This window comes from Trichogramma pretiosum, unplaced genomic scaffold, assembly GCF_000599845.2.
Source record: "Trichogramma pretiosum strain Unisexual culture from Peru unplaced genomic scaffold, Tpre_2.0 scaffold58, whole genome shotgun sequence".
Classification (NCBI taxonomy): domain Eukaryota; kingdom Metazoa; phylum Arthropoda; class Insecta; order Hymenoptera; family Trichogrammatidae; genus Trichogramma; species Trichogramma pretiosum.
This window is the reverse complement of record NW_019641630.1, coordinates 29,080-134,106: the sequence shown is the minus strand read 5'-3', so window position 1 is coordinate 134,106 and position 105,027 is coordinate 29,080. Positions and strand designations below refer to the sequence as shown.

The 105,027-nt window shown below is 40.4% G+C and overlaps 11 protein-coding genes across 18 annotated transcripts; 7 read left to right on the top strand and 4 right to left on the bottom strand.

Moving 5' to 3' along the window:
* The first annotated feature begins 1,356 nt into the window (after window positions 1-1,356).
* Window positions 1,357-5,393, top strand: LOC106652792 (protein Skeletor, isoforms B/C). Its single transcript, XM_014371931.2, has 11 exons — window positions 1,357-1,450; window positions 1,964-2,186; window positions 2,261-2,369; window positions 2,454-2,692; window positions 2,788-2,956; window positions 3,020-3,134; window positions 3,224-3,360; window positions 3,440-3,575; window positions 3,976-4,569; window positions 4,648-4,758; window positions 4,836-5,393. The coding sequence occupies exons 1-11, from the start codon at window positions 1,357-1,359 to the stop codon at window positions 5,036-5,038; spliced, it is 2,130 nt and encodes a 709-aa protein (XP_014227417.1). The 3' UTR covers window positions 5,039-5,393.
* Window positions 5,394-6,312: 919 nt separating this feature from the next.
* Window positions 6,313-19,803, bottom strand: LOC106652837 (protein fem-1 homolog C). 3 transcript variants are annotated; one of them, XM_014371983.2, is made up of 9 exons: window positions 19,565-19,803; window positions 10,530-11,037; window positions 9,760-10,068; window positions 9,151-9,514; window positions 8,504-8,564; window positions 8,070-8,249; window positions 7,745-7,990; window positions 7,536-7,661; window positions 6,313-7,457 (listed from the first exon to the last, which is right to left on the bottom strand). In XM_014371983.2, exons 1-9 carry the CDS (start codon window positions 19,565-19,567, stop codon window positions 7,236-7,238), a joined length of 2,019 nt encoding a protein of 672 aa, XP_014227469.1. In that variant the 5' UTR covers window positions 19,568-19,803; the 3' UTR covers window positions 6,313-7,235. The 3 variants fall into 3 exon arrangements, with proteins under 3 accessions (XP_014227469.1, XP_014227470.1, XP_014227468.1); XM_014371984.2 differs by lacking the exon at window positions 19,565-19,803 and adding an exon at window positions 16,669-17,397; XM_014371982.2 differs by lacking the exon at window positions 19,565-19,803 and adding an exon at window positions 15,877-16,660.
* A 2,061-nt stretch (window positions 19,804-21,864) lies between these two features.
* LOC106652900 (sulfotransferase family cytosolic 1B member 1-like) lies at window positions 21,865-23,863 on the top strand. The gene is made up of 6 exons (XM_014372065.1): window positions 21,865-22,060; window positions 22,606-22,705; window positions 22,790-22,946; window positions 23,196-23,316; window positions 23,379-23,473; window positions 23,552-23,863. The coding sequence occupies exons 1-6, from the start codon at window positions 21,865-21,867 to the stop codon at window positions 23,861-23,863; spliced, it is 981 nt and encodes a 326-aa protein (XP_014227551.1).
* A 1,016-nt stretch (window positions 23,864-24,879) lies between these two features.
* LOC106652793 (UDP-glucuronosyltransferase 2B16-like) lies at window positions 24,880-26,637 on the top strand. Its single transcript, XM_014371932.1, has 5 exons — window positions 24,880-25,209; window positions 25,272-25,691; window positions 25,761-25,992; window positions 26,060-26,285; window positions 26,358-26,637. Exons 1-5 carry the CDS (start codon window positions 24,880-24,882, stop codon window positions 26,635-26,637), a joined length of 1,488 nt encoding a protein of 495 aa, XP_014227418.1.
* Window positions 26,638-35,233: 8,596 nt separating this feature from the next.
* Window positions 35,234-38,190, top strand: LOC111693731 (ankyrin-3-like). The gene has a single exon (XM_023459234.1). The coding sequence runs from the start codon at window positions 35,408-35,410 to the stop codon at window positions 38,051-38,053; it is 2,646 nt and encodes an 881-aa protein (XP_023315002.1). The 5' UTR covers window positions 35,234-35,407; the 3' UTR covers window positions 38,054-38,190.
* An 842-nt stretch (window positions 38,191-39,032) lies between these two features.
* LOC106652794 lies at window positions 39,033-43,131 on the top strand. Its single transcript, XM_023459210.1, has 8 exons — window positions 39,033-39,076; window positions 39,155-39,266; window positions 39,342-40,593; window positions 41,261-41,652; window positions 41,717-42,136; window positions 42,208-42,439; window positions 42,510-42,735; window positions 42,852-43,131. The coding sequence occupies exons 1-8, from the start codon at window positions 39,033-39,035 to the stop codon at window positions 43,129-43,131; spliced, it is 2,958 nt and encodes a 985-aa protein (XP_023314978.1).
* A 2,435-nt stretch (window positions 43,132-45,566) lies between these two features.
* Window positions 45,567-53,205, top strand: LOC106652946 (E3 ubiquitin-protein ligase RNF168-like). Of its 2 annotated transcripts, none has more exons than XM_014372148.2 (6): window positions 45,567-46,340; window positions 47,046-47,560; window positions 47,635-47,875; window positions 48,003-48,134; window positions 48,996-49,540; window positions 49,622-53,205. In XM_014372148.2, exons 1-6 carry the CDS (start codon window positions 45,797-45,799, stop codon window positions 50,519-50,521), a joined length of 2,877 nt encoding a protein of 958 aa, XP_014227634.1. In that variant the 5' UTR covers window positions 45,567-45,796; the 3' UTR covers window positions 50,522-53,205. The 2 variants fall into 2 exon arrangements, with proteins under 2 accessions (XP_014227634.1, XP_014227635.1); XM_014372149.2 differs by lacking the exon at window positions 45,567-46,340 and adding an exon at window positions 46,759-46,923.
* Window positions 53,206-55,848: 2,643 nt separating this feature from the next.
* Window positions 55,849-84,337, top strand: LOC106652913 (cryptochrome-1-like). 5 transcript variants are annotated; one of them, XR_002763469.1, is made up of 13 exons: window positions 55,849-56,341; window positions 56,748-57,449; window positions 67,293-67,354; window positions 67,432-68,076; window positions 68,832-69,083; window positions 73,695-73,879; window positions 77,963-78,360; window positions 79,413-79,553; window positions 80,082-80,233; window positions 81,924-82,126; window positions 82,345-82,371; window positions 82,702-82,794; window positions 83,117-83,198. XR_002763469.1 is itself a non-coding variant. In XM_014372088.2 (12 exons), the coding sequence occupies exons 4-12, from the start codon at window positions 67,553-67,555 to the stop codon at window positions 83,356-83,358; spliced, it is 2,121 nt and encodes a 706-aa protein (XP_014227574.1). In that variant the 5' UTR covers window positions 55,849-56,341; window positions 56,748-57,449; window positions 67,293-67,354; window positions 67,432-67,552; the 3' UTR covers window positions 83,359-84,337. The 5 variants fall into 5 exon arrangements, 4 of the variants coding, with proteins under 4 accessions (XP_014227574.1, XP_023314962.1, XP_023314964.1 ...); XM_014372088.2 differs by lacking the exon at window positions 82,702-82,794 and having other exon boundaries at window positions 67,432-68,073; window positions 83,117-84,337; XM_023459194.1 differs by lacking the exon at window positions 82,702-82,794 and having other exon boundaries at window positions 83,117-84,337.
* LOC106652795 (zinc finger protein 300-like) lies at window positions 60,193-61,688 on the bottom strand (the record flags this gene model as incomplete). Its single annotated transcript, XM_023459208.1, has 2 exons — window positions 60,193-60,244; window positions 61,150-61,688. Coding segments are annotated over 2 exons (591 nt in total), but the record flags the coding sequence as incomplete, so codon positions are not given.
* LOC106652914 (zinc finger protein draculin-like) lies at window positions 74,268-76,573 on the bottom strand. Its single transcript, XM_014372092.2, has 3 exons — window positions 76,429-76,573; window positions 76,240-76,354; window positions 74,268-76,162 (listed from the first exon to the last, which is right to left on the bottom strand). Exons 1-3 carry the CDS (start codon window positions 76,461-76,463, stop codon window positions 74,552-74,554), a joined length of 1,761 nt encoding a protein of 586 aa, XP_014227578.2. The 5' UTR covers window positions 76,464-76,573; the 3' UTR covers window positions 74,268-74,551.
* A 4,193-nt stretch (window positions 84,338-88,530) lies between the features above and the next one.
* Window positions 88,531-90,104, bottom strand: LOC106652796 (zinc finger protein 28-like). The gene is made up of 5 exons (XM_023459207.1): window positions 90,082-90,104; window positions 89,894-90,008; window positions 89,506-89,821; window positions 89,276-89,414; window positions 88,531-89,012 (listed from the first exon to the last, which is right to left on the bottom strand). Exons 1-5 carry the CDS (start codon window positions 90,102-90,104, stop codon window positions 88,553-88,555), a joined length of 1,053 nt encoding a protein of 350 aa, XP_023314975.1. The 3' UTR covers window positions 88,531-88,552.
* Window positions 90,105-105,027: the final 14,923 nt, after the last annotated feature.

The window sequence follows — 105,027 nt, the reverse complement described above, 5'->3', positions numbered from 1 at the left end:
ATCCTCGCTATTGTTGATCAATTTTCCCCAATTGAATGTCTGAGTTCATCGAACACGAATACTTACATGGATTTTCTGTCCGTTTTTGGGGTGTTTCGTCCAAATAAAATTTGAGTAACAGTTTCGAAGATGACACAAACTTTACACTTTTTTAATGCTCGTTCAGTTGCAATGGTCTTCAACGAGTTCAAATGCATATTAGCTACAACGGCTTTTTTTTTTAGTTTTCGCAATTCGTACGTCGTGGTGCAATAGTGTATACAAGGCTCAAATAAATTAGTGATCTTACGGTATTTTTTGGTTTAAACATTCGATAGTGAAGTATATGCATTAATTTACCGAGTCAGAAATATCTTATATTTTGAAGATTTTAAATGACAACAATACGATGTCTTCGCGGATTTCCGAATTCACGATTCTCGTGTATTACATGCGAGGAGCGTGGCGGGATCGACGCAGCTCGTCTGCCATACTTGCCATTCGGAGCGCGACACGCACTCCTCGATATCAATGACATGAAAAAAATTTTCATTCATTGATAAACTTAAGCCCTTGCAAAAATTGTTCATATTAAGACGAAAAAAAGGAATTCAGCTGTATAACTAAAAATGCTATCTAGTCAAAGTAAATTATCCACATCGGTTCATCGTGTGTTTTTGATCGGCAAGATATACCGCCAGACCTATAAGATCTCAGCAGGCCCATCGTACAATAATACCGCTCATTGGCAAATCGCGTAAATTTTTCAACGGCAACCAAGGTGGTCTCTTGGCGCAATCGCAGCGGCGAATCATTCGCACGCGGTCTGGTCCGATTTCCGAGCGCGCCGCAGAAACATATATACCGATCCCGAGGCTCTTTCACTCGCTAAAACAGTACGTATATAAATATAAGTACGTCATCGGACATCGCGCGGGGCCCCTCTCGGCCCCACATCCTCCTACCTTTTCCTCTCGTTTTTTTTTTACCTGTACGCCGCCGCCTCGTATACAATATATACCTCGCGGGCATGAGTCCCCCACCTCTCTCCTCCTCTCCTCTCGCACTTGGTATTACAAACTCGTCTGCAGCAGCGGTAGCAGCAGCCACGGACGCTGACTTTCTCGAAATCCGCGAGCTATAGAGCTGTGCGCGCGCGCCATGCCGAGGAGTAGGTAGCAGTAGTTGTGTCGAGCGAAACACGCGAACGGACGCTACTTGAAATATTCGGAGTGTTTGTCAAAAAAAAAAATAAAAATAAAAATAAAAATTGCGTACGCGCTCGAGCCGATGATCGTAGCAGCCAGCTATGATAGTAGCAGGCCTGGCCGATAAAGTACCATCATCGCCATCACCATCAGAAGCAGCAGCAGCAGCATGGCTTCGTCGTCCTCATCGTCCAGCAACCGAGTTGCCGTCCATCTGGCGATTCTAGTCCTCGTTCTTGCTGCCAGGGCGACCTCGACTCACGGTAAAACGTCAAAATATCGATCCGTCAGCGGGGCGCAACACGATGTACTGGGGACCGGTTCGCCAAGTCTCTAATAAATAAAAGTGCATCTCCTGCAAAGTGTGTGGTGCTGAAAAGTAATATTCGCGAGTGCGAAATACCGTGGTATCCTGTGCACTATACGCGAGTCGCTGTGTGCGGTGCGTGTGAATAAATGTGTCTTGCGTTATTATGGTTCGTCTCTCTCTCTCTCTCTCTCTCTCGTCTAGGCCTATTTCCTTTAAATCTCAATCGTATATATATAGGCGTACTTTCTCTCGCGAACAATCGGGATAACCTTGGTATCGTTTCGAAGGCATATATATAATATATCTTGAGGAATGTTTATGAATCGTCGCGCGACTCCGCGTGTACCACTAAATAAAATAAAAATAAATTGGATCGACTTTCTAAAACGCATACAGCCACGGGATATACGATATTATCGTGTATACAAAATATATAAAGTTGACGGCGATGTCTCTGTGCGATCAGGTCAATTCAACGACGACGACGACGAGGACAAGCGAGGCAAGTTCATCGCCACTTTCCAGACCTATCACCATCAGGTCTCGGGCTCGGTCTACGCCGTGGACGCCTACACGCTGCTGCTCACGGACTTCAGCTACGACGGCAAGGGCGCCGACACGTTCTTCTGGGCCGGCACCACCACCATGGCCGGCCCCCAGGGCTTCATCGTGCCCGACGAGTACGGAAAGTGAGTCGATGTTACCTCGGGTTCGTGTAACGTGACGGATTTGCAATTTTTTACAATTTCTTTTTTTGTACTAGAACGAACGTGTTGACTCGCTACCACAACAAGGACTTCACGCTGACCTTACCGGACGGCAAGAAGATCAGCGACATCAAGCGCTTCGCCGTGTACGATCTCTCGACTCAGGTATGCGCTTATACACCGGATGAGTTAATATCGAAAAAATTTCGACGTATCGATATAAAAATAAAAAAAAATATCGTTATGTAGCAAGCCTACGGCGACATCACGATCGCCGAGGAATTCGATCCCCCCGCGCCGCGGCGCATCGCGCAGCTGAGCACGCTCCAGCACAATGTGTCATCCGAGTCGATCGTCGTACTCGACGCCAAGACCATCAGCATACCGGCACTCACCTACGACGGCCTCGGCGAGGACACGCACTTCTTCGTCGGCCAGGGCTCGAGGCCATCGCCCAACGGCGTCATCGTACCCGACGAGCACGGATAGTCAGTATATCATATACCGATCTTCTTTTTTTTTTTGGGATATGCCTTTTTTTTGTCAATGACGATGACGATGATGTCGATGTTACACGTTGCAGCTTGGATCCGATTCGAGCTTACAAAGGAGTCGACGTGGTCATCGTCTTGCCCGGAGATCTGACCATCTCGAAGATCAATTGGCTGAGCATCTACGACGTCAAGAGCAAGACCAATTACGGATACGTATCGATACCGGAAAAATTGAGCGTTCCTCCGTCTCTCATCAAGGTATATAATCTGCTGTATTTATTGAAAGACTATCCAAAGCGAGCAAAACTTTTCTCGTTAAAGGTGCACCAGATCGAGAGTCCTGAAAAATATACCTGTATTCAGCTGCACAAAAAATTCCAGCTACATTACGACATTAACGCACCATCGATAAACTTCAAGTTGGTTGGCCAAATGGGTAAGTACAATAATGCCTTACTCATGTTTTCCAAAAAATCGATGCAGGACTGTCCTATAATTATGGATTTATATCGCACCGTTCCGCAGATGAGAACGATTACATGGCCTGGGGTCTGTCGGGCTCGGACGAGAGAAGCCAGATGGAGGGCGCCGACTTGACGGTCGCCTACATGGACGACACCCTGGGCTACGCCGTGGATTACAACGTCACCGCCAAGGCACCCGTGAGTACACACGATGAAACGTTAATTATGATTAAAAAATTGCGAAGATATTGAATTACGTGTATATAATTTCGTGCAGTGTACCAAAGTACTCGGCCAGTACAAGGGCGTGTGCAAGGACGAGCTGGTCGGCGGCCAGCAAAGCAACCAGCTGTCCGCGGCCTACCGTCAGAACGGCATCACGTCGGTCAGCTACCGGAGGGCCCTCATTTCTCGTAAGGACACTTTGATATAGAAATTATCTGCATTAATAATGGTCTAATGATGAAAAAGCGATCGTTTACATTACCTTATACCATTGTAATTGGCTCGGTTTTCGGCGATTTTTCTGTGTTACAATAATGGGACTTGAAAAGTGACTATTTAAAAGTATTAAAGAATTCAAACGACATTCAACTCGATAGTACCGCTTCGAGTCCCTGCCACTAGATGGCGAGTAGCTTTTATCTGTGAAATCTGCAAGTGGCAAAGTAAAGATAATTGTATAAATCAAAGAACGGCTTCGTAAATTCTAATTCGATGTTTTCGGTACTGTGGTACTATCAAAAAATCGCTATATATTCGATCTGCCTGCCGCAAAAGCGCGCATATCATTGTAATGCCTTTTGCTCTTAGCCGATCCCGGCGACAAGGAGTTCCCCCTCAACTCGTCGGTCTACATAGTCTGGGCGATGGGCCGCCTGGACGAGCGCAGAGAGCCGAGCTTCCACGAGTACTATCCGAAGGGCAACGTCAAGCTCAACTTCAAGAGCGACACCTCCGCCAGCGCCAGCAAGAGCAACTGCATGGGCTTCCAGCAGGAGCAGGAGGGCGCCGCGGGTCTGCTCAAGCTGCAGCAGCAGCAGCGCTCCGCCGCAGCCTGGCCCAAGAGCATGATCTTCGATCGCAGCGTCAGGACGTTCCGCGCGACGATCGGGCCCGCGGCGGGCCGTCGCGGCTATCAGGCGATCACGGGCCAGACGACGATGGGCCTGGCCTGGTACATCAACGGTCTGCTGGCACCCGAGCTGTACGTGAGGCGAGGACTGACCTACAGCTTTCAGGTGTACGGCGGCAACAATCCGCACAGCGCCGAGCTCTATCATCCGCTCATCATCACGGACGAGCCGCACGGCGGCTTCGACAGGCTGAGCGACCTGACGCAGAGCGGCGTGCGTGTGCTGGCCGGTATCGAGTTCACCAGGCGCGGCAGGCCTAGACCCACGGCCGGTGAGTCGATATTGCTATAACTTCTCGATTTTTCCTCAGGATTTTTATAAGTAATCGTTGTTTTGTTTTTTTTTACAGTCGGACCCTTGTGCCTGAGCAAGCACAGAGAGGACCGAGATCGCAGACTCGACGACGAGTTTCCGACCTTCCAAAAATTCAACAGAACCCTAATAAGCTCCTGCGAACCAGGTACGATTTCGTTTCTTTTTTTTTTCTCACGATCGATCGTTTTCGTAGCATGAAAATTAATTTCGATTCGTTCGCAGGTGAGCCTGGCATACTCGAGATCACGCCCAATTCCACCTGGCCCGACGTCGTCTACTACAATTCCTTCACCCACGCGAATATGGGCTGGAAGATACAAGTGATCGACGCTTACTCCAAAAGCAATGCAGCTCCGAGCGCGAGTCTCAATTACCCCATAGTCCTTGTTTCGTTGATGTTTTTTACGACAATTTTTAACTTTTAAGACCACCCCCTATTAATATTATTATTACGATACCGAACGACGAATCCAGTCTTATGAGACGTCGAGTATAGTTCAGAAGTTGACTTAGAACTTCGGTTATAGCTTTTATTTTTCAATTTTAACGGATGAACATCATTGACTGTTTAAGCTTAATTTTGTTTTACATCGTGTAATTTCGAGACTTGGATGCAAGTTGCGTAGATGTTTTTTAGAAGCCGAAGTCCTCCGCAGAGTTTTCTCGCCAACTGACAATATAATGTCTTGGAAATGTGGCGTAGAAACTTGCACCTGAAGCTTGAGAACCAGCCTGACTTATCTCCCCATCTTGACTCTTTCTCTCGCGGGAGCCTTTTGAACTAAGTGCTTCGCCACCTTGCGGCAAGAACACAAACAACTTGTAAAATGTGATTTTACTTTTTTTTCTAAAAATAAGATGGAAAAATGAAATTAATAATACTCTCAGGGTTTTAAGTTACGAAACGTTTCTTTTATTTTAAATGATTAATTATTTATTAAATTTGTGTGTATGTATCTTCATTTATTACACATAAGAAGCTTCAAGCCATAGAATCGAACATTGGTTGTTGTCATCGAGACCGATGTACGATTAATTTTTTTTTTTTCAAACAAATTCACAAGATTTAGCATAAAACGATGTTCATTTTCTTCAAATATCACAAGACATATTTTAATACTTCATCGCGTTTAATTGTAAATGATTTCTCGTTTCGTACACAACATTAGGCATTATAGCTGTTGAATAGTTGGTTATTATTAAATAAAATAGTTATGCAAAAGATACTAGGCTTGACTTTGCATTATAAAATACGATGCACATGTTTATATAGCGATCGAGAAAGATGTCATAGCATGAAAAATTTCTTACGAATTGTTAGAAAAACAAAGATACTGTAGATATGCTATAAGATATTCTTTCTATTATGAACACATAGTAAAATGTTTCACGACAATTTTGCTGTAAAAATTTATTTTATATGTAATTTTGAAAACATTTTTAGGCCGACTAATAAAATATTTCATCAAACTTATTAAATACAAGTTGAATCGAAATATTTTTTTCAATCGACTTGATATTTTATGGTTTGCGGATAAATTCAAAATTTATTATGCATAATTTTTTAAGCGCAAATCGATAATTATTAGTCGGGACAATATGCCATTGGTGCAAATTGATCACTTTTTGGATGTTCTTGAAGTCGTGTTCATAGAGTGGGTAGATTTACTAAAAGTTATATAATTTATATACCCAATTGTTTTCATTGAAAATAAACATTTTTTTATTATAAGAACGAAGGATTGACTAGCGTTAAAATTTAAATTTTAAATGTTGTACATATACTTCTACAATGATTGTTTTAATTTCTGATTCATCAGATAACTATTATACAGTTAACATGTTGGCATATAAATGAAACGAATAAATACAAACTACTGGATATTTTTAAAATATCGTTTTAACTTTAATGTATAACCTGTGGCATAGTGCCCTGACTTATCTGCTATAGGCTGAAAAATAAAATAAATTACAGCATGGAAGTGCATAGTTTTTTGAACATCAACGAGAAATAATCTCGTCGGTGTATGGCATTTCGACATTCTTTTTTCCGTTCAATCAATCAAATTATACGCTCACTTTTATTAGATTCATTCTCACTAATGAAAACGTTTTTATTTTAACGCAACATATTTAAGACTTATGTATGTAATTAATTAGATATCACGTGTGTAGTCTTCGCAGAGTCCTACGACATTCTCCAGCCTTTTTTTTTTTTTTTAATAAAAAGTTACATATACAAAGACATGTCTAGTAAAATTATTTAGCTCAGTTTTTCACGTTTCTCAAACTTGAAGCAGAACGAAATAATTTAAAATTTGTACAAAGCTACTAATCGGAAATATAAAGCTAGAAACCGTAGTGGAGTTTGGTGTTTATTTTTTTTAACTCAAGAAGTAGTAGACGAAGTCACAATAAAAAACTATAAAAAGTTCACATAAACCTAGAGCGTTATTTCCTATTGCTTTGAATATGTTCTTGCAAATAGTTCATCTGTGGGACTTTTTTTTTATTCTTTTACAATCACTCGATTTCGCAAATGACAAAAATGAAATTAATTCAGCTAAATTACACGATCATGTAAATATTAAAAAAACAAAAAAATAAAAAATAAAAGAAAAATTATTTCTCGTGTAACTCGATAAAACGATGTAGCGTCACAGGCAGTTCCTTGCATTCAATACCATACTTGCAAATAGCCTGAGCCGCATGGCACTGAAGAGTTAGATAATTTACAAGATTGATGTCGTTGACGGCGTTCGAGGATATCATTCGAGCGGGTGTGTCCCCAACGAGATTCGGCGTGTCCAAGTGTGCTCCGTGGTCCAACAATAACTTAATTAACTGCGAAAAGTCAATGAGAAACACATTGAGTAACGGTCGATTGCGTCGCGGCTGTCGTTCGTGATATAATTTACTCACCTTATTATGAAAATTGTAAATATTACTAGCTATGTGCAGAGGCGTCGATCGAGATTCGTTCTTGGCATTAATGGGAGCACCGCACTCCAGAAGAAGCTTGACGACTCCGTAATGAGGAAATATTTTCTGGATAAAACAGTTCCAAATTAAAATCCAAAAACGCGTACGTGTAATTGAAAAATTGTATTTTAAAAACGGCCGTCGCTTACGTGTATGTCGTCCGCCGCGAAGTAATTAGAATGAATGGTATTCAGACTGGAGACGCACAGATGCAGCAGCGTGTCCTCCGTGTACAGCGATTTGGGATTTATCCTGACTAATTCTCGGATCAGTTGCCGCATTTCCGTCTGCTCCTCCTCCGTCTGCGCGGTTTCCAGTAGCAAATATATCAAATGTGTGACGCACTTCAAAATTCGGTTATAGCTCTCCTTCTGTCTTTTGTACACTGGACGTTGCTGCGAGCACGAATTCAAAAATTGAATAAAAATATATGGACGTTGCTATTTTTGAGTGAAAAATTTGCGAGTGTCTCACCTGTAGCAGCTGTCTCGCTTCGGTGAGATTGCTCGAGAACAATTTGAAAATCGCCACAACATCACAGAATCTTGGCTCCGTCTTCTCTCGGTTACGATCTATTTCTACAGTTTTCTCGTTTAAATCTACCATAAGCCTAACCAATGCCTGAGCCGTGAAACAGGTATCGGAGTATAAAATCTGCAAAATCGAACGGCAAAGCAATTCAGTAAATCGAATGAAGAAAAAAAAAGTGCGATTGCAGCGGAAATTGTATAGATTCGCGAGAGCAGCCCTTGGAAATTTCGAGGCAATTTCGAGAGGCGAGCTTTGACTATATTTAGCCATCGCAGATAGCATTGAATCACTTCGTTCGCGCGTTTAATGAGCGATGCATCAGCGAAAGAGGTAAAGCGATAAATTCGTAAAAATTGGGTTATTTTTAAAATACTTACGGAGTCCTTCTCCACTCGAATTTCCAAAGCTCGTTTCCACATGTCTATACAATACTGATAACTGAAAATGAAAGAGAGAAAAAGGTAATTATTTGGAATTATGCGCGACAGTGAAAAATGGATTAAAAGTTGGTAATCAAGATGAAATCCTCGAGCACACGTATGAAAAAAATTAGGGTCAGAATTCTCTTTAAATAGACAGCATATTTTTATCAATTTTTATAATCTCTTAATAAAGTCTCGCAATTATTTTACGAAGGTTTTACTGATAAACCAATGTTGACACACAATTACTTTTTCATGCCATATTTATTATCATAATGGCAAGTTCATTAAATTAATTATACCTGGTAGCAATGATTTATCAGTAGAGTCTAATTTCGTTTATTTACTTAAAAACTTAATTCAAACTGTTCATGTCCACAATAAGTGGTACTATTTATAAAGAATCCTGCAATAATATTCCCCAAATCGGTTCTCTAAACTCTATGAGTCATCTTTGTCGTTCGATAATGACGATGTCTTTGCGGCTTTGCGTTCGCCGAACTCTGTCGACGCACATGCTCGCGGTTTCACCGCGTCAATTGCGTCAAGAAAAAAAAATGAAGGAAGGAAGGAAGGAAGGTAAAAAAGCTGCTGCTGCATACCGTAAAGCGTCGGCGTACGAGGCGCCCCGATACATGAGCCGGAACAGCGTGTCCTTGTGATGCGGGCCGAGGATCCGCTCGCAGATGAGCAGGCTCTGCATGCGCACCGCGTCCAGATCCAGCATGACCGTGTCCAGCTCCTCGAGGCTGCTGAACTCGGTGGCGTTGAGGAACGTGTCCCAGGACGGCGACACCGGCCTCTTGGGTATCGGCTGGCCGTCCAGGCCGCCGTTGTTGCGTATGTGTATGGCACGGCGCCAGTAGGACAGGGCCGACTGCGAGTCGGCGTGCTCGTCGAACAGGGTCGAACCGATGAGCTCGTGCGCATCCGCGAGCCGCTCCTTGCTGTACTCCACGTGCTCGACTGCGAAGAGACGAGAGAAAAAAAATAATAAAATTACATCGAGAAAATTCGATTTAAAAATACGCGTATTTTTTTTTGCTCGTATCCCAGAAGACTTTTTTCCGGCTTAGCCGTAACGTATAAATAAATACACATTTGCGCGTCTCGCAAACCCGTCGACCTTCGGCGCGCGCACGCACCATCATAAAAAAACTCAAGACTGCAAGAGAGAGAAATATTTATTTTTATACAATATGTAAACTCACTCAAGTAATCGAAGATCTGCGTGGCACCCTTGAGACAGGCCGTCTGCAGCGCGTCGTCGTTGTAGCGCGAGCGCAGATGCGGATCGGCGTTGTAGTCCAGCAGCAGCTTGGTCGTCTCGAAGCGGTGCTCCTGTATGGCGTAGTGCAGGGCCGTCTTGCTTTGGATGTCGGTGGCGTTGACGTCGACCCCGTGCTCGAGCAGAAACAGGCAGAGATCGACGCTCTGCACGGAATTGATGAGGCAGGTGCCGCCGTTGTAATTCGTCTTGAGGATGTCCGCGCCGTTCTGCACCAGGTACGACACCACGTCTGTGACGACGACAAAAACAACAACAAAAAACCATCATCATCAATCATGTATCGATGCTCAGCTTATATGTACTAGTTGCGCAAGGTGTACGATCGTCTCTCGTCGTTTATTGGCATCCGGCGCAGCATTGACCTAGACCTGCCTTGGCGCGCGGGGGGAATCTTGGCAACGGAATATCGACCGATGCGCCGACGCTTATCAATGTCAATCGGCGAGCGAAGAAAAAAAAAAGAAGAAATAAGTTGAAGAAGCATCGAATCACTTCCGCCGGTTCTCAGCAGATATATCTCGAGAGACACGAGAGGAGCGCGCGACATTATAAGGTAAACGAGAAACGTTCGAAGGAAATCGAGAACCTTGGAGGATACGAAAATTAAAAATGCACCATCACCGCGCTATATATACGAGATAATTACGGCATTAATTGGACTTTGGAAAATTTTAATATCATCATACTCACTGAGATGCGTCATGAAGCAGGCCGATCTCACGGGGGTCGAGCCGGAATCCGAGACGGCGTTGACCTCGGCGCCGTGGGCGACCAGATACCTGAGCACCTCGAGCTTGCCCGAGACGGCGGCGCACCACAGCGGCGTCACGCAGTGCACCGACCTATCGTCCGGCACCTCGTAGAGGCCGCGCTGCTCGATGTCGGCCCCGCACACCCCCACGAGATAGTCGACGATCTCCAGGCAGCCCCGTTTGCAGGCCAGGAAGAGCGGGGCGCAGCCGTCCTTGGTTCGACTGACCAGGGCCCGACGCTGCTCGGGCTTGAGACGCTCGAGATTGAGCTGGACCTCGTAGTCCATGCGGCCGTCCTGGGGCGCGCGCTTGATCGACTCCATCAGAGCGCTGAAGTGCTCGTCCAGGCTGGGCTGCTGCGTCTGGGTGGATTGGGCGCCTCGCGGCCCGTTGGTCAGCCACATGGTCGTCCAGCGCCAGCAAGCTCTCCGGCTTACCAGACCCCGCTGTGGGGAGAATAGACATAAATAAAAAATGACACGTGTGAGTGAGTTAATAACCATATGTTTTTAAGTATCGAAGATCGATCACACAAGCACGTGCTGTCGTGCACGCAACGATGACTTAAAAAAAAAAAGACAACAGAAAGTCGCTGCGTGAATGAATCGACACATAACGTACAGTACGAGTCAAGGAAACGATGGTCTAGGCAGTAGGACGCGACCAAGCTTCGTATACATTGTGTTTAATAAACGACGATTTAAGGAGCACATTGCGTGCGATGCAACGTGCAAAAGCCAACGTATAAGAGATTGAAATTGCGGCTGCGACTCTATATTGCGCGAGTATCATATACATACATATAATAATGCTTGATATAAAATAGCTCGTGCAGAGTCTCGCTATACAGCTCTTTACTTGCTCGCTCGCGAGTAAGTAAGTCTACAATAATAACAACGAGCCAAGGTCTATAATTGCAATGCTCTTTCTCGTATTATAGTATATATAAGTTGTTATTGTTGTGCTGCTGCTGCTGCTGCAGCGCGTGCGAGCGCATACATTGACGCAAGTACATTATAAACTGCCACGCAGGTAAAGAGCAGCAGCAGCAGCAGTCGATTGCAAAATCCCTATTGTGTATCGGTATGCAACTAGACAGCAGCTTGACGATTGTACTATAGTCGCGTGTATCGTAGTGTGACACCCATTTATAATAAAAGTAAGCACATGGTAATTTTAAGATGTATCATTATTTTGAGGCCGCGTGTCTCGACGCGATAGCACGTGACACTTTTACCCTTTGAATTGGCTCTCGATGCGAGAGCACTTTGAAAATTGAGTAGCAGCATCAGCACACGCGTTACGACTATATTACGTTTTATCCCAAAGTCCCTGCAGCTCGATGAGATAAGATTAAGATGATGATACACAACTTTAAATTTTAAGGTATAGGCACACGTGGTGTGTGCGCGCGAATGTCACGCAGCCGCGCACGCAACAACAACACAACGACACAAAACAAAACAAGAGCTGCAACGAGCGAAAAACGATCGCGTTGGAGTGCCCCTGTGCGTACATGACCTCATCGTGCGGCGTGAGTCAATTTTCGTGCACAATGAACTTTTGCGAGAGTCGTCGAAATCGAACAAAGAATTCGGGCTCTCGCGCCTCTCACTCTCTCTCTCTCTCTCTCTGTACTCGTGTTGCTGTGCGTGTGCACCACGTAAAAGGATGAATCGACCTTTTCTTTTTACACAACGAGATAAGCTGTTGGCACATTGACCTACGATTTGAGACAGGAGGCTGGTTCTATGGAACATGCGGATCTCCCACACACTTATATAGACACAAACACTGATTCAATTTCGAGGCAAACCGATCGAAGGAGGAACGCGGTTAAAGATGTTGCTTACAATTGCTCGTCGAATCTTGGTGTGCACTGCACGGCAGTCAGCAGCAGCAGGGACGCGTCGCAGCACACGCTCACCACTGGCGCGTCGCTTGCCAACTAACTGAAGAGAACTGTATAATATACGCGCGTGTTTGTATGTAGCGTGCTATAGTGCGCGCACCGCCACAACTATATATACTATATAGTTAAGTTAAGAGTCGCGCGACGAGAAGAGAGAACCTGCCCACCGTCGCTGCCACTGCACATACGATACAGCTCTCGGTACTCTCGCGGTGCACAGCTGCTGCACATGTAGCAGCAATGCGCGAGATCCGCGATCGAAGAGCTGCTGCGACTCGCGAAAACAGATATATAGACTCGCGGAGCTGTGCACCCAGAGCTCCTGAGCTGTTGTACCTTTCACCCGCGCAGTACCACGTCTGCCGCAGTGACACCCGCGCGAAACAGAAGCGGCACCTATATATACTTATATGTACCTGTCGTTCGCGCGAGGGAATCGTACAGGTGTTAATTCGTGGTCGAACGTTCTATAGCGAGTATAGCAGCTACCGCGTATAGCCGATTTTTTTCTTTTGCTCTTGACTTGCTCTTTTTTCGCGCGATGACTGCGTACGTATAAAATATACGCGCGCGCAACGATTCAGAAGCGGAGAGCAAGAGAGATGGAAAAATCGAAGAGACAAAGGGGGATTTCCGATTTAGTGGAGTTTTGAACTGCACGTACGAATCGCGTACTCGAATGACGTAGATCGGCAAAATCGTGCACGCATCGGCTTACGCGTCAAACCAAAGAAAGAGAGAGAGAGAGAGAGAGAGAGAGAGAGATAGACGCAAAGATACACGAAAAAGGAGTGACAAGTTTCTTACTGCTATGCTCAGGCCTGCAGCACGTGCGAGAGGAAAAGAGAAAGAGACTCTCGATTAAGGGACTCGACCCTGAACAACGACTACTTATACTACTACTACTGCTATGCGTGCAGTTCGTATCCATGCATAAAGAGCAACGCAGCAAGAGAGTGAGAAAGAATGCGTGTCATATATACAATGGCTCGAGTATCGACGACGACGACGACGACATGGACAAGAGATCGAGCACGCACGTATCGGGCTTATAATATATATTGCCTTATCATCGACGCGCACACAGCCACCGCCGCCGTCGAGTGATAAGTCGCTGTCATCTGTCGCGATAGACGCGCGGCGATGACGAATCGGCTCAGCTGCAGCAGCAGCAGTTCTCTCGAGCTATGTGCTGCGTGAATGCGACGAATGACGACGTCGACGACGAGTGCACATGCCAAATCCCGACATACCCCCGATCCACATTTCGATCGCGATGCGCGCATTATTATTATTATTATTATATATGCTCTCGAATCCATCGATACCATCCGAAGTAAAGCAGCAGCCACTCGTCCACTGCTATATTATATATCGCCCGCGTTTATTTATATCGCCGCGCTGCACTTACTTATGTATGAAACTGCTCTCTGCTGCTGAAATTCAACTATATATATTATATATAGTGGCCGAAAGCGAGAGAGAGAGAGAGAGAGAAAACGAGAGCTCATGCTGCTGCTGCTGCAGCGCCGCAGCGGCGGCTTAAAGGGGTGCTCCGCTAGCTAGCTGCACGTCTGACAAGTGGAATGTACGATTGATGGGGTGAATGACACTTGGTCGTTCGTCGCGCGCGCGGCTCGCCTCGTTCGCGAGAGCTCTCTTTCATTCACATCGTATTATATATATGCGACGAGCTTTGAAAGCGACGAAGCTCGAATATGTACTGCACGCTGGTCTGGGTGCGAATCGATCGAGTAAAAGGCAGCAGCTCTTGTCACAACGGATTTTCGTCGCCCAGACCAGCAGAAGCTCTTTCCTGAGTATAGCTCTTGGCGATAAATCGACTTCCTATCGTCGAAAAATGACGAAGCCTCTATAAGCATGCATGCACGTATGTATGTACAATGGCATGTGGCCTCTCTCTGCGTACACACACGTGCGTGTCGTTGGAGCTGCCAATTGCTGACCCTTGCGATGAATGACGCGCACACTGAGTAGAGTCCGCCGCGTCCGCATTGATATAATTAAAGCGCCGAACGAGCCCGCGGGCGTATTCGGGAAAGCTCTCCTATTGCAAGCTCTCTACCTATATCGTTTATACATACTGATTCTATTTCCGGCTCGAAGCTTGTATCGCACTTTGTCTTTTGTAAATCGAATAGAGAGAGTAAGACGACTCGGCCAAATACGCGTTGTTTACTTCTCGCCGTTGTGTGCGCAGTGGTACACTTCCCGGTGTCCCTCGAGGTCTATATAATACGTATCATTCCGTGTGTATGTCAAGTACGGCCGGAAGAGCGTGTCTATGTACTTTTAATATCGACGCGCGACTTCGGAATATAAGGGAGGAAGTGTATTTGCTGTATATACACGTCGAGAGCTTGCGCGAGGCAGCTGCTTACATCAAGTTTTTTTTCGACAATTTGAGAGAATTCGATTACACGCGCTTAAAAAAAATTCTTGCGCTCGTCGCACAAAAGCCATAGCGCATTACTATGCACGCGAGTGCACGGTACACAATAGCAGTAGCAGCAGCACGTGTAGCAACGAAAGCAGCAGCAGCTGAATGTAAATGAGAATCGCGGACACTGCCTCGTGTCTGTCTAGCAGTAGAGACGACAATGAACGGCAAAACTTTTGTTTTATACCGACTTATATTTATGCAGCCTCATTTAACGCGCGTGTGACTTTTCTCGCCCTCGCGAGAGAGCTTTCATACACAGACACAAACACACACGCAGGAGATCAATACGAGTTATTATCCTAACATTCGAGCTATGTGGAGTATCGAACGCGTCATTATGCTAGCCTCGAGACACTAGAGGCAATTTTCTCAATGGCTTTTCACGCGCCCCGAGATGAGACAGGCGCGTCGTGAGCTCTCGACTCTACCCTTGACGACGACGATAATATAACGTGTTTTATATACGCCTCTCGCACAATAGGAGCTCGCGACGTCGTCTGCGTGTTTGAAGTATAATATAGAGAAAAAAAAACAACAACAACGACGACGATGTGCGAGTATAAGAGAATAAATATCGACAACACTTTGATTTTCAGATCGTTGTGAGCCCCTTCTGACGTTGGCTGTCCGCTTTTCTTTGTGTGTGTATAATACTAAGTAAAAGCTTTGTTTACCCCCAGCAGACGATTTACCGATGAAAACGCGGATCGAGTTTTACGTCCGACCGATATTCATTGTATACCGACACTTATTACAATGAGCAGCCGCGATTTGACACGCTCGACGACGTTTATATCATGTATTCGGAGAACGGAGAAGAAGAAGGTCGCCAAAGCCCGCAGAGGCTGCAGAACTCCGTTGAGATACATATTTAATGTATGTATATCATTGGGAGGTTAACTTTCTAACCTTAAAAAGCCGAAGGTGCTCGGCTAGGATCAGCAGCAGCACCACGACCATATGAGCCTCGTCGCGCTGGGGGACAGCAGCAACTCGGCGGCGGCGGCGGCGTCGTCAATGGCCTCGAGTGCAGACGTCGTCGTCGATTTCTGTTGTTGTTGTAGCTGCTCTTGCTCAGCTGCTGCTGCTGCTGCCTTGGGGGAGCTAGTCCAGCTTACAGTAATGTGCGTCCGCGTCCCTGAATGGGCGCGCATGTCTTCGTGCACACACTGTGGCAGCAAGTCGGGCTTTCGGCGGACGACGCGCACTAATTAATAGCTACTGCTGCTGCTGCTGATGCTGGATATATATATTGTGGTACGCGTGTGTAACGCGATTCGACGACGACGACGACGACGATTCACTCGCGGGGGAGGATGTGTAGATTTTGGACCGAGTATATACACGCGTTAGTATAGGGAGGAGGGAAGGGAGAGTTGCGAAGGCTAACGGAGTCGCAGCTTTATAATGTATACACACAGCGACCGAACGAGAGGAGAGTTGATGTATAAGCACGCACACACGAACACAGAGAGCGAGAGCGAGAGTCACACTAACATAGAGCAGTGGCTGCTGCTGCTGCTGCTGCAGGAGAGACTCTTTTTTCAAGGTTCAATGAAAATGTGCGCGCACAGCTACTACCCTCGTCCTTCCTCTTTATATATGCACGAGGTACAACGACGATGAGTAAATCGAAGATGACGAGGAGAGAAAGAGAGTCGGACAGACAGAGAGAAAGAGCTTATAGGACGAAACCCTTACTCATGCAATTTTTGCGCAGGAAGAGATGTGGCCTCTAGCTTCTTCTAGGTTGCTGTTGTCGGGCTCGTGTTGTTGTTGTCGTTGTTGTCGTTATTATTGTCCCGTGCGGCACACGAGACACGATCCTTTGCTCGTCTTCTTCTCCAGAGAGATTATACACAAAAACACTATATACTCCCAATCACTGCCCCGTCGATTATACTAGTGTATCAGTATATAGGCTCTCGTGTGTGTATTGCGCGTGCAGAAGTGACTGCGGGCCGCGATTATTTAAGCTCGAATTACGTACAAGTCCGTGGCGATACACGCACTACTCGTGTGTAAACACGTCGCGCGCACTATACACAGGCACGCAGTGAAACGATTAATATAGAGAGAGAGATAATAGGCCAGACGAACTGTTATATATGTACCACCGTGTCTCGTCTCTAGCAGAGTCGCGTGAGAACTGATGTACTCGTGCACCGCGCGAGACTCTGCAGCCCAAATCCCTCGATGTAACGAACGCTGTGCAGTACACGCACACACACACACGCACGCACACATACAGGCGCGCAGCCCAGCTGACGACAATCGCGCGACTCTTAAATCAACATTCGATATATATAGGATGTGCGTTACAGTGTATGTATATGTACGATTTAAAAGGCTGGGCGCGACTCCGGAGTCTCGTCGTTCGTTACATAGCTATCGAACGTACATATACACTGCGAATGAGTGAGAGAGAGAGAGAGAGAGAGAGCGTCGTCGGCGGCGCACACACGACCAGTTTTGCCTGGCTGCTGTGACGTGAACAACGACCGCGACGGCGTCGACGACGACGACTATATTATATACAGCTTTTTAAGTATGAGACTCTCGTGTTGCTATATGCAGCAGCAGTAGGCAGGCAGGCATACAGGCACTCGTGCTGCTCATGTGTGTGTGTCGCGGCCAATGCTAAACATCGATACAGGTATATATCGTCGTTTATATAGTGGCGGATATAATACTGGATGGATGCGCGTGCGCCTCTCGCACTGCACACAACAACAACTATGAAGCTATGACTGCGACGGCAGCACACACGTACACAATGTTTTTATGTATAAAAACGCATTGGATCGTCACGATGCACACACACAGACATGTAACAGCTCTTTACGTACTTGTAATTGTGTGAATGTGTGTGTGTGTCTCGCGATGCACAACAACAACAACAGCTGCTGCCACCACGGCGCTACTATACTGCATCTCTATGGTCCTCTTTCTCTCTTTCTTTCTCTCATTCTCGAGCCTTAGTTCGACACTGCAGTTGCTCGCTGCGTCTTTTTCGATCGCAGCAATGTTTGCAGCACATCTCTCGGTGCTGCACGATGACAACGAAGTCGTATTGCAGAATGTATATAATATTGCTATGCTCTCGTATACGTGAGAGCTCGTCTGTCGTCAGATGACGCTTCGCTACTCTGCCTATACCTCTCTATTTGTATTGTATGTGCATTATATGTATCGCTGTACATGTGCTCGTAAGCGTCCAGCGGCAAATTCGAATTCTCGGCAAGTCAGTCGGCCATTCGCCGATCGGCGCGCCGAGTTATAATACTTATCGCTTTTTATATATTTACTTGCACTTTCTCGTGCCAATCTCGCGTGGCTCGCGCGCGCGACTTTGAGACATCGACTCGAGAGCTCGGAGCGCAGAGTTATAATGGGGAAAAATTTCGCCGAGCGCGAGATCGAAAGTGCGAAGCCTCCCGTCTCTCTTTTCCAATAGCCCATTGATCTCTCTCTCTCTCTCTCTCTCGTCGAGCGAGCCAGACGAGACGAGATCGGCTCGTTTCGATCGACTTGCCTATACAGCGCGTGCATCTCTCGATCTCTTGTGCTTCTATAGTTGTATTATGGTTTTCACGTTGTGATAAAACTGCAGCGCTTTCGACGCGAGACACCTATACCTACCTATAGATTCGAGCTTTCTTAATCGATTGGAATATGTATTCGCGAAAACGAGTTGTATCGTACGATTCGTCGCTTTCGCTTACAATATTTTTTTTTTATACTAAATATCACGTTTATTTATAGAAATAAAATATATAAATTATATTTATAGGAAAACAATCGCATCGCAACTTTTTAATTCGAATACATATCAGCTGCGTGAATAAATATAAACAAGTCCGAGTTGTATAGCTTGTGTGCAGGCACGTGTTTGCGGACCGTCGATCGCGCACTGCAAAGGCATTTAATGTCAATAAGCGTATGTGCGCGCAGGTGTTTTGCTAAAATTTACATCGAACCGCTGGATAAAGAATAAAGAAACAAAAAAAAAAGATCGAACGTGTTTTCATGTGGCGCCCGCGCTTATTATTGCAGACCGCGAGTGCGTCATTATTTTTTTAGAAATGGACATATATCAATGATTAATGCTCCAATTGTACAAAGAGCCCCCGATACATTAATTGGATTGTGTGGACGAATCGAGCCTTTGTGCGCGCTAGATGAATTTTTCCATCCTTATAAGACGACTCGAGGTACACACGGATATATATGAATGTAGAAGGACGCGATCGGCGATTAAAAAAAAAATAAAAATACCTCATGGAAGTGGCTGCCGATCGCTCCGAACTCGAGCTGAAAAATTACATATATACGACAATTTTGTCACGTAATAATACGTGTGCGGCGCGAATTTTCCAACGCGTGAACGGAAAAAGAAACTCGAAATTATGATAACGAGGCTTCGTTACATCGAATGAAGTTGCTTTTTTCAATACGGTGCAGATCGAATTGGTATAATAGCGTGCGCAATGTGTGCTCGTGTATAGCGTGCAAGTATAGATCAGAAGTTGTTATACATAAAGGTGCACAGAGTGTAGCAGTAGGTATATATGAAAATGTCTTAGCAGAGTCTCACCATTGTGTGTGTATGTATGGTGGACGCGAAAAGAGCCGATGCCGCTGCTACTGCGCGTCTTGGGTTCCCCCGCAAAAGGTGAATCCCGCGCAGACCCTCGGGGTGGCCTCTTTAATTAATACACCAGCATGTGGACTGCAGCAGCAGCAAAAAAAAAAAAAGATGCCCTCCGATCGCCGAGTCAAAAAATTATATCGAGTATATAAAAACGTGGGTCCGACAGCGACTCGTGTGGCGCCCGGGGCCAAACATCGGCATTTATCTTCTCTCTCGCGTTCTATATATACTACTTAATAATAAATATATTGTATTACGGCACGTATGGTACTGCACTGCACCGCAGCCTCAGTAGGCGAGCGAGGCGATCGGACTCGTCGTCGTCGTCGAACGACTCGAGCGCTCCGTACGGACGCGACTCCCAACAGCAGCAGCAATAACAACAAAAGCAAAAGCAAAGACGACGACGGCGACGAAACACCTCGCGTATAGCAACATTTTCAGAGCGCAGCAGAGAGACGATCGAGCTGCGAGCGTCGCGGCTCGTAACTGCATAGCCGATCGCCGATTCCTCGACGCGCGGCGCCAACTCTACATACACACAGTTAAGTGTGTATGTACCGCCGAGAGTACACGTACGATATAGCGGAGGTGGGGGCTATATGGGTCTGCAGGCGACTGGTACTCGCGCGGCGCGGCTGCGATTCGTAATATTTTTGCGCATGCAGGAGAGCTGGTTTGAGAGAGAGAATTGCTACTTTCTCCGGGCGAGTTACGGTGGCCCAACGCATATACAACAACACACGGTGCAGCACATTGCAGTGAGAGTGAAACTTCCGCGAGACTGAAAGTTTCCACAGCGCCGGAGACCGGAGTCAACTCTTCTGCGCCTCTATACTCTTGCATTTCTCTCTCTCTCTCGTTTACATCTTTTCTTGTCTTTTTTGCTCGACGAGAGTCACCCGCGTTAAATATTTATTTATTTATATACATCGGAGACTCTCGCTTATGTATACTTATTAACGTGTCGCGAAAGGAAAGCGAGCTTTGGAATCCTCGAGAAAAGAAGCTACAAAAATATTTTTTCAATTTTCTTGCCACCTGAAATCACGCATATCTGCGAAACCACGCGTTTCCCAATTATTGCAGCATCAGTAAAAAAGAGTTTCCTCTATTTGGCAAACAAAACACGACGCAGCCAACGGTACCTGCTGCATAATACACACTCACATACAGCAGTATATAAGAATGGGACATTTTTTCTCTCTCTCTCTCTCTTTCGCGTTTCTAGCGACGTTTCTAATTACATCATTTCCTGGATTGTTACAATCACGGCGTACGCGCGTAAACCCATTTGTAAATTGTTTGCAAATAATATAACATGTAACGCCCGTTTTTATGTAACTTTTATATAGTAATAAGCGGATCATATCGTAATAGGTAATAATAGCAAATAGTCGAGCGAAAATTTCGTGCGACTCTTTGCTAACTTTTATAAATATAAAAAAATACGTCCGCGTATATTTACAGTTCGACGCGTTATATATGCGTTTACGATCTATCGCACTTTCCAATGCTATTTTTTTTTTTTATGTAATTTTTGTTTGATCGTAATATCGTGGCGAAGGTGGTGGTCTATGCACACACATACACACATAATGCGAAAACAATTCGATGCTTTTCAAATATTATCGCAGGCAACTTTTAAGATCATAACGTCGCTTCTCCGAACTGCTCAAGAAGATCGTTACTCGATTCGCAGATTTCTCCCAATTAAATTTTCGCCCGCTTTCAAATATCCATACAGCAGAGGCCACTTTCGTATAATTTTTCAAGAAGCCCTTCTCGAGCACGGACAGAAAGAACCGAAAAAATGAACGGTACACACATTTGAGCTCGTGCAAACCAGGTACAAGTGTACCCACGGGGCCGCCGCCGTCGCACTCGCGCGATGTAGCGAAAGAAAGACGGAGAGAGAGGTCCGCGATGAAAGTTTACGCGTGCAATAAACGGCGAGGAGAAAAGCAAAGCAAAAAAAAAAAAAAACGACGTGCACTCGGGGACCGAACCGGACCGGACCACCGCCGCTCATGCGCCACACTGCACTTCTCCGTCGTCGGTTGGCAGCAGCGCGCGAAGGGAGAGAGAGATAGAGAGTGAAATTGAAGCGCGATGCGATCATTCCAGCGCGTGTCCTCGTACTCGACGCATCGTTGATTGTCGCGCGCGCGTCGCCGTCTGTGATTTTCCCGACAAAAGTGTGAATTTTTTTTTTTTTAAAAGAAAAAGAAGACGATCGTATCATGGCCATCTCGTACACGACCGTCGAGGGCGACCTCAGCCAGAAGCTCGACAAGATGTTCGGCGTCAGGTACAGCTTTCTGCGGGTCAAGCCCGGCAACTGCCTGCTGCCGCCCCAGTACGTGTTCATCGGGCCGAGGATTCGCGATCTCGAGATACGCGAGAATGACATTTGGCTCGTCTCTTATCCCAGGACCGGTAGGTTCCTTTTTTTCATTTACTTATTTAGTGAGAAAAAAGGTTTCGAAAGCCACCAATGAAAATGTGTAAATCGCAACGATTGTTTTTTCCGTCTGTGCGTTACTTGGAACTTTTGTAAGACAGGCAATGTCGTAATCATACACTCACCTTACTTCGCCAGCCCATTTTATGCTTTTTCTCGGATGCACGGCCACTAAAAGCGAATAATAATTTTGAATTTTCGACGCTGCCTCTCGTTCTATCGTCACTTTTTCACTGCTCGCGCGCGCTAAGATCTCTCGGCAAGACTGAGCTCGCTACTCGGAGGCACACCTCAAACTAGCTCTAGGTCTCGGCTGCTGCTACTTAGGCGCGCGTGTATGGCTCATTGTGCCTCACAATGGCACATACAAGTACTTCCGCGGTCATTTGTATATTTTATTATTTCGAGGCTTTATCCGCGACGATAAATTTACGCGCAATATTCTACTGGAGGCTGTAGGTATAGCTATACGCAGTAGCGATAGATATGAAAATGTTTTTTGTTTGTGTTTCTTTCGCAGGAAGCCATTGGGTTTTGGAAATGGCCTGGCTGATCGGTAACAATCTCAATTACGAGGAGGCTCGAAAAACTCACTTCGCCATGCGGAGCCCACTGCTGGAGTAAATTTCCATCCTTTTTTTGATGTATTTACACAACTTTTAAAAAATCAATCTTCTACAGACTTTTTGTTCGATTTTTGACAGATCCTCGGCGTTGATGGTCAACGGATCGTTCGTCGAGTGGTTCGCCAAATTGGGCGAGTCCGTCGAGACGGTCGAAAAGTTGCCGAGTCCGCGATACGTCAAGAGCCATTTGCCGCTCGATTTGCTTCCAAAACAACTTCACGAGAAAAAACCAAAGGTATTTATATATATATCGCGTATGCGTCGCATACACACACACGCATACACGCGCTCTTGGTAAGATCGTGCATTAAACTCGATTACACTTTCACTTCTTCATTTTTTTTTTCCTTTTTACAATCTCGTTCGGTGCATATGTATATGAGATTTCGATTCATTATGAACCATAACTGTACCGAGACAAAAAATTTCCATAAGTATTTTTTGGAAAATTAATCGATCGACTTTTCTGCGTTTCATTTTTCAGATGATTTATATCGCGAGAAATCCTAAGGACATGTGCGTGAGCTTTTATCATTACTGCAGACTCTTTCACGATTTGACTTGCTCCTTCGACGATTTCGCCGAGCTCATGCTGGTTGACAACGGTAAGTCGAGTGATTTTTGATAAAATAGCATCAGAGGCATTAAAATTCATTGATCATTTTAGCACCGCCTGGACCATTTTGGAATCACGTTTTACCTTTCTGGGAACGTCGTCACCAGGATAACATACTCTTTCTCTTTTACGAGGATATGAAAAAGGTTCGTAGAATTTTCAAATAGAAAATAAATGTATTTACATTCAAACTACTTGAATTATCACATGCATGTCCATTCCAGGATCAAGAAGGAACGATACTGAAGACAGCCAAATTTCTGAAGAAAAAGCTCACCGACGAGCAGGTCAGCGAACTGAGCGACCACATATCGTTCCCGAAAATGGCCGCCAATCCGTCGGTCAATTACGAGCAGGTCCTGGCTCAGAAGAACGTCGCACCGGACGATCCGGACACGAAGTTCATCAGGAAGGGCAAAGTCGGCGATTGGCGCCACTACATGTCGGACGATCTGTCGCGCCGTTTCGACGAGTGGACCGAGCAAAATACCAAGGGCACCGGCTTGAAATTCATCACGGACGATTTGGAGGACTGAAGCAAAATCTTTATTATTATTATTATTTTTTTGTTAATTTTGTAATCTTTTGTTGCCATTCTCTTGTTACATTTTATACACTATTTATTTTATTTTATTAATTTTATCACATGTTTGCATTAAATTTACTTTTCTTATCATTAAAATCATAATTGTACTCGTTTAACTCAAGGTATCTCATACATATTATTCAAGTTCATAATTTTTTTTACCAAATATACGATCGATCAATATTATAAATCTGTAATTCAATTACCTCAATATTTCTTCCATTGAATACTTACGTTTGAATCAAATATTGTAAGAAGTAGAGAAACATGGTCTCTGAACGCGAAATTTTTAATTCAATATATTCTTTTACAAGATTGGCTGTTGAAATTTATACCAAAAACTCACTACAATGTTGAATATGTTTATATGTCAGTATTGAAGTCCTCTAGTAGTTTGAATCTGAATCAACAAAGTTGCCGATAAACGATTCCTATTTTATCGGTCTCAATAAACATTACTCACCCGAGTAGATTTACTTTCGAATTTTTATTAAAGGACATTAACCACGAATAACAATTGACGATGTTGCGGCGAATAATTTCATAGCTACATTCTTGTATTTTTTTTAATATTGACGAACAGTTTTTTTAACGAGTATTTAACATATCTTGATATTAATCAACTTTTCGTGACAACAATCAATGCATCTAAACCTTATCATCAGTTAATTAAATGACCAATGTGACATTATCTGTTTATTTTTATTGATGCATTTCAGTAGAAAATACTTTTTTAATCAGTCGAACTGCATCAGTGCATCGGTTTATTTCCAGAGCGGAAAAGGTTTTGCACGACGTAAAAAACGCGTTCGAAAAAGTATTTTTAAACGTTTTTAGTAAAATTTTTTATGTGCAACAATGAGGACTCCCCCGAAAATAATAGTAGTGTCGATTATCGTTACGATAATAGCAATTAATTCAGAATGGGCCGATGGCTTACGAATTTTGGGAATATTTCCTTTAAAAATGAAAAGCCACTTTGCCATGAACGAACAACTGATGAAAGGCTTAGCTGCCAAGGGTCATCAAGTCGACGTCTACAGTCATTTTCCTCTGGATAAACCGATTGAAAATTACCGAGAATTTACCATCGTGGATCCTTTGGTGGCAAATTTTACAAATAATCTGAATCGTGATTTATTAAATTCGTGGATGAGTTCGAATTTTATTCCAATTCGTGAAATAATGAATACCCTCGGAGAATCGAACTGTCAACAATTGGGTAGAAAAGAGTTTCAAAAACTCATCGAGACTTACAGGAATAAAAATTCAACCTACGACGTGATCGTCATGCAGGTAATAATTGGATAACTCGCAATAAAAAATTTTACTCAACTCCATACCGTCATTTTCCTTAGCCTTACGTGGCCGCATGTTTTTTGGCCTTCGGACGTTACTTGAACCTGCCAATTGTCACCGTCGAAACTCTGAGAATGACCGACTGGACTTACTCGAGCTTCGGTAGTCCTCATTATCCGGCGATAATGTCCAGTGCCTACGCTGGATTTTCAGCTCCAATGAGTTTTTGGGAGCGAGTGAAAAATTTCTTGATCACCAATTACATGCACTACGGTTTCTATTGGCTGGTCAAGAATCAAGACGAATACGTCAAACAGTACTTCGGAGACGATTATCCGTCGACGGGAGAATTACTGAAAGACGTGGACTTGATGCTGATCAATTACAACCAGATGTTGCACGGCGTAAGACCTTATACGCCTGCGATCGTGCCGGTTGGCGGGTTACACATAGATACCAGCGAGAGAAAACTCTCAGAGGTAATTATTCTTTTATTACATCATTTTTCAAAAAATAATTCCATTTAATAGGAAAAATATTTTGCTTAGAAAGTTCAAAAATTCCTCGATGACAGTGAAAATGGATTCGTGTACTTTTCGTTCGGCTCGATGGTCCGTATAGAAACTTTCCCAGAGCACATATTGAAAATATTTTACGACGCCTTTCGAAAAATCGCACCAATCCGTGTTCTGTGGAAGATAGCCAAACCCGAAGAATTACCAAGTGGACTTCCTGACAATGTTTTGACCGATACATGGCTACCACAGATGGAAGTTTTAAGTGGGTATTTTTAAATAACTAATTTTCTAATGTATAAAATAATTTTCTTATTCTTTACTTCTCGTAGAACACAAAAATATCAGAGCTTTTATAACCCACGGTGGTTTGATGGGAACTATGGAAGCCATTTACAACGCAGTACCAATGATCGGAGTTCCATTATTTGTTGATCAGTACGCAAATATGGATTTATATCAAAAAAGAAAAATTGCTGTATCTTTAGATTATTACAAAATAAATAATGAGAGTTTTATTCAAGCTCTTGAGGAAATTTTAGAAAATCCAAACTACAAGTTAGTAAAAGTCGCAATTCTTTTATTCGTTAATGAACTGATATTTTAATTATATTTCATTATATTTTATAGGAAAGAAATAGCAAAACTTAGTCAATCCTTCAGAGATACGCCAATGAGCCCATTGGACACCGCGGCATATTGGATCGAGTTCATAGCGAGAAATGGCAAAAAATCACTCAGATCACCCCTCGTCGACATGCCTTGGTGGCAGACTTCGATACTTGACGTTTATATGTTCGTAGCTGTTGTCATATTTTTGATAGTTAGTTTAGTAGCGATTATTGTTCAAAAATTTAAGCGTTTACTACTCAGATGTATGAATAAATCCAAAAAAATCAAAGTTAATTAAATGTAACGTTCTGAACATTGTGAAGTTATGGATGTTTTTTTGTTGTTGATCGTTTTAAAGATGTTATTAAGTACAATGTTAAAGAAAAGCTGAAACATTTTTATCTGTCGGTCTTCGTTGTACATTATTCTTTAAATACTCCAAGGATACTGATTAACTCAATTTTTATCTTTTCATTTTCTGTTTGAGAAAAAAAGACTTGCATGCATGCAAGTTTGTTCTCAGATGAAAGGCTCTCCTTGTAAGTTTTTTTTGGAGTTTTGTATACAATAATGATAACGGAATTCAAGAGTCGAAAATGAAATACGAATTTTCCCTTTCATAACCAAACCTTTTTATTTATACAATTTTTTTATGAGGAAGCTCTTTGCCAATAAATTGGCAGCGGTTTTTATACTTCAAACGATCGTGTGTTTATAAATAAAAAAATCTGAGCTCATTCTTTTAATTTTATTTATTTGAATATCATGTAAACAAAACAACATTTAATTACAACAAATAATATAAACTGCAAAAAGCTTATATTGACATCACGAGTTTTTGCCTGCAACCGCCAAGCAAATATTGCATAAATCCTTGTTCTTCAATGTATCGATGATCATCTCACAGATCTCCAAGGGAAGACGTTTGTGTATCAGCTCCCAGAAAGGATCCCGGGCCCAGCTTTGGAAAAATCCTCTCGATAGTTTCTCGCACAGATTTAATGCACTTAGTTCCCGATACTTGATGAACCACCGACAAAAATCGAAAGAGTAAGAAAATTTCCAGTAGTCCTCATACGTGAATAATTTCGCCGCCTCTTTGGGTTGCAGTCGTACAATTTCATCGAGAGACAGACTCGGACTTCCCCTTATTTCTTTTCCAGTTTTGTACGTCCACTCCTCGTCATATAGATAACTTTTTACATGCGATATACCCGGACGTATCTTAATTGTTTTTGCGGAATATGCGAAATCCTTTTTATCGTACCAAAATTTATCGAGATCTACTGAATTCTCGAACAATCCGTACTCGGCGAAAAATTTCATGATCGTCAAGGCGTCACTTCGCTTCAGTTGATATCCTCTATTCTCAATTTTTTCGACGACGACCAACGCGCCGGATGCTAGTCTCAATCTGCAATTGGACGTAAGTTTATTACTGGATTCATTATATCTTTCGGCGAAATAACTGTCGCTGGGAAATATGAAATTTGACAGATCAGCGCCACGTTCGAAGAGAATATCAATGCAATCTGGCCAGAGATTCGCCACGGCCAACTGCAGCGGTGTCCGGCCCAATTTGTCTCGAGCGTCGACCTGCACCGACTGGTTGACTTCGTCGCAGATCTTGAAAAATAGCTCCAATGCACCCTCGCGATCATAATTAATCTTTCTCATGTAAAATAGGTGCAAAGGTGTCGATCCCTCGTCGTTGGCCAATTTCGGATCGGCGCCTCTTCTCAGCAGAATTTCAGTAACATAAACATTGTCGTTGAGCACAGCCAAGTGCAATGGTGTATTACCGAATTTGTCACGAGCATCGATCCGCAACGGCTGTCGTTTTTCGTCGCTGATATCGAAAAATAATTTCGCCTCTGGAGGAAATTTGTATCCATTGCTTATAATGTGCAGTGGTGTCAATCCATTCTTGTTGGCCAAATTAAGATCCGAACTTTTTCTCAGCAGCGATGCGGCCATTTCCGTGTTCCTACCAATCAGATACAAGTGTAGTGGCGAATCTCCAGTTTCTGGCCAGAGGCAATTAGGATCTTGGCCGAGCTCGAGGAATTTCTTGACGGCGTCGTCCAAGCCATAAATGCAGGCCACATGGAAATGCGACAGTCCAGATTCGTCGGTGTAATTTACGTCGTATCGGTTGTAGATCTCAAATAGTTGACTGATTATTAAGTAACAATTTTGTTTAGCCGCATGATGAACCGGTGTAGTGCGACGCGACGATGGCTTGCCATCTCCATCGACTTCGGGCTCGTTCTTGTAGCCGCTGCGAGCCACGAAGTAGATGAACTTATGGAGTTCTTTTATATACTCTTTTTCTTTGTCAACCAAGTTAATGTAATCCATGACAAGACAGTCGATTTCTTCGGTACGAAAAACGTTTTGGATATTTAAAGTTTTGAATTTACTGTACCATGGTTGGATTGAAAGATAAACCTGATAAATAAATTTGCGTCGCTCTTCCATGACCCCCCAATTGACATTTTGTCGCAAACTCTTGAATATTTCTAATAGTATTTGATTGTCAAAACTTTTTGATAAAATGTCGGACATGTCTATTGCTCAACTCACTCAAACACAAATCACAATCATTTATAATTTTGGATATTTTTTGTTCTTTTTTTCATGACAATAACTAGCTACAATTGCTGCGATCTCGGCTTGTCGTTCACGCTGCGGCTGCGTAACGTGTACTGACTATACACACAGTATATGATCTCTAAAGAATTAAAAATTCAGCTTTATAGCGTGGCAGCGCTCTCTGGAAACGATTAGAAAGCTTAAGTCCAGCCTAGGGGAGGCCACCCGTGCATAAGACAATACGCTGCGTATAACTAGGCATATACGCAACGCCCCTACTTTGCTAGACTCGCACTACACAATCCTTACCGAATTCGATGACTCTTAATTCAGGCGACGGGTGGAGAAACTTAAAAGAAAGTAGAGACAATACAAAGAAGCTGCAACCAGCTGCTTCTACACATAACTCGACGTAGATCATCCAACGGCTCCTTTTTATAATAGAAAAGCAGAGAGTCTAACTTATAAAAAAGAGATGGACCTAAAAGTGAAGCCAATCTATTCGGCCTCTGATTGGTCGACTGACTTTTGACTCGAGTCGAAACGTAATAAAGTGACATCTACGGTCATAATAGCAAATTTTTCGAAACTGACTGAAAGATGTACGCGCGCGAAGCGCGCCTGAAAGTTGCTAACCTCAAAACACAAATAAAAAAATTGATATGCGCGGAGCGCGTCTTAAACGTCTAGTGTTTTAAATGTTGTATCAGTTACTGTTTTTTACTTGAAAATGAATTTCCGATTACACTATTCCAAATATTTTGTTATACAATTGCATAGAAATTTTTTTCTTCTTCACGATATAACTTTGAAAATAATCGATGAACCCTAATGATTCCGAAATCAAATTAAAGCTTAACTGCTTATTTTTCAAGATCATTGCCCAAAAATATAAACACACTTAACACTTGACTGAAAAAAATTTTGAAAATTAAAATTACATAAAAATCATAAAAATCGTTGTAACTTTTGAAAAATTAAACAGATTGATGAAAAACTTTGTCGGGCTTTTTTACATAATCGACAATAAATGTAGTTTATTTTAGTAGAATTTACAGTCCCGTTTTCGAGAAAACTCATTCTACGTACATACATCGGTTTGTCTCGCCACATGTGTATACATTTCAACGAGCCCGCTGCTGCTTCGCAGTATCTGGATACCGGCTGATTATACGCGCGTCGATGAGACGAGAAAACGTCTCTCGCTTGAATTTCGCTCTCGCTAACTCGCGTGCGATATAAGACGAGCGAGAGAGAAAGAGAGAAATACACCCGTGAATGCTACATCAATTCGCGCTAGAAAAACCATATCGCGCGCGTGTAAACTTATAGTTGAATTATAAATGCACACACGTGCGTACACGCGTACTTAAGCCACGCTGGCGAATCGTTGCACGAAGAGATAAAAAGAGAGTAGATGCGCTGCGTACTGCACAAAAGATGAATAATATGAGATGAATTTGCGCGGAAGATAGACGAATTAATGGGAAATTCGGAACGCGAACTACTGTGATAATATATTATAACTACGGCAATGGTATATTTTATCTGGATTCACGCATACACTCATCAATAGGGCAATACAAATGATTTCGCGCACGTGTAGCAGCTCGCGTCGAAAAAAAATAGTATATTTTGTAACAAGTGCGCGAAGCAGTTGACTCATCCAGGAGTTGTTTTCACCCGAGCGTAGCGAGGGTGCAAAGACTCCTGAGTGAGTCAACTTCCTCGCGGACTAGTTGCAAACGATATTTTTTAACTCTGCTTGCGAGAAACTAGGGTTTTCTGACGATTTAAGGTTAGAAAGCCCGTGTTTCGCGCACGCAGTGTTAAAAACAAACTTTACACGCGCGCGCAATTTTGCATTGTGTGTACAGCTTTGATATAAAACATTATGCGCCCAAGTGTGTGCATTATTCACGTACATACATCTAAAACTCGCGAGTAAGTGTATGTGTGTATATGTTTGCCCCATGTGCCGTGTAATTGGCAACATCGCTGAAAAAGCTAGTGGCGAGCCACAGCGTCATGCTGTGTTACGAGATGAACTCTAATATGCTTTGTTTACCCGTGGCCGAGCCAGCGTCTTACACGCGAGAGATGAGTACATCTCCCAACGCGCTTGCTTTCGAGATTATTCTACACGCATACGTATAAATTGATCTGTGTATTGTAGTAAGCCGTGTCACCGCTAGGTGGCACAGAGTAAAAGTGTGGTTCACGCGAATGAGTTGATCAAGTGTGTGAGTTAAATAGACCTAAGAAAGCTTGTATTTCTTGTATTCGTTCCGCGTTAATGAATCGCCAATACATTATTCAATCAATGAAAAAATTAAAACTGTTTTTATGCTGTAAGATGGTTTATTTGGAAATTTAAACAATTTTTAAATCTTAAATGTCATAAACACATTTTTTAATCCCCGAAATTTATAAGAAAATTTTTTAACCCCCGAAATTGATACGATTATTAAAAATGAAGTCTGGCTCTACCACATCGATCACTGGAGGAGGTTGGTTCCACACATGGTTGAATCCGTATAGTAATCCTTTATCATAAAAATTCCGTACAGTAGCTCTTTTAATTTACTTTTCTCGCAATCTGGTAATGGTCTTTTCTCCCGGACATTGTTTAAGAACTTTTTACATTGTTCTGCTTTTTCTGGAGCGTTATCTACCAGGTATTTCAATATATCTTGATATTCTTTTCTTTCTGATTGCCATTCAAATCGTTCTGTCAAATTTTCCAGAAGTTTTGTGTATTTCATGTAATCAAATAAGATCTGGTCACCAATTTTCGCGTCACATAGAGTGATAATCCCCACCGTTATTGCAGTATAACTAGAAAAATTGACTTGTTCTTCCTGTAATTTTATTAATGCCTGGAAAGTTTCTTTATCTTCTGCTACATATGTGACTAATATTTCATCATTTAAACCCTGATTTGAGTTTTCATCAAGCTTTTGCTTTTTTGAGCTGGTTGATGAAGTTCAAATGCTGCTTTTATCTCTTCCTGTGAAACTTCTGGAAATAGTTCTTGTAATTCTTCTTATGATTCAGCAACCATCACATGAACTTTCATTCTTTCCTTTTTATTTAATGTCGAAAGTTTTCGCTTTCTTGCTGTACATAAACACTCATCGATAACCAAGTAGTTAACCATCAGAGAGACCAATGAGGATGATGGATTTTGAATTTTAGAGAATGGACCTGGTTGTCCCAAGAAACTTAATAGTTTTAGTTTTTCTGTTAACTCAACACCATCAGAATGAGTAACTATTAAACCAAACACATGAACTTCTATTTTGTCATATTTGTTGTTATCATCGTCTGAATATTGTCCTGTAAGTGTCTTGAGCTGTCCTGTTACACACACATTTATAATTTTGACGTAGAGAAAACTACAGTAAAAACATGAGTCTATTTTTTTAATTTTTCAGTTACACAAGAAAAAATTGAAAACATTAACGTGTTTCTTCGCAGTAATTTTCTATATGTCGAAGTCACCCCTTTAAAAGTAATTCTTCTTATTCTTCTGTCTCTCTTACAAAAATTGTCCAATCTCATAGTAAAGAGTGCTCTTACCAACAGTGACTAAAGTCAGCTAAGTTTTTCAAATTTACTTTTTACGCAAAAGTGGCCAAATTATTCGAATTTACTCACATATTACGTAAGAAAAAAAATATTGAAATAAAAAATGTTTGGTACCTTAAGATTCGTTCAGAACTACAGTTCTTTGGTTTTTAATATGGTGAATTTATTTAAGAATTGTTGTTTTAACAAAGCATTATACTTTTTAATTGTGTTATTTAAAAAAAACTTTAATAAAAGCTTTTATTGCGTGTATGTTGATTAATAAAATTGAATTATGAATTTACTGTTGCAAATTTATACGTAATACGTTTTTTCTTTTATCAACCCTATTATTTCTTTCCTATATTATCTCTTCAAATTTGTATTCACAATTTACACATTTTTTACATATAAAGTACTCATTGTGTACACATAATTTGAACATTTTGTGTCCATAAATTTGCTTTCATTTTGTATGCATAATGTTCACATTATGTATCGTTTAAACATTCATAATTGCTGTCATAAACTGTTTAAAAAATGAATACTTAATGTATACATAATGTATACTTTCGAAACACTTAATGTACTCTTAAACATTTGCTGAATACATTATGAATACATATTTCATACATTTTCTGGGTAACATACCCTCGATGTGTGCTGTACATAGCAACAGATCGGCACTTGCTTATCTCGGAGTGAAATTTTTGCTCCATGTCTTGGTAAATTCGATGAATTACATCGTTCGAAGTGATTTTATGCGCGTGTAGCCGGATACTATACCTGCACGCGTTAATCTGCGCTCCGCTGTGTCTGCGGCGAGCTGTGTTCTCGATGATTTCCGGTTAGACGGTGACCATAATGTGAATTCTCATGAGCTGCATGCTTTAAACTTTTTTTTATCGAGTGAGCTGCAACAATTTCTTTCTATATACTGATGTGTGTATTGTAGTGAGCTGTGTCGCCGCTAGGTGGCACAGAGCGAAAGTGTTGTTAACGCGAATGAGTTGATCAAGTATGTGAGTTAAATAGAGCTAAGGCAGATCGCGCATAATACCCCACATGTCGCATCCTAGTGCCTTTTTGTCACCTAGTCCTGCTTCATCACATTCCTCCCCCAAGAACGACCATTGCCGGATGATAAGATCGGACGCCGTTAAGTCTTCGATACCGTTCAAGACTTTAACTATCTCCAATCTGCAGTCCATCGACGTTCGACTTTTATCGAGCCAGTTAGATAGCTGAACAATGTGCCCTTCGCTGCTCTTCCTTTCTTCCGAGCTTTTACCTTCGTAGGCAAATTTGTCGGTCAAGAAGTATCCGAGCAGCGAATGGTTTCTGCTGTGCCTCGAGAAGCCTGTATAAAAGTACGATGTAAATATTTCTAAATAGTGGTTAAAAAAGGTATATTGAATATATGTAGATTCTTATTTGCGTCGATGTTCGCGTACGCGTGAACGTACGCAACTTTCGGGTATTTTCTCGGGCTTTTGGAGCCATGGAAGAAGCCAGCTTGTCTTAGAAAATAATTATTCTCCCTGACAAACTGATTCCCCAATACCTTGGACACATTGTCATAATTAAGCACTACGTGCGATCCCTTCGGAGCCTTGATCGTGCAACCATAGTGGATTTGAATCGACACAATCGATTTCGGCTTGCTGATGAGACAGCCTCGCAACTTAATGAGTCCATCCTCGACATTGCCCTTGCTACCATGTATGGCTTTGTAGAACATGATTTCCTGTAAATACTGTGCGTTGTCCGCCAGATACTGCTTAGTCAGTACTTTGAGAGTTGTGAAGTACTCTTTGAATTCGTTTTTATAAATCTGAAAAAAATGTTGATTCCAATGCCGATAAGTAATGTACACATCGTTAAGTGATCATTAGTATTTTTTTTACGGTCAAAATGTCATCATTGCTTCTCTTGTAGGTCGTGGTGCTGGGGTCCATCAATTTGGCAGCCTTGCGGATAAGGTTACTGTAACTTGCTGCTAGTTTGAAACCTTTGAAATTTGCCTGTCGCATTCCAAAAAGGACATGGATCGTATCGTCTCCAAAATCAAAGAGGCTCCAATCCACCCAATTTTGCACCTTCCGGAATTTTCTGAAATTATTAAAAGTACGGGTTATTGAAAGAAATCCGAGATATTTTATGATTAATATTTTTTTCCATTATTTACTGGGGTAGTTCTATCAACATTTTTCTATTTTGCACCCATTGCCATAAATTAATGTCATCAGTTATTGTAATATCATTAGTTAATTTGAAGATCAACTCAAGCTTACAATCACTGACGAGGTGACTCTAGTTTGAGTTTAGATAAAAAGTATCCAACTAGAAAGTCTCAGAATTGTCCAAAGATTATCCTCAAATTCATAATTCGGATCGAAACAGGCATATTTTTGTAAATGTGCAATTTTTTCATGGTAAATTTTTTATGTACGCATTTTTAAATGTCACCGTTGTAAAGAACCTCGTAACCATTGTGTACAGTGACTTTCATAATTTTTCTCGTTTCGATTTGTTCAAACTGTTTATGTCCCGAGACTCCCGAGCATGTGGTGGAGAGCCTGCTTCTACATTATGGCGTTACTTCGCTCTCTGACGCGCGAACGCGCCTTGCGCATGTAATCGCCAACCATTGTAGAGGGTGCCTCGCTCGTGCGCCGAAGCCGCGCAGCTGTCGTCTGGCTGTACTAGTGTACTGTGCGCGGCTAGGCTAGAGAAGTGGTTGGCACAGCAGTTCAGTGTAGGCCACGACGCCGCCGAGTAAGCAGCAGCGCGTAACATTGCGTCGAGTTGTGCAAGTGTTTGAAGTGACTATATAGTGAGAGTTGTTCGTACGTATATAGTTGGCGTTTATACGACGTCCAAAAGTTTGAGCGTGCCGTGCAATGGAGTGCGACGAAGAATGCATCGATATCATGGATCTTGTTGATATCCTTGACGAGAGTGATTCGAGCGACGGTGACAGAGACTACGAATGCGCACCCGAAGAAGACTTCGAAGAGGATTATTACAGTGAATTGAAGTTCATGCGTGGAAAGGTCAATTGGGACGACGAGGGAAATCGAGCGCAATTTTTCCTGCGACTTCGTCGGTTGATCGTGCACCTGGGCCTGGAGTGTCCGCTTCCGGATCTCCGTGAGATTTTACGGCCCGCGGAAATCGAATGGCTTCTCGCGCAGGACGTGGAGTGGTCGGAGCGCCTCGGCCCGAACGACTACCGCTACTCCGTCATCGAATTCGTGGCCAAGACCGGCTACAAGGATATACCCGAAGCGGCCGATGACGACGGCAGGACATCGTCGAGTCGCACCACGGTGGTGCATCTAATGGCCGAAAGCATGTCCTATCGCGCGGACAAAACGGCGTTGTGCGAGCTCTTCGAAATTTACGACCGGTACGACGTGAATTACCGCGACGACGACGGTTACACGCATTTCCACGTGGCCTGCCTGGCGGGATGCGCCGACGTCGTCGAGAAATTCCTCGAGCTCGGCCGGGTGGATCCCAACGAGCTCGTGCCCAAGACCGGCGACTCGCCGCTGTACGCGGCTCTGACGCGGCGCCACAGGGACGTGGTCGAGCTGCTGCTGAGAGCCGGCGCCGATCCGAACGTCGTCCACGCCACGCACGGAAGGACGCCTCTGCACAGGATCGTCGACCTGAAAAATCCACATATGAAGATCGATTTTCTCGAGATGTTCTTCGCGATCTGCCGCGAGAAAGGACAGAGCGTGAAGATCGACGCGCTGGACGCCAAGGGCCTGTCACCGCTGCACTTCGCCCTGACATGGCGCCGCCACGCGAGGACGAGCGAGGTGCTGGCAACGCTGGTGGCCAACGGCGCCGATCCGAATCTGCCCGGTCCCGCGGGAAAGACACCGCTTCACATGATCTGCAGCAACTGGGACGACGCGGATCACTTGGTCGAGGCGCTGTTCGAGGCCTGCGACAAGAAGCGAGCAGAGGTGCTCGTCGACGCCCTGGACGCCGAGGGCCGGACACCGCTGCATCTGGCTCTGAGCCTCGGCGAGAAGAAGGTGGCGAGCGCCCTGCTGAAGCGGGGCGCCGATCCCAACCTGGAGAACGACCACGGCGAGACGGCTCTGCACGTGGTCTGCGCCGACTACCTCGAGTGCGACACGGAGGCCTTGCTGTTCGAGCTCCTCGTCGCGAGCAAGATACGCAACGTGAACGCCGCCACGAGGTTGGGCAAGACGCCGCTGCACGTGGCGCTGGCGGCCGGCCACCGGCACATCGTTCGCGCGCTCCTGATACACGGGGCCGATCCCAACCAGGCCGACGGCGAGGGATCGACGCCGCTTCACATGGTCTGCCAGATGAAAGTCGAGCACGAGTTGACGGCGATGCTGTTCGAGCACTGCGAGCCCGGCTATCTGCCGGTGCAGGTCGACGCCCGGGACAGTCACGGTTGGACGCCGCTGCACTGGGCCGTCTACCTGGGCCACCGGAACTCCGTCCGCGAGCTGCTGGGCTACGGGGCCGATCCGAATCTGGCCGACCACCAGGGATCGACGACTCTGCACGTGTTGTGCCAGCGACCGAACATCGACGAGTTCGCGCAGTGGTTCTTCGAGAAGTGCGCCGCGCAAGAGCAGGCGCTTCGCGTGGACGCCCGCGACGAGCTGGGCAATACTCCGCTGCACTACGCCGTGGCCGACACCTGCCAGACGCAGATCACCCGACTGCTGCTGGAGGCGAGAGCCGATCCGAATCTGGCCAACAACGAGGGATCGATGCCTCTGCACAACATCTGCAAGAGGAAGCAGTATCAGGACGACGATAGCTTGACGCAGCTGTTCTTCAAAGTCAACCGCAGCGTCCAGCGGCAGTTGCTGATCGACGCGCGGGACCATTCGGGCCGAACGCCGTTGGAACTGGCCGTGGCGAATCATTTGCCCCACGCGGTCGAGGTGCTCGTGGCGAACGGAGCCGACGTGTCGAGCTTCGTTTTTCCCACCGAGGCCTTCGTCGCCAAGTACGATCGGACGCAGGGCCTGTGCTACGACGTGACGACGATCAAGTCTCTGAGATCCATCGGCCATCTCGGGAGATTGCACTACTTGGACCCGAGCGACGGCCTGAGGATCGTGGGTCTGTTCGCCGAGCACGGACTGCTCGACGAGTCGGACGAACTCGAACGATGCTTGGACGAAGACGAGGACTTCGCGAACAGAGCGAGGGCCATCATGATCAATTCGGACCTGTCGCTCCACGACCTGATCCGGCTGCCGCGTGGAAAGGCGGCGAGAGGATTCACGTACGAGGACTACTGCGCGTTCGCGAACTCGATTGGCTGGGGCAATTGTCCCGCGATATATCGCGAGGCCTGCGACACGTTTCTGTGCCAGTCGATGGCCAGAAGATACTTCCAGCGATGGGCTTCGCAATATTTGATGTTGCTGATTCATTCGCGCTTGCCGCTTCTCTGCTGCGATTTGATCGCCGAGCATCTGGACTTGACGGACGTTTGGTCCATTTGCCAGGCGGCCGATAATATGAATCGATCGTGATCGCGAAGAGCTCTTCGAAATGACTGAATTTACCAGTGAGCGTTAATAACTAAATAAAGCTGTTGTAAATATTTTATAAAGCGTTTTATAAAGTATTGTAAATATTTCGGTGAAATAGGTGTTAATATTTTTATGTGATTTAGGTAAAAATAAATATTGAAATTATGTACAAAATTTACATAGAATTCATTGTAATTAATAATGAAAAATGTTTGTATAATAAATTTATAACGACTGATAGCATTTAATATTATCATTATTGTTTATTTATTTTCATCCTTTGCATGTATAAAAAATAAATAGAGATGCATCAGAACCCGAACGCAGATTCAAATGTTTGAGAATGGCAATAGTTACTATATACTAAAAATAAAGTTTAGCTTACATTATTAAATTTTAAATGTTTAAATGTTAATTAAACGTTCATGATTTAAATGTTCATGATTTGATGATATCATTAAATTGAAATGATAAAAATTAGCCTTTGACGGAATTGGAAAGCTTCTTAAATATCACCTACAGGATTTATCAAGAGTGAGAGTCGATCCTATGTTGCTTGCTGAAAATGCAATTATAAAATAATTGATTCAATTCAATACGCGAGATTTCTGTTCCAATAATTGCAAAAATTTCGGTCATTGACAGAAAAATGTGATGATTCGTAAATAGTTAATTTGTATCAATTACAAGAAAAGAGCATAGGCCATAGAGCCATGCTCGCCATGTTGTTTACGTCGCATTCGTTCGTCTCCGAATTGTCCGCTGCGGCACTTTGGGGCACGTGCATGCCACAGCGTGCATCAGTACACGTCAACACGGAGAGCAGCCCGCAAAGCTGATCGAGTCTAAACTGGCTCTTTTCGTGCAAAGACGCAGTTTTTCGAAATACAACGAGCACACTCTTCGACAGTTTTTCCACGTAATTAGCTGAATCATCTCAGAAAGATTGATTGTTCCACGAAATTTACCGAATTTCAACATGAGAAAGATGGAATCTAGTGGTTTATTCAGCTCCGCCATCAGGTAACTTTCATTTTATGAGAACGAAATTATAAAAATATTATTCCAGAATACTGGATCTTATTGAGGTTATAATTTCAGAGTGAAGGACGAGCCTAGTGATGCGCTGCTTAGTGAAAATGATAGTGAAATGATCGACGAAAAACCCGATCTTAAAAATTTACAATCCTTATCATTTCATCAAGAAAATCCTGTAAGTGTTGATATTTATATGTATCTATTATTGTATTCTCATGGAAATGCTCACACAGCTTTTATTTTTCAACAGACCCATACACTTCCAAAATGTGACATTAAACTTGAAAGTGAGCTTGATGAGAAAGTGGAAATAGTCGTTGAATGTGAAGATGTCAAACCCAATTGGAATTCATTATCAGATAAGAAAATGAAAAATTATTTTTCAAATCATTTGCGGAATGTAAAAGATAATAACGATGTTTACAAAAATCAAAACACAATTAAAGTAGAAATTGGCAAGGAAGTCAAACAAGAATTTTTTGGTGACACTGCAGAAGAATCGAATTCGGATTTTGATAGTGAACTTGACAAGAAAAATAAAAAAGGAAACGGTACCAAACAATCAGTGAATGGTAGTAACGGCCATGATAGTGATAAACATGGAAAAACATTTTCACGAAAAGATGTTCTGAAACGCCACATCGTTTCAATGCATAGTAAAATCACTCACACATGCGATATATGCGGGTCCAAATTCACACTTAGAACTTCTCTCAAAAAACACATCGATACGATGCATAATGGAATAAGAAGTGCATGTGATATTTGCGGAAATAAATTTACAAAAAAAGCTAGTCTCAAAATTCATATCGACTCAATTCACAATGGTGTCAGACATGCATGTGATATTTGCGGAAATAAATTTACAAACAAGAGTAATCTCAAAAAGCACATTGATGCGAAGCACGATGGTGTCAAACATGCATGTGATATTTGCGGAAAGAAGTTCTCAGGTAAAAGGAATATTAGAAGGCACATTGATATGATGCACAACGGTATCAAACATGCATGTGATATTTGCGGAAATAAATTTACAAAAAAGGGTAGTCTCAAAATTCATATCGACTCAATTCACAATGGTGTCAGACATGCATGTGATATTTGCGGTAATAAATTTACAGAAAAGGGTAGTCTCAAAATGCATATGAATGCGATTCACAATGGTGTCAAACATGCATGTGATATTTGCGGAAAGAAGTTCTCAGATAAAAGTAATGCCAAAAGGCACATTGATACGATGCACAATGGGGCCGCACATGCATGTAAAATATGTCGAAAGACATTCACACAAAAGTTTAATCTCAAAAAACACATCGATGCGATACACAATGATGTCACACATGCATGTGATATTTGCGGAAAGAAGTTCTCAGATAAAAGGAATATTAAAAGGCACATTGATACGATGCACAATGGTGTCACACATAAGTGCGATATGTGCGGACAGTTATTCACTGGAGAGAGTCGTCTCAAAACCCACCTTGAATCAGTTCATCACTCACGTTTTAAAACTCAAGGAGCAAACAATTGAATAGATATGTTCGAAAAATTAATTTAAAATTTCTCTTTCAAAATAATGTTAAGACTTCTTCAAATGTTATCTCATCATGTAAAAATAATTTTAAGGCATAAGAAAAATCACTACGTTCTTTAAAGGAAATTAAGCAAATTATTAATTGTAAGCCTTGAAACTGTAAAACCCTATTGATATTTGATTTTTATTGTTAGTCACATGAATTTTAGTCATCATTATTCAATAAAGTTTTTCATATCAATCTAATTTTTAGAAAAATTGTTTTTTTTTATCATATATTTCCAAAATTATTCGAATTTACATCTTTTCAAAATGAATCTTGTTTCTTATCGATTTTCAATACAAAATTATTGAAATTGTTAATTTTATCGTTAAGCACCGAGAGTTAATCTATCGATGTTTTCCTAAGATACTGATTTGCAATGTAATTGATAAATATTGTTAAATTATCTTTTCATTCAGGGACCAACTGAAGGCAGTGGCTACTTTGTATAAAACAATTTCATTACAATAAAATCATAAGTAGTGTCACTTTGGACGTCTCAAAATAAATTAACGAAATCAGGCCTTTTTTAAAGGATTGTTTCGCGATCAAATGTTCGTAAAATCGGGAAAATGTGCGTCGTTGATTCTAGTGCATTTATACATAATTTTAAGTGCAAACCCAATCGATGGTCTACGAATACTGGGAATATTTCCGCAAACGTTCCGCAGCCATTTCACCATGAACGAGCGTTTGATGAGAGGATTGGCTGCCAGAGGTCATCGGGTGGACGTTTACAGCCACTATCCGTTGAAGGAACCGATGGAAAATTACACCGATCACAGCATTCGGACGCCCAACATCACGACCTATCTGAATAATTTGCATTACGAGAGGTTGCTGAAGTGGCTGGGCATCGTGGACATGAGTCTGGTTCTGTCGCAGCTCGGCGATCCGGTGTGCGAACTGATGGAGCAGCCGGTTCTCAAAAAGCTCATCGACGATCCACCGAACGATCCTCCTTACGACGTAGTTATCACACAGGTATGCATTTCGATCCGTTGGACTTACGCAATCGCAAAATTTTCCAAATTTTAATATTTTCCAGCCGTACACGGCCAGCTGCTATTTGGCCTTCGGCAGGCGTTTAAATATTCCTCTGGTTACCGTAGAAACTTTGAGCACGACCGATTGGACGTACGCTAGCATGGGAAATCCGCGTAATTTGGCGATCGTACCGAGCGTTTACGGTGGACAAGCCAGTCCTATGTCGTTCGCAGAGAGGCTGAAAAATTTTTTCATGACTTGTTACGTCGAGTATGGATATTATTATTTCGTAAGAAATCAGAATGCTTTGGTCAAGAAGTACTTTGGCGAGGATTATCCCCCGGTAAGCGAGCTGATAAAAGATGTTGATTTGATGCTGATCAATTACAATCACATGCTCAACGGAATTAAACCCTTGACCCCCGCGATAGTACCCGTTGGTGGTCTACATATAGCGGAAACCAACAATAAATTATCCGAGGTTTGGAAAAGTACCATAACACGTAGAAATGTTGTGTAGTTTTTTGAATTATGATATTTTCGATGTTATAGCGAACTCAAAAATTCTTGGATGAGAGCGAAAATGGATTCGTGTACTTTTCGTTCGGCTCGATGGTTCGCATCGAAACTTTCCCAAAACCCATGCTAGAGATGTTTTACAATGCCTTCCGGAAAATTGCACCAACTCGGGTTTTGTGGAAGATTGTCAAACCCGAAGAATTACCAACTGGTCTTCCGGATAATGTTTTGACAGAAACTTGGTTACCACAGATGGAAGTTTTAAGTGCGTACATTTAAATAATTAATTTTTTGATTGATAAAATAATTATCTTATCCTCCATTACAACACGCAGAACACAGAAACATCAGAGCTTTTATAACCCACGGTGGTTTGATGGGAACTATGGAAGCCATTTACAACGCAGTGCCAATGATCGGATTTCCCCTATTCTCAGACCAGTACATGAATGTGGATCTGTACAAGAAGAAAGGAGTAGCCATCAAACTCGAATGGTCAAACATAACAAGGGAGTCCTTTGAATTTGCTCTTTTCGAAGTACTAAATAATCCCCTTTACAAGTGAGTTGATTTAAATAACCTGCTTGAATACTTTAACACACTCATTGTGTCCAGTTTATTCGCTGTGATTCTAAACTCGCGACGATTAAAGAAAATATTTATTTATGGTCTTACAGAAAGGAAGCAAAAAAATTGAGTCTATCCTTCAGAGATACGCCAATGAGCCCAATGGACACCGCGGCATATTGGATCGAGTTCGTCGCAAGAAATGGCAAAAAATCGCTCAGATCACCCCTCGTGGATATGCCCTGGTGGCAAGCGTCGCTGCTCGATGTTTACGCAGCGTTTTTGGTCGTTACGATCGTGGCTTTGTATACGGTCAAAATAATTGCGCGGTTATTGATTATTCTCATGACTAAAGTTAAGAGCTATTTCAATAAAACGAAAAGAGATTAATTTAGTTTCAAGTATATAATTAAATTTTCCAATTGAAAAAGTTTGAGGCATAGTACACCACAAAGAGTCCATTGTGTAAATATCTGTGGTGGAAAGGCATAACGACTTAAGTCCATTTTTCGTGTTTTTGAGAAAAACGCGTTTTAAGTTGATTGTGCCAGCCTAACTAAACGCGGACGAGTCGAGATCTGAACCTATGATGTTTTAAGCTACTATGAGGTAACTTTTGAACTATGTACTTATGAAATTGAAAGGCGCATCATAGCGATGATAGGGAGCAAAAAATATGGACTTAAGTCGTTTTGCCTTTCCACGGTTTGCACTTAAGTCCACTTTTGGCGGTCACACTTTTTTCAATATCAATAATTTCGCGCAGTTTGTGATCAAAACCTCATGTAATGATTTTTCATTGATAAAATAGCTCATTTAACGTTATACTGCCGTCAGATCTCGAATCTTGCAACGAAAAAAGGCCAAACTGAAAATCGAGAAAATTGCCCCTCGCGTATCATATGTAACAATCATATAGCGTAATTCACAACATTCGAAGAGTGTGGAGCTATGTTTAACATTCTAATATCATTTTCTTTCATTTTCAAATAAAATTAGACTCTCTATAGCATTTTGAAACTCGCAAGGGTGGACTTAAGTCGTTTTGCCTTTCCCCAGTTTTCGCGAAATGGACTTAAGTCGTTATGCACGATGCTGCAACTAACGCTATACGCTATATTCGCCTATTCTGACCCTTGTACATTAAAATAGACACTAAATATAGACGTTTTTCATCATAAAATCGATTTTCAAAAAAATGGACTTAAGTCGTTATGCCTTTCCACCACAGATATCTAATTGATTACTTTTTGACTCTCCTACAATTATTTTTATTAATTTTCAATTTTAACTGATCAACAAGCTTAAACTATCTTGATTTTATTATTCGTACTTGTCATGTGATAGTGAGCTGATTACGTGTTTGGCATATAACATTTCAGGCGCATTTCAATCGAATAGAAAATATCTGTGAGAGTGAATGAATATTTGGTATTTATAGATAAAACGATGAGAAAATATGAATGGATAATAGGAAAAAATGTAAATAGAATGATGAGGCATATAACTTTCACGGCTACGAACGACGATTGAGTTGTCACCTAGGTGTGATTGAAAAAATCCATTATCCTAATCCGTCTAAAGTCACGCGTCGACGTGAAAAATCGGCACGAGTTCCCTCAGATACTGCGGTATTTAGCTATTAAAAAAATTGCACATTCACGCGTTACACAGCTGCTCGATCGAAGACCGTATCTGCATTATTCAAGCATAGAAATTAAATTCTTTTCACGAGTATACATCGTCCATACAATCGTGGATTAGTCGCATTACGAAATAGCATCGGCAAGTCAGCTACTCGTCGTGATGGATCTGATGTAAATGGCCCCAGCCTGTAATCTATCATGTCGCGTGCACTACGTGTGTGTGCGGTCGATTCCAAATATATTATATTACATATTATGAGCTAAAAGCAGCATCGTATAATCTCGAAGCATATCTTTGTTACAAAAATGGTGTATATGGAGTCAACAACAAGAGCAGCACGACAACAAAACGCCGCGTGAGTCTGTCTGCAAGTGTACTATGTGTGTGTGTGTGTGTATGACAACCCAACGAGCTCACACTCACACACGCGAAGCTCTCGTATATTACAGCTACTGCTATATTATTAAATCATATATATAGCACACGCAGCGCAGAAGGCGGCAACGAGTAACGACGACGGGCTATATACAATAATACTACGAGTTTTACTACGTGACTGCTGTTATGTATAGTGTGCGTATGTGTGTGTGCGCGAGCTCGACCCAACTCTCGCCGAAAGAGACTCCGAAATTACAACGCGTCAACTGCCTCGATGTGTTGTCGTTATAGTAGTATACAGCAGCAGCATGGGTATGGGGAACAAAGACGGAGCTATGCAAGGCAGCGCGGCATCTCGCAGTAGCAGAGAGTCCTAAATGCATTAGTGCGCGAATGCGGAGAGATGCACACACACACACACATACAGGCACGATGTATAGACACACACCGACGCGAGCCGCCGCCGCCGCCGCCGCCGCTGCCGAATATATAACAATCTTATAGTATACGTGTGTAGTGTAGCGGCTTGTAGTATCGGCGTAGTATACCTATTAGCCGCCGCCGCAGCCGCCGCGTGAATTGCGAATCGTGTGTATATGCGATTGCACCTATACTCGGTACTGCGCGTACACAAACACGACTACGACGAGTTACCCACGTACCTATACACACCCGTGTTTACGTGTAGTGCGACTAGTGTACTTGCTGTAGTCGCCGCCAGTACTCACTACTACTCTACTCTGCTGTAGCCGCCGCTGCCGCCGCTGCTGCTGCATGCATGCGTCGTCGCGCGAATCTCCGCCGCCGCCGCAGCCGCGTATCGCGTCGCCCGCAGCCCGTGCTCCGCTGCTGCTTACTATATACCCGTATCGTTTACAATTTGGAGTGCCAAGTGTGTTGTAGTAGTAGTAGTGCCGTTGTGCTGGGTGCTGTGTGTACATAATAATACGCCGACTCCGAGTCGCGTATATTTAAGCAGTGCGTGCGTGCGTGCGTGCGTGTGTTTTTTCGTGCGTGCATCGATAATAAGATGGCGACTTGTTTCAAAAGGTCGTCGTCGAGCGACAACAGAAGCAACAACAAGTCGTCGTCGTCCTCCTCGTCGACCAGCACCGCCACGAGCAGCAAAATTGCATCAGCAATCCATCAGCAGCATCAAGCCGCTGGCGATGCGGAAGCAGCGGCCGTCGCTGCGGCCGCCTACGCAGCGGCCACCAACGAGGCCCGTCTCGTCGTCGAGCTCGTCTGTCCCGTGTGCCAGGGTCTGCTGCGCGAGCCGGTCAGTCTGCCCTGCGGCCACAATCTCTGTCTGGCCTGTCTCAGGGCCAGCGTCGAGCACAGCAGCCTGAACTGTCCGCTGTGCAGGCAGCGCCTCGGCTCCTGGTTCCGCTCCACCACCAAGTCCAGCGACACGAACCTCGTCAATCACGACCTGTGGCGGCTGATACGCGACACCTATCCGCCCGCCGTCGTCGATCCGCACGACCTCGTGCATCATCGCAATCATCTTCCCCAGGTGGTGGATCATCATCGTCATCGTCAACATCTGCACCGCGTGATTCCGTCTGTGCCTGGTGAGTGTTTATCTCTCGTCTCTCTCTTTCTCTGTCTCTGGCGTTTATGTTTACATCTCGTGTCAATCGATAGGTTCTATGTACACAAACACGCTCGCGAGCACAGCCGACGCGCGGCTATATAGCTTGTGCGTGTATAATAGGCATAGTATTTGGTATACCCTTTCCCCGCGCCGCAGCCTCTCTTACTATACTCACGCGCGCCTAGTAGTAGAGCGCATAATATTCGCGCTCTTCTTCGGACTGCGTGTGCCTCTCTGTCCTATGCGCCCACCCGCGCACCATGTATGCAGATATAATAATGCCAATTGCACAGTGCGAAAGACCCGAGGTTATGTTTGCGCTTTTCGCTGCTGCTGCTGCAGAGGGCTTTCACTGTTGCCATCGAATCTAGCCGTCAAACATGATCCACTTTCGATGTTTACGAGACAGCCGATGTTTTGTTTTCGCAGCAAGTGACTTGTGCTCGTTGCTCCGCTTTGAACATCAAACGCACTATGATTTTTTATGCTCCAAGCTGTCGACGCATTTCAACCAATTTTTCAAGCATTTGCTTCTATTTTGTCCCGTACGAGAACTCTCGGTTTGTTTTTATTTTTTTTTTTTTTTTTTATGATATTATTGTATTAATACTTGAGATTTTTATCTAATGTTTCTATGATTTCTAAAATAAAAATACTCATAACAATAATTTTGTACTTCTAGATCTTAAATCAAAAAAAATCAGTGCATCTGGTGAAATTAGAAAGGAATATGAAGTCAAACTTCAGCAGGCCAAAGAGCGAATGAGACAGCAGGATGAAATTGAACGTTTGGCTAGCGAGGCACTTATGCGACAGATATACAACGAAGAAGAACAGAAAAAATTACTTCAACTTGCTAAAGATCAACTTTTAGCGAGAACACTAGCAAATGAAGACATGTACGAAAGAAAGAGGCCAGAAAGGACTGCAAAAACAATAGCTATAGCAAATGTTGAGCAGTCCAAATCAAATGTCGGTCAAAGAAATTCAACCAGTAATCATAAAATGTCGCTGAAAGCTTTTGATATAAAGAATAAATGTGTCCCTCTCAGTGTTAAGACTAATAAACTTTTGTCAAGTGTAAAAACAGTCAAAACCCAAAAAGAACCAGTGCCAATTCAAAATGTTGTTACCAGAGTTGTAACTCATCAATCTCGTGTTAACCAACCAATTAACCAATTAAGCTGTCCAACTGTGGTAAGACGCGTTGCTCAATTATTACTTTTTAATACTTTTTTCAAAGTCTTTACATTTCAACATACATTTTCTAGGGAGAATTTATCAACTCCTCCAAAATATACGGACTTCAAAGTAAAGAAGAATTACAAGTACCAAATGACATAATTAACTCTAAAAAGAAAAAATTAGGAGTTGAAATTGTTACAACAGAAGAAAGTAAAGAAAGGATAGGTAGTGCTGAAAGTGCTGGAAGTCATGATAGTATAAACCAAGAAATTCATCATTTCAAACCAATAAGAGCGTTGCCTCGCACACCATTAAAACATGCGTCTGGTGAGAAATTACAATATATATATTTTTAATGTAGATTGGATTTATTTAATTTCAATCTGTTCATGTCAATTTATATGATTGAAGTTTCAAAATATTGTATTCAAAAGCTACTTTTTTAATGTTAAAGATGGACGTCAAATCGAGCCAAAGTTGATAAGAGTTATACCTATCACAAAACGAAAATCTTCGGCTGTTCCAAAACCTCCAATGCTTAACAGACAAAAAAAAGGACTTGGATGTTCTTGGAGTGCTTTTACACGTAAATATAATACTTATTTATCATTTCTTAAATGTTTAATTAAAAGGTATACTCAAAAATTAGTTACAAGTCAATGCATATTTATATGTGACATTATCTCTGATTTTGAAAAATACAATTCAAAAGATAATTCATTAGTAAAATGTAGGAAAATTGAAAAACCGAATGAAAAAGCTAAAATTTCATAGCTGCAATTAGAGTTGATTAATGATGACTGCTTAACGCTGTTTAAATGCACATAAGCAGTTTTGATTCAAGTTATATTGTTGGTCTATGTTCTCTGAAAATATTATCTGATTTCGAAGTAAATTGATTGTGTATAATAAATTATTATTGTTTAGTCATCTGAACAATACTATATTAGTATAAAATTTATTAGTATTTGTAACCTTGTAATAGTGATTTATCATCAAATAGAGAAGGGGTATTATTTTTGAGTTCCATCTAAATATTATTGACTGTGTAACTTGGTTTAAGTCTGTTTGAATTTGAAATTCGTTATGAGTGTTCATCAGTAAAATCTCGGTGCTCAATTGAAACAAATATAATTGGACATATTTTGACCATTAAGTATTTTTTACTTATAGAAATAAATTTAACGAAAGCCGTATCTGTTACCGTTGATTTATAACTTTATAAATAGATCGTTTTTGATCAATTTAAGAAGATGCTAAAAGCAAGGTAAAAATAAACATGATCTAAAGCATATCACTTTAACTAATGTTTTTCAAAATATTCAATACTATTGATATCTGTTTGTATCAATGTAGTGTCAGTTTGCTGGTACATTTACGAAAATTGTCAGGTTCATTTGATACTCGTTGAATGGCTTATTGTAACAATTAAAATTTTGGTTTCCAGGTGTGACAAAGGAACAGGTGCTATTGTCCAATGAATTACAGATTGGACAGCAAACAAATAGTAAACTCGAAATCAAAAAGACTGATAAAGTACGCAGTGGACCGAGATCGAGTAAAACTTTGCAAGAACTAGACGTTGCAGGCTTCGATAGTAATAACAAATACTATTCTAACAGAAACGGCAACCGAATAGTCAACGGTACAAAAGTCAGCAAAAAATTAAATCTTGACGATCCAGAATCATTACTTGTTAATAAAGTGAAGGCTAACAGTAGAAAACAACCAAATAGAGTGAAAAACGGGTTGACTACGAACAACAAAAACCAAGATAAAGAAATTGAGATCATAGACGTCGAAGATATGGATTCTGAATCTGATACAGGTAATCAAAACCAGGAAGTTCCGGAAGAGCCTCCTAGAGCTGATGGGTATGTAGAAAGAAATCCTCGCCCTATAGAAGATCCTGCCATAGAAAATATCGCTGACAGAATAAAGAGAAGACAAAATCAAAGAACTGTCAGTAACACTGAAAACTTGTCATGTCAGGTAACGTTTTTATCCTTATTGAGTGTGCAGCTTAATGAATGAATTGCATCAATGGTTATTAACATTTAATGTGATTTTCAGGCAATTGTTAAGAAGAAAAAAGCATCTAAACCCAAGGCAAAAAAAAGCCAACCAAGTAGTTCGACTGAAAAGTCAGAAGCACCTAGAAAAAGAGGAAGGGCACCGTCGAAGAATGGAAAAAAAATTAAACCGACAACAAAATCCACGCAAGTAAAAGTTTCATCGGAAACCGTCGTCAATAGTTACATCGGTAAAAGAATCTTCGCGAACAAACAATCCCTTCTGGGAGATGATACTTCTTCTGAATCCGATTACCCTTCCACGGTAAATATTAGAGCTCGGCAATCTTCAGCAAATTCGTATGCTAATTCTTCATCTGGTCCTTCACGCTTATCTTCGACGCCGAAGATATCATCCAAAAAAACACGGAAAACAAAGCCTGTTAAACGAAAACAGTCGAAGCCAAAGCCTTCAAAACGAAAAGAGGCGAATCCCGAGGAAAATTCGGAAAGACCAAGTACCGACGAAATAAAGTCCGCTAAACGAGGTAGGCCTCCAAAACGGAAAGCGCCGAGTTCTGAGGAAAATTTGGAAAGCCCAAGTATTGACGAAAATAAGGTCGCTAAACGAGCTAAGCCTTCAAAAAAGAAGGAGCTAAATTCCGAAGAAAATTCGGAAAGTCCAAGCCCCGTCGTAAAAAAGGCCGCTAAACAACCTAGACCTTCAAAACGAAAAGCACCTAGCCCCAAGGTAAAATCGAAGATTCCAAGTCCAGTGGAAGAAGTTATTTTAAAAGACGAAGCTGAGCGTGAAAAATTTGATAGAGAATTAGCAATACAACTACAAAGTGCGTATGATTCTATGGAAAGAGTGGCAAGGAGAACGAGACGTGGTGAGGCAGCCGCTGAGGCTAAAATACTCAAATCGACAACATCGACGTCCAGTAAAAAAGCCAAGTAGGGAAGGGTTAAAGTCAGGATTAAAATGAAGATATTTAGGGCTCAAAGTGGTGCTATGCGTGCTGTTGTGATATTGTGAATCGGCGATTGGCCTTTCTCGAATAAGATAATATTAAGTTCTACACGTAAAAAAATATAAGTCTATATTTATTTTATTTAAACTATTGTCAATGAAATAGCCGCTTTATTTAAGTTAATTTTATTGGTTGTGATCTCATGAATTAGATATTAAGATACTGCGCGAAATTCATGAACGGCAAACCGTAAGAATCTTGTGATTTTACGTCGACATAAAAACTTTGCATAAAAATTATTCGAATTATATCGACTCTGTGTCAGATTTGGAATGAGTATTTTCTAATATTAAATACCCAATCCAAATTCCATGTCACAAAATTTGTAAATTTACCTACAAATAAAATTAATTTTCATGCAAAGAACGTATTATTTACCATCTTAAAATAAGGGCCAATCAACGGTGACCACTTATCGCACGTTAGAGAAGCTTACCTCAGAACGAAAGTCATCAATTATTCATAAATCAGAATCTTCTTATACTTTATAAATATAAAATCACTTTTTTATATTATTATTATTGCAAGTTTGCAATGTATTATTCAGACAGATTGTTCCTAATTCATATCTCTTTGAATTAAGAGATAATTTTTATTTTGATTTGTGAACCAGATCATGTCCTACAACTAATTTTTCTTAACATAAACAACCATTTTGGCTTACCAGTCATTTATAATGAATAAGCAATTTAATAATTGATGAACTTATTTTGATTGATTAATTTTACAGTTTATTTATCAGAGTCACGTAGTTTTGACTGTTTGACAACTAACTTGCTCGTATTTAATATTTTATTTTTTTTACAGTTGAATTATTGGATTATATCGAATCATTCAATATTTACATTTATATCTTAGATCAATTTAAACTATTTCGTTAGTTTTTTTTCGAAATTGGTTGCGTGCTTATTTTAACTACTACTAATGTATCATAAATTACTTTTTTGATTTATTCAAACGATCCCATACATTTAATAGAAGATGGTAAATGTATCTATCCAATACAGCAAAGATAATTCAGTCGTCAAAGTCCTATATCTGAACGATCAATTGAGAATTCTGATCAGTACTTCTGAAGTGAATGATTTTTGAAATAGTGTCGCCTTGCAAAACATCAAATTCAAATAATTTAATTGCTTATATCAACGACAAAGTCCGCGTTCTATGTGAGAAAAACTATTCTCAATGTATAACTTCAGGAATCAATTTATTTATGATAATTTTTATAAAATTTTTCTTTCAAGACGATAAAATTTTAACAGTTACGAAAAAATGCCATATATGTTGTACGTCCAATTGTAATGAGTGCACAATCACTGATGAGTATTTTCATTTGAGAGGTTCAGGAGTTTGTCCTAAACTCAGTGTCAGTCATCGAGATAAAGATAATTGTACATAATTATTGAATTCTCTAAAGAAACAAAATAAATGTATTTTTATAGCGTGCGATTTTTAAGATATTTTAGCATAAGTATGATTAAAAATAGTCCTATTTATTATTTACATAATTCTATATTTTTAATTGATTACAAGGAAATAGAGATTAGCTGCTTTGTATTATATAGTTTAAAAGCTAAATTCAAACTAATCAAATATTATATGACTTTATGAGTGTGGATTTATTGTTAAGTGACTCACAGAAATCTTTATCAAGTAAATAGTTATCAATTGTATAATTATGGACAAACCTCTCATGATTTTACGTTAAAAACACTTAACTCACTGGTAACGCCCAATTAATTAATTGATTAAATAAATCCTTCTACAATTTATTTTAAAACTAAAAAGAGCAAAGAATTACACAAATATGAAGATTGAAATAAATTGTAAAGTATGAAATTCTGTTTTGATTCTTTGCTCGAAAATACTGTTAAATATTGTACATTTAAATTTTTAGATGTAAATGAAAAATATTTAAAAAAGAATTATGTAGTTAGTAAAAAAATGAAGTGATCATGACGATCGACCCATATTGTAAATTAATTGCTCATTTTTAAAATGCGTGTTTATTCTGACATCACTTGAAAAGAAATTAAATTGTATTACATTTTTATGTAAATTTGATGGAATATAAATAAGTGAGCTTTAAGTTTTCTTCCAGTGAAAAATGAAAATAGAGACTATAGAGAGAAAATATTGAAATTATTTATGTAAAGATGAAATAATGCACATAATGTGTTACTTTTAACACAGTTGTAAAAATTTTTATAAAATGATCGAAATGATATTTTTTTTCCACATACAAATGTAAATTTTTTGTTAAATATAACATAAACAATAACAGAAGTAAATAAGAAACACACCTGAATTGTCTTTATGTAATGAAAATGAATTATACTTCATAGCATGAAGTTGAGTTGTAAATAAAAATTTTTTTATATACGACAAATCCGTATCGCTGATTGTATATTAAGTTTAAGATACACTGTAAAAAAAGCTATGATTTCAAGTCCGATGACTTGAATAATTTCATCGTAGAAAGATTTAATTTTATAAATAAATATAGTGTATAGATATAAAAAAAAAACATAACAATCGACAAATCGTTGTTGAAAGCCAGTTAAGAAGCAGAAAATCAATAAATTATCTGCACCATATCTATTGAAAAAAAGTATTCTTTTATCAAAATACTCCTTACCCTGTACTTGATACAAATTTACGCGAAAAAAAAAAAATAAGAAAGATGATACACTAGCAGTAGTTCTTTTAAATTACGAGTGTAATTCATTGCGAGTTGATAATATGCGAAATATCACATACAGAAAGACAAAAATTAGTATTTAATTTCAAACTAACGATATGCATTTTTTACTTGAAAATATTGTTTTACACACGTGGAAAGTAAATTTATTTATACTTGATGAATTATAAAAGAAAATCAAAACACGATTGGATTTTTTCATTTATCGGATTAAAGTAATCATCTTAATAATCATTTTATTGCAAGATGAAATATTCGACGTATCGTATTATGCCACATCGTCATTCGAAACCTTTGACCCAGAATAAGAAATTTTCAAGTCCATTAGGGTAAAAAATGTATAAAAATTTGCTCGAAATAATTACCGTGCGCGAGCGCTCGAGAATTCGCATGCACGTGCCATTCCAGTTCATAGGTATATACATGTATAGACTTTTCACGATCGGTTCACCGCCGCTGCGCAGCGTAATTCAAATACTTTCGATTACGTCGCGATTTCATGCCTTACCAATGCCGGAAGGGCAACCATAGGTATATTATACAGTTCAGAAAAAAATGACATAGAAAAGAAGAAAATCGAAAGGTTACGCAAGGATAATGTAAAATTTATATAAGAGCACGCGCGAACAAAGATCGCCACACACACCACACCCTCTCTCACCTCTCGGGAGAAAGTCAATTTCTTATCGCGTTGTTGTTGTCGGCTGGATGCGGAAATGCATAAGGATCATAAGCGTTCGGGACCTATATCTATTAGGCATTGTCCCGATATGAGTTAACCGCGAGGTGGCGCACTTGTGTTATGCGACGTCATGCGCACGGTACGTTTTTCGCGAAAATTTATATAGCGAAAAGAAGTTCGTCGTCTGCTTTACGGACGTTACACTGTGTAGAAATAATAATAATAGTAACAAGTCGGATAACACAAGTGCGCCACCTCGCGGTCAACTCATATCGGGACAATGCCTAATACAGCAGCACCGCGGGTCCTGCATAGAAACGCAAATCGCGAAGTCTATATAGAGTAGAGCCGACGGATTACGATCTCGCGCGATAAATAATGGGATTTTTCATTCGCAGTGGAAAAGCTCCGTTCGCTGCGTGAATAATCATATCGACTACTTACGTAATGCCAAAAAATCGTATACACCTACATCGCGTAAGTCGCGTAGCGCGCATGTTGTAATGTACATCGTCGTTATATCGGCCGCCGATCGGTTGGTAACGTGCAGTTATGGGAGAGCTCGCGTGCGCAGGACGCAGCAGCGGCCAATGTATCGCACACGCGGGTGTACGTAGGAGCTGAGTCGCACACGACGAGCCCCGTGTCACGCTGCTCATACAGTAGTTAGTCGCGATCATCGCGCGAACGGTGCGTCGCGGATATAATTATAATCGTTTATACAACGACGACGACGACGACGACGTCGAATCGATAAAACGATAGGCGCGCGTGGCACTGGAACCGCGTAGTTTCTCTCTCTCTGCCCTATATAAATCGGCTCTTATATATCAATGGTTTCGATAAAAGCATATAGAATAGAACAAAAAAAAAAAAAAATAATAATAAAAAATTGGACTGCCGAGTGGCTGATATTCGATACAGTAATCGCGAGAATTACTAATTTTATTTATAAGCGAGCTTGCATTGCTTATAAGTCGCTGACAAGTGCACGAGCGGAAGAATCGTGGCATATACGATAATACAAGCGCGCGTGTCGAGACGCGGGAGCAATGCACTGCTGTGTGCACGGCCAGTTTTATAAAATAAAAGAACCGCGCACGGCACACAACACGGGGCCATTACTCAACACGATGGCATAATCGTCCGAAATCGGTCGAATCGGCGATTTTTTCACGCCGTATACACGTATTATTATGCAGCGGAAAGAATTCGGCCAGACCGGATGTGCGTAATGCGATACGTTATTAAATCGCGGGGAGTCCCCCCCCGCGAGGAGTACACGATACGTCACGCGCGAACATAACAAAGTCGATCGATATAATACGAATTCATCTTTCATCGAGACGTCTATATAGAAACGATCGTTATGGGTTTTATTCTCGTTTTAGCACTCGAGAGTTGCTATTTTGCCTCGCCTAGCTATCTACTCGTGTCGGAGGCTGTTTTTTTTTCTTTTCAGCTCTCCAGTCTCTCTCGAGTTATGCATTAATATCTATATATCGCGCGAACAGAATGGAATAGGCGCTATATATAGTACTTAGCCCCTGAGGTGCGTGGCAGTGCACACAAGCTACTGCTGCTGCAATTGTGTATCGACTCCGCAGCACAAGATAGATAGAGTGAGAGTCGCGGCCTCCGCTTTTTGCGCTCTCACTCGCTCGAGCAAACGCTTATTAAGCTGCAGCACGACGAGCTCAACGTGACTGGCCACGTGACTGCGCTCCCTCTGCCCGAGCCTCGGTCACGTTGCACACGGCGTGGCCCCGTCGCGTATACTCCCAACTTCGCTGCTGCTGCTGGCGTCGATCGCGCCAATAGAGGCACATATGTTTCGACAGCTATGCAGCTTCGGCCTCTGTGTTCTTCCGATTGCGGCGGCACAGGCTCGTGCGTGTGCGCGAATTCTCTCCTCGTCTTCTCGAGCGCAGAGCTTGATATTTTCGCTTTAAAACTACAAAACGCGCGTCTCTCTCTCTTTGTGTAACAATAATAATAATAACCGATACACAGCGATCGATGGTTCCGATCTTTGTGTGACCGTAGATTGAGAAAATTCCTTCGATCGAGCTTTTTTTGCCCCAGCCCTTAGCCGGGCCCGCGAGAAAATCATAGTACAAAGTGTCGATACAATAAAGTGCGCCGAATCGGGGGCCGATACACACATAGCCAGTGATAAAGTGCGTGTGTTGTTGTTGTTGTGTGTGCGCGACTCCGGTGGTGGTGAATTTTCTAGAACGTTTCAACGATAGTCTGTGTACGTACGCACACATCGTGACAGGCAACATCTCCTCGTTATTATTTCGCAAACGTACCACTCGGTTCGTTTTTTCCGCAGCTCGTACACAGCAGCGGCAGCGCAAGGTCAATATTACATAAAAAATAATAAAAAAGATAAAAAACTAGTAGTTAACGATCTCGTTGATACGAAATAATTATTTCATTGTCGATTCTTCATTTTTCGATGTAATGTAATTCGTAGAGCTTGCTTTTCAGTGGTATTGGAATTGGGTTAAAATCCGAGAAAATTCGATTCAATCGGTGTTTCGAGAATTATCTTAACGGCTGTGGGACTCGTTATTTTTAACTTTTAAAAATAATCAGATACATTGCATCGATCAATTTGTATTTATCGCCGTGACAGTTAACGATGCTCCATATATAAACGAAAATAATTGCCGCAACGAGCGATTCGATTAATTAATTAGAATTTCGATTTTCCGCAGTGACGATAATAATAAAAGCTCATTAACGCTCTCTCGCATTTCAGAGATTTTGAAGCGCCGTGTCTACTATCTAGCGCTCGAGAGTCGAAAAAAAAAGATATATATCGCAAGAATCCTAGTGGAATCGGAGTATTATATAGTAGTGGCACTATACACTGCATGCGGTTATAGAGAGATTTTGCATCGCGCAAGAAGATCGTATATATCTAATACTGCGACGTACGATCTTGTGTGCGCATATATACGTGTGTTGGTGTGAGAGTTGGTTTCTGCACGTACGCCGCAGCCATCGTCACTGTAGCCGAGCTTTATATAGTGCGACGTTCTTTGTATTATTTACGAAGGACGACTTAACGCAGTAGTAAAAAAAAGAAAAGACTAACAGCAATAGTATACGTTTGGGGAGTCTGGATTTGTTGAAGTGCTCGTCAGGCGGGGAGGCCCAATTATAATCACTAATGCATAGAATTAGAAGCGACCGGATTTGCTACAAAATTAATAACAATTTATGGCGATTGATCAATGAAATCGTCAGCAACGGATAGAGAGGCCAAGAGAAGAGAATAAATAACAAATCGCTTCAAAGGCTCAAAAAACATAACTTGAAAATTTGGTGGTGGTAGATCGCGGGTTACAAGAGAGCTTGAAACGATGTAAAAAAAGCCCGTGGAATTCCAGGATTGTGTATTAATTAGGAAAAAATCGTCGGTTAAAGAAGCAGCTGATCCTCGTCCAAGTTTTACAAGGTAAACAACGATTTATTTGTTTTATATAAACTTCAATGGGATAATTATGATAAAAGTATATAAACAGATGAAAAGAATGTATTGTCCGCGACGCGACGCGCAGTTCAGCAATAGCGATAATGATGCCGTGTGTACAGTCGTTGCACTGCCCCATAGTGTGTGCGATTACTCGTTACACTTTATACTTACTTACGACGACTGTACTGCGATCGGCGACTGCGTCGAGTGGCAACTACGTCACGCTCTATAATATATAGACTTGCACTCGTGCTCGTGCACACATTGTTTTTATAATAATAATATAACTGCACCGCACATGTAGCTTTTGCCGCGCGCTGCGTTGTTGCTGTAATAACGTTACAGACAGATACACTCGTGTGTGTGTGTCTGTGTGAGTATGGCGGCAGTCAAAAGCGCCACTGCGCGACGACCCAACGAAAAAAGAAGCAGGAGGAAAAAAAAATTGTGTGTATCGTCAACCTCTCGAACTCTCGAAAGTTCGCGATGCCTCGAAGACGCGCGCGAGCTTCCTCCGCGCTCACGAACTTTGTATGTGGAGATCATTGCGTTGTTGTTGCTGATCGTGCCCGCAAAATAATGTCACGGAAGAAAAATTGAATTTACTTTTGTGTTGTTGTCGTTGTTGTGCCGATTTTTGTGCTTTTGCTGGTGCTTGCGAGAATATATTTGAATCGTCGATACGAGTAAGTCTTTTTCACAGACGATAATTATAAACGATTTGTAACGAAAATTAATCAAAGCATTTCGTTGGCGAAGATACGACGATAACGATATTACGTTGCCGACGCGATCAATTCGGCGTACTGTCTACCGCACGGGCGCGGATAATCGATAATTTTACCGGTAAACGTTGAAACTGTAACGGCATTGTTCCCCGCGTATGATAATAGGCGTATATAGTTCGTGTGGAACTCGAGTCGAAGCGTCGCGGACGCCGTCGCGTGCTCTTTAATACATACATATATCGTTGACAACTGGATATACGTTGCGATGGCTGTGTCATTTATGCAAACCAGCCCAGAGATATTTATCATACAAAGCCGTGCTTGACTTATGTACTTTTATTTTGACTTTGCCACTTGCAGATTTATACGGATGAAGGTATTCGCCATCTAGTGGTGGATACTGAAATTATCAGATCTAAACTTTTTGAAGCAGTTTAACTGACAATTCCAGGATATTTTAATTCATTTCTAACGCGATAAGACCCTAATAATTTTGGCTTCGTGGTCGCTTATGGTATTTAGACAATACGATTTTCACGGGTTAACTCCCTCATACCCAACGCTCTTATCAAAATTTCTCTTCGGAATAAATCATTCGATGGTCATTCTTTAATATTTTCTACTTGGACTATTCGCCGCCGATCCGCGAATAAATCGAAATGTGCAAAAAACGAGCCCCGATAGGCTCGATCCGAGAAGAGCTCGCCACGTCGCGCAAATAGTTTTGTATTTCTATGTCACGGGCAGGACGCATTTCTGCCAAAGTCCACGTTATATACGTACAAAATATTTTACACAAGCGTCTGCGCCACGTATATTCTATGCGCAAACTTAATAATAATAATAATAACAATAATAAGTATATACTAGACTGGCGCGGAGCTGCGGAATAGAAATTGTGCTGATGCAGCGCCCGGCGGTGCTCTTTCCGAGAGGAGTAGACAAGCTATATTATATACGCGGTCGCCGCCACGGAGCAGCGCAACATTAAACCATTTGCGTCAGCTCTTCTTTTTCGAATTACGCGCGAATGTTTTACCCTTATATTATTATATATATAATACCCGATGATGATAAGCATTGGCGCACTCGCGCGCAGTGCAGCGTGAAGACGTGCTTTTACTCGCTCCGAGCAAATTTTTAATTTTCTCCTTTTGTGGCTTACAAACGCCCGTAGAATCAGAAATTGTATAGTGTGTATACTCGATACGCGTTATATTATAAACAGGTAGTCGCCCCCCGCGCGCGCGCGCGCACAGAGGCATAAAAATCATCGATGGAAAATTCAGCGAGCTCGCTCGGGCTCGCATGAAAAACCCCTCGATTTATATCTGCGATTCGCACTCGTTCGAGTGAATGAAGTGATTAAAAAAAAAAACCTGTCTCCTTTCCTCCCGCACCCCTTTCAAGCTCGCGCGCGTGAAAGCTCGTGGATATTTCCATCTATATTTATGGGTTATATATAATAAAATAAAATGAAAAAAAATTGTATTTCAATGGGGGGCTTTTGAAAGGTGTATACCAAACGCGAGCGGATGTTTGATCCGGCAGTTTCTCTTTCAATTTGCGCAACTGCGTGGACGTAATAATAAAAAAAAATGAATAAATTTTAGAGATTTTCCACCGTTTGTTTCTAATTCGCAAACGAAAAGCTGCAAAATATTAAAGTGTTACAATTGGTGTACAGAAATGATAGATTAAACAGTTGTAGGTGCAATTTTATATTTACTTGAAAAATAATGTCAAAAAATAATCTTTATTTCATTGGACGTTTAGTCCAAATATTGATTATTATTTTTGAAGGCCTCTAGGAAACTAGTAGGTATTGAATCAATTTATATGACAATTAAATAATATATATTTGATAAAAGCACTATTGAAAATTAAATATATTCCGAATTGTTAAATATATGAATATATAGAAAATTATAACAAATAATATAGGAAAAAAAATATGTTCTTGAATTAATTTGATGCATTAGATCTAAGTATGAGATTCACTCATTACGCTTGTCAGTTTTACAATCTTTATGTACAGTTTTTCGGTGTCTGGAAAAAAATAGATTCATATCCGAATTTCTTCACACACTTATCGCATTCAAAATCTTTGCGACATTAATGTACAGTTGTTTTGTGCATTAACGAGCTCGATATTCTTCTTCTTTAATTTTCTCGCTTGTTACACATGGAATAGTTTTTGGTGTCTTATCAAATCGCCTTGAGACCCCAATGTCTTCTCTCATTTGTCGCATGCGATATCTTTACGCACTTCATGGACTCTCTTTTGGTGTTTGAGTAAATGCGTTTTTTGTCCGAACTTCTTCTCGCACCAGTCGCATGCGTAATCTTTTCGACCTTCGTGTATTATCCGTTGGTGCCTAGTTAAATTGCTTGGCCCCCCAAATTTCTTCTCGCACTTATCGCATGAGTAATCTTTGTGACCTTCGTGTACTGTCTTTTGGTGCTTTAACAAATTGTATTGTAGTCCAAATTTTTTCTCGCACTTGTCGCATGCGAAGTCTTTGTGACTTTCGTGTACTGTTCTTTGATGGCGAAGCAAATGCGGTTTATGTGTAAATTGTTTCTCGCACCTGTCACATGCAAAATCTTTCCGACTTTCGTGTACTGCCCTTTGGTGTACAAGTAAATTCTGTTTATGTCCAAATTTCTTCTCGCACTTGTCGCATACGAAGTCTTTGTGACTTTCGTGTACTGTTCTTTGATGGCGAAGCAAATGCGGTTTATGTGTAAATTGTTTCTCGCACCTGTCACATGCAAAATCTTTCCGACTTTCGTGTACTGCCCTTTGGTGTACAAGTAAATTCTGTTTATGTCCAAATTTCTTCTCGCACTTGTCGCATACGAAATCTTTATGACCTTCGTGAATTGTTTTTTGGTGGTGAATCATAATCCATTTTTGTCCAAATGTCTTTTCACACTTGTCGCATGCGAACCTTCTACGACCTTCGTGAACTACTTCTAGATGTCGGAAAAAATCAAATTTTCTTCCAAATTTCTTCTCGCACATGTCGCACGTGTAGTATTTGCAACCTTCGTGCACCATCCTTTGGTGCAAAAACAAATGATGTTTGTACCCAAATTTTTGCTCACACTTATCGCATGCATAATTTTTACGCCCTTCGTGTATTACTTGTAGGTGAAGGAGCAAACTCGATTTTTGTGTAAATTTCTTCTCGCACTTGTCACATGCAAAATCTTTGCGACCCTCGTGGACTGTTTTTATGTGCAAGAGTAAATACTGTTTACTTCGAAATTTCTTCCCGCAAAAGTCACATAAATAATCTTTGAAGACTTTGAAGGTGTAATCTTTCCGACCTTCGTGGATTGTCTTTAGTTGTAAAAGTGAGTGTGATTTTCTTCCAAATTTCTTTTCGGACTTGTCGCCTACGTGATCTTTGTGACTTTCGTGTACTGTCTTTATGTGCAAGATCAAATCCCGTTTATTTCCAAATCTCTTCGCACATTTTTCGCATAAGTAATCTTTGAAAACTTCGTGGAATATTTTATTGTGCTTGAGTAAATTTGATTTATTTTCAAATTTCTTTTCACACTTGTTACATGAGAAATCTTTACGATCTTTGTGTACTAATTTTTGGTGCGTTATCAAACTCAATTTTTTTACAAATTTTTTCTCACAGCTGTCACATGGAAAATCTTTGCGACTTTTGTGTACCGATATTTGGTGTCTACTCAAATGATTTCGGAACTCAAATTTATTCTCGCACTTGTCACATGCAAAATCTTTACGTTCATTTTGAATTGTGTTACGGTGTGTTATCATACTTGATTCTTGTGTAAAAGGGGTTTCGTCTGAAACAACAATACCACGTTCACTTGCATTATATCTTGAGATAACTTCGTCGAATTTTTTCTCACGTTTATCCATTTTAGTGCCTTAATTAAACGATGATATCTATTTAGTGCTACGGAGAATGAATAGATATAATTTAGACAATACTCGTACACATTTGTTTGCTTATAAATTACTTCAGTTATGAAGGTACGATTTCAAGATTGTTTATTTTCACATTGTTTACAATTAAGACATAGAATTTATCCGTCGCTATTATCGTCATTTTATAATTGAATAGCCCCAATGAGCTCATGAATATAAACATTTCTGTACCGATGTCCATGTATTATGTGACCAAAAGGATCATGTTATTTAAATATTCTTTCTTGTGACGAATAGATAATAGAAGATATAGTGGATTTAAAGTGCTCGATAACTGGTCTAAATTTCTTGAAGCAATTAAATTGGCATTATTCAGTCATTAGGACATTATTAATTTTAAGAATTTCTACCAAGGAAGATTATTGGAAAATGATGTAAAAAAAATTACGAAAATTTTGAAATAAACAATGCCTTTTTAAGTCATACTGGTGTCATAAAGCAGCTAAATAAAATGATGCTGGGCTGTACCAAAGTATCATAATTAGTATCGCAATTAAGAGTATCATTCAATTAAAGCCCATAAAAAGTAATGCGATCGCAGAAAAGTTTGTTGGAACATCTTCCAATCACACAGTTAAACCATACGCAAAATTAATCCTCAACTCGTTGCATTGGGAGGGAAATATATCGAGAAATCAAGCAACGCGTCGGTCAAATATCGATATCGTTCGGATCGGATGAAAATAGAAAATCATATACATCGACTCGCGAGATGCAACAAATGGTCGAGAGAAAGGAAACGAAGGAAATGGCAATCAAGGAGCGCCCGATGCAATAAAGCCGCGGACGGCCGCTTTCCAGACCGCATCCTCGACACGCATTAATTTACAATATGTAAACGCGCGCTTACATGATTGTACGCAGGCTGATCGTGTTCAGGCGTATATATCGCACCGCAACCGTCTGCGTGCGTCGATTCGCGTTATCGCAATGTTTCAATTACGTCATGCGAATTTTGGCGTCGCGATGAATTTTTTTGCCCAATGTTTCGTGGCTCCGAGGGTTCACTCGGAGATGATCGACTATTTATTAACATACACGGTTAAAAAAATTTTCAAACTTAATGTTAAATTAGATATTTGAATTAAAGTAACCGATTTCGAATATTATTTGAGGTAATTTTACACGAAATCTTTGTCGAAAATGAATATATAATATATTCTAGACATAAATTGCACAAATAATGCATAAATTATTTTTAAAGTAAAGATGAACAAAAGAAGATTTGATTCTGTACTTAAATTCAAACATTACGTACGAATTTTTTTAGAAAATGTATGAAAAAGCAAAAAAATTAGTGCCAGCCTCTGCCACTAGATGGCGAGTATCTTTATCTGTAAATCTGAAAGTGACACCGTACAAATATAGTTTCATAAAGCATTATTGTTGATACAAAAATAGAACTTTTCATCAAAATAATTTAACTATTTCGATAAATCATTTCAAAATAATATATCATACTTCGAAAATTTACGCGGTTATCTGAAAAATACCGATTTCTTTTTAATTAATAAAATTCACTTGTAAAACCTGAAACAGATCATTCTAAAAGATCAATGTTTCTCTGTTGAAAGTTGAAAGCTGATCTGTAAAGTTCGCATCGTACCGCGAGAATTCACGGGACGATGGGAAGCAAGTCTCGTATACATATGTAACGTTCGGCTCGAGATCGATCGACCGGAGTAGCAGCAGCTGTATCAACAGCAGCAGCCGCTCACGAAAACTCATACAACGAGCGGTCATAGCTTACACTCTCTTACCACCAAGCGGCTAGTTGTACATATCAGCTGCTCCACATACACTTTTGACATCGATCAAGCACAGAGAGTCGAGAGACACGACGATCGGCATTCGCGTATACTGATAAGACGCAATTGTGTACAGCGACGATAATACATACATTAATGCGCGCTACGCGTTGATATCTATGCTTCCAGCCTGTGACACACATATGTATATTATAAGAATCCGTCGTCGATGCAGACGGCGCTCGCGAGAGCTCACCGACGAGCTTTCATATATACCCACACACACTCGTAAGCGTCTCTCTGCGTGCAAGTTACGAAGTTGCGCGAGCCGTACAGGCGGTTACGCAATAGCTCTCGAGCTGAGCTGCGCTATATATCTCGAGTACGTATACGTGTGTGCGATATTATTATAGCGGGGCTATGAGCCCGTAATGGCGTAATCGGAGATGTGCACGAGTATTGTCTTACGCCGCTTCTACACCGATATGTATGTATGCATTCGATGATGCAGCACGCACACATGCGCACACGTTGAAAATCGTCGTTGTGCAGCGTGCGTCTTTTTTTTTCCTTTCTACGCGTTAGATTGATGCACGCGGTCAAAAATATTTACAACAAGATAACGTTTTCCATCCATACTCAAAATTTTTCAAGCTCGTGACTTATACAATTATGTTGACTTTGCCACTTGCGGAATTACAAATATTACGGTACTCGCCATCTAGTGGCGAAGACCGGCTTTAATTATGATTGAACTTTTCACAAATTTATTCATGATCATTTCGGTATTGAAAATAACGCGTTCGATTGAATTTTCATGCAATTTTTTGTACAGTTCGTGTAAACGAATAAAAGTATCTAAAGTAAAAATCTTTCAAACAGAGTACGTATAAAAATACACACTCGGATGCAAGTTTTTTCAGATTCTCCCTTTCCAACGTCGCGTTCACGATAATCCCATCATTATAAGTATACTGTGATGTGCTACTCGTGTATATAGGATATACACGAGCGAAACCTGCGGAGCAATTGCGATTCCGCGCCAGTACGCCGAATGAAATTTATATGCGCCTGCGAACGGACTCTTTATACTCCGGCGGCGATTTACTTGTTGTCGCCTGGCGGCAAGCGCGCGCCACCTTCATCTATTAATCTCGCGGAGCTTTTAACTATACATTGGCTTCGTCTGTCGTCTGTATTATAGCCGCCACGCGCGTGTGTGCTTTTACGCCTCTCGGCGCGGGCATACACGCGTGTATGTACGCAGAGGACGCGTCTTTATCGTATCAATTTATCGATAGAGAGTCTCGGAAAAATGAATAAAAGCTCGGTACCGTCTCGAGTTGTAACATTTATCCGATAGCGGTGTCGTAAATCTGCCGCATTAATGAGCCGCTATATATCGAGTTACGCAGCTAACTTTAAAAATTTTCAAAAATGTTAAAATCCAATTATTCGTCCAAGCTTTTTTCCTCTCCATCGAGACAACTTTTCGAGCTCTCAAGAATAATATTCACTCGCATAGCTCCTTTACAGTTTTAACTTCTTACTTACTTTAAATAATGTAAAAAGCTCGAACTCGCTGTAAACGGCTAGCGGCTCGGGTGAGAATCGCTGCGCGTTGTATGCGCATTTACATCCCGAGAAGTCAAACTGAAACGCAGCTTTCGAAATTGTGTCGATAATCGCGCGCAGCGCGGCTCAACTCGATAGAAACTTTTGGGGATTCTCTCGCATTGTGTAAATTCGAATTTTTTCCCCCGAAAATTTATAATGCTTCGTACGATGATTATAACGAGATAATAATGAAAATTATTTACAACGATGAAGTTAATAAAGTAAGACCTTTAGTTTAGCTAAAAAATATGCGTAAGCTTGTAAATCATCGAGCTTTGCCATCTAAAATTCACTGCTTCGAAATATATCTAATTGTTCGCGAAGTAATTTTACCTACAAATAAATATTAAGAAACTTTTGATCGTATCGAATGAGCCCCGCGCATTCAAAATCATAAATAAAATAGCGTAACTTTGTAATAACGTCGAGCATCAAGAATAAATGGCTATTTATCGAGGCGTGCAAATAGAAGAACCGCACTCTCGGCGTATTGGCCATATTTCGCGCGTCGCGATGTGTGTGTGTATATGTGTGTTACGTGTCGCCGTTCAATGCAACTCAGCGAATAATTATGACGTTACACGAGAAATTAAAATACGCGTGAGATGCAGCTCGCGTTCGTCGAGCGGTTTGTCGAACGCGACACAAAAACAGTTCATCGTTCCCGTTTTTCCAGCCAAAAGACGTGTCAATTTTACTGGATTAATTTTTTTCTTTTTTTTTTTTTTTCATACGATTTCGAGAGTTTTGAATCGCCGCACATTAATGTCGCGAGAGTTGAAAAAAATACATTTATTCTATTTATAAATAAGAGCTTTGTGTCTTGTTACGGACGCGCAAAGCTTAAATGATAGCGAAAGTACGAAACACCGCTGCAGTAGCCGCGCGCTCGTGATATATAAACAGCTTGAGAAATTAGGTTCATTTTTCAGCGGCGGCAATTTTGATGCTTCAGATTGGGGACGATGGATGCCTTTTTAAATTAAAGTTTTGATTTTGGATTCTCGCAAGAAATATGGTCTGAACATTTGGCATATACAAATTGAAAGTTATTTATAATAAAAAAGAAAGTGAGATTAGAGCAAATTGTTCGTAAATAAATCAATCAATAGCTATACACGATACACATGCTGCTAATATAAAAGCCTTATATATACTTCGTGAGGTAGTCAAAACCTCAAGGGAGGTAGTTTAAAATGTAACTTTGAGATTGACTTTGACATCAATGTAAAAGTGAAGGAATTTTTTTCCTCCTCGTAGATGAATTCGATTTCATGTAAAATTTCCCAAAGAATTGTTAAGACCGACATTATTTTTTCCTAACCGTGCTTCAACTTGTACAATTATGTTGACTATGCCACTTGCAGATTTACAGATATAGAAGTACTCGCCATCTAGTGGTGAAAGTTGACTTGAGTTGCGATCGATTCTCTTGAATTTTTTAATTTCAATCGAAATGTTTGAATTCTAGTATGGAAGTAAATCTTGTTTCTTGTTCAGTTTTGCTTTTAAATAATGCATATGATTGCATTTTTAGTCATTTTCTGTGCAATCAATGTATACAATGTAAATCACTACTTATACTATACATTTATTTTCAACGATTATTTCAAGCAAAATTATCCTGAATAAAATTTGCAATCGGTTACCTTATTTTAATGTCTGATTTCACATAATTAAATGTGCATTCAATACAAGAGTTTTTCCAACACATTGATTATGCTATTATATTCACGAGGATAACTTATTTTTGCAGATTTTCACATCTTTACGCACGAGCAGACGATGATACAGTAAAGCTGCTCAAATATCGATTATGTGAGCACGAAATAACTTCAAATAACTTTTTGCGCCACAAGCGAGCGATAATTAACGAACAAATCAATCGTCCGCAGGAAATGTAAGAGGCGCGAAATTTGATCTCCGAAGTGAAGCGCATCGATTTCCGGCCGCACACACCCACATACATACACACACACGCGCTGCGTGTGCTATTCGCAGTCAACGTCAACGAAAATGACGGGCAGCCAGTGCAGCGAAATCGGCTGCGAGCTGGGCTGTCGAGCAGCGCAACAGCACCAACATCAACAGCAGCAGCAGCAGCAATCGATCCCATCGGCAACGAGCGGCCCATCGATCGATCGAAAATGTCGATCCACCACCGCTGCCGGCAGCAGCAGCAACAGCAGCGCAGTCCCTACCACCGCTACGAGCAACATTACCACCACCACCAACAACAACAACAACAACAACAACAACGACGGTGGCGGAGTGTCTCAGCATCAGCAGCATCAGCATCAGCCACCAGCAGCACCTCGTGCCAACGCCAACAACGCCACAGCAGCAACAACGGCAGCCACCACAGCCAGCAACGCGACGGGCCAAAAGCACACGGTCCATTGGTTCCGCAAGGGTCTGAGGCTGCACGACAATCCGTCGCTGCGCGACGGCCTCGAGGGCGCTGCGACGTTCCGCTGCGTCTTCGTGCTCGATCCCTGGTTCGCCGGCAGCACCAACGTCAGCATAAATAAGTGGAGGTTGTTTGTTGCTTTCATTTCTTCCTATCTCTCTCTATCTCTCATTTCTTTCTTTCTTTCTTTGCGATATAATATATGCTTTCTCTCTCTCGAGTTGTGTGCTACACGCAAGAAAAGTCGCGATAATAATGCAGAAGAAATGTAGTATTTTAGCGCCGAGCTCCCTATCGAAATATATACATGCATATACGTATATGTAGAAAACTACCCCCCAGTGAAGCAACACCAACGCAGCAGGGCCGTGTTGCAAAGTATACATACGTAAACTCGCGAAGGTAGAACCAAGAAGAAGAAGAGATGTTGCGAAACTTTGTCCGATTTGCGTGAAGTGCGAGCAAAGTTGAGCAAATCGCTATATAGCCTAGCTCGCTCGCACACACGTATATTATTGCATGTATAAAATATAACGGTGTGTACAGATATAGTTGCTGCTGCTTTCGCCTGGTATATATATGTATCTCGGCGCTGAACTCTCGAGCGCCAACGCGCCAGAGAGAAATATTACCTTCGTTTATCAGTGTATGTACACGCACACGCACGGGAATGCGACAGGTTAAATTTTCCGGATTATTACGAACCTGACGAATCTTTTAATTTTCTTACCAAACCATTTTGGTATTGGGTATCGAGCATCGACGTCCGACGCCCTCTAGCGGTGTAACTCGTACCATTTTTCGAATCGACGTTCCCCCTCGTCTCCGATCGCGATATCTAAAAATATACGTTTTCCTAACACCACTCTCCACGTTCGCGCGCAGATTTCTCCTGCAATGCCTCGAGGACCTGGACAGCTCTCTGCGCAAGCTCAACTCGCGGCTGTTCGTCATCAGGGGCCAGCCTGCGGACGCCCTGCCCAAGCTCTTCAAGGAGTGGGGCACCACGGCGCTGACCTTCGAGGAGGACCCCGAGCCCTACGGACGCGTGCGCGACGAGAACATCACGACGCTCTGCCGCGAGCTCGGCATCTACGTCGTCCAGAAGGTCTCGCACACCCTCTACAAGCTCGACGAGTGAGTATTACACATATTATTTATTAAATGTATAATTTATATGGCGGTATGTAGTGACACCGAGTGGCTGAGTTAACAGCTGATAACGCGAGTCGCGCGCGCCAGCTGACCAAATATTATGCCGCGTGCGTACATGTACCTGTGTCCTGAAAAAAGCTCGACGTGTATATCATTCGACGACGCACAGCAGCAGCAGCGCGAGACCGGGTATAATAATTCTGATTTCTAGCTCGAGAAAACTTTGGAATAAAAAAAAAAAAAAGAAAAAAAAACATAAAACTCATTTAGGCAGGGGGTGAGGTTGGAGTGAGGAAATTGGCTGGCACCTAGCACACAAGTCGCGTATGAAAAATACGTGCGCACGTGATCATACAGTTATATTAGAATAGGCTAGCTGCACATGTAGTAGTAGTAGTAGTAGTAGTCACCTCAGCAGCAGCGGCAGTGGCAGCCTGCTGGGGAATCTTTTGCTCTGCGCTCTCACAGTAGAGCGAGTGGAGTAGGATTCCACACGGAGCACTTTAACACGCGCTCCTCACTCGAGAATAGCTTTTCTCTTTCTCTCCCTCTTCTCTCTCTCTCTTGCTCGCTTTTCTCGCCGAGCAATGCACCTAAACTATATTCCTTGTTTTTACGACCTCGAGACCTTTTGCTTTGCAAACTGTACGCGCGTGTATGTGTCTGTGTATGTAGGTGTGTGCGAGGCCCCGTGCGCAGGGATAAAAAAGCACACTTCTTTCTTTTACTCTCCCGTACACGACTTGCGCTCGCGAGCGTGTATTACACAGCTATATAAGCTCGAGATTTTCTTACACACACACACACACACGCATAAAAAAGCTACGCGTGCGACAGTCAAGTTCGAGTTAATTCGCGCTCGGCCCCATACGCATAACGGCATAAATAATTCGCAACGGTGCGGCCCTTTTTTTCTGCGAATAATATACTCGATCTCGTTGCCGCTGACTACGACACGAGAGCTCGTCGCGAATCGTCCAGGCGCGCGCGCGCGCGAAAAACAATTTTCAAACTGCGATGAGCTGCCACTGCTGCAGCCGACTACGTACATACGTACATACAGCTATTATATTATAATATATATATGGCCGATTCTCTGTGAAATCGAATGGCCAAAAAATTTTTTTTTCTGCAAATACGAAAAACTTGCTGTTCCCGATGTCAGAAATGTCCCCAAATTTTACTAGAATTTTTGGGACCATCTATCACTATTTTTCAGGGGCCCGAAGTTGGCCATTTTAGGGTTTTTTTGAAATTCATGAAAAATCACAAATATTAAAATAATTCCTGGATCAGGGTAGAATGATTCAAAAGTAAAAGTGCCCAGCAACTTTTTTGTTGGAAATTGTCCGAATTTTCAGAAAAAAAATATGCCAAAGTGATTGGAACAATCTAGGTAAATGTAAAGCAAAAAAACTGCCAAGTGGACATAAATGATGAAATCTAATCGAGTTCGAACCGGACTTTCATTTCCTAAACTATGTAAAAAGCTTCCCAAAGATGTCAACTACTGCCTGATAAAGTTTTGTAATGGGTCTTAAAGTTTAACTCAATGTAGACAACAATGTGTGGTGAAAAACGTGCAAAAAAGGACTGAAAATGGCTGTTTTTGGTGATTTTAGGCATTTTGGGCCTAATTTTGACCTTTTTTGCATGTTTTTCGCCACACATTGTTGTCTACATTGCGTTAAACTTTAAGACCCATTACAAAACTTTATCAGGCAGTAGTTGACATCTTTGGGAAGCTTTTTACATAGTTTAGGAATTGAAAGTCTGGTTCGAACTCGATTAGATTTCATCATTTATGTCCACTTGGCAGTTTTTTTGCTTTACACTTACCTAGATTGTTCCAATCACTTTGGCATATTTTTTTTTCTGAAAATTTGGACAATTTCCAACAAAAAAGTTGCTGGGCACTTTTACTTTTGAATCATTCTACTTTATTCCAGGAATTATTTTAATATTTGTGATTTTTCATGAATTTTAAAAAAACCCTAAAATGGCCAACTTCGGGCCTCTGAAAAAGAGTGATAGATGGTCCCAAAAATTCTAATAAAATTTGGGGACATTTCTGACATCGGGAACAGCAAGTTTTTCATATTTGCAGAAAAAAAATTTTTTTGGCCATTCGATTTCACAGAGAATCGGCCATATATATATGTATGCGAGAGAGTCGGCAATACATTACAATTACTGGCCGGAGTGGGTGGGCCCTTAATGAAATTAAAAGACAAAAGCAGCTGGCTGGCTGGCTCGCGACCGACTGGGTCAAAAAGTGAAGCCCTCGCGCTGACATCGTTACACACACACATATAAAATATATACAGATATATTTATACGCGTTGTTTGCGCGTATGTATATAAAGCTCGAATTATCTGCGTGTGATAGGCCAACAAGGAGAAATTATAAAAGCTGGCGCGCGAATTTGGCTACGTGAATTTATCGCCTCGCGAGCTCGTGCGCGGGGCCGTGTCGTCGTCCTCGTCGTTGTTGCTGTTGTTGTTGTTACGTTGTGCCCTACGGCTATAAGTACGTCGCGCGGCGTATTTTATACATCGCGATGACGTATAATACGCGCCGACTGCCATGTAGCTCGTTTTTTATACGATGATGTGCGTTGCTATATACGCGTTGCCTGTATATAATTCTTTTGCGTATACATCTATCTCGTTTTGAGCCGATGACGCTGCAGCAGCCGCACACACAGACACATCGGCCTATATTATATATACTATACTATATTGCAAGCTACATACACTGCAGTTAGCCCCTTGTGGAAGAGAGGCAGAGAGAGAGAGAGAGCGGCATAAATAATTCTCAGCGGTCGTTCGCTACCACTATACGCTTCGTGCGGATATTTTTCTTTCGAATTAAGTTGTGCGATGGGACTCGGCGTCTGCCTGACTCTCTGCCTTGATATGTTTTTTCAGGGTGAGCTGTGCAATGCAACACATCAGCTCTACCGCTACTGCTGCTGCTGCTGCATATTTCTGCGCTCGCTTTTCACGCGAGGTTTCCACTTTTAATTTTCGAATTAATTTAACTTGATGAAAATCCCTTATACACTTCACGCGCGTATAGCTTCTTCTTCTTTCGCGCAAACTTTTTTAGATGACTCGTGTGCACGCGTGATGCATTTGTTAATTGAAATGTACGAATGACGAGTGTGCTTCAACCCCAGTAGACAGTATCTGCGCCATTCTACAAATCAATACGTTGGCGTTTGAGGCAAAAAAAATTCGCACGCGTCGTCGGCGATCGGTATCAAAATTAATAATCGTCAAAATCCGTATTAGTCGCGTATAGCTCAATCGAATTATGTATACTATATATATATCGCTCGGCGCTTTCGACGAATCGAATCAATTTTTCAATAGAGTCGCGCCGCCGACGCTGCTCGTGCAAATTTATATAACGTGAACTCGTTGCGCGCCGCGTCGACGTCCTTTTTGCGCGCTGCTATATACTCTATATACTACTCGAGGAATATAACGCTGTGGCGGGCTGCGGCGGTGGTGGTGGCGGCGCAGCGTTAATTTATTTACCGATTAAATTTATTTGGAAATTCAATGCCGTTCTGTAGAAAGATAGAGAGAGAGCATAATACCCGGCGTGCTCGCTCGCTCTCTCTCTTGGATTTACAATGATTAAGCTCGGCTTCGCGGGCGTACACGTTGACTGTACTTTTCATCGTTTTTTTTTCGTTTCTTTTTTTTTTTTCATACCATCGCAGCTCTCCCGAATCATTTATCTCACTTCACGCAGCAGCGCTGGCGAAAAACTCATTTTTCGCTTGCCCCTTTTGCGCCTCTTTCTCTCTCTCTTTCTCTCTCTCTCTCTCTCTCCGATTCGCTCCGCTATATATATATTTTGTATAAAACCTTAACTTCGCGCGCAGTCCTCCCGGCTGCGCCGCTCTTATCTCTCCGTCGATTATGTGTATACAGCCAGAGCAATAAGAAAGATGCTTCAACGCTTGTAAAGATTTAAGTAGGAAAAGAAAAGCTTATGACGCGTCAACGGGTTTCACGATGGATTTTCACGAAGAAATCCTCGCTCGCTATTTTGCCTCGGCATATAAAGTTGTAATCGTTACGGAGAACATCTGTTGAGAGTTTTTATCGCTTCGCGAACCGACGAAGCTAATTTTTTTTTTTTCCTAATGGTTTTGAAAAATTTTTATCGCTACGATTAATTTTTACGTCTTTCGCGAGTGAGTGTTAATAAGGAAAAATATAGTTTGAAAAACATTCGATTACAGCGTGTTTCAAGTTATCCGTGGTAAATTTCGCTTTTAAAAATGATCGTATAATAAATTTACATGCCTCAAAGAGGAGCTTTTAAGTTCGCCTGTATATACGCAGACCGAAATCCGTTCCACAATAGTTTGACAAACTTTTCCCCTTTATATAACTTTCGTAATAGTTTTTTATGATTCCTCCCTCGTTTTTCCGACGAAATATCACATACACACAGTTTGTATCGGTAATATCGTTATATCCCTATTCCATGACGCAAGCGAAGTATACGGTATCTCTATGCTGCCGACGACGACGACCGAGGTTGAAAGTCCGAATTTTCGTGTGTTGCAGAATCATCGAGCGCAACGGGGGTAAACCACCTTTGACCTATCATCAGTTTCAAAACATCATAGCTCAAATGGACCCGCCCGAGTATCCCGCGCCTACGGTCACGGCCGACTGTATCGGGAACGCTTACACGCCTCTCATCGACGATCACGACGATCTCTACGGCGTGCCCACGCTCGAGGAATTAGGTGAGTTTTCTTCCTCTTTTTTTTCAACCCTCTTCGTTGTAAAATGTTGTCCGGTTGGACGTAAGAGTGCTGCGATTGTTTTACATGTTACATCCCGAGAAAATGAAAATAATTTGTTTTTAAATTTTTTGGAATTTTTTATAACACGAGCTCGGCTGATGCGGAATTTATTTTGGACTAATTATTTCCGTAACAAAGTAATTTTTTGAAATTCGCTTGGTGACTTTGAAAGAAGAGTTGTCCATTATATGAATACATGCAATACGAAGGTAATACAAAGGTAACTCAAATTAAATATAAATTACGAATGACTTAACATTAACTTTGAATTAATTTATTGTTCAAAATTCTTTTAAAATAAATACATGATTGGAGATTAGTTATATTTTTGTGTTCTTTTACATGTGAAAATTTTCTTACAAATATCACTCAAAGTTTATTCTTCTGTCGGCTAAACCAATAAAGATTTTTAAATAACGTTGCTTTGACAATATTGTAATACGGATAAATTATACAATTTCGCACTGGATTAAAATAGGTTTTTAGATTATACTCTTGTGTGAACGTCTTTCCACAAGTGTGAAACGTGTGTGAAATATAATTATCCGTTGAATCAATATGTTTTTCCATAATACTTTTATAAGCAAATGACTTTTCACATTAAAAAAAGTTTTAAGGTATCCGATCATTATGCACTGAATTCATATGGATTTTTAAATAACTCTTACTGGAAAATGACTTTCCACAAATATTACACGAAAAAGTGATATGATTATGTGCTGAATCAATATGAAATTTCAAACTTCTCTTGAGTGAATATGTCTTTCCACATGTTGGACATGGGTAATTGATATGATTATGCATTGAATCAATATGAAATTTCAAACTAGGCTTTATTTTAAATGTCTTTCCACAAGTGTGACATGGGTAAGATATACGATTATGCTCTGTATCAATGTGGTACTTCAGATATTCTTTCCTTTTAAATGCCTTTCCGCAATCATCACAAATGTAAGAGATACAGTTATGCTCCATATCAATATGCAATTTCAGACAATGTTTTCTTTTAAATGCCTTTCCACAATCATCACAAGGGTAAGAGATACAATTATGCACCGAATCAATATGGATCTTAAGATAACTTTTTCGTGTAAATGACTTTCCGCATAAATCGCAGTTGAGAGTTTTCCCTTCATCATGCACTAAATCATTATGTAATTTTAAACCACTTTTAAATATAAATGATTTTTCGCATATATTACAGTTGTGAGGTTTATGACCATTATGTGCCGAACCTATGTGCACATTGAGATAAGGTTTACTTTTAAATGTCTTTTTACAAATGTCACACGGGTAAGTTATTCGATTATGCACCATATCAATATGAGTTTTCAGAGCATATTTTTGTGTAAACGATTTTCCGCATATATCACACTTGTGAGGTTTTCGACCATTATGTGCCAAACCTATGTGCACATTGAGATAAGGTTTACTTTTAAACGTCTTTTTACAAATGTCACACGGGTAAGTTATTCGATTATGCACCATATCAATATGAGTTTTCAGAGCATATTTTTGTGTAAATGACTTCCCGCATATATCACACTTGTGAGGTTTTCGACCATTATGTGCCGAACCTATGTGCACATTGAGATAAGGTTTTCTTTTAAATGTCTTTTTACAAATGTCACACGAATAGGACTTACTATTATCCACTGAATTAATATCGGGTTGCACAGATATTTTAGCAGATAAGTTCTTCAAACTTGCATCACACTCAGCAGATTGTTTAATTTTATTTACTAAACGATCAATTTTATCATTCTGTCCGTTAAGTTTGCAGCCAGTTATTATATCTATAGTTTTCTGAGTATCACTAAAAAACTCTTTCTTGACTTTGCCCTCAGTTTCAATTTTAATCGAGGAATTTTTAAGAATTTGATATTGATCAGACCGTTGAGACCAACTGTTAACTTCATTAGGTACTGATAAATTTACATTGGGTTCAAAATCTTTGCACTCAAACTCTATTTCAATTTCGTTCTTAGGTTGAAATTGATGACTTACTTTGTTGGTTTCATCAGATACAAATAAATTAACGTTAGGCTTCTCATCTTTGCACTCAACCTCGGCTTTGATTTGGTTTGATTGAAATTCATGAATTCCTTTATTTAGTACTAACAAATTCTCTTTGGGTTTGACATCTTTGCACTCAAATTCTACTTTAATTTTTTGGTTAGATTGAAATTCATTTATTCTTTTGTGTTCCTCAAGCGAGTGAATCTGTTATAAAAATAAAGCTTTTTGAATATTTTGTTAAAAATGATAATTCAATCAATTTTAAATATAAATCAACTTACAAAATTTTCTTGCACATATCTGAAACATTGTGAAATTTCAGTATTGGATGCTTGATCTTTCGTTCCACCATTATCATTTTCGTTATAACACATTTGATTAGGCTCATCTTTTACTCTGAAAATATTGATATAATTAAAAACAAATTCACATACTTATCTACTTATTTTCATTTGCATAGTGATAATTACTTAGCAGCAAAGTTGACTATACCACGAGACTCCATTTTTTGCGATGTTAGACCAGTTCACTTCACGAGTACCTTTCTTTGTATCAAATATAATTTAAATTAGCCTTACAAATCATAAAATCGATACGACGACGTGTTAACGTGAGCAAAAAGAAAGAACTGATCAATTTCGAGTGCTCGATATGTTTACAAATATTGAATAGAATCAATACCAGCAGATGAAGTCGAGGTAGTAGAAATTTTATCAGCAGATGATAAACATGACGCAATAGTATAATACCTACAAGTTGTTCTTGATATATTTAAATCTCAATTTGAGAAGAAATTCAAGTTATTACGGTGCTTACACAAAAAATAATTTCACGGAAAAATATAAGGTTGACAATTTTGGAATGATCTTTGACTTTCAACACTGCAATTTGCTTTTGTGTACATGCCTCTTTTGCTGGGAAATTTATTCCAAATTTATTAATAAAGCCTGAAAAGCTTATTTTGTGATTACCATCTTAAAAAAAAACTTTTCGTCTTTTTGTTTTTTTTCTAAAAATTTTTTCTACGTCACTCGCTAAAAATAAAATATCGTATCTTTTTATTTTTTTTATTTTTTGATAAGAATAATAACGAAAGCAATTAAATATAAGCGTAACTATTCTTGCACTAGAATTTATTATTTTGAAATAGAAACTTATTTTAGCATCCGTAGAAATAGAAAAAATCAAATTTCTCTTTGCTGAGCTCTTTGCCAATATATTGACAGCGTTTTTTGATGTTACCATTCAATTTTATCAAAGTTCATGCGAGAACTTGGAGAAAATCAAGATAAGTAAAATGTATACCCTCACTACTTCGAATTGAATTGCTAAAGTTATTTATAATGAGTTAATGTCGAGCGAACAGCATTTGATAAAGTACGTCCAATTGTACGAAGTTGAAGTACGAATTACAACGTTGTATCGCCGTAGAAACTGCGCACTCGAAATACTAAAAATAATCTTCGGCGAAAGTTTAAATGCTCGTCCTTAGGGTGAGTGAAAGGCCAATCGTCAGTCGTGGCAAGAGTTGCACTGCTCGCGGAGAAAATAATATTATAATTTCGAGTTTAAATAGTTGCCCGTAATCAAGCACTCGAAAACAATAAATTGTTGTTTCAATTTTCCCCGATAGCAAATTAATTGATGAATTATTTCGTCGCGAGCTTCATTTCCAGACAAAGCTCACTCTCATTTTCTCGTCGACGCGCTAAAGGAAGGACGCGTTGCTCGACGACAATTTTTCTTCTCTCCCGAGCGAGCGCAATGTGCCGCAGCTATATATTGTTACATCGATCCTCGAGCGCGTATACGTACTTTCGTTCATTTATCACTTTTGTCGTTTTATATACGCGCAGACGATAGAGCCCCAACGACGACAAAATAGAAAAAAATAGGACTTTAATTGCCTCTCTGTCGCTCTCGATACATCGAAGGCACGAGGGAGAAAATTAACGTCGAGAGTCACGCGCACATTGTATAATAATCGTGCCCGCGTCGTTGCAGGTTTCGACACGGAGGGCCTCAACCAACCGGTCTGGGTGGGCGGCGAGAGCGAGGCCCTGACCCGTCTCGAGCGCCACCTCGAGCGCAAGGCCTGGGTGGCGAGCTTCGGCCGGCCCAAGATGACGCCCCAGTCGCTGCTCCCGTCGCAGACCGGCCTGTCGCCCTATCTGCGCTTCGGCTGCCTCAGCACGCGGCTGTTCTACTACGAGCTCACGGAGCTCTACAAGAAGATCAAGAAGACGGCGCCGCCGCTGTCGCTGCACGGCCAGCTGCTCTGGCGCGAGTTCTTCTACTGCGCCGCCACCAACAATCCCAACTTCGATAGGATGCACGGCAATCCCATCTGCGTGCAGATACCCTGGGACAAGAACACCGAGGCATTGGCCAAGTGGGCTAACGTATGTCTCGTTAATATTGTTATTTTTATTGTTCTTTTGCTGTTAACCCTGGTACAACATACATCTAACACTAACATCTTGTCCGTCGTTTACACTATATTTTTACTTAAACACTTATTTTGACTTTGCCACTTGCAAGTTTACATACAAAAGCACATGCCATCTAGTGGTGAAGACTTAAAGTTGTATTATCGTATTTAAAGTGATTGAGAATGGATCTAAATTTCTTTTAAACATTTAAATTGTCATTTTCAAAATGCACGCAATAATTTTAACATATAGTTTTTGTAGCAAGACAATTAATAAAAAAAAACAAACCAATTATTCGTTACATACTTTAAAACATTTCAAATGGTCATTTTTTTGGTCATAAGACGTAATATGCTGACATATTACACACAACAAAGTTTTCATCGCAATACAAACCTATCAAATTGTTCTCGCATAAAAAATATTCCTTCGATCAACCTTTTAATTTAAAATTTAGCTTCTCGTTCGCCGTAACCCATAATAAATGGTCGAGCTGCTAGACGGGGCATCGATGCCACCCGCGAGCACACGCGAATCGGAGCAATGAAAAGTACATTACGAGTGTCACTGTGTCTTGCTCGTAGTACGTACGTACGTACACACTTTTTTTTGTCCCCGGTTTTCGGTAAAGGGGTAAAGTTTGCGGGGGCGCTTATCTTTTTCTTGCCCCCTCTGCCCCCGTTCCTTTCCTCCTCGAAATTGCATCATTATAAATCACTGCGCGCGGGCTGAAAAAGTTTTGCCGACCGAGCCCCGAGAGCGTGAGCGACGCATCGCATATATGCGTGACACGTACATGCTTCTGCACGCTACAGTACAGAAAGTATGACGTGCTGTTACAAACACACATAAGCACACACACAAGTTTACACTCTTGCACGCCGCACAATTAGCAATTAAAAATTCACGGGATAACACAGCGATGTATTCGTACGTACACGAGCGAAGTCAATGAACCATCGTGTTTTTCCGAGCATATATTATGTATTAAATACCGTGCATATGTATTATTGTGTACACAGGGCCAGACTGGCTTTCCCTGGATCGACGCGATAATGACGCAGCTGCGTGAGGAGGGCTGGATTCATCATTTGGCCAGGTACGCGGTCGCCTGCTTCCTCACCCGTGGCGACCTTTGGATCTCCTGGGAGGAGGGCATGAAGGTAACGAACGAACCCAATTGTACAAAGTTCGTCTCTCATCTCTCTCTCTCTCTCTCTATGTTATATCGATCTTTCGGTGCGCTGCAGATTAAGAGATTAAAATCGCAGAAATCGTTGTAAGACCGGCCTCTCGACGTAATGAAACGTAAAGTTCTCTTATATGGTCCCGAAGAATCGAGGTACAATAATGATCGCGTAATAATACTCGAAATGAGTGTACATCGCGACGAGGAGGAGGAGGAGGAGGAGGGCGAACAATCGGGCCGGATTATCAGCCATTCGAGAGCGAAATAAAAGGGCCAATGAAGAGAGCGCGTATTTCGGAGCGTTGTTTTGCAGCAAAGACGAGATAAAAATTGCTACCGGTTTTTTATTGCAAAATTATCCGGCCGTTTCTCCTTTGGTTTTGACTAGCTATGTATTTTTTTTATTTTTATTTTTTTTTTTTTACTTTTTATACTCTCAGTCGATCGCTCTTTTATTTTATTTTATTTTTAACTCATCCGAGTGGGGCTTTTATTTCGATAGGTTTTCGACGAGCTGTTACTCGACGCCGACTGGTCGATAAACGCGGGCATGTGGATGTGGTTCTCGTGCAGCTCGTTCTTTCAGCAATTCTTTCACTGCTACTGTCCCGTAAGATTCGGCCGAAAAGCCGATCCCAACGGCGACTACATCAGGTGAGTTTTATGCACACCCTATACTATCACTGTTAAAGACCTTCAATTTTCAACGAAGATTTGATGTAAAATCGAATATTAAAATTATAGTCATCGATACTGAATTTTTTTGCAAGGTACTTTTTATGAAATCTTTGTTGAAAATTACTGATTTATTTTTTCGTCATAACTACAAAAAATTCATGAAGATGCAGTTAGGTAAATTATTCTTAATGCAAAAATTAACAAGAAAGATTCAGTTCTATGTATTCAAATTTCGACATTCTGATTGTAAATTAACATTTTAATAACTATCTATCTTTTGCGTCGAACGCACAAATGATGTATGCTATTTCAATCAAAATTAATGCCAGCCTCCACCGCTAGATGGCGATTACCTTTTTCTGTAAATCTGCAAGTGGCAAAGTCGAAATAAAAGTATATAAGTCGAAGCGAGGCTTTATATGATAGTCATATCCATATGTACAGTGGGGTCTCGTTATACGCGGGGGTTACGTTCCTCAAAAGTAAAAGTAGTATAATGAAACCGCGTATATCGGGACCTTACGCTTATGGGAAATAGGGGGTTACGTTCCAAGAACTCGAAAGTTGGCATAAAAAAATAATTTTATTTATAAATAATATCAAAAATTGTCATTATTTTCCAAAATAATCCGTCAATTTTGACTGCTTTGATCTTCTCAAAATATCTCTGTACAATTCTTCGTAAATTTGGACTGCCGAATCACCCAAGCTCTTGAAATTTAGACTTCGAACCATTATCGGATCACTGTGCATTGCTTGCTCCGACGCCTGTTGCACGAAATTTATAATTATAGCAATCGCAGCAACTTTTTCAAAAGCCAAAGACATAACTTTTCTATTCTTTTTTGATATCGTTTTTCTTGGAGTTCTCATTGGAGTTGACGGAGCCATGATTTTAAATTCAAAAATAAATCTCAAATATCGGAAGATGGTAAACGATATCAAAATAAGGTTACAAAAAACTAAAAACAAAAGTTCGAAATGAACATTGCGTCGACTCTATCCGCGTATAATGAGGGGTCGGCGCAAATCACAATCCGCGTATAAGGGTAATCCGCGTAAAATGAGACCGCGTATAACGAGGGACTCCTGTATTGTAAAATTTTTTAATACCAAAAACCAGAGCGATCATCAAAAACCTGAAGTTGAAGAAATAAACATGCTAAAAAGCCAAAAATTAATACGAACAGAAAGTGATATTCGAATGACGAAATAGTCATAAGTAAAAGAAAAATGACCACCTGTAACTATACCGGAAGCCCCCATTGTAACTACCTCCACAATAAAGACATATTATACAACTAAAACTGTGTAATAATGAACCGCGCTTGAAAAATACTATGGTTTCTTTTTAGAGTTGTTAGATTTGTAATAAGATTTGAAATAATATTTGTAAAAAAATTTTCCATTATAAAATCGCCAAACTTATTATTACGAAATTCAACAAATGAATAAAAATTAGTCATTTGATGTATTACGCTAACTCGTGCATATCTTTGAAACGCCGCAGCAATTTCAAATAAATAGTAAAAAAAATTACAAAATGAAAATTAATTGTGAATTCGAAAAAGTAAATACTTTCAACGGTGTGGACACAATTAAAAGACGCATTATCGCGCGAGACAAGTGTAATTATATCTTCAATATTCTCTCATCTGCCCCGCAGACGATACCTGCCGGTTTTGAAGAATTTTCCGACTCGCTACATACACGAGCCGTGGAACGCGCCGCTGAGCGTCCAGAGAGCCGCCAAGTGCACCGTGGGCAGGGATTACTCGCTGCCGATGGTCAATCACAGCAAGAGCTCGCGCATCAATGTCGAGCGAATGAAGCAGGTTTATCAACAGCTGTCGAAATATCGCGCCAACGGTAAGCGATCCCGTTTCTTTCTCTCCATTCCTTTTATCCATATATGTGTATTAAATATATCCGATAAATGTGCGCGCGCTTTAATACCCCCCGCCATCGGTTAAAAAACTCGCGGATGCGGATTAGCTTTGCGCGCGCGTGAGTGTGTGTGTGTATACGCTTCGCTCGCGCGTATATCAAAGGCTCGATTTTTTCATTTAATTCCGTCTCTTTTGCAGGTGTTGCTTTGAATGGCGAGACAGTAGGTGAGTTGTCAATGGACTGATTGATATATTTGACCGATCGAACGCACGAGCGCTTGTCTTAATTTCGAATTTGATCGCGACTCTTAGAATAAATTAAACGAAAAGCAGCCTGATTTCTGAACCTCTCTTCTGATCACCTATAATAATTGAATTGATAATCCTTTTTTTCTTACAACTTTCACCTTCTAATAATCTTAAAAAATTTATGATTACCGCGTTCGCTGAAATAAACTTCTTTCTGTGCTAAAATTTGTTTCTGTCCCAACAAAACAAAAAAAAAATATAGATTGTCGAATTGAATAAAACTATGATATTTTTCACCCACTGCAGAAAGATCTTTGATGTCGTTTTAAACATTTACAACGACCGAAGCGCAAAAATTGAACGAGAGAAAAAGTATGCCGAATCGAACGAAATTCTGGGGTGAGATAGCTGGTTATACGAAACTTCGAAAGATGCCAACTCAAAAGTCAATGTGAGAAAGCGAGATGCCGTTTGACAAAAGTGTGTTATTCCAAAGTCTCAGGACAAAAAAAAAGACAAACTTCGAATCAGTTGAAAAAAAAAAAAAAAATTTGTGACCGAGATTGCGTTAGGATAAACAGAAAAAAATCGGACAGAGATTTGTAGCCTTACCTTTTGAAAATGAAATCGAAATATCTCACTAGACTTTTCTTGGGAACTGCTTTCACGATTCCAACGATAATGATCGATTTTTTTCTCTTCAATTTTCTGCCTTTCTCAGGACTGCTCAGCGTAGCGCCCACGCCGCCTTTAATCGGATACGACCAGCTGGACGGCGAGTTGGATCAGGCGAGCCAGCAGCAACGTCTCAATAACGCGTCCTCGAATGCCGAACAATTGGATAGGGAAAGTTCACAAAATCAGCAAGATCCCCAGCAACAGCAACAACAGCAGCAACAACAACAACATCAAATACATCATCTTCATCAACATATGCATCAACAGCATAATCATCATCCTTAGCCTTTGGATTGCATATCATGAAAGAATTTCTCATTCATGGTTTTCTCCAGACATCTTGAAAGTGAAAAAGGTTTTAAGAACGAAAATCACTTAGTTTTAAATGTAAAATCAGTTAATCAATCGTTCAAACAGAATCTAAGTTTGGACTGTTACTTATATATCACGCATGTACATTTTAAGTATTAATTATTATAAATCTATCATAACACCCACTGATCGATCATTAAAATTTAAATGGCAGAAATAAATATTGCTGCACTTTATGCAAACCAAGAGTATTAAATATATTTACTCGTTACGAACTCGGCTTTTATATGAAACACAAGCGATGTGGCTTTTTGATTGTGTAACCAATAATCGGATGTGACCCATTTTTTTTCTTCAAGTTAGCACATTCAGATTTTACTGTTAGAACCATTAATTAGTAGAAAAAAAATCAAGCCCATGAAACATTGTGAAACCGAGACAAACAAAAAAAATACTAGAAAGATTTTTTCCAGTGTTTATTTTTATAAATATCAATTTTGATATTATCATCAAATTTTCCGTAAGGAAACTAATATATTTACTATATTTGACAAGTTAATAAGTAAAGTGCTGTGCACTGAAAGAAAGGAAAGAAGAATGAATTAATCATTTTGAAGAGTTGTATAATTCGAAAAATATAAACGATAATTTATTTTATGTTTGGTTTTCTACATTTTTCAGATGTACATTTTTTCTTATCTTTATTTATATCAATATTCATAAAAAATGAAGAAGTACGTGGAATATACGTGTTTATAAAATCTACAAAATTATTCGAAAATAAATTATACTTTGATTAGCCTTAAAAAATATTATCGACATTAATGAATAAGTTTATAATTTCAAGTGTAATCATTTGTTAAGAGTATTTGTAGAGCATTTTTATACAAAATAAAATACATAATATTTTTCACGTTCATATAGTTATATTTTTAAAGAATGAAACGGACTGAAAATTAAAACAAAAAAAAATTAAATAATATTTATGTAATAATGTTAATTTTAATTTTTCTACGTGAATTCGAAGGCTATAAAATTTTCTTGTAATAGATCAACGGTGCTTTATGCGTGCCTACTCGTTAATCTGTAAATCCACATTACTGGATTGTATCTCTATTTGGCTATCACAAATTAGAAGTTTGAATGTAATCAAGTACATGTAAACAAATTTTCGCTAAAAAGCTATTCAAAAAAAATGTATGAATACATTTGGACTGTCGCTTGAATATTCATCATAATTATACACAATTATTTCAATGCGTAAAATAGTTTACCTCTGAATAAAATATTCTATTAGGCAATTTTTGTACACAAAAAGAAAACAATGGAATAAATAAATTGTAAATATTGGTGTGATTACTCGAGACTCGAGAGTCTACGTTAAATATAGTTCCAATTTTGTTAGTAAAAATTTTTAAATTGGTTTTCAAATCTGTAAAAAAAAAAAAATAATCAACGCTACTCACACAACGGTGTCATTTTGACCGATGGAATAAAGAAATTTTGAGAAGAAAAAAAAGTAAATCATAGCGTATCATCATTGTACGATTCTTTCCTTTGCAGAATATTGCCTATATCCGATCGACGCACGACGGGCTCGCAAGACGTCCGAATAATTCGTGGCAGCAGCAGCAGCAGCAGCCTCGGAGCGACGCTTAATGATCCCCGGCGCGGTGGCGCGTATACCTGCGCGCCTGTCTACGTATGTACACGCGCACCTATGTACACGCATGAGTCGAAGTCCAATGGACTGCACCGATGCGTGGATCGAGTTATGCCCCGAGGCACATGTAGAGAGAGAGAGAGAGAGAGGCCGAGGCTCGTTGTACAACGCAGTACAAGCAAATCTCTCTCGCAGTAGCAGCGGCGCATCGTAGCGTGCACTTTTGTTTGCTCTTTGATAATATACATTTCTGCATTATTGGATTATGTACTATCGAAAGTGAGATTGAAATTCATTTTATAAAGCTATTGAGTTAATTGGGGGCTTAAGAGACGCGATGGAGCTTTTATACTCGGGGCGCGGGTGCGAGGTATATAGGTAGGCAGGCAGGCAGTTGCTAGGTGGCTGCGATGAAGGGGACGACGGTGGCTGGGGGGGCTACAGAGTAGTGGCGCTTAATAGACTCTCATTTTTAAATATTCATCAAAATGCGCGTAATAAGGCAAGAGAAAGAGATATAGGAGTATTTCAGAGGCAGTCCTCCTTTTTAATGCCTCGCAGAGTGCGAAGAGGGGGGTGGTGTAGAAGAGGGAAAAAGAGCGCCGCGCGTCGAGGCAGTAATACGCCGGGCGTCGCTAAGAGAGCGAGAGAGAGAGAGAGAGAGAAGTTGCATATCAAGCAGAAATTGCACGGATCTTGGGAGAAAGAACGGCAATTAAGCGTAGCGTAGCGCGCGAGCGTCCAGTGTCGAGAAAGGCACCTAGCAAATCAATTTTATCTCTCTCTCTCTCTCTTATTTCGAGCTTTTTTCCCGCTCGCAGAATTTCTACAATTAAGAGACCCAAAGACAGGACAGGATTCCGTCATTGCGTCATGACGCATTTTTTTACCTCAACGCGACACGTATACATATCAGTGTACTTATACACTACTATCGAGCTGTTATTTTGCAAAGTATAATTATCTTTTAGTCGGGGTCAGGGCCCGGAGCTTTCGTAGGTACGGGGGGTGGGATATATTTTTTTCGCTCAACCGAGAGAGCTGGCTAGGCTATATAGGGGACGTATACCGAGAGAGAGAGAGAGTCGAAGACGGCAGGAAAAAAAAAGTAGGATGGGCGTGTATATAGTTATAGGTATATGAGCAGTAGCTTCCTATAGCTGCTGCTGCTGCGTGGAGTGGCAAGCGGCGGCGATGTCCAGGACGGCGACGCCGAGTAGAGAAGCAAGTTACTGCTGGCGTACATCTATAGTGACAGTTTCCAACTTTCGGATCGATTCGATGTGCACCTACTACTACCATCACCACCACCAAGACTACGGACTATAAGACGATGGCTATTTGCTTCGGCAACTCGAGACTCGAGTCTCGACCTTATACTATATATATACCCCACGTCCGCGTGATACGTATACGCATTCCGTATAACTATGGATGCTTTTTTTTCCTTCGACTATATCTGCGGCTCTCAGGCGCTGCTGCTGTTCCAACTTCTTCTTATGCTACTATATACTTCGAGTCTGACGCCTTACTTAAATACGCCGGGGCGGCCTCATATTATATAGACGCGAGTTCGATTTTTTTTTCCTTTTTCTTCCTTCTTTTTTCCTTACTCGACGTCGCGTCGTCGATGATTACTTCAAGTCCTATAATTGCGTGCGAACTGCATAAAATATCGCGACGAGAAGAGAGGAAGAAAAAAAAATTGTGAATCACGAGACAGATTTTTATACGCCGACTGGCAAATGAGCTTGTTTTTCCGATGCTCGCTAGTGTATACAATATGATGCATCGTGCAGCAAAGCAGCAGCAGCGGCAGCGGCTATAGTCGATAAGAAAACTACTGCTCATGGAGAGAGATACCGCTGTCAAGATAACGAGTGTTCATTTTTACTTTCTATATATCGCGTCGACTTCATCGCTCGAGCGCAGCGAAAATTGAGAAGAATGGATTATATTTTTCAAAACGGCCGCGTGTATATATGCCGATCTATTTGCTGCGGCGGTGGAGGCTCCGCGATTTATCTTCGTTAGTTCGGATGTATTTTTTTGGGGGGAGAACGGAAAATTTCGAATTCAAATCGGCCGTGAAATTTCGATTTTTCATTCGGCGTATAAAACTGCGAAGATATTGATGAATGCAACGATATTCACGTACTTATTTAAATTGACTCGAAAAAGAACAAATAACCACCCAGATGCTTTTAATTATTCTCGATGGAGAATCGCGAAGAATCGAGTATTGCAAGGACTGCGGGTCACGAAATGGCGCAGACTCAAATTTAAAAAATCTAAGATGTAAATAAGTATTATTCCGAAAAGAAAATCTTAAAATCGGGCAACTTTTTCCCCGATAATTACTCGATTCTACTTAAAAAGAAAGAGAAAGAAAAGGGGGCCGAGTCGTGCACGCCGTGGAGGCAGCAAGCAGAGGGGAAGAAAAAAAAAGAAAAAAAGAGAAGAAGTAAGTGCAAGGCAAGCAGTAGCTGCTAGACAAAGTTGTTACAGACCAATGTACGAGTGCCTCCGAGGGGGTATAGAGCTTACGTGGAAAACAATCGAGAAAGCGAGAGATAGAACAATAAGCCAATCAACGGAAATTCCGCTCCGAGTTTCGTTCGTTCGCGCGCGCGCGCATACACCCACACAGATCTGCACTCGCGTATACATATACCGTAATATGTATATAGACATACACATTTCCACGTTTAACTTTGGTCGATCTCGTTAAGCGATTATCACGTGGACGCGCGCGAGAGAGCCCATCCCTTATACACTGCTACTCGACAATAGCCGCACCAGCAGCTGTCCATAATAAAGGATATCGTATATGTATATGTTTCAATAAAATAATTTAGGTATCCGCGAGCGTATTATTATTATGATTACGACGCGCTGGAAGTTCTTGATCGGTCGAGTCGGGAGGGACGGTACTTGCTGTTTGCCCTTTGAAACGGGCCGTGCAGCTGCTGTCTCTGTTCTCGCGTGTCCGCGCTTTCGGATGCGTTTTATATAGGCGTTGGCTTACGAGTATATAATTTTAATGTATGACATAAGACATGTACGAGGAATTTCATAAATCTGTGAATGTTAAACTATTATAAGTATTATAATACGCAAGTTTAATTAATTTTTTATTCGAAAACCTTTTACTATACGGAAAAATGTTATAGAATAAAAAGGTTCAAAACTCTAATGAATTGTATAGTTTTCAAAATTTCTCGTAACAATTTGGGAATTCGGGATTAGGATCAGATTTAAAAAAATCCGAAATGTTTGAAAAAAAAGCAAGTCCAAACGTGTTATTTATTATATTAATTTATATGCAAAGAATGAGATAGAAAGCTTTTCACAGATATGACAAAACTGATAACATTTGAAAATTTTCTCAAGTTTTTTCACAAAATTAAAGAATTCTTATGTCTAATGTTTTTATACATTACGCATGTAATTGCAAATATATTGTTTGAACAGGTCTCGGGAACAAACTGAATTTTTTAAAGATTAATTACGATCATGTACTGCATTGGCGTGACGTTTGAGGTCACTTTTCTGTCCAAATAATTTGCGACAAACCTTACATTCAAAGGGTTTGCTTTGATCATGTACTGCATTGACGTGACGTTTGAGGTCACTTTTCTGTCCAAATGATTGATGACAAATGTTACATTCGAAGGGATTGCTACGAGCATGAACTGCATTCAAATGATATTTTAAGGTGTGCTGGTATCCAAATGATTTGTGACAAGTGTCACACTCAAAGGGTTTAAAGTGATCATGAACGACACTTATGTGAGTTTTTAGATAACCTTTGAATGAAAATGATTTGTGACAAATATCACATTCAAAGGGTCTGCTCCGATCATGAACTGCAATTATGTGAAGTTTGAGATAACTTTGGTAATCAAATGATTTGTAACAAATGTCACATTTGAAAGGTTTGATACGATCATGTACTGAATTTTCGTGAATTTTGAGGTTTTGTTTTTGTCCAAAAGATTTGTGACAAATCTCACATTTAAAGGGTTTGCTACGATCATGATCGGTATTCAAATGATTTTTTAAGGTCTGCTGGTATCCAAATAATTCGTGACAAGTGTCACACTCAAAGGGTTTGATGCGATCATGAACCATAATTATGTGAGTTTTGAGGTTACCTTTGAATGAAAATGATTTGTGACAATTTTCACATTCGTATTGTTTGCTACGATTATGTACTGCAATTACGTGATTTTTGAGGTATGCCTTGCGAGAAAATGATTTGTGACAGATCCCACATTCAAATCTTTTGCTGTGATCATGTCTAGACTTAAAATGAAATTTAAGATCGCTTTTGCAGGAAAATGATTCATCACAAATCTCACATCTATGGGGTTTAGTTCTTTTAAATGTCGAATTCGTTTGCTTTTTCAGACTTGCTCTTGTTTTAACAGTTTTTTGACATAATTTCGACTCACGCGATGATTTTCTTCTTTCACCATTTTTTTCAAAAATTTCAAGCTTCTCATAATCGGCAATTTTGCAACTGGGGTTAACATTCAATTGACAATTATTGTCATAATTAAATCCCTTTTTGAGACTTTTATCAATCATGTGGTTGGTTGAATTTTCCTTTTCTGTTTTTACAGTAGATTGGAAACTTTTATGCTCGGTCTTGCAGGTGGTGGTCGATAAAAGCGGCAGTTCAGGCTTAATATATTTGCACTCCAAATCTATGAATATTTTTTCATCTAACCTCTCCTGTAACGCCACGGCCTCATTCGAATGCTTTGCCTTGAATTAAAATTCTGTATTAGTTTTGAATTGTGGACAGACAGAACATAGTGCAAATCATTATAAACTCACCGATAATTCATGAAGCGGTAACGTATCAAAGTTTTCGGCTTTACAAATGTCCCCCAAATTGAAAAAGCAATCATCACCTGCGTTCGACCAAGTATCGCTCGGCTCTTCTTTCACCCTGAAGAATATTCGAAGTACAAGAGAACGCTCCAAAAATGATCGTAGTAGTATATAACATAAAAATATAATACCTAACTGCGTTATTGCTCTCCATGGCTTCCTAGATTATATATATTTACTGTGGTTTTTCACGATCTAGAACCTACAGAACTTTCACGATATACACTCAGAAAATATTTGGGGTTAAGTACCTCAATTGACTGATAATGTACCTCGAGTTTAACTATAACACCTCTATTTTTTACGTAAATAATTTGACATACTTGCTAGTAGTAAACTTAACTCCACATTAGCGAGTAAACGAAGCAGTCCTATACAATGTTAATCGCAAATATAATGATGGATTCTCTACCTTCCACTACGCACTCACGCAGTTATTGAGCTCGTGTGTCGTTTCGTTTTCCGATTTTACATTCTGCCACTAGGTAGCGCGAAAAATAAATCAAAAAATACTCGTTCACGCTTTCATTTGAGTTACGACTGAAAATCTTAAATTGTATAAATCCAAAAAAATGTTAAACTATTAATGCCCACATCAAATTACTTTTTTTACTCAAAAAAACATTCGCTTTATGAAATAATATTATAAAATAAAAAATCTTCAAATGAATGTATTGAAATATGAATTTTTTTAGAATTCATATTTTTTATTTTCAGAAAACATTTTCCGCTGAATCGATGTTTAGCGAGTGAGAAGTAATAGAGATACCAACAAATAACTACCAACATCCATTACACGCGTCCAAAGTGACAAAAATATTAATCCGTCTCCAATTCGAACGTTTTTTCTGTAGAGTCACTCATATACTATAATGACTTTTTGTTACCTTGTATACATTCTTGGGTACGCGATGCCACAACGCGTACGTTAATATGATACATTTGTCGAGCACAGCTACTCCCTTTCGCGTTGCTTAAAAAAAAAAGAAACGAAAAAAAAGCGAGGCCAAAAGGGTGCAAAAAAAATGCGCCACCGCGAAAAGTGAAAAAAAATCATGCGCTGCGTCGCAGCGGCTACGGGAGAAACTGAATAAATATAACGTTGTAGTTTCATTTGTCGTAGAGAAAATACCGTAGCACAGCCACAACAACGTGTACCATACACTGCGGCGTCAACGCGGAGGCAAGAGTACAAAAAAAAAAGAGTACGTATTTTTCATTACACACGCAGTGTATATACTTGCTCACGCGCGCGCGCGGTCAAGTAGTACAACGTATAGATGCATGGGTACACATATAAAATATATATAGGCGCATCGATCGAAAACTTATTGAGCGCCGAGTGTATATAGAGCTTCAGGAAGAGGATGAGCTGCCGAAAATGAAAGCGTATAGTGGCTAGATAAGATATATTCCGGCGCAGAAAGTGCATGCACCCTCTTGTGTACACACACACACACGCACATAAGCTTTTCACATGCACACATACACACACGCTCGCTATCCAGTATAATTGACCAAGTTTTGCTTGGAGCTCGGACGCAGCGCAGCGGAGAATAGATCGATGATGCAGCGCGGAGCGCCGTGGCTGCAAAGATTTTGTGCATGTGTAGTGAAATTTTCGTCGAGTCATCGCTATTGACGTTGCGGCTCGGATGTATATAATGTATAAGGCCGCGGGTGCTTCATCACACCCACACACACGTAGACACACTTTTCGCCTCTTCTCTAGCGGAGCCGCAGCGTGTGGAGATGCCTCTGATTTTTACAAATGACTATGCGGCAAAAGACGACGGTGGATGGAGGCTATTTACGTGTGTGTGTGTGTGTGTGTGTCGTCTCGCGAGATTTTTAGCTTATATGCGTTTGTCTTACTTTTGCCTTTTGTATGTGTATAGGTGTAGTACGTACCTAGGCCCTTTTTGTCGCGCTCGAGAGAGAGAGACAGACGTCCTCTCGCGCGCATCGTTAATATCAATTTCTTAGCCCCGAGGAGAAGCGATTTCTCTGCCTCCGCAGCGCCACTTTAAATATTCCTTTTATATATATTTATTTGGAGAAAAAATAACGCGCATGTACGTATACGAATGTGTTGTGTGTGTGGGTGCATGTGAGCTGTGCATCCTGTGCGGAAAAACTAAATTTCTCATATTATGTATGTTTTCTTTACGAGCGCGCAGAAGGAAATACATTTTTCGAGCGTAAATCACCCAAAAGTCGCACGGTGCCCTCAAGATATATAGGACCTTCAAAAGTCTCTGCGCATCGTGCTCCCACGCAAAAGAGGGAAAAATTTCCAGAATGATGAATGGATCTCGTCAAAATTTTCTCTCTCACTCGTACCTTTGCGAGCTCGATTTTTTTTTATGTAACTTTTCGATAGTATACACAAAGCAGTTTCGTATTAATGCTCTAAATTTCATCATTTCGAATATTCTAATTGAAAATGGAATTCGTTTATGGAATGATCATCTTGCCTAAAAAATTACTTTACAGCAATAAATATTTCGTCTGTATCAGATGGTAAAATTAATTGAAAATTATGAGGAACATAATTGTTGACTCTAATGATCAAGTATGTAAAAAATGTAATTGGTTCCTTAGATATACGGCAAATTTTTTTAACAAAACAAAAATACTCTTCATTGTCCAAAAATAGGTCGAGTAATTTGAAAATTGAAATCGTATTTTTTTATTACTCGTTTTGAAGTTCAAATGAAAGTACTGATAATGAAAAGGAACATATTTGTAGAGTATAATAATCCGGAGCATTTTACTTGATTAGTTTCATCGTTTGTCTTCTTTAGGTCGTAATTATTCGATTCAAGTTTTTTCACTAAATTAAAAGTATTTTGTAATTAACTATTCGAGAAATCTGAATTATATGATTATTGAAGATTTTATCATCTCGAGTTCAAATTGCGATGAAAATAAAAATTTGATTAATGAGTATCTCTCCCGTAATGAAAATTGATCTTCAGCTTTTTTCGTAATGTCTTTTGTTACATTCGTACGTAAAGTAATGGTGTTAAAAAATTGTCGAGGTTGAAATTTTTCTTTCGCACACATTTTTAAAGAATAAAACGTTTGGTGTAGAAATGCAACCTTGAATTTCAGAACACGACATTGCCACAAAAATTATTTATTAGCTACATGATATTGATTATTGTAACTACATATGATTAGTTTAAATTTAAAAACTTTTTCTCATTACTCTTGTCGATTTTCTAAAATTTTTTTTCGAAAAAATTTAAGGCAGCCCTAATTCAGTTACATGACACTATTGAGGAACACTACGTATAAGATCCTTCATTATGAAGGATAAAGTATCCTTGCCATTACTTATACAATTATTTTTACTTTGTCACTTCCAGATTTACAGATGTAGAGGTACTCGCCATCTAGTGGTGGAGGCTGACTTTAATTATAATTAAATTTCCATAAATTTTTTGAATATGTCTCACAAAATTATACTTTTACATTACTTATACAATTATTTTGACTTTGTCACTTGCAGATTTACAGATGTAGAGGTACTCGCCATCTAGTGGTGGAGGCTGACTTTAATTATAATTAAATTTCCATAAATTTTTCAAACATGTTTCGCAAAAAATACAACGTATTATAACGTGTATTAAAATGTTCATTGACAATCAAAATTAGTAACTTTTGGAGTAGTATTGAGTATTTTTTGTTTATTTTTGCATTAAAATGAATGCTTGTGGTTGGAATTTCATAAATTGTGTGTATAATAAGTAAAACACCAATAATGAAATTAGATACCGGTATCTTTAATTTTAGTGCCTGATTTCACTGTAAACTGTTTATTAGAAATATAACGTTTTTTGTGAAAATGCAGTATTGAATTTCCGTATACAGTAATATCACTTAGTTTACACGATATATTGTATGTATCGAGTAGATTTTATATTGATTTATCGTCATTATGTAGGCTCAATGAACATTTAAGTAAATTTTTTCACACTTTTTATCTTTTTTTGTCTAAAAAATCTAAGAGGCAGTCGTGGTTAAGCCAAAAGGCTTGTCTGCATTAAACCCAGTTGAAAATAACACTTATAGCACGCAGCTTAGTGCGCAGAAAATAGTACGTGATATATCTTACAATATATGTAGCGTAATCGTTACTTTGTTCGCTCGAAAAATATCAATTCCTCGATAAAAGTGGAAATTGGTACTGTCGCGTACTCGTGACTTTGTAAACGTTGCGCGTGGGCGCGCACACCCGCGCACATTCAAATTCGGATGTCTTGCATAATACATCGTGCAGTTCTTTTTGTCGGACCAAAATCGATCCTGTACCACTGTCGCATACACATACGCGAGCAGGTAACACACGAAGATTAACAAAAGCAACAGTAAAGCAGTACACGGCCAACCTCCTATTCTGCTATCGTCATGCAAAATTCATTAAGCACTACTGCAGTGGCAGCAGCAGCAGCAGCAGCAGCGGTAGCAGAAGAGAACGAGCAGAAAGTGATGAAGGCTTGAACTAAGCGTCTCGACCCTTAAGTAGATAAGAGGGCAGAGCAGAGACCGTCGCTTGGCTCTTACTGAGACGCGATGATTCTTCATCCCTACAGCTCGGCAGAATAAGTGGCGTTTTTTTTTTTTTTTTTTTTTTTTTTTTTCAAAGTGACGTAAATGGCCTGATGTTTACATTATGCGAGGAGGCGTGCAATCGTTTAGACCAGCCCGTGTGCGCTGCGCACTTTTTGACCGCCTACTCAGCCCCGGCTTCCGTCGCGTATACGCCACTCGTTAAATAATGTTTATCTTTTACCTCGCGCCGTATTTTTCCTACTTTTCGTCGTCGTCGTCATCGTCGTCGTCGTCGTAGGAAAGAGGCCTAACGAGTTGGTAGCGCTCAGCTCTCTTTGCCGAAAGGAATCGAAAATCACGAACGAAAAACGGCGAGCGCTCGTCGTTTCGATTCATACTTCGAGCAAGCTCTGCCCAAGATATAAAAAGTAAAACATCCTATGCGCCAACTGCATATTTTTATAATTGAATTTTTCCTTACATATACGCGTGCGTGTGTGTGTGTTCGCACACGCCGGGGTTGTTTACTCCAAAAAAGTGCGCTAAAATGAGAAGGAAAGGAGGCGCGCGCGAGATACAAAGAAGAAGAGCTGCGGAGAGGGTGGGTGGTAGAGATACTTCCGCATGCAATTACCAATGCAATTTATGACACAGGCGTCGGTTATACTCTGCTCTGCTGCTGCTGCTGCTGCTGCTGCTGCTATATAGGAAAGGGGATGAGTAGGAGGAGGATGAGGGTCTGAGAAAAAGCGACTACCCAACTTGTGTATCCCAGCCGGTGCGCGCCGTATAACCTCTCGTGTGGCTGCAGCAGCAGCAGCTCAGCGAGTTTTCTTGCTAAAAGTTTTGCTGCTGCTGCTGCTGCCGTTGCTGCTGTCCCCCTTCACCGCCGTTGACTTTCTATACATACTGTATGGATCAACAAATTCTAGCTCGTGTGAGTTCACCCCTACTCGTACCTATATATATATATTTTACGGATACGGATATTATACGTATCCACTATTTCGAGAACTGTTTTTTTTTCTTTATCTCGCGCCAACAATAAAAATATATAGTATATATGTACGCGCCGATCTTTTGAAGTTCATTAAGTATTCGCACTGCCCTGCGCAGTATACGAGCGACTTCGATGTGTGCACAGAGCTCCGGAGTTGTAGTAGCGATGTAAATTTTGCAACTTTTTCCCTGAATTGCGACGAATTTTCTAAACTAGCGCGCGCGAGCCCGCCCGCCCACACTCGTATACGCGTATACACGCGTCGAGCGCGATTTTCATTTTGAATGTCGGCCCCCGAAAAAACGAAAGAGAGACAGAGACAGAGAGAGAATTTTTTATTAACTCTCGTTGGTTGGAATTTTTCTTCTATCTCTTTTTTTTCTGTCGAAAATACAGAAACACGCGACGGAATGAAGCTCGGCTATCTGCAGCTCTCGTGATTCCGCGACGCGCACTCTGTATATGATAACGCGTGTGTACACACGCCTAAAACAGTACGTGGTACATCCGACGAAACGACGACGACGATTCGTAATTCGGTGCGTCGCAGTGCATAATGACGGCAAAGCAGCAGCAGCGGCAGCAGATCGATCGAAACTCGGCGGGCTCGGTGGCGACGGCATATTTCGCGTTTATATATAAAAGCTTCGAAGCTGCTGCGCGCACGTATACGGCTCTCGGGTTGACCATATAAACAGCGGCTAATTCACCGCTGACGAAGTTGTTCGTTGACATTTTCTTGCGGTTTTACGCTATTGTGGGTAATATAACAAACACAACGCAGAAGCAGCGGCAGCTATGCTCTGGCTCTCCTTCACTCTTCTTTCTATGTGTGTGCTGCTGCTGCTGAGGCAAGTTTTCTGTGCCAGACGTATACGTATATAAAGCCAAGAAAAAACTTAATATTACTCCCTGCGGTGAAATTTCGTGCGCGAAAGAGAAGATGCTCGTGCGAATATTTTGCGCGTACACACACATACATACAGTGAGAGAGAGAAAGAGGGAGAGAGAGGGAAAGAGAGGGAAACGCGACGGGACGAGTCATGGGTGCCACGGCGCGTGAAATTGAATTTCGCACTCCTGTCCTCGTTTTTACCTCGAGTATATACAAGCTCTCGTTCGCTCGCATTCGTTTTTTCTCTCTTGTTCTCTCTCTCTCTCTCTCTCTCTCTCTTTCTGCAGCTTTCGACGAGCAGTATACAGCCCTGCGTTGCAGCTGCCAACGCACACCTGTATTTAAAAAAAAAAATTTTTTTTTTCCTAATGGCATTTCTTTTTTGCCCAGGAAACGAAAGTGAATTCTCTCCCTCCAGCTTTCATCCTGCGCTGTATTATACGCGAACGTCGATTGAAATTGCAGCGGATTATCGGTGATTTTTCTTTGACGATTCAACGCGAATAATAGGACAAAGCTGTGTACGCGCAGGGCGCCGCGATGTACCAGGGCTCGAGGATTCGAAGTTTTAGATGAGTTGGAGATTAACGCGCGTTGTAACTTTTATGTATAGCAGACGGACGAACGAAGACGAAGGTATTTTTTAAGGGCCGGGAGAGATACTAAGAGAGTTCGCTTGATTGAAAGATAAACTTGCCATGAGATTGGGTGCGGTTCTCTGATACCGTAGTTGAGAGGACGATTGGTCCCAGCTCGTAGACGTGATTCAAATGAACTAGTCTGCTGTATTCAATACACAAAATTAATTTTTTCCTCGTCGCTAATAAGTCATCGTTAATATAGGTAAGTCGCATTTCAATGAGATTAATTAACTTAATAAACAACTAGAAAAATTAGCTTCACTTATTTTTTTTTCTCAACTCTCATTTATTAGCTGTTTCTATGTCACTGTTAAAAAAGAACCTTAAATTTAAACCAGATTTAATGTAAATTAAATTATTAAAAGTAAAGTAACCAATGTTGAATTTTATTCAAGATACTTTCACGTGTAATCTTTGCTACTGATTTATGTTTTTTACATAAATTGTATACTAAATGTCTGAAAATTCAGCCGCATGAATTTTGATTGAAAATTAATGTTTCAATATTAATTGAGTATTTGGTTTAGTTGTAAACGATCTTTCTTAAAATACAATCATAATTAAAGTCAGCCTCCGCCGCTAGATGGCGAGTACCTCTATAACTGTAAATCTGCAAGTGGCAAAGTAAAAATAAATGTATAAGGTCTTGATAAAAAGTTTGCAAAAGAAGTGCAATTCTTTGCAATTCACTAAAAATAAACTTTTACGTTAATTTTAAGGTAAATATTTTTAACAGTGCAGTTAAACCGACTAATTAAGACAGTCTCTCGAAGTAAATTTAGGAGGAGATGAGTAAGTAAAGGAGGGGGAGAGGGATACGAAGTTCTCGTATAGATATCGGCGCGCGCCTTGCGAGGAGCTGCAGATATCGACGAGAATTCGATAATAAGCAAGGAAAGTTGACTTGTACTTGTACTTCCTATCGCGTAATAGATAGATTCCCTCCTACGTATGCTCGTCGCATGCCGTCTCTGGAAATCAAGGTGTATAGTCGATTCGTCGCTCGACGTCGCAGTTCGATATATATACCATAAACGTAATCAAGGATTTCTGATACCGAATGATGAACTCTGGGCTTTGCCAATTATTACAAGACGACGTTGTCTACACGCGCAAGTGAGTACGATAAGATTTGTACAGAAAATTCGAACCTCGAATGCACACACGATCGCGCAATTAAACTACGTATTTTAAATGAATGCAAAAAATAAAATAGTCCTTTTACGAGTGCTATTCCATTGAAACATTGAATTTATTCGTTTGTAGATTACAAAATTGAATTTCAATAATAAATTATCCGGGGGTATACGAGAATGAAAGAAAGAGAAACGAAAGGAAGAAATCCGCAAAGTCGAACTTTGATAAGGATTAAAAACGGAATGATGATCGAAGGTAAGAGTGTCTCTCTTTCTCTGGTCTATATAGCGTTATCGACTCCCGGAGTAAAGCACGCGCAGATGTCAATATTCCTCCCAGCAAACTTGCAAAACTTATCGAGCTTCGATCGGAGAATTAATTTATCGATATCGGATAAAAAGATCTCGGGGCATATGGATCCGGTGTCGGAGGTACCGTACGCGCCCGCTGCTCCTCGCGAGAAAGTTTTATGAATATAAGCTTTTAGATTTTTTCGATATCAATTTCAAAAATATATAAGTAATCTCGCGATTCAGACGTCGAGGATCGTAAAATGTGCGCTTGTTTGTAGATAAATTGTAAATGATTCGGAGAATCCTTGCGAGTTTTATTAACGCGCGTAACGACTGGGTGGTGAAAACCGATCGCTTTGACAATTGGATTATAAGCGGCAAAGATACTCCTCTGACGCGCTTCGACACGCTGCGAAAGGCTCGGGTGTAGCTGGATGCGGAAATAATGACTGTTAGCGACCAATTGTAGTATATATAGCTGATGTGGTATTTCCGCACCGAGAGAGCGGGTGTCCGCTTAGGTGCTCGCGTGGAAAAAAGACTACGGGAAGGAAAAGCGTACAGATAAAAAAATGTGTGAAAAGTGTGGCTATAGATTCGGAGATATACTTTTGCCACCCTTTTTTTTTCGCATTGATAATCGGAAAATTCTACGATTAATCCGAGGATGTTGACTCGTTCGTGCTCGATTGGTGTACCACGTCATTCTAGCCATGAGCTATATCTTGCCCTAGAGCACCCAATTGTACGTGAGTGCGCCGTGCAAAAATGCAGATTGAACTCTGAATTTTTCTAATAATTTATATCTAAATTTTCAAATAATAGTACTTTACGATACAAGGCTACAGGGGACACTTTCGGCTGATACGGCTACTAGGACCTTTAGCAAGATCGAAATAATTAAAACAACCAATATTTTTTCTTATTTCATTAGTGAAATTGATTGTTTTAGTACTTTTTATTATTTTTAACAAATTTGTTAATCAATTATAAAAACAGTTTAGGTGAAGAAGTTAACGAAGAAAGCATAGCAGTGATTCTTGAAACGATTTGTCTGCAGCCAAAACATCGATCAAACCTTGTAGAGAAGGCTCCGAGTTATCGAAATTTTCCAAATCCACTACTTTGCGCTGAAAAATAATTCTCAATTTTACATTTTCAATTCAAAAATATATCCTCACTGTTGTGATAAAAGGGATATTTGAACACTCGGCTACTGTAGGACGCATCTCACATCAAATTTAAGATTGCTCCCGCCGTTCAGGTGAATCTGTGAAATGTGCCCACCTCTGATCAAGCGTTGAGACGTGCTCTTTACCGCCACGATGAAATCAACTTACGTTTTGATCTTCTGAATGAAGTTTTGGTATTTTATTTTCCCTCGTATAAGTTTTCGTGGATTTTTTCATTACGAAAGATGAAAAGGATGAGCCTGATTCGTTCATATTCTAAAAAAGGAAATTATTAATGTTTTTGAAACTCTATTCTTTTGTAGAAACATTTATAACATTTCTTTATCCCGGAGCACAAAGATATCTAAATGAACTCAGAGGCAAAAATTAAAAGGCATATTGACTCAACTGTATCTCAGCGTATCAATTATTACAGTGTCACATTTCTATTCTATACACACCAACTAATTCTCATCATGTGTATGCTTTAATCATGATCACAAATTAATTGAAAAAATTCGATAAAGAAAGAAAATCCTATAATTTAATTATGCATCCGCGCAAAATATACAACTTTTATTTGTCGTTCAAAAACTTTTCAAAGGGATTCCGACTTTTACATATTTTGAACAAAAACTCATTTGCCCGCGTAATACAGTAAGTCTGCGCGAGTTGATCAGTCGAATCAGCTGGCCCTTGTGTACTTATTTCACTTCCGCCCAAGCATTTATTTTCTCTCACAGATCGTAGCATACGAAAATAGTCAGTATAATGTACGCTACCACTCCGCGCACACAAATAGATATTAGTCGTGGCGTTGTTCTCAAAAATCGAAAAAATAAAGTACTAAATAATTTTTCGACCTTACCTTCGTAAGTACACTATATTTTTGGAAATTTTTCTCTAAAATATCCCCTGGTAGAAATGCAACATTTTTTGACTGCTAGTATAACGCTTTTTCTCATATAAAATGGCCATTTAATGGTCATTTGCCATGTATGTTTTTCTAGTTGAAAGTAAAATAGTAAAAAAACGCTAACTTTGCAATTTTCAATCGCATTTTACAAAATAAAAAAACAGTGTTTTCAATGTGACCAGAGTGTTTTTATTAATTTTTGAACATCCCTTTATCAATTTCTTAATGATAAAGCATTTTTACCTCGTAAATATATTTTCGCTATTTCGATATATTCAACGCGTACGAGATAGCCCATTCGTCTGCTACTCTCATGACACGACAATGATGTACGCTGAGAGAGAGCTCATAAACTGAGAAAAAAAATTCATTGATTCAATGAAATATTTATTTAAATACAATCTATGAAATAATTTCATTGAATTAATCTTTTTTTTATTTCATCTTACAAAATATTTAATTATTTTTACCAAAGTTTCATTGCTTCAATCAATCATTTGATTAAATTAACAGTAAATAAAATATTAAATTAGATTTCATTGAATCAATGAATTTTTTTCTCAGTGTAGTTGCGTGGTAAAATTTATCTTTTTTTTTATTTTTTTCATCTTTATTATTAAAAGCTCTGAAAAAAGTGACTTGAAGAGAGATTTTCAAAGATTAATAAAAACTTTGACTACATCAAAAACATTGTTTTTTCATGTAGTTACACGTGATTAAAATTGTAAAATTAAGATTTTTTTTTACCTCAAATTACTTTTAACTCGGGAAATATGCATTTTAGAGAAAATATAGTTTCAAGCCTGAATTTTAATATCTTGCGTATTTGTTAAACAAAATCGATTGAAACAAATTGATACGTGAAAATCACATAGTAAAATTGGTTTTCTCTATTTTTCAGACGTTTGCTAGGATATCGCCTCGAATACATGAAAAAAGATCGCGTCAAGCGATTCGCCGTGAAAAAAATTAATATCTTAAAATAGAAGCGACTTGGTGCTGTGTAGGTGCGTAAAGCGATGTCTACGCTCGAGCTTTATTCTCAACTTGGAGACATTTCAAGTGAACTAAAGGCTCATAATGTGGACATAGAACGAATACGGGAAATTCTTGATCGACTTCATTCTTCAATCGTAAATTGGACGGGACCTGTCCCAAATCTCACGGACACGTTTCAAAGAGAAGATGTTGACTCTATTCTCGTGAATATCGTAGATTACATGTACAAAAACGATGACGATTTTCATAAAGGAGGTGTAATCATAAATTTCATAGCTCGCACCGGCTACAGACACGAGCCAAAAGTTGATAAAGACGGCAAACCATTGTTATGTTGCACAACAGCACTGCATCTTACGCCCAAATGCAGGCCCTATAAATGGGATAACGTCATCAGAGATCTTTTTAAAATCTACGACAGATACGATGTGAACTATACCGATGATAGTGGATACACTCATTTCCATGTGGCCTGCTTGTCTGGTTGCGAAGCAGTCGTCAAGAAATTTCTCGAGTTCGGACAGGATCCCAATATCCTCGTGCAAAATACAGGGGACTCTCCAATGCACTTGGCTATGGAATCTTGCAATCGAAATATGATCGAAGTGCTGCTGAGGGGAGGCTCCAATCCTCATTTGGCCAACTTGAAAGGAATGACACCTCTACACGTTATCGGCTACGCAATTGAATCGGCGGTGGCCTTATTTGAAATCAGCGACGAATTGAATCAACCGTTGCAGGTCAACGCCAGGGATAACTTAGGTAATACACCACTACACTTGGCTACGAAAAAAGGTTCCAGGAAGGTCGCCGAATTGCTGCTGAGGAGAGGGGCGGATCCGTATTTAACCAATAAGGCAGAATTGGCTCCTAGGCATGTTATGACAATAGATTTCTATGATGAATATAAATTGTCGAAGACGTTATGTAATGTGAGTGGTACAATCAGTTATGGAGCGCGAGTCGATGTGCTAGATAAGATGGGTAACACACCGTTGCACTTGGCTTTGTATAACAGACGCGAGGCGATGGCCGAAGGGCTGTTGAGAAATGGTGCAACCCAAACTTGGCCAACGTCGAGGGTTCGACTGCTCTGCACATCATTTTCCACGGAAAAGATAAGAGCTATCACGATGATGGTTTGACGAAGTTATTTTTCAAGGTCACCGACGAAATAAATCAGCTGGTGCAGGTCGATGCTCAGGACAAGTTGGGCAGAACACCGCTTCAATATGCCGTGGCGAGTCTTATGCCGAATGCCGTCGATTTACTCTTGGATCACGGAGCTACTTTGTCGAGTTTCACTTTTCCCGACGAGAGTTGCTTTGTACGCGAGAGATACACGAATAGTAACATGCGCAGGGTTTTCCACTTGAAACTAGTGTCTCGGGCCATGTTGGTCGTCGAGCATCTCGAGAAAAGAGGATACGAATTGGACCGAAGCGAAGCCCTGATCATCATGAAATTGTTAGCTAGACGCGATCCGTCCGAGTTATACCGACGTTGGCGTAGCGACGAGGACTTTGTGAGCAAGGCAAAAACGATGATGATAAAGCCGAATCTGTCGCTCTACGATTTGATGCTGTTACGACCCGAAGAGGCGACGAGAAAACTAACATTTCAGGAGTTTTACGAGTTTGTACATACCAAAGAATTCAACCGTATCAGCAGGCCTTGGAAGCCAAATTATTACAATTTGCATCTTTCCGAGATGATGGCGAGACAATTTTTTTGCGATTGGGCATTGGATCCTTTCGTGGAGCTGACACGCTATAAACTGCCTATTCTCTGTTGTGAAATAATTATCAAAAAGCTGAATAATGAAGATTTATATCATATTTGCTTGGCGGCTGCAGGCCAAAGCTCGTGACGTTGACAAGCATATTAGCAACAATTTTTATGTTTCATGTCCATAAATTCTGCAGATTTATCATGTCATTCAAATAAATAAAATGAATTATGGTATTTTAAAGGTTTTTTAAAATTATTTATGGATGAATTAAAATATTAGCCTAGCGCATCGAGTGGACATCGTTGGGTATTTATGACATTTGTAATTTCTTAAACCGGTGATTAAATTAAGATTGCTTCTTTCGTTGGGCAATAATGAGCTTCGAGAAAACACGAAAAAATAAAAATTAAATTTTGAATCAGCGATAACGAGAAAAATATAAGACTTAGAGATTTCAATTTTTTATGTATTTTGAAGATAATTTAAAATACTTTCTCGCTAAATCTTAATTCAGTAAAATAAAAAGCAAGGGTGATATGAATTTTCGAAGAATTATGAATTTTATTTGGTTTTTCGTGAATATCTCGATGAAAAGTGATTTTTTAAATCACCAATCTACATCATTTTAAAGGTCTTGCGATTACCTGAAACTTACTTACTGCACTCGCAATGAGTGCGCACGAAAAAAACACACTATCTGTTTATTTTTTCAGTTTTTCGGACGCCATTTCGTTATAAACAATAATTGGTTTCGTACATTCTCACCACAATGGCACATTTTCATTACTTTATACATCTACCGAGTTCGATTGCAGGAATTTTCTTAGTCACAAATTACCTCTTTTTTAGCTATATAATCCCCGGCCTACTCGACGTAGTCAAATCCGCGAGCTACGCTGACTGCCGTTGCTTATGCTCTTACATTGCCTCGTGTGTTATACGTAAAAAACACAGTCAGAGAAAGATACACGCGCGGCAAGTCTCGGCATAAGCAGCAGCAAACAATAATCAGCGAGTTCGATGTAACTATAATAGCGCGGAAACCGATCGTAGCGCAAACCGAAGCTGTATAGGCACTTATGATACTAAAGTTGCGTTCGCTCGGACGAACGGACGCTCGTTTTTCACGGGTTTACTCCTCATACCAAACGCCGATAAAGATGTTTCATGTCAAAATTCGAAATTCTTTTCGCGCCCCAAGATCTGTCTGCTCGACTGGAAGTTGTGAGACTGAGCCGCCACGGCGCCACCAATATTTTTTTCCATCGAGTTCGACCGTTGAATCGTAGTCAGAACAACGCTGGATCTATAAGGTCAACGGGGGTATATTCGCTCATGTACCTATATTCGCTCACTTTTATGATCAATCAATTATATTAATTTTTAAAGTGAGTAAAATGAAGAAAAAAAAATATAGGCTTATAAATAAACATTTCGAGATGTACACCCAATATTTATATACTTAAATTAAGTTCTACAATTTTAGAAAAAAAATCAATTCGCAATCAACTTTTGCCACACGAGTTATAACTACGGGCATCTTAAGAACTAGGCTAAGATATGAGCAATTTTATTTAGTTTTACTGTGCTTTAAAATAAATCATATCGTTAATGTTAATGTTTTATCTGATTCAAAACATGTTTATTAATGTATCTTTACATTAATTATTATTTTTTTTGTCAATATTCTTTATTAATTTAGCTGAGCGAGAATTGGTACACTAATATCTAC

Coding starts and splice junctions, on each gene's coding strand:
- LOC106652792 (XM_014371931.2), top strand. CDS start 1,357: ATGGCTTCGTCGTCCTCATCGTCCAGCAACCGAGTTGCCGTCCATCTG. Junction 1,451..1,963: donor CAGGGCGACCTCGACTCACG/GTAAAACGTCAA, acceptor CTGTGCGATCAG/GTCAATTCAACGACGACGAC. Junction 2,370..2,453: donor TGTACGATCTCTCGACTCAG/GTATGCGCTTAT, acceptor ATCGTTATGTAG/CAAGCCTACGGCGACATCAC.
- LOC106652837 (XM_014371982.2), bottom strand. CDS start 15,927: ATGGTCGTGGTGCTGCTGCTGATCCTAGCCGAGCACCTTCGGCTTTTT. Junction 7,991..8,069: donor AAGCGAGACAGCTGCTACAG/GTGAGACACTCG, acceptor TCGTGCTCGCAG/CAACGTCCAGTGTACAAAAG. Junction 7,662..7,744: donor TCGCGGCGGACGACATACAC/GTAAGCGACGGC, acceptor TGTTTTATCCAG/AAAATATTTCCTCATTACGG.
- LOC106652900 (XM_014372065.1), top strand. CDS start 21,865: ATGGCCATCTCGTACACGACCGTCGAGGGCGACCTCAGCCAGAAGCTC. Junction 23,317..23,378: donor GCTCATGCTGGTTGACAACG/GTAAGTCGAGTG, acceptor TGATCATTTTAG/CACCGCCTGGACCATTTTGG. Junction 23,474..23,551: donor TTTACGAGGATATGAAAAAG/GTTCGTAGAATT, acceptor TGTCCATTCCAG/GATCAAGAAGGAACGATACT.
- LOC106652793 (XM_014371932.1), top strand. CDS start 24,880: ATGAAAAGCCACTTTGCCATGAACGAACAACTGATGAAAGGCTTAGCT. Junction 25,993..26,059: donor ACCACAGATGGAAGTTTTAA/GTGGGTATTTTT, acceptor TACTTCTCGTAG/AACACAAAAATATCAGAGCT. Junction 26,286..26,357: donor TTAGAAAATCCAAACTACAA/GTTAGTAAAAGT, acceptor TATATTTTATAG/GAAAGAAATAGCAAAACTTA.
- LOC111693731 (XM_023459234.1), top strand. CDS start 35,408: ATGGAGTGCGACGAAGAATGCATCGATATCATGGATCTTGTTGATATC.
- LOC106652794 (XM_023459210.1), top strand. CDS start 39,033: ATGAGAAAGATGGAATCTAGTGGTTTATTCAGCTCCGCCATCAG. Junction 42,137..42,207: donor CCAACAATAAATTATCCGAG/GTTTGGAAAAGT, acceptor TCGATGTTATAG/CGAACTCAAAAATTCTTGGA. Junction 42,736..42,851: donor CTAAATAATCCCCTTTACAA/GTGAGTTGATTT, acceptor ATGGTCTTACAG/AAAGGAAGCAAAAAAATTGA.
- LOC106652946 (XM_014372148.2), top strand. CDS start 45,797: ATGGCGACTTGTTTCAAAAGGTCGTCGTCGAGCGACAACAGAAGCAAC. Junction 48,135..48,995: donor TTCTTGGAGTGCTTTTACAC/GTAAATATAATA, acceptor TTTGGTTTCCAG/GTGTGACAAAGGAACAGGTG. Junction 49,541..49,621: donor CTGAAAACTTGTCATGTCAG/GTAACGTTTTTA, acceptor TGTGATTTTCAG/GCAATTGTTAAGAAGAAAAA.
- LOC106652913 (XM_023459194.1), top strand. CDS start 67,553: ATGACGGGCAGCCAGTGCAGCGAAATCGGCTGCGAGCTGGGCTGTCGA. Junction 69,084..73,694: donor ACCCTCTACAAGCTCGACGA/GTGAGTATTACA, acceptor CGTGTGTTGCAG/AATCATCGAGCGCAACGGGG. Junction 73,880..77,962: donor GCCCACGCTCGAGGAATTAG/GTGAGTTTTCTT, acceptor GCGTCGTTGCAG/GTTTCGACACGGAGGGCCTC.
- LOC106652914 (XM_014372092.2), bottom strand. CDS start 76,463: ATGGAGTCTCGTGGTATAGTCAACTTTGCTGCTAA. Junction 76,355..76,428: donor ATAGTCAACTTTGCTGCTAA/GTAATTATCACT, acceptor CAATATTTTCAG/AGTAAAAGATGAGCCTAATC. Junction 76,163..76,239: donor GATATGTGCAAGAAAATTTT/GTAAGTTGATTT, acceptor TTTTTATAACAG/ATTCACTCGCTTGAGGAACA.
- LOC106652796 (XM_023459207.1), bottom strand. CDS start 90,104: ATGGAGAGCAATAACGCAGTTAG. Junction 89,822..89,893: donor TACCGCTTCATGAATTATCG/GTGAGTTTATAA, acceptor TTTTAATTCAAG/GCAAAGCATTCGAATGAGGC. Junction 89,415..89,505: donor TGAAAGAAGAAAATCATCGC/GTGAGTCGAAAT, acceptor TAAACCCCATAG/ATGTGAGATTTGTGATGAAT.